At 36.1% G+C, this 144,179-nt stretch overlaps 6 protein-coding genes and 1 pseudogene across 15 annotated transcripts in view; 3 read left to right on the top strand and 4 right to left on the bottom strand.

Annotated features, from left to right (window-relative positions):
- Positions 1-9,505: 9,505 nt before the first annotated feature.
- Positions 9,506-22,919, top strand: LOC129875901 (serine/threonine-protein kinase CTR1-like). 4 transcript variants are annotated; one of them, XR_008763230.1, is made up of 16 exons: positions 9,508-10,268; positions 12,160-12,461; positions 12,553-12,697; positions 12,956-13,059; positions 14,210-14,418; positions 16,666-17,088; positions 17,230-17,270; positions 17,969-18,037; positions 18,192-18,292; positions 18,386-18,470; positions 18,555-18,653; positions 20,351-20,419; positions 20,520-20,651; positions 21,481-21,575; positions 21,655-21,770; positions 22,573-22,919. XR_008763230.1 is itself a non-coding variant. In XM_055951136.1 (16 exons), the coding sequence occupies exons 1-15, from the start codon at positions 9,780-9,782 to the stop codon at positions 21,713-21,715; spliced, it is 2,424 nt and encodes an 807-aa protein (XP_055807111.1). In that variant the 5' UTR covers positions 9,508-9,779; the 3' UTR covers positions 21,716-21,758; positions 22,573-22,919. The 4 variants fall into 4 exon arrangements, 3 of the variants coding, with proteins under 3 accessions (XP_055807113.1, XP_055807111.1, XP_055807112.1); XM_055951136.1 differs by having other exon boundaries at positions 21,655-21,758; XM_055951137.1 differs by having other exon boundaries at positions 16,675-17,088; positions 21,655-21,758.
- Positions 22,920-23,773: 854 nt separating this feature from the next.
- Positions 23,774-39,537, top strand: LOC129876124 (uncharacterized). Of its 2 annotated transcripts, none has more exons than XM_055951456.1 (17): positions 23,774-23,960; positions 24,484-24,652; positions 27,601-27,699; positions 28,440-28,531; positions 28,815-28,915; positions 29,604-29,694; positions 30,232-30,290; positions 30,448-30,568; positions 30,641-30,709; positions 34,345-34,397; positions 34,479-34,587; positions 34,834-35,004; positions 35,078-35,236; positions 35,324-35,416; positions 38,047-38,229; positions 38,589-38,794; positions 38,986-39,537. In XM_055951456.1, exons 2-17 carry the CDS (start codon positions 24,520-24,522, stop codon positions 39,362-39,364), a joined length of 2,118 nt encoding a protein of 705 aa, XP_055807431.1. In that variant the 5' UTR covers positions 23,774-23,960; positions 24,484-24,519; the 3' UTR covers positions 39,365-39,537. The 2 variants fall into 2 exon arrangements, with proteins under 2 accessions (XP_055807431.1, XP_055807432.1); XM_055951457.1 differs by having other exon boundaries at positions 23,774-23,949.
- Positions 39,538-40,578: 1,041 nt separating this feature from the next.
- On the top strand, positions 40,579-44,044 carry LOC129876126 (protein ELC-like). Its single transcript, XM_055951458.1, has one exon. The coding sequence runs from the start codon at positions 40,705-40,707 to the stop codon at positions 41,908-41,910; it is 1,206 nt and encodes a 401-aa protein (XP_055807433.1). The 5' UTR covers positions 40,579-40,704; the 3' UTR covers positions 41,911-44,044.
- A 297-nt stretch (positions 44,045-44,341) lies between these two features.
- Positions 44,342-95,441, bottom strand: LOC129876123 (BTB/POZ domain-containing protein FBL11). Of its 6 annotated transcripts, XM_055951449.1 has the most exons (19): positions 95,142-95,441; positions 94,980-95,030; positions 80,090-80,210; positions 59,111-59,252; positions 58,941-58,987; positions 58,221-58,309; positions 58,023-58,128; positions 57,343-57,379; positions 57,096-57,247; positions 55,754-56,300; positions 54,885-55,160; positions 54,212-54,357; positions 51,351-51,698; positions 48,760-49,003; positions 47,290-47,345; positions 45,930-46,010; positions 45,544-45,588; positions 45,396-45,464; positions 44,342-45,077 (listed from the first exon to the last, which is right to left on the bottom strand). In XM_055951449.1, the coding sequence occupies exons 1-19, from the start codon at positions 95,321-95,323 to the stop codon at positions 44,904-44,906; spliced, it is 2,913 nt and encodes a 970-aa protein (XP_055807424.1). In that variant the 5' UTR covers positions 95,324-95,441; the 3' UTR covers positions 44,342-44,903. The 6 variants fall into 6 exon arrangements, with proteins under 6 accessions (XP_055807424.1, XP_055807426.1, XP_055807429.1 ...); XM_055951451.1 differs by lacking the exon at positions 51,351-51,698; XM_055951454.1 differs by lacking the exons at positions 94,980-95,030; positions 95,142-95,441 and adding an exon at positions 60,361-61,197 and having other exon boundaries at positions 58,941-59,009; positions 80,090-80,178.
- Positions 95,442-111,947: 16,506 nt separating this feature from the next.
- LOC129876125 (IQ domain-containing protein IQM3-like) lies at positions 111,948-117,241 on the bottom strand (annotated as a pseudogene).
- A 7,300-nt stretch (positions 117,242-124,541) lies between these two features.
- LOC129876121 (putative late blight resistance protein homolog R1B-14) lies at positions 124,542-129,354 on the bottom strand. Its single transcript, XM_055951448.1, has 3 exons — positions 126,566-129,354; positions 125,337-126,479; positions 124,542-124,879 (listed from the first exon to the last, which is right to left on the bottom strand). Exons 1-2 carry the CDS (start codon positions 129,187-129,189, stop codon positions 125,384-125,386), a joined length of 3,720 nt encoding a protein of 1,239 aa, XP_055807423.1. The 5' UTR covers positions 129,190-129,354; the 3' UTR covers positions 124,542-124,879; positions 125,337-125,383.
- Positions 129,355-140,663: 11,309 nt separating this feature from the next.
- The window catches only part of LOC129876336 (putative late blight resistance protein homolog R1C-3), a 4,826-nt gene continuing 1,310 nt past the window's right edge, over positions 140,664-144,179 (bottom strand). Inside the window, exons 1-3 of the mRNA XM_055951745.1 lie at positions 142,671-144,179; positions 141,442-142,584; positions 140,664-140,984 (exon numbers count right to left, since the gene is read on the bottom strand). The exon at positions 142,671-144,179 is cut by the window's right edge and continues 1,310 nt beyond it. Coding sequence (XP_055807720.1) covers positions 141,489-142,584; positions 142,671-144,179 — 2,605 coding nt within the window. The 3' untranslated portion in view covers positions 140,664-140,984; positions 141,442-141,488. The remainder of the gene's footprint in view (positions 140,985-141,441; positions 142,585-142,670) is intronic.

Raw genomic sequence — 144,179 nt, forward strand, 5'->3', positions numbered from 1 at the left:
ATGAAAAGTTAGGGTTCCTAACTTCTTCTTTTTAAGTGTTTAAGGTCATTTTCTTTGATCATGAAAATTATTTTTATATCCCTTGTATTTTAACTAAATTTTCAAACTACCTTTTTTATTCTTTTAACCCTAAAATTCACATCATTTTCCTCATTTAAGCACTTTTATCCAAACACTCAACTGTTTATTTATAAAAGTAACTTTCAGCACTTCAAAGTTCTAAAAACACTTCATACATAAAAATTACTTTTTTTAAGCTCCTCCAAACAGGCTCTTACTAATTAATATATAACTTATTAATGCTATCACTGAATATTTATATCTAAGTTAGATACCCTATAAAAGAATATTCTTCATCTTTGCTGGATGATAGACTACAAAAAGCCTAAAAGAAAAAATTCGTGCTCTATTTCTCCTCACTCTATATGATTGAAATAACTTCTTGAAGAATTGAAAATGAGAAGTTGAACTGATGAAATTGATTTGTGATAACTAAAATGTACTATATATCACTCCTAATGTCGTATTTCACGAAAGAACGAAACACATTAATATAGATTGTCACTTTTTTTAGGAGAAGATTGAATTTGAATATGCTGTCATGAGTTTTGTCAACATGAAAAATATTGAATTGGATATAATAATTAAATTAAGAAAAAATTGAAGTGGAATAAATATATACATCCATTTAGGTGTGCCATGTAGAATAATAAAAGTGGGGATAGAAAATTTTAACACTCCAATGATAAATATGTAACTAAAGTTGGATGTACAAGAATAAATATATCAAAAAGGGTAAAATAAATCAAATTTCCCTAAAATTGGCAGCAAAACTTACTTTAGCATTTTTATTATATAAACGTTTAAATACCCCCTTAACAACTTTTAAGTGAATTATATATCCCCCTAAAGGGTGATGTGGTAGAGGGAGTACACTCACTCTCCTAAAAGCGCGTGAAATAATAAAAAATAAAAAAACTGAATGACAAAATCGTACACATGGCTTTTTTTATTGGGCAATATATAAATAAAATTTTAAAATATTTTTTTTATAAATTAAAATTTTAAAATATATATGAAATTTCTTGTTTAGAGGTAAATGAAATTCGGGCTTCCATTTTTCTAAAAAATATTTAATTTTTTTCTCTCTTTATTTTGTTGTCTTCCCTAAATACTTGCTTCCCCATTAAAGCACTCCTTATACCTTTTCTTCTTCCATATTAGCCATTTCTTCCTTCATCTTCATTCCCACCTCACCAACCCTTCATTAATCCACAAAATCCAACACCAACATCATATTATTGAATGATAACTTTCTTGAATTTTGATTGATCCATTTTAATTTCTATTAGTTGTGATGCAAAAATGTGGGTCTATTAATTTTTTTATACAACTTTCATTTTGTATTTGAATTATATAAAAAAGGCTTTCAAAAAATATCATTCTCCTAAAAGCAGATTTGTGGGGGTGGGTTGGGGGAGAGGGGATTCGAAGTTGAAGATTGAAAATGATCGGAAAAAAAGTAATGGCCGAAAATGGTGAAAATCAAGAAAGGAGAAAGAAGGGGAGGGGGGAGGGTAGAAGAGAAGTGTTTAAAAAGGTGGGACTCACATATTAAAAATATTTAAAATTAATTAATACGATTTCACATTTTAAATTTAGAAAATGATTTTTTAATTAATTAACTAATTAATTGGTTAGTGTAATGAATTTTAAAAAGTGTTTAAGAAAAAAGGTGAATAAGTCAAAAAAAATAATTAATAATATGGTGCTTACATGACTATTATGTGGCGGGTGAAAATGGTATAATATTCTCAGGTGATACTTAATTCACTTGAAATTTATTAAAGAAAATATTTAAATGCGTGTATAATTAAAGTGCTAACTGCTAAGTAAATTTTACTATCAAATTCAGAAGAGATTTAATATATTTCTTATAAAAATAAGTTCGGGGATTTGATATATTTCTTTAAAAAGAAGTTGGATGAAGGATAAATATGATATAAAATAAATTAACTGGGCAAATTAATGCAGAAAAGATAAAAAGAAAACAAGAGGAGCAGAAGAGTTTTGCCGTGTATTGCAGTATTTTCTCTCTGTGTTCTATCTTGTGTGTTCCTTTTTTTGCACAGAATTGTGCCTATTATATAGGCAAGAGAGTTTGATTACATACCAAGTGGGCAAGTTGCCCACTTACAAGTGAGGCCCACTTGGAAAACATCCAATACCTAACACTCCCCCTTGGATGTCAAGAATATTCTAGTTAAAAAAAAATATACATATATTTATTCTGAACCTCCATAAATGTTGTGCCTCGTTAAAATCTTACTTAGGAAAAACACAGTGGGAAAAAGCCAATGAAGAAAAAAGAGTACACACATCTGGTAATACGCATTGAGTGTTGCCTCATTAAAAACCTTACTAGGAAAACCTAGTGGGATAAAACCTTAAGTAAGGGAAAAAGAGTACAGCGCGTATTTTACTTCCCCTGATGAAAACTTCATTTGATATTTTGGAGACGGTGCATTCCAATCTTATATCTTAGTTTCTCAAAAGTTGATGTTGGTAATGCCTTTGTGAATAAATCTGCAAGATTATCACTAGAACGAAGTTGTTGTACATTAATATCACCATTCTTCGAAGATCATATGTGAAGAATAATTTTGGTGAAATATGTTTCGTTCTGTCTTCTTTTATGAAACCACCTTTCAACTGAGCTATACACGCGACATTGTCTTCGAATATGACTGTGGGTACTTTAACATCATTTTCCAGGCCGCATTTTTCTTTGATGAACTGTATCATCGATCTCAACCACACGCATTCTCTACTTACTTCATGAATTGCTATTATTTCGGCATGATTTGAAGAAGTAGCAACAATAGACTGCTTTGTAGATTGCTATAATATAACAGTTTTTCCGTGTGTAAATAGATAGTCTGTCTGAGATCGAGCTTTATGTGGCTCTGATAAATAACCTGCATTTGCATAACCAATAAGGTCTATGTAACCTTTGTTAGTATAAAATAAACCTATATCAATAGTACCCTTCAGGTATCGCAGAATATGTTTGATACCATTTCAATGCCTTCGCATTAGGGATGAACTATACCTTGCTAGCAAATTAACAAAAAAATGTTATATCAGGTCTAGTTGCATTAGCAAGATACATAAGTGCATCAATAGCACTGAGATATGATACTTCAGGACCAAGAATTTCTTCATCCCCTTCTAGAGGTCGAAGTTGATCTTTTTCCACTTCAAGTGATCGAACAATCATTGGAGTACTTAATGGATGTGCTTTGTCCATGTAAAATCTTTTTAAGATTTTCTCAGTGTAGGCAGATTGATGGACAAAAACCTCGTTTGCTAAATGTTCAATCTGCAAACCTAGACAAAGTTTTGTCTTTCCAAGGTCTTTCATTTCAAATTCTTTCTTTAGATATTCAATTGCCTTTTGGACCTCTTCAGAGGTTCCAATGAGATTTATGTCATCAACATAAATGGCGAATATAACAAACTCTGATTTCGTTTTCTTAATAAAAACACATGGACTAATGACATCATTTATATAGCCTTCATTTATTAAGTACTCACTAAGGCGATTATACCACATACGCCCTGATTGTTTTAGACCATATAATGATCTTTGCATTTTTATTGAGTACATCTTCCGAGACTTATTACATGCTTCAGGCAATTTTAGTCCTTCTTGAATTTTCATTTAAATTTCATTATCAAGTGAACCATAAAGGTAAGTTGTAACTACATCCATTAGATGTATTTCAACATTTTTATGTACAACTAGACTAATGAGATATCGAAATGTTATTCCATCCATAACAGGTGAATATGTTTCTTCATAGTTGACCCCCGGTCTTTGAGAGAATCCTTGTGCAACAAGGCGTGTCTTGTATCTTACAATTTCATTTCTCTCATTTCGTTTTCACATAAAAATCCATTTATAGCCAACTGGTTTAACACCTTCAGGGGTCTGGAGTACAGGTCCAAAAACCTTACGTTTAGCAAGTGAGTCTAATTCTGATTGAATTGCCTTTTGCAATTCTAGCCAATCACATCTACGTCGACATTCTTCGACGGATTTAGGCTCAAGACTTTCACTATCTTGCATGAGGTTAATTGCAACATTATATGCAAAAGCGTTATCCATCGTAATTTTCGATCGATCTAAATTTATCTCATCACTGATAGAACTTATTGAAAGTTCTTCATTCACTTGAATCTTGGGTTCACTGATTTCTTCAGGAATATCGGGATTACTTAAATCTTGACCTTCTTCAAGCGGTTCTTTTGTAGTATCATCTTTATTATTTTTCACACTTCTCTTTTTAGGATTTTTATCCTTTGAACTCAATGGTCTACTATGCTTCAGGCGTGTTTGGGATTCAGAAGTTATGATACTAGTAAATGGTCTTTTTGGGACATCAATCCGGATATGCACATTCACTGTATGGATATGTGACTTATTTATCCATTTTAAATCAGTAAATGCATCTGGCATTTGATTTACTATTCTCTGTAAGTGGATGATCTTCTGGACCTCCTGCTCACATGTGCGAGTGCGTGGATCAAAATGAGATAGTGATGAAACTTTCCACGTAATTTTTTTTATCTTTTTCGGGTTCCTTTTTCTCTCTCCCTAATGGCGGGAAAATTATTTCATCAAACCGATAATTTGCAAATCGAGCAGTGAATAAGTCTCCAGTCAACGGTTTAAGGTATCGAATTATAGAGGGTGAGTCAAACCCAACATATATGCCCAACCTTCGTTGAGGGCCCATCTTTGTACGTTGTGGTGGCGCTACAGCCACGTATATGACACAACCAAAAATTCTTAGATGGGCTATATTTGGCTCATGTCCAAATACTAATTGTGACAGAGAGTATTTATTATAATGTGTCGGTCTGAGACGTACAAGTGCTGCTGCATGTAAAATAGCATGACCCCAAACAGTAATTGATAATTTTATTTTCATTAGTAGAGGCCTTGCTATCAATTGTAGACGCTTTATAAATGACTCTGCAAGGCCATTTTGAGTATGAACATGAGCAACAGAATGTTCAATTTTTATCCCAATTGATAAGTAATAATGATTAAAAGCTTGAGATGTAAATTCTCCTGCATTATCAAAACGAATGGCCTTAATTGGATAATCTAGAAATTGCGCTCTCAATCTTATTATTTGTGCTAACAACTTCGCAAACGCCAGGTTGCGAGATGATAAGAGGCACACATGAGATCATCTAGATGATGCATCTATTATGACCATAAAATATCTAAACAATCCACTAGGTGGATGAATAGGTCCACATATGTAATGACCTTGAGGGTGATTTTCGAAAATTTGTACAAAACATGCGTGAACAGTAACACGCGTGAACAATAACTTTTGTGCAGAAAATACCCCTTTCTTCCCATTTCAATATTTTTCATCATTTGTTTGAGTTCTTGAACTCCTTGAGGTGATTTGAGAAGAGATTTTTGAGGCAAAGTGTTGGGTAAGTGATTTTTGACCTAAAACCTTCCTTTTTCATTAAGTTTTTGACGATTTTAACTCTTAAATTTTAGTTTCAAATCCCAAAAATCTTTGTTTCTTTCCTAATCCGAATTTAAGGAAAATTGTGATTTCCAACTCGTTTTGAGCTCTATTTTTATGGGGTTTTCAACCATGAGTTCCTTATTACCAATAGAATGGGATTGTTCAATAAATTTCCATATTTGACCCTTTTCGAAAATAGTTAATTTTTGGACCATTTTACCCACGGTTCCAAAACCTATCAATATGGGTGTCATTGGACTCCTTGTGACGTGTATATTTCATTATTGATAGTGGGTTGTCATTCTGAGCGCTGAATTCGAGAGTTGCTTGTCCGGTGGAGGTATTCGAGTGCGGTTTCGGCAATTGAGATAGATTTGGTTATTCTTCTTTGAGACTGAAATGGGGCAATTAGTCATTCATATGTTATAGACTTTGGGATGGGGTTGTAGTATGAGTTGAGAATGTTATACATATTGTGATACCCGTGTGGGGGCTTATTTATTAATATGTTGCAGTGTGGATTTATTTGTATTACATAGACGGGTAGGGGCCTTATTGGTTATCTTATTTGCTTTGAGAGCATGTGATTCGTGATTTGCCTAAGAGAGAGACTTGAATATATTATTTGACTTGTGATGCCCGCCTGAGGGGTTGAGTTGGGGATGTTGAACATGCTTGAGTATTGAAATATTGTTGAGAAAGGGGTGAATATTTAAATTGAAGTATTTTCTTCCCAATATTATTTATTGAGGGTGAATATCATGTGTAGGTTAAGTTTTGAGAACTTTGAACCTTGTATCAAATATGAGTTGAATATTACTTTCATACCGTATTTGTTTTGATGCATTCATCCCCATTCATCATATCACGAAACATGGGAAGTTGAGAAATATGGAAATTCTTTTTGAGAAAGAAAATGAAACACCTTTAAACCTTTGTATCTTGAGTCCCTGACCGAGCCAGTTTTTCGGCAGGGTAGTGGATGCATTGTGATCCCTTAACCACGAGGAGGTGGCAAGGATGATGAGATATTATGATTGAGGTATATGGTATGCGAAACCCCCATGGGCCCTGCTTGGTAGCACAGCTCAGCAGGTGTATACGACAGTCTGTGCGACAGTCTTGATTCCACCGTACCACCACATCATTGCATCATCATATTGCATTGCATTACATTGATATTTGTGCTGCTTGAATTATCTGGTTAATTGTGATTATGAGCTGTTATTATGGGTTTACTTTACTCGCGTCAATATATATATAAACTGACGGCACCGATGCCGAAGTAGGACTTTTCTGTATGCAGGTGGAAGCGTTCCTTAGTTTATTTCATAGGTTTGATTAATTCCTTATACTCAGTCAGCTAAAACCTACTGAGTACATGTGAATTGTACTCACCCCTACTTTTGTATCCCTTTTTGATGCAGATACTAGTCGGGGTACCCCACGTGGCAGTTAATATTCTAGCGGATTGTGTATTCTCAGATTAGTGGTGAGGACCCAGAATGCGGATCATCACTAGTCTATCTTTATTTTTCAGTCTTTTGTATCATTCAGAGACTTATGTTGTATCTTCAGATTCGAACCTTGTATTAGATGCTCTTTATACTTATGACACCAGGTTTTGAGATAATTTCTTCATTATTTTTTTTCTTTTTAGTTAAATCGTGGCATCACTTTCCCCTTTGGGAGTCTTGTATGAGTTTTATTTTTAAGGTTACACATCAGATTGGGTTTTGAGATGTGTGCCATCATGACCTCAGTTTTTGGGTCGTGACAACATATATCTCCATGTATACGCTCTAAAAAGCTAGGAGATTCAATGCCAACCTTCAGGGTCGATGGCATTGCAATTAATTTGCCTTGATAACAAGTAGCACATGAAAATTCATCATTTGTAAGAATCTTCTGGTTCTTTAACGGATGTCCAGTTGAATTTTCAAGGATTCGTCTCATCATTATTGATCCAGGATGACCTATTCGATCATGCCATAGCACAAATGTATTTAGATTAGTAAACTTCTGGTTTACGATCATATGTGCTTCAATTGTACTAATTTTATCATAATATAGGCAGATGACAAAGTTGATAATTTTTTCAAACTATATTTTTGGCCTGAGACACTCTTGGTTATACCAAGATATTCAGTATTTATTTCATTTAGTGTCTCAACATGATATCCATTTCTGTGAATATCTTTAAAACCTAACAAGTTTCTTGGGGATTTAGAAGAAAATAGTGCATCTTCTATAACAATTTTTGTCTCCTTAGGCAGAATTATAGTAGCTCTTCCGGAGCCTTCAATCATTTTTGAATTATCAGATATTGTAGTAACATTAGCTTTTTTTCTAAGCAAATTGAAAAAATATTTTTCGTATTTAAAAATAGCATGAGTTGTTCCACTATCAATTACACAAATATCCTCTTGATTGATCATTGATCCAAACAAGATTTGAGACATTTCCATATTTTCTTCAATAAGAAATAAAATAAGTATTAAAACAACACAAATTTTATTTATTTACATGAACTATAAAAATACAAACATAATATTTAGTACAAATAAATAAAAAGAAAAATTATTTACATATTGTTAATCTTATCGATATTCATATTTTTTTCTAGAAAATTAAAGAAATCAACTACATCCAAATGCATAGGCTCAATATTATCCTCAGAGATAAAATTAGTCTCTTGATTATTTTCTGCCCTTTTCAAGGATTCCTGATATAGTTGAACCAAGCGTTTTGACGACCGGCAAGTCCGCGACCAGTGCCCCACACCTCCACATCTATGACATGCACTTTCTGAATTTTTCTTTGGTAAAACTTCTGACTTTTTACCATGCCTTTTATATTGCTGATCATTTCTCGGTGCCAGTCGAGTTTCATGATTATAATTTCTTTTTCTCCCATGACCACAACCACGACTGGGGCCATGACCTCTTTCTCGTTGGTTATAATTTGTTTGATTCACTTCTGGGAGTGACAAAGAACCAACTGACCGACTATCATGATTTTTCATTAATAATTCATTATGTCGTTCAGCAATAAAAAGGTGAGATAGTAATTCAGAATATTTTGTAAAACCTTTTTCGCGATATTGCTGCTGCAGGAGCATATTCGTCGGTGGAAATGTGGAGTATGTTTTTTCGAGTTTATCTTGCTCAGTGATTTCGTCTCCGTATAAATTTAACCGAGCTATAATTCTAAATAAGGCAGAATTATATTCAGTTATATTTTTGAAGTCCATTAGTCTTAGATTTAACCAGTCATGACGTGCTTGTGGAAGCATGACCAACTTCAGGTGGTCATATCTTTTTTTTAAATTTTTTCACAATTTCAGGGGATCCTTTATTGTAAGATATTGTAATTTGAGCCCCTCGTCAAGATGGTGGCGGAGAAAAATCATAGCTTTTGCACGGTCTTGACTAGATGCCGTGTTATCATCTTTGATGGTGTCTGTCAGACCCATCGATTGTAGATGAATTTCGGCATCTAGTGCTCATGAGGAGTAGCCTTTTCGAGAAATGTCCAGAGCCACAAATTCAAATTTTGAAATATTTGCCATTTTATGAAAATTAAATAAAATAAAATTCTTACTATTTTTTGTTACCTCAAAAAAATAGCCGGAGCTTTGTACTGATAACGTGATATAAAATAAATTAACTGGACAAATTAATGCGGGGAAAATAAAAAGAAAACAAGAGGAGCAAAAGAGTTTTGCAGTATTTTCTCTCTATGTTCTATTTTGTGTGTTCCTTTTTTTGCACAAAATTGTGCCTATTATATAGACAAGAGACTATAATTACATACCAAGTGGGCAAGTTCCCAATTACGAGTGAGGCCCACTTGTAAAACATCCGAAACCTAACAAAATATAATTTTTTCAAGGACAAATATGAAAGTATGAAACTAATTGATATAGTTCCGCACGTTTGGATTTGGAGTAAATAAATACTCCTACATACGTTTTCAACAAAAATATTCCTTAGAATTCGGCCTAAAAGCAACAACTAACTTCAGCTCTGAATGAATGCAAAAGAAGAAAAAGAAAAGAAACGAAAAGGGGGAAATTGGGGAACTGAAACTGTTACTCCATTTTCCGATCGCCGGACAACGAAAAGCTACCCATGTCCTCAAGTAGTTCAAGCTGCAATTCGCTAAAACCAGAGTTTGGTAGGGTTTGTTTTGACTTTGATATTGTTAGGATACTCCATGGAAGTACCTGGTAGACGGTCAAATTATGCAATATTACAGCAGCAACCGCCAAAGTTCTCCGCCGGAGAATTGTATGACGAGTCTAATTCAGTGAAGAGGAGCAAAAGTAGAGGTGATAAGGGATTATATTGGGACTTGATTGATCATCGAATCATGGAAACGCAGAGTCGGATAGGTACGACGCCGTTTCAAACCTCGAGTGTGTTACCGACGCAGTCAAGTGAGGGCAGCTTTGCTGAGAGTTCCATTTCCGGAGTTTCATTTGGGCATCTTAGTGCTAATTCAGGTGGTGGAGGTTCGTTGTCTAAAAGTTGGGCTCAGCAGACTGAGGAGAGCTACCAGCTGCAGTTAATGTTAGCTCTTCGGATCTCTGCCGAATCAACCTGCGCTGATGATCCCAATTTGTTGGATTATGTGCCCGGTGAATCGGTATCCCGTGCTTCAGCTTCATCTGCGTCAGTGGAGGCAGTGTCTCATCGATTCTGGGTATGTATTGTATGCTATTTTGTTGATTTTTCTCTATTTCCGTTCTGTTTATGCCATTCCTTAAATTTCAATATGAGATTGTGTGCTAACAGTATGAAGTTCGCCATATCAGGTTCTGTTTTGTAGGCTGTAAGAAAAATTTCACCATTACATATTTAATAATACATAGAGGAATAGTAGATATTAGTTCAGATTAAGCCTTTATGGCTTTGTCACTAGTAAAGGTAGTACAACTCAAGTTGTGGTAGGCACACATTATCAGTTTGAATCGTCAACCAAGTCTACTGTTTATTGGAGAAAGGTAGGAGTTCCATTATCCACCAAGTTTCGGAGCTAGAAGCATCAGAGTTCTTAGTAAAGACAAAGGAATACTAGTTTAGATTGCAGATGTTCCCATGCTTAGATGACAGTTGATTAGGTCGGAAAAAGGGACCGAGGTTCTAACTGCTGGATCCTTTCCCAATATCATTGAAAGCTGAGTATTTTCTGTATTATCATGACATCCTAATTTCTATCGAAAATCCTAAGACATATCAAGTAATGTAGAAGTTGAGGATGAAAGGAATGCTTTTAGATTTTGTTGAGTTGTTTGGTCTCTCAAGGATGTCTGACGTCCTTAGCTACTCTAAAAATGCTATACTCAGTGGTGCAAAGGATGTCTGTATTATATTTTGCCCTAATGTATTGGAAATTTTCAGCCTTTCTTTACATAGTTGCATGATCAATGTGAAATAAATTTCCTGTCAAAATCAGGTTAAGGCAACAATCTAATTCTTGATTGAAAAGGAAAAGAAGACATGTGAGATTTACTTTATCTGTGGTATGACTTATACTGTTGTCTAAGTACAGTTGATGAATGTGCAGCTAAGTAAGATAATCATGAGGACTTTATTTCTCAACTTTACCTTCATACCTGTAACTGTCATATGTACGTTATGAGTCTTGTGGTGCCTCCAAATACATGACCTTTCTGAAAAGCTGTGATGAGTGGTTACCTATGTATCTAATATTTATACGCCTACCTATTTGGTTGTATAGTTGTATAGTAAGGGTGTTTAAGTTTTTTCTCAAAAAACAGTTAATATATTGAAATTAAGGCCCAAACATTGTTTCCAATTCATTGTATCAATATATTAGGTACCAAGTACAACTACCTAGAAGATTCCCCTTATTGACCAATACCGAAGAGGATATTTGAAGTTGTCACTGGAATACTTTTTTAAACTCCAGTTTATTGCTGGATTAGTAAAAATGACCCCAAGATACATTGCATTCAACCAGCACAACCATATAATATCCAAAGGCAATAATAGAACTGCATGAAATTAGTTAAAATTTAATTCTCGCTCCTTCCCAAAAGTGATCCATTTAACTGACAAGAAAATGAGCATTCAAGTTACTGTTGTATACTTGTATGTTCATTCAGTCAAAACAGTTCTCAAAGTTGAGATAAAATTAATCTTTCGCAAGTTTAAATCTTTATTAGTATTAAAGTAGATCCCATGTTACCGTTTAATGAAGAAAGTGGATCCCATGTTACCTTATTTTATAATTTTGGAGTAGTATTATAGCATTAGACAAAGGGCTAATCCTCTAGAAAGTGCATGTGGTATTATGATAAGCCATAATAGAAAGGATATTTATTTTAGGATAGAGGATTAGATACTTAAGAAAATTGTAGCATGAGATATTGGTTATCAATTGATGTTTTTTTTTGTTGTATCTGAATAGAAGTTTCAATATGACTATGGCCTTATATTATCATTGTTTCTCATGTTATGTTCTTATAATATCTTGTCTATTTTTTCAATTGACCCGGCTATACATTCCCAGACTCCTGGCTTTCATACTTAAAAGACATTTTCTTCATTGCATCTTTATGCTGTACCAGGTAAATGGGAGCTTGTCGTACTTTGACAAAATACCCGATGGATTTTACTTGATTCAGGGGATGGATCCATATGTATGGACAGTCTGCTCAGATCTGCAAGAAAGTGGTCGTATCCCATCAATTGAATCCTTGAAGGCTGTTGATCCCTCTGTAGTACCATCAGTTGAAGTGATTTTGATTGATCGGCGAAGTGATCCCAGCTTAAAGGAACTACAAAATCAAGTTCATAGCATGTCCCCTAGTTGCAACACCACAAAAGAGGTGGTTGATCAGCTTGCAAAGTTGGTTTGCAATCACATGGGGTAAGTTTTAAAAATGTTTTTCTGAGAAACCCCAATGGGTTTGATTTGTTTTTTGGTTCTTTCAGCGATTAATTTCTATCCCCTTTATAAGAGGCGCAGCTTCTGTCGGAGAAGGTGACTTCGTTCCTATATGGAAGGAGTGTTGTAATGACCTGAAGGATTGCCTAGGATCCATTGTGTTTCCCATTGGTAGCCTTTCTGTTGGCCTTTGTGGACATCGTGCATTGCTGTTTAAAGTATGTTGTTACCTTGTTACACTGAAATTATTGTCTGTTTGCTGTTTTGCGTGTCAGCTATCTAACCTCTAAAGTTAATTTGGACATATTACTGACTAATTGTTTACTATTGAAAAGCACAATTTTTTTTTACTAATTATGTAAATTATTTTGGAATTACTCTGCCCTTGAAGTAAAATGAAATGCCATCAAGATGTTCCTTTCATTGGGCTGCTTGAGCAAGTTTGATGTCATTAACTTTAAATGTGATGATTGTAGGTTCTGGCGGACATCATTGATTTACCATGTCGAATTGCCAGAGGATGTAAATATTGTAAAAGATCCGATGCTTTCTCATGTCTAGTTCGATTTGACCTTGACAGGTGTGCATCCAGAAATATATCTGGTATATGTTTCCATTTCAAGTGCATTAAAGAGAAATCGTATAACTTGCCTATTGTGAACAGAAGGGGAAGGAAACTTTAATTCACCTTTTGGATTGCTTTGTAAAGATAAATATCATTTCAAAGAACATGTTTCTTCAATATATTGAAAGTCTTAATAGATAGCAATTGGTGTTGCAACTTTTTATTTGAAGAGCTATTATTCTCATGTACTTGGTATCTGATCTTTAAAATTATCTACCTATATTATTCATCATGTGTAATTAATATGCTGTCAATTGTATTTGCCAAAAATTAAGTTGGTGTCTTGTATATGATACAGTCACTTCCATTTGTTTCATCACTAATAACATTTTTCTGTATGATGGGGTCGACTTTCATTTCACTAGTTATTTATGCTTTCTCTGGAATATGTAAAGCTGGTTTTGTGAAGAATAGGAAGTACATTACATGGATCTGGTAAAATGACCATGGTGAAGTTTTGTATTATGTTCAGTTCCCTTTGTAGAAGCATGCTGTAAAACATTGAATTAAAGATTAACACAGTTTTCAATGATTTAGATTAAATTTCTGCTTTGTCTTCACAGCTGCTTCTCCTAGTTTTTATATGCTCTGTTTCCTGGTTTTGCAATTGAAATAGTTGAGTGAGAATGGTGGTTCATTTAAAGCACACTGAGGTTGAAATCTCAATACTTCATGAAATTGACTTCGTTTCTACCTCATACTGTCTTAATCATTAGATTTAAGATTTACAATTTCAATTCAAAGAAATATCCTTCTTTTCATCTGCTCTGCCCCCAAGATAGGGAAAACTGGAAATCAAGTGGAAAAATTAAAATTAAAAATAACCAGGAATCTGATGCAAGCCAGTGTGGTGAACAGCAGGATTTTGTTTTTCTGAATGCTATAACTTTGATGAACGTGAAGAAATTACTGACTGCTTTATCTGTTGAATTCTTCTGCTAGAAAGGTTCGGTATACTTCTGCAATCACACACACATAAATTGGTTTAAAGTACTCCAATATCTTTTGTGCTTTTTGGATAGCTTCATATTTAAGGACATAAGAATTATTTATGTTAAGAAAAAGAAGTACATAAGCATTGACACAAAGCAAATGCACCATACAGGGAATACCTGGTTGATTTGATTCGGGATCTAGGATGTTTATCTGAACCAAATTCATTGCTCAATGGTCCATCTTCCATCTCAATTTCTTCACCATTGCGCCTTCCGAGATTTGGACAAGTTGAACCTGCCATGGATTTCACGTCACTGGCTAAACAGTATTTTTCGGATTGTCTATCACTTAATCTGGTCTTTGATGATTCTTCAGCAGGTATTGACTCCTCCCCCCCACCCCCACCCCCACCCCACAAAAAAAAAACCCCAACAACAACAACAACAAAAAGAAATATAAAGAAGAAAACCCTTAGCAGGTGATCATCTGATGGATACTTGCCTACACAAACATAAAAATCTTCAATGCTCATCTGGGTTGTTGTGAACTCTTATCATTTTCTGAATGTTGTGCTTGCCCTTTGCCATGATATGATAAGAGGTTAAGAATTATTTGGGGTCACAAAAATGGATTCAGTTAAATGTTGCAGCTTTTCTACATCCAGAAAAATTCTCTCATATCCGAACTTATTTACCCCTAAACTTGTGACATCCCTGTAATTTTTGGTGGTACATATAGGTACTTTATTATTTGGGAATAACAGTCTTTAATTGCTTTATAGTCTTTCCATTCCATGAACACCCAACAGATAATTTTACCCATGTTCACCTGCAATCCAGAGTTCAATAGTTGTCACCTGCTTTCTTACTGGAGGGCATAAAACAGGAATGAGGACGATTACTTGCTTACATTGTTCTGGAGAGTAATCTTAAAGCTCTTTTCTTTTTGTAAAAGTTCCCTTGTTTCCTTTTGGAGTCTGCAATGGCTATTTCACAGAACTCCTGTTCCTCAAAGTTCAAGTCTGTTTCCCTGTATTTATCAAAATTACTGAGGTCTCTGGAGAGATTGAGCCTTGTTATAGTCAAAGAATGTTCCTTAAAGTTCAAGTCAGTTCCCCTGTGTTCATTAAAGTTACTGAGGTCCACAACGAGGAATTGAACCTGAATGGTGCTCATAGTAACATCATACTACTCCTTTCTTTTTTCATGAATCACATGTTATCTTTTTGGATTGAGCGGATTTGTGCCAAACAGGCACTTAAGATTCTCTCTCTCACAACCTCCATGCTGTTGCACCTCCTAAGAAATTTTAGCATTCTTTGACCATAACAAAGCTGAATCTCTCCAGAGAATTCATTGGTTTTTAATCCATCCAATACAAAATTCCAATGAAAATTAAGAATTTTTGCTGCTTCTCTCTTCATTTTCCAGTACTACACATTGCTTAAACCCTGAAACTTGGTGAAACCCAGGCTGAACACTTCACCTAACTTCAGTAGCACTTTAGTGCAGGCACCAAGGCATACACCTCATCACTGGGGGCCTAATCTTTTATAGGTATCAGTAGGCAGTAAAATATAGTTGGCCAATTGGTATATGAATTGTTAACAAAATTTTATAATTTATGACCGATCTAGAGTAGGAATAAGAAATTAGAAATTTTGTATGATAAAACCAGCAATGGAAATCTAAAACTGCGTCTTTACTTATAAAATATAAATTTAAAGTAGCTTTCGTAACATGAAAACCTCATATGTCATGCTTAGTTAATTTAATTATAGTTTTATCTTCTCTTGGCTAGATAATTATAGTTTATGTTTTTATTTTTTTATAATTAAATTTGTAGTTACTATTTTTTCTTCCGTTTTTATTGGTTTTCCGCCCAAACCCATGCTTTTATTGCGCTTTGTGGTTGAGGTCCAAGTAGTCCTTGATGCTATCATAAGCTTTTCGGCTTTGATGACTCTGGTACTCCAACAGATTAGTATCTAATCATAGATGAGTTTGTTTCAGCATAGTACTAACCAGAAAATAAAGACTAAGCTCCACAGTTTTGTGGTACCAAGAACCTCAAGTCTAAAACTGCACTTCTCAGCTTTGAGGGTTTGCCATCATCTTGACATCTATTTTCTTCGTTGTTCTCTCTTTTCTTTGACTTTTTCTTTGTTTTGATTAATGATTAAAGGGCCTGATATTTGATACTGACTTCTTGGATGGAATTGATTTGTTAAAAATGAACAAAGGAGATTGTAGATAAAATTTCGATACAATTGTTAGTACAACTTTTAAAAATACTGCTTCTGAGTGTAATACATATGAGGTTTCTTTTAAATCATAGTATTTCATTTCCTTCTAGAGGAGCTTCTACTGTGTAAAAACAAGTTAAATAACAGTAGTCCCCAACGACGAAACGACAAGGAACTAGTATGATTTAAATGGTCATTCTTTTAGCTTGTCTATACTTTGAGCCTCGAGTATCCAGACCAAGGAAAGTAGTTTCAACCTCTTATCTCATTTGCAAAGAAATTGCCACTCTCGTTTACAAACAGATTCCCTTCTGTTTTATTAGTGATATTTATATCAATTAGTTTTGTTTTGGGATTTCATAATTCACTGTTTGGTTCAGGAACTGCAGTTGATGCGGATGCTGTACAAACGGACCGAAGTTCCATGGATAGAGGCTGTGCAGTTCCTATTTCAAGCAATCGTGATGAAGTTTCACGGTTACCTGTGCCTCCAATAAATGCATGGAAAAAGAGATGTAATAAAGGCTCTCAACTTCCTGCATTATATCATCCTCCAAAGTTTTTGACCTCAATGAGCCAGGAAAAGGATTTGATTCCTTTGAAGAATGTCCCTCCAATTAGGTATGGAGATGCTCAACTGATTACAATATCTGAGGCAAGGACAGATACCATTAATGACAAGAGGTACTTTGAGGGAGGAGGGAGACTTGCTCCTGCTAAACCAAGTCGAGAACTTGTTCTTGATGTAGAAGATCTGGATATTCCCTGGAATGATCTGGTTCTCAAGGAGAGAATTGGGGCAGGTAATCCCAGTCTGCTGGTTTCTAGCCACTTTTATGGTGTTAACTCTGGTTTTATTTTACTGTATGTCAATAATATTAGGATAAAATAATATCATAACATAAAAAACTCGTCTAGTTTACACTGTTTTGTTGTATTTGCAGGGTCTTTTGGCACCGTTCACCGTGCTGACTGGAATGGTTCTGTAAGACAATTGCCCGTTTATTTCCAAGTGTTTGAAGCATATTCCACATGTATCTCTCTCTAATTATTTTCAGTCAACTATGCCTCAATCCCAAAATAGTTGGGTTCGGCTCTATGTATTATTTATGTCCATTTGGACCAGTTTCAATATGTTTGCTTTTAAGGTAAACCAGGGGTTCTTTAAATTTCAGTCTCATCCATATGTTGTCATTTAGATTTCTAACCAAATTGGAGAACACCGTCATTCAAATTTCTAACCAAACCAAACAGACTCCTAATGTAGGTGCAAAATTCAAGCCCCTAATTTCAACCAATCGGTAATCACCTATACGGATCCTTTGCTTCCATTGTGTTTTTTCAACTAGATCCTGATGTATTTTGAGAGATTGTAGGGATGTTGAGTCAACTACTTGGTACTTTTTTAGTACCATCAATCATCGCGAAACTATTTTTTTTTACACTTTTGAAATGCCCTTAAACTTATAGGAGCAGATTTCAGCATTTGTTTGTTTCTATCTAAACATGGTAGCTATGAATCTCCTTTAAGAATTATATTGCTTTACCTTTTATTTTTGGGAGAGTTGGGTGGGAGGGGGGGTAGCATTCATTATGTCAAATCAGAGATGTAACTTTTATCAAAGATCCTATTTCACTGGTTTCCTTCCTAATTGCATTCTCATGGAAGTTTGTATTTTCTAGGATGTTGCTGTGAAAATTCTCATGGAACAAGATTTTCATGCAGAGCGATACAAGGAATTTTTACGAGAGGTCGGTCTGGGGCTCCCCTCCTCACTAATAAACTGAAAGAACATGGAAGAGAAAAGGAGAGATGGGTGTATAAAGATGAGGATCAGTGGATCTCAACTTATCATTTGTTTCCTCCTCCATTCTTCTGATTTTAGTTTCCATTTGGTTGGTGCAGGTTGCAATTATGAAGAGGTTGCGACATCCAAATATTGTGCTTTTCATGGGTGCTGTTACTGAGCCACCAAACTTGTCTATAGTTACAGAATATTTATCAAGGTCGTGACCTGATCTACCTTCAGATGATTGCATAAAGTGTTATGCTTTTTCTTTTGTTTTTTCTGATCGGTCAAATGCCATTCTGTGTTTCAGAGGTAGCTTACATAGGCTTCTTCATAAACCTGGTGTGAGAGAGGTATTGGATGAAAGGCGTCGGTTGTGTATGGCTTATGATGTGGTATGAATATGTATCTCCCTGCTCCCCCTTCTCTTACAAATTTAATTTTTTAATGTACCTAATGCCTTTTATCATCTTGTGCAGGCAAAGGGGATGAATTATCTTCATAAACGCAAACCACCTGTTGTTCACCGTGATTTAAAATCTCCAAATATTCTGGTGGATAAAAAATATACAGTGAAGGTGAGACTAAGAACCTCTTTAGTCTGCACAAAAGTGCGATGCCTCCAGTTGATATCTTCTCAAACTGGGGCTGTCCAAGTAGTGGTCTAATCTGTGGGATCCTTGATGGGACATTTTTTCTAGTTTGAGACGCGTCTTCCTTGCCAATCTCTGTTTATTTAAGGTGGCTTACAAAACTTACATTTCATGGTTCAACAGGTAGGGAATAGACGTTGTAGCTTCAGAATCTTTTAACTAAGTGAAGACTGGACTTGGTAGTTTCAGAATCTTTGAACTAAATGAAGATTTTAATGCAAGTTCTATAGCAGGATAGCTTACATCAGATTTCTCAAATGATGGAGAGTTAAAAGTTGCAATCCATGTAGAACACTAGGGTAGTGTTTTGTTTTTCCAATTATCCTAGTTAAAATATTTTGGAAAACATTTTCTCTAGAGAATCAAGTTCCTTATAAAGCAGAAAAATGACTTCCCTAGTGGGAGTAGCGAATATACAAGTTCTGTTAGTGGCATCGTATGCTGACTGTCTCCTACCCACCTCACACCCCGCCACCCCCACCGCCATATTGTTTGCCTTGATTATATATAAATGCTCTTGGAATCATATTTTCTGCTTACTTATCAATAAGTAAGACTACTTATTTTCCTGAAAATAATTTTTCAATTTTTTTTCCCTGTAAAAACATTTCCCTTCATACCAAACACACCCTAAATTCTAATCGACCAAACTTTTTAAAAACAGCGCATAATCTTGGAGATTCCTTCTAAATGGAAAGTCATTTTTGCCGTGCTCTATGTTTGGGTTCATAGTATTTCTTATTTTTTGTAGACATTGATATCTGGAGTGCTGGTTGGAATAGGCGTATGTATAATTATGAAATGTCTTATCCTTCCCTGCCTCTTCTCTACTGTTCTTATTCAATCAGTTCCTGTCCTATTCTAAAAAGATTTGTATAATACCTCTGTCCTCTATCTTCAGAAGTATGTCTTTGCATGTGGATTATGTGAATTCTTGATCATCTAATTTGACTAGCCAGATCTGACTGAGAACATGTTAGTCTGGTTTCAAACAATTCAAACAACAGAAAGAAAAGAGATACATTTTGATATGCATCATCTGCATGTTCTTCAATGCATGCCATGTATGTGATCATTAAAAGAGTTTGTTCTTTATAGCTTATCCATAAAAATTTTAGTCTGGTTTCAAACAATATAAACAACAGAAAGAAAAGAGATACATTTTGACATGCATCATCTCCGGCTTGTGCGCACCTCGACTAATGTCACGGGATACCTCTTGGTAACTCTGTCCATCAAGGCTAGACCAGGTGGAAAGGAATAACCTATTATGTCTTTGCTGGGATTTAAACTTGAGACCTCATGGTTCTCAACCCACTTCATTGACCACACTCTTGGGTTAGCTATATGCATAGATGCAATATGACCATCTCTTGTGCTCCCCTCATGTGTAGTTGTCTTGATGTTTCATGATGACAAGAATGGAGCATAGCCAACTTTAGATTTGACTCTACTGAGTGCTCACAAAACTTGGTTATCTTGCTCGAAATTGGCAATGACTTACCGCTAACAGTAGCACTTCATGTTACTATTACATATTTTTGTGTGTACTTTATATTATTGAAGTTACTCTATCTACAAATGGTATTACATGTGCCACTCCTGTCAAATATCTTTTTCAGGTTTGTGATTTTGGTCTTTCTCAATTAAAAGCTAATACATTTTTGTCATCAAAGTCAGCTACCGGGACTGTAAGTTCTACATCTGGTGCTTTTATCTTTTGTCAATATTTGGCATTTGGTGATAACTAAAAGAAAAGGAATAAATATGATTTGGTACTTATCATAATAGCCAGAATGGATGGCACCTGAAGTTCTCCGTGATGAGCTGTCAAATGAGAAATCTGATATATACAGCTTTGGTGTCATCTTGTGGGAGCTGACAACATTGCAACAACCTTGGAGTAATTTGAACCCACCACAGGTTTGTATTTTGTAATTTTGAAGTATTTCTAGTCATGGGAAAGGTATAAAAGGTTACCTAATGAATACAATCTGAGGGGACTAGGTAATATATTAAGTGAAAGGACCTTAAGCTCTCTCTTGGAATGTTAAGATATGTTGGTCTTGGGATTGCTTTTATTAGGGAGAAGGGCAATTTCCAGTTTGGCGTCAGCCACTGCATGAAGGGTCGTTTTATTCCTCTTATGTTAGTACCTCTTCTTAACTGGTATATATAGGAAACTTCGTTAAAAGATCGTGGTTTATGCAGAAAGCTAATCATCCATGCTGCAGTGAATAGGAAAGTCACAGGGATTCTCATTTCCATTACTATGGGTGTAGGTTGTTCTATTATGTTGTTGATCTCTTCACAGTGTGCATATTTTGTATCATAGCCCCTTTTTCGTGAAAAGGTAAATCTGAGAAGAAAAGTTTGAATAAAGCATCACTGCGAAAGCAAATGAATTTGGATTGAAACTGTACCTGCAGTAGGGGGAGGACATCATATAATTCTCTTTGTAAAGTTGCTTTGATTACTAACATTTCATTTTTTCGGAAAGTTAGGAATGGAATGGAAACAACTGAAAGATTGTGTGCTTATTGTGACATCAGTAATGTTATATTGCATCCATTGTTTTGTTTTGATGTGTGCGCATCTAGTGCTGTTTCTTTGTTGGATATTCTAGCTTTTGAGTCGAGTTTAATATTTGAAAGATCAAAATGGAACAGTCTGTCTAGCCTTGTGATTGTTGAACAGTCTCTTTGATATTGCACATGATGTGTTACATGGTGTAATGCATTTGATACTGTAGGTAGTAGCAGCTGTTGGCTTTAAGGGTATGAGGCTTGAAATTCCATGTGACTTGAATCATTCGGTGACAACTATTATTGAAGCTTGCTGGGTGAAGTATGTTGCTCCTATTCTTTTCCAAGCTAGTTTGGGATTGTATTGATGTGTTTTATTAAAATTACTTCTAATATTGCAGTGAGCAGTGGAAACGCCCCTCTTTTTCCGCTATCATGGATATGTTGGGACCGCTCATATAAATCTTGCAACACAACCAGATTGTACAGACATGCAGTTCCTCACGTAAATGCTGTAGTAAATATATGATTTCTTCACATCTTTGACATTCTTTATTAATTATTTCTGGTTTGTGTATCGATATCTGTCTCTTGAAACTAATGAATTTTAAGAACTGTTGCCCCTCTGGTATGTCAACACTTAGTCCAAGTTTAACAGAGTGTTACACTTGAGTTAGTTCAAATTAGTTGAAATTTGGCTTGAATTTTTGGTGTAAACTTCTCGCCTTGACATTTTCTTCGAGTTGTGATATGCTCAGAACACTGATTGAGCATCTGAATGTTGTTTCCCTATGTTAAGTTCGGCACTTCCTTACACTAGCCATGGCATCAATAGGAGGAAAAAATTATTGAAAGTTCCAGCCTAACTTTTTTTTTTTTTGGATAACCGTGGTGTCCGGGCTAAAACATAAGGGTTCCTCTGCAAGGTTCATCCACGGAGGGTGAGTCAGGGCCTGAGATCAGGCCGAAAGGCATAATCGATGGACAATACTTGCCACCTAATATGTATCAGGTAAATTTATCCACCAAGGTTAGGACAGATGAGAAGAAATCACCTAGTGTTTTTGTCTCTGATGGATTTTGAATCTGAGACATCATGGTTCTTACCCACTTCATTGACCACTAGGCCACACCCTTGGGGTGCAGAGTTCCAGCCTAACTTTCCACTGTATCCAGCTGCAATTTGTGGCTTCTTTGCACTTTATTTTACAGTAGATGGATTTGTTACATGCTTCTAGGCATTTCATGTAGACTTTGTACAACTTCTTGCTGTTAATGACGTGCTAAGTTCTGATCTCTACTTTATGTTTGTTTTGCAGTCTTGTATTCTGTACATATTAGTTCTTATTTCTGATTGCACGTGGAGGACCCCTAATTTTCTTCACAATTCAAGCAACTGTCTTTGCCTCACAGAAGAAACATTTGCGCTTGGTATTTGGCTAAGTGATGCGGTTGATGCTAGGAGTCATGAGTTTCTGCATTTTCTGACAGGGATTGATTTTGTATATACAAGAACTATAATACGGCGTTGTAATATATAAGAAAATAATACTCTCTTCCGTGGCTAAATAAGCTAGCAAACTTTTCCCATATGTGATCACAATTCAAAACAGTGCTTGTAATTTTGTTTTTGTTCTTGTATGCATTAGTCTGTTTGGGTTCCTGATATGTGGAATATCTCACCAGCTTACTGTGAGATGAAGGAAAAATAGAGAAATTCCAAATGGATTGTAAGGAGATATTTGCCAAAAACAAAAGGGACAAATATGTCTTTAACATATATAGTCTCAATATGAACGATAATAACAAAATTACTCATATTGCATCCTATTTACGAGTACAAATCCTACACTTGGGGGTGGATTAAACAAATGTTCCCAATTATATGTCTTCCTCCTATTAGTTCGTTTCAAATTAATGATTACTTATGAAAATATAACTCATAAGAATGTAAAAGGAAGTTCTTGAAATATAAAAAAAACTTGCAAATCTTAGAATTAAAGAATAACATAAAGGAGTTGTAAGGAACTGAGTTGGATATGTCTTGTGTTGCCCTACGTTGTGGGATTTCACTGGGTTGTTGTTGTTGTATATGTCTTGTGTTGCAAATCTTGATTGAGACTATATATTTGTGTTTCTTCATTTACTATAATATGCATCCTAATTGATCATGAAATTCAAGAATATAAATAAGATATTTAAATCTTGAGCACCAAAATGTGAATAATATGCCAAAATTACCCTTTGCATTTTATGATTTCCGTCAAGAAAGTTTTTGCTTCAGCCTCCAGGTTTTCAATCTTTTTTGCAAAAGCTGCACTTCAAATGTGAGCTCCCATAATTTTTTCAATCACAATTTCCATTACAAATATTTAAGATAGACTAAAAGTGCTTTATTTGAATAAACAAAAGTACCAAAATTGCTTAAAGTAAATTTAAGGGACTAATTTATACCTACCCAAATATAAAGGATATTTTTGTCATTTTTTACTAATTTATTATCTCCTTAAACCCTCCTCTCTCCCTTGTTCCTTCCTTTCCCAAAACCCTGTCCAAAAATAAAACTCAGCCGACTTAAAAGCCTTGGAAATTTGCCGGCGGTAGTACTGTGTTTTGGAACCAGCCGCTTCTAACAAACAATTTCGCCGTGCCTCTGCCTTCTGCCACCAGTGACGACCGGCGTCCGGCGAGACGCCGTAAGTGCTTGGTAACCTAGATTTCTACTGTAACATTAGTGTTCTTCTTAACTCTTTCAATTCATTATTAAAGGCTATTTTTTTGGTTCTCGAAAGAATTAGTTACAGTTGGTGCAATATTAGCTAGGAAAAAGAAATGATGCCACGTGAACTAAAAGAATTTCATTTATGATGAAGTTTCGAAAACTGTGCATGTTTGACTTTTTTTGACATAAAAGATATAAAGGAGGTTGTTTGAAGCTAAATTGATCTTTTATTAGGTGGAAATAGTGGAATTAGCACTCGTTTATATATTTATTCAGTTGTTTAGAATCCTAGCTTAGCACTTTCTCTTATATGTTTATTCTGGCTGTTTTTACAAGCTAATTATGTTCTTATTTTGATTCCTATTGTAATAGCTGGAAGTTTTGATAGCAATCGTAGTTTTTTGTAATTAAATATCATTTCTGTGAAAAACTAAATGATTAAGACGTTTGTCTTGAGTTATGAGGTATCCCGACACTGTTGTCTCTGACATGGATTCATTATATCTAGAAAAAGAGCATTACTTTGTCTGCCAATTGAATTACAATGGCATACCAAGGGGGAAACTTGAAGTCCACTGCCATAAATGGAGTGAAGATGTATACTGTTGCTGGCCAACACCGTTCTGTGGCTACATGGCTTCCTCCTAAGAAGCTCAGAGCCCTTCGTAAAGATCCAAGTATGCATTACCCTCCTGCTTCCTCTTTTTTTTCTTCTTCTTTTGGAATTACATTTGGTAAATTATAGCAGCATCGTTATGTCCGGAAAGAAAGTTCCAATCTTTGAAGCAAAAAGAAGAAATTCTGGAATTGTACCAAAGATTTTTTTTTTCAATTGGGCAGTAATCTATATAAATGTGTTTTTGGATACCTTGTCTTTATATCATATGGTCTTCTGTGATGACTGATTCTTTACCTTTTTTGCTTCCTTGTTTTTCTTTCCAACGATATGCTAATGTAGATTTAATTTGATATTATTTGGTAAAATCATGTTATATCAATATGTTAAAAAATGTAAACATTCCAGTTTTTGTAGTAAAACATACACTATACACTATAGATACAACCTTGCCTGTACCTTGTGAACGGACTTCCTCTGGAAAGGCAGCAGGGAGGATCACAAATTTCATTTCATCAAATGGGAGAAGGTCACACAACCAAAATACCAAGGAGGACTTGGCATTAAGAACCTTGCAATCCATAACAAAAGTATGATGATGAAGTGGCTGTGGAGATACAATCAGGGAGAAGCAGGGCTCTGGAAAGATGTTATCATAGCTAAGTATGGAAGGCTGAATCAATGGTGCACAGATATTACTACACTTCCTTATGGTGTGGGAGTGTGGAAGGGTATTAGGATGTTATGGGACACATTTGATCGGAATGCTTACTCTGAACTGGGCAATGGTTTACTCCTAAAATTTTGGACAGAGAAATGGCTTGGCAATAACACTCTTCAGGAGGATTTCCCAGAGTTGTTCAGAATTGCTCAAGATCCCAATTCAGTTATTGCTGCTTATAGAGAAGGGACCAATTGGGATCTGATATTTAGAAGGAATATGCATGATTGGGAAATAAATGACCTGGTAGACCTTTTTGCTAGACTACAACATTGTCACATTGATCCCCAGGCAGCCGATAAGCTAAAATGGGAACACCAAAAAGGAGTTTATACAGTCAAGGAAGGGTATCAACAGTTGTGCTCTAGAAACCCCATGATAGATAACTGGCCCTGGAAACTCATTTGGAAGACCAAGCTACCTCCTAAGGTTGCTTGCTTTACTTGGACAGCTCTATATGAGGCATGTCTCACCCTAGACAACATAAAGAAAAGGAAAATCCAGCTCCCAAACAGATGCTATATGTGCAAAAAAGAGGCTGAAACCCCCAGACACCTTCTTCATTGTGAGGTGGCCTCAGAATTATGGAGCATGTTTTTCTGTCTCTCTGGTCTCAGTTGGACCACACCCCTCACAGTTAAGGATGCTTATGAGAGTTGGAGCCTATGGAAAGTTGACAAAGCCATTAAGAAGATCTGGATCAGTGTTTTGAGAAGCGAGAAGCGGAAAAAAGCGACAGGGGCTCGCTTCACAAAAGCAAGAAGCGTGAAGCGAAGCGCATGCTTTTTTCAGAAAAAGCGCTATTTAGTATAAAAATATAAAATATAAAATATGCATAGATAATAAAATATGCCCCATTGACATATTCACTTCAACTTCATCATCCATTTCATCATCATCAACAAGATTAACCATGGATGCTTCAGGATTCATTTGAGTTTTAAATTCATTTTTTTCGTAAAATACTCTTTTATTTCTTCCTTCACACTATTCGGGACCTTTGGACACACTTTAACATCTTATAACCACCAATAAGATGCTTCTTGTGACGAAATATTCCGCCATTATATGTTGACATATCACAAAAAACACATTTGATTTTTGTGTTACTTCCCATGGCAATTCCATATGCCCAAGCTGGATTCCTTTTTTGTGCCATTAAGAAAATACAACTTACTACAAAGAAAAAATAGAATAATAATTCAGTCACACAAGTCAAATTGTCAAAACAATAACAGAGCAGCTGCAACAAAATTAAAAGAGCAACTACAGCAAAATTAAAAAAATAATAAAGCAGCCAGACTATGTGGAAAAAAAACAGAGCATATGCTTTATCTTCAAAAAAAAATGGCCAAACTGCTGAATAAAACTTGAAAAAAATAATTCTTCACAGATGGCAGTTGCGCAGAAATAGAAAAAGAAGAAGAGAAGAAGATATGAAGAGAAGAACATCGCAGCAGTTGCGCAGACGGCAAAACTGCTGAATGGAAATAAAAATAGAAATAGAAAAAGAAGAACAGAAGAAGAGAAGAAGAAAAACTAACCTGGTTGAACTGTCGAAGTTGAAGAAGAAGTCGCAGCAGCTTGGAACAATTAATTATAAGTTTTACAGTTTTTTTTTAAAAAAAACCCTAGCCCCACTTTTTCAAAAAAAGCGAACTTTTTTCTCGCTTCTAGATGAAGCGTGCTTCTCGCTTCTCCTATGAAGCGCACGCTTTTTTGAAATCGCTTCGCTTCACGGTGTTGAAGCGCTAGTGCCTCGCCTCGCTTCGCTTCACGCTTAAAGCGAGCGCTTCGGCGCTTTTTCACAACACTGATCTGGATCATGATACCTTCTTGTATTTTTTGGTGTATTTGGTTAGAGAGGAACATGAGATGTTATGATGGAAAGTCAACTGCTTTAGGCATTTTGAAGACTAGGTGTATTGCAAATTTGTTTAGTTGGTCCAACTTGTATCATGCTGTTAATGCAGAACAACTTCAGGACTTTATTAACTCACTAGTTTTGGCTTAGATAGTTGTATAGTTAGCCAGAGATTTTTTGTAAGCTCAAATGACATATCTTGTAATTTTTGCATCTTCTTGATGCCGTAATTAATACCACTTACTTTATAAAAAAAAGGAGTTCCTCTATATGAATGGATGGGATGGGTAAAATCCAATTGCATAGCTTGTGTAATTCGGTCCGGCTATATGAATCCTAGGTCCATGTTGCTCCATTTATATATATTTGGTATTGTAGGATATTATGGTTATGTTATAAAAGATATTTTTCTCTCTTTTGGCAGGTTATATGCAAAGAGTGGATCTGATTCAAGATTTGAGATTTGAAACTGCAACAACAAGAATTAAAGTGACTCCTGACGGGGAGTATCTCATCGCCTCAGGTGATTTTCTGCTGTTTGAGACATCCTTATTTCTTTTGTATCATCAACTCATATACTGGAAAACTTTTGCTTCCTTGAAATATTATGCTTTTATTGAATGATCTCTTCTGGATTATTGAGAAGTAACTACTTCTGAGTTACAGAAAGGTGTTGCTATGCAGTGTTGCTATTGAACGTGATCTTCATGCATATGTATGCTTCTTTGTTGTATAAATGCAGTTGTTTCTAGGTAAACTCAGTACGTGACTATTGTTTTTAGATTTAGAACAGGTGTGATTATAAATATATTGGTTCATTTTATTGGTTGTTGAAGCATTAAGATTCATCTTATTTCCTGTGTTAGTCGAGACTTATTCATGTTTAACCTGAACAAATAGCTTTCTTATATAAAAATATCACACACGGGGAAGTAAAAATTATTGTTGTGCCATTGTTCTGCCCCTCTATTATTCTGAGACATCTATTAGATGAGTACAACAGCAACAGCTATGCCTCGATCTCAAGATAGGGTCAACTATATGAATCATCAGTTCATCACTGTTAATGTCGCTCTATTTAGGCCCTCATTCAATAATTTAGGTCCTTTGACAGCAGTTTTTCTCTATGTTTTCTGATGGCATACAAATCTATAACAAACTAAAAGATTCCTTGTGAACATGTATTAGATGAGTAGTCGATACTTTCAACTGCCTGGTATTTTCTCTATTTTGTATCAGTTGATGACAACATCATTTTTTCAGGTATTTACCCACCACAAGTTAAAGTGTATGAGCTGCGGGAACTGTCATTGAAGTTTGAAAGGCATTTGGTGTCAGAGATTGTTAACTTTCAAGTACTGACTGCTGTCCTGCTCTATCTCTTTGAAGGCTGCACACTTCCTACACCACTCAAAATAACAAAATTAATTTTTATTAGTATTAATTCTTTTTATGAGTAGTGCTTATGCTCTTTTGGGTCTTTCTGATGTTTTTGTGCTTCGATAGAAAATGTTTCTGCTTGTTCCCTGTTTTTTTTGAAGGCCAGAAACACGGGAACGAGTTCTGTTGCGTGTTTCTTCTCTAGTTAGTGTGGGAAATCTTTACTGATGTATATTTCATTTTTGATATCTTTTGCAGGTCTTGGGTGATGACTACTCAAAAATAGCTTTTCTCTGTGCTGATCGTTCTGTTTGCCTTCATGCAAAATATGGAAGTCATTATAATTTGCGGATTCCAAGGTCACACTTACATTTGTTTTCTCCTTGTGTGCTGATCCATGTGCTGTCTGCGATTTACTATACTGATGAAATGCAAGATTTAGAAAACAATGTATGTTAACTATCAAGAATATCAACAAAACTTTGATCTGTCAGAAGGACTGTTTGTTTCTTCTAGCATACTTACACTTGCACAATGGCAACAGGTTAGTTAAGGACTCAATGTGTAACTATTATCAAGCTTGCTGAACCCTCTAGTGTTCTAGACATGCTATTCAACAGCTAAACCTGTCCCACTTGAAATCTTAGATACCACTGGACCGAATCAGAGAATAAATATAATCTATGAATGTGTCTGTAATAATTCTCCAAAGAAAGAAGGGTCTTCAGTGATTTACAGCCATAAATAATTGCGTCCCTTCCGAGAAATTCAGTTAATCCTGAAACTCCTCATTTATACTGCTAGGTTTTGGAAGAAAGTTTATTCCCGGTGTTAAAATCAATAGAAATCTTCTTGCTGATAAAAACAGAAGAAAGTTTACTCCCGCTGGTGATATATCAGAGTCCCATTTCCTCTAGTGCGTTGCAGTAGGCATTTCATGGCCCTTTCCTCTCTGTTTCTGAAATTTACTGTTACTTTTTTCTGTATGAACTGTATCAGCTGTAACTGCCATCTTAAGATCACTTATATGCTCTTCTGTTTATTTAGGATGGGAAGGGATATTGTATATGATTGCTGGTCTTGTGATTTGCTTTGCGCTGCCTCATCACCAGATCTCTACAGAATAAATTTGGAGCAGGTGTTTCTCTTGCCTCTTCCTTTCTTCAATGTACATAAGTTTTTGCTAAGTCCACCTTCGTTTAAGTATTTGAGCCATTCATGTATTTCAATGAATAACAGGGAAGTGGAAAATTTATCAACAAAATTACTAATTTTTCTCAAAATACTTAACTGAACTTGTGATGGCGTCTGTTTCTCTACAACAGACTTGAGTAATACGTGCACCTATATTGAAGTTGACTTCTGCTTTGTGTCAATGAATACAAAATTTTGTTCCTATATCCAACTTCTCTCTATTGGTAGATGACATCATGCTTGGGTTGTTTTCTACTGTATAATTGTGTAGATGTTAACTTTGTCAATTGTTATTATTGATCTTTTTGGTCTTAATTGAAGGGAAAAGCTATTTGAATAAAATTTCAGCAAAATTTCAGAAGATAATCAGTGTTGTCAAAGGCACACTTAAGTCCTGAACCAAAATGTTCAAGGCTTTCCCCCTTATAGTGTTGATGTTTCGCTTGCATGGTTTACTGAGGCTATCATATTCAATTAACAGGGACGCTTCCTTTCCTCACTGAGCACACGATCCCCAGCACTTAATGTGGTTTCACGGAGGTTAGAAGCTGATTTTACTTTGCTTACCTTACTGGTGTTTTAAAATGCATTTCCCCTTTTTGTTCTAAAAAAGATTGTCTTTTTGGCTTTTTTAGCTATGCTATGCCTTCAGTGTGGCTGTTTCTTCTGTAATCTTGTCTTTTCTTCTGTACTTCAGCAAGGTCCATGGATTAGTTGCTTGTGGAGGGGAGGATGGTGCGGTCGAATGCTTTGACATGAGAGCAAGATCCTCAGTCGGCAGGATAAATGCTGTTGCACCTGCTGGAGATGCGGACCAGGTAGTTTTCTGCTTTAGTAGTTGGCTAACCAGATTTTTTTCAGTGATTGCTAACGATATGCATAAATTACAGGAGGTTACTGCGATAGAGTTCGAGGGAGATGGAGGTTACCTCATGGCTGTTGGAAGTAGTGATGGAAAGGTATAATAGAAGGAAATGCAGTTTAGAGAATTTGACAAACTTTGTGATGATTATGGTGAATCGTCTCATGTTTTGGTTGGAAAAATCATTTTTGATTGTCATTTTGGGAGTTTGGTCCTTTTTTTTTGGTTATTTTGGTTGAAACTAAATAGATACACTTAACTTTCTAGTTATTAATAAATCTTAGGAGGCTACATTTTGATTATGGAAATTCTTTATTGTCCTAGTTATTTAGCATTACCAAGTTGTTAATTAAGACGACTAGTACAGCAAGCAACTTATGTAGTAAGAAGAGTATATTTAAACCCATATAGTATGAAAATTAACAAGAAACTAAGTAGGAAAGAGTACTTTAGACAATCTTTATGACTACCTTAAAATTACCAGGTGTGAATAAAAAACATATCATAGTTAAAAGGAGTGCATCTTCAATGTAAAAAAATTTGTAGATTTGTTTCTCATGATAGTAAATTTAAGGGATTGTCCTCAACAACTTACCAAAAAGAGGTGTCACAATATTAGCTACGGGATGCCCCACAAAGTTTGCTTGCTGGTGTTTTTTGAAGTATAAGACATTATTGACTTGAAGAGTTGTTACACGACGGGAAGGGAATGAAGAGAGAGGTTTTTAAAAATTCTGTTCTGTTTTTTGATTCACGTAGAAACAGAGAACAACAACAACCCAGTGGAATCCCACAAGTGGGGTCTGGGGAGGGTAGGATGTACGCAGACCTTACCACTACCTCATGGAGATAGAGAGGTTGTTTCCGAAAGACCCTCGGCTTGAAAGTCACAGTTGAGAGAAAAAAAACAATATATAGCATAAAGAAAAAAGGAAAAAAAGAATAAAATAAAAAAATAAAAAATAAAAAAATAAATAGAAGTAAAAATAAAAATAAAATACAATGCAAAATTTAAAAGACGAACAATAACTATAGCAAAGTACTGCAATAATCAAAGGCAATAGGAACACAACTATAAAGGCACGCCTAGACTTACGACCAACCTAAACCGACATTACTTCATTACTTTTTGATGAAGTAATGTGTTTCACTGAAAAAGCATCAAGAAGATGCAAATTAAAAAGGTTTTCTGCAAAAATTTAAGTAAAGTTGCTAGGCCCTATACAAAGTGGTAGGCTTAGTCTAGGGAGCTTACAAACTGCAAAAAATGGTCAGTGCTAATTACAGGTGTCAACTTAATCTAGCTATACAAACTAAGCAAACACTTTTCTTTGAGGGATGAGCTTGGAGTTGAAATACCATCAAAACATATGCGATTCCTTTCATTCCACAAATACCAGAAACTTACTTCAGGAATCATGACCCAGATCTTCTTGATGGACTTGTCAACCCTCTGGTGACTCCAGCTTGTGTAAGCCTCCCTCATATGCTCAGGCATTATCTCTTTCAGCCCAAGGAGGCCAAGAAAAAACATGATTCATTTGTCAGTGGAACTGGGCAATGCAAACATAGATGGCTAATATTTTCTGAGCTTTCCTTATACATGTAGCATCTGTTAATCAATTGAAAGCCCCTCCCTCCTAAATAGTCCAGTTGAAGCAGATAACCTTGATTGGAAGCTTGGTCTTCCAAATCAACTTCCATGGCCAGTTATCAAGAACCTGATTCTGAATATTAAGCTGCTTGTAACACTCCTTTACTGTGAAATTGTTTTTGTTCCCCAATCACAAAGTGTGAGGAAGATTCTCAACAATGGTGTACTTCTCCACCCTAACTAGCAGGTTTATTAAACTTCCTGATTCTCAATTTTGTACAGTTCTTCTGAGGTGGCTGTCCCAATGTTGTCACTTCTGTTGTCAGCAATAGAGGAGTCTTTGGCTTGAGCAGTTTGGAAATGTGTGGGGAATTCCACCATGAGTGTTGAATTGCTCAACCATTTGTCTTTCCAAAATCTAATATGTGCACCATTTCCAGCTTTAAAGTGAACATTTTGAGAATTTTGTTGTCCTAGTTTGCTCATGTATTTCCATGCTCTCACCCATAGAGGGCATTAGCAATTTTGGAGCTCCAATTATCCATCATCCTGTGTTTGGCCTTGATAACCTCTTTCCAGAGGCTTGAGTCAGTTGTAGCATATCTTCATAATCATTTCATTAGCAGACACTTGTTATTGATTTCCAAATCTCTGATGGCCAGACCAACCCTAGATTTAGGCTGAATGACTTTATCCCATTTGACTAGATGAAACTTGTGAGAATTATTGCTCCCATCCCGTAGAAAATTCCTTCTGAATTCTGTCTTAACTTATGCTCCACCTTTTTAGAGATGGGAAATAGGGACATGAAATATGTGGGGATGCTATCAGGAACACTGTTGATGAGGGTTAACTTGTCACCCGTGGACAGATATTGCATCTGCAAGATGCAAGTCTCTTCTCAAACCTCTCTATGATTCCATTTCAAATTTCACAGTTCTTGAATTTCTCCCCCACTGGAAGACATAAATAGTTTGTAGGAAGTGAACCAATGGTGCATCCCATAATACTAGATAGCTCTTCTAGGCCAGGCACATAGAGCCCTGATAGGGCCTCAAAAAAGTAGCAGAGTCAGGTTCTAGTAGAGCACTTATGATATGTCTGCCTCATAGAAAGTTAAGGTATCATCAACATACAATATGTGTGAGACATTGACTGTGATCCCAGTATTTGAGCCGACACTTAAACCCTGGATCCAGTCCATTTGCCTAGCCTTTTCAAGCATTTTACTCAGACCTTCCATGGCTAAATTAAATAGAAATGGTGAAAGTTGATCACAGGCCCTTGATTAACAATCACTGAATACTTTACTGCTGTGATACAAAACTTGATCCACTTTATCCATCTATCCACAAAGGCACAAACCCCATCTTCCTAGTATAGATAATAGATAAGACCAATTGAGCTGATCAAAAGCCTTTCTATATCCAGTTTTCACATGATACCTGGCTCACCACTTTTGGACCTCATTGGCAATTAATGCTGCATCAGTAATTATCCTATGCTTGATGAAGGCATTCTGGTGATTGGAGACTAGTTTCCCAATTACCAGTCGCAACCTTTCTGCTGAAAGCTTGGCTAGGATCTTGTGCAGTGTTCCCATGAGACTTATAGGTCTAAAGTCTCTAATCTCCACAACCCCCTTTCTTTCTGGAATCAGTGCAATGGAAGAGACATTGCAAGATTTGACCATGTAGCATTGCTGGTGGAAATGGTTGATGGCTCCCATTACCTTTGGTTTAATAAAGTCCCATGACTTCGGAAAGAATGCCATAGTAAGTCCATCAGGGCCAGGTTCTTTGTTTGGTGCTCATGTACGAATCACAACATGTACCTCTTCTTCCTCAAATACATTCTCTAGGAGCTCATTCTCTTCCCTTGATATACTGGCAACATCATCAATGTTAGCATTAGGTCTTTGACTCATTCTCTGTGTAGAGGTTCTGATAAAAATTCAGAATCTCTTCTTGCAAAGGTTTTATTTTATTGTGTATAATGTTGGTCTCAAAATGATTTTAAATGGAGAACCATGGTAAATGAAGATTTATATAACCAACCCTAATTTGTCTGGAATTGAGGCGTAATAAATTCTGTGTCTTCTGTGATCAAGATGTTTTACTGTATCTTGTAATGTGCAGGTTCTGATTTATGATTTGCGTTCTTCTCAACCTATGCGGATAAAGGATCATATGTAAGTTACTTTGGCCAACTTTACCATTTAAAGTGATTCTTGTTCTCTATTGCTTATATGCGTTGTGACAATATTATATAGGTATGGGAGCCCGATACTGAACATTAAGTGGCATAAAACGCTCAACACTGAACGAACAAAGTTAATAACTGCTGACAGCCACATTGTTAGGGTTTGGGACCCTGAGACGGTATGCAAGTCTTTGATCCTATTTAATGATACTTGTCATTTAAATTAGTATTTTCCTATTTGAGACACGACTTTTCAGGTTATTGTATTTATATGTTTGAACAAGAGTGCAGTTCTCGCTATACTTTGGCCTTTGTTTTTTCTGCTGTGTGTGAAGTTACTAATGAATTGTAACAGCAAAGGAATTTTTGCCTACATTGCTCAACTTAAATCTATGTTTCACTTTTGGTCCTGGAAACTCTTACAGGGAGAAGGCATGACAAGCATTGAACCGACGGGTGGGAGAATCAACGATTTGTGTGCATTCACTGGCAGTGGATTGATGTTGTTGGCTCTTGACTCCAGTCTAATACCTTCATATTTCATACCTTCTCTGGGACCTGCACCCAAGTGGTGTTCTTACCTTGAAAACCTGACGGTGTGATTGTGCTCCTTGTTTTGTACCTTCTCATGCCAGAGGAAATGGAGATTCTAAATTGATGTACTTGCAGGAAGAGCTTGAGGAGCAACCCCAAACAACTATTTATGATGATTATAAATTTTTGACAAAGGAAGATCTGGAAAAGTTGAATTTGACCAATTTGATTGGAACCAACCTTCTAAGAGCTTATATGCATGGTTACTTCATCGATTATCGAATGTATAAAAAGGTGACAAATAGAATAATTTTGTCTATTAACTCTAAATGATTGGCCTTGTGATTGAACTTTTGTGCATGTTGTGCTTTGCTCTTCCAGGCACACGCAGCGTCAAATCCATTTGCTTATGACGAGTATATAGAGCAGCGGAAGAAGGAAAAATTCGAAAAAGAGCGTGATAGTCGTATCACGGTTAGTTCCATAATGTCTGGGATAGACTTTTTTGCAAGTGCACATGTTCCATATCTTTTTCTGTTCACTACTTTTTGCACTAGCATCAAGTGAAACACATTTATTTATCCCTTCACTTCAATTAATTATTTGGCCTTTGGGTATTTTCCTTTCTGAAGATTTTCCCGTAATAACAACAGATTACAACGAATGTATAAGAATACAGTTTCATGTTACTTGTACCAGCGGTGTGACATTAAAAGCTAAAATTTATGCTTGTGCCTGCACTTGCATATAATGGTGGTGTAGCAATATTACATCTTTAACCTGTTTGATATTCCTTGCAAGTCAATAATTTTTATATTGCGGGCCATGCACTTGTTGGAGGGAGTGACAAATCACCGAGTCTATCATGAAGAGAGATTCCTTGTGCATGGCAAAATAACTTTCTGTTATAGCATGACCTTTAAAAAGGAATAAAGGGGAAAAATGGTTAAGCACACGTCACAAGTCAGATGTTCGGAACTTGACTGTTGAACCAAATCTGGTATTTAAGTGTAAAGTGGTAAAGGGGAGGGCTGGTATCCCCAAGTGGAAGCTGAAACAGCTAATTTTCAGTCAACAAAATGAAAAGGAAAAAAAATCCGAGGCCTTGGCTTGGTGTGCTTTTCACTGACCCCCTTCTTCCACCTCTTATCCCAGCACCCCAATCCCCAATTGAAAGAGAGGGAAAAAACAAAGAAAACTTGAGTAGGAGTTCTAGCGCTCACACCTTTTTCTCTATCGTTTAGCTGTTATAAAAACTAAACAGTCTCCTTTTCCAACTATGGTCAGCTGGAGATTTATCTATATACTTTTGTCATTTAACTTGCATGTAATTAACTTATGAGGGAGAGAAAACACTAACATAGGAAGCAGCGCAGTGTGTTTGTTTGGTTGGGTTATCATTAGTTTGGTAAAAGTTTCAGTTCCTATATAATAGAAACCAGGTTCGTCTTAAAATGATATGGTTTACTCACAAGAAGATGTAGCTTTTTGCAGCCGGTGCAAGGGCCCACTTGCTGAAGCATATAACTGAATTTTTTTTATAAAAAGTATAATTCGCACCTAAGGGTGTGGCCTAGTGGTCAATGAAGTGGATTGAGAACCATGAGATCTCGGATTCAAATCTTATTAAAGACAAAAACACTAGGTGATTTCTTCCCATATGTCCTAGCCCCTAGCCTTGGTGGCAGGAGTTTACTTGGTACCTGTTGTTGGTGGGAGGTGACAGGTATCCTATGGAATTAGTCGAGGTGCCCGCAAGTAATTCCGTACACCAAGGTTATCAAAAGGAAAATGTCACGAAAAGTTATGTGTGTATTTGTGCTCCACACTGATCAACTTAAAATCCTGAATGTGCTAGCATCAAAAACAAATTTGCATCACCTAAATTCAACTAAAAGTTGGGATTAAATCTTGTAAACCCTACCGAGTAAAAGAGACTTTCACTAATTGCCCAGGAAACCCCTGAGAAAGAAAAGGTAAGGTAATGTGAGTCAACTTCCTCAAAGTTGTTAAAGATTATGCCCAACTTGAGTCTTGATTCCTTGAGGCTGGCTGCCTCTGGGATTGGGTTATAGCTCACTTAGTGAACTTGATGGAAGGCTCGAATTCCCACCATGTGTTCTCCATCCCTTCCCTTTATGATTTATTAAAAGGAAAAAAAATAGGAAAAGATGGCTGAATGAGCTAACAATAAACATAAAGGAAGGAGTTGTTGCAATGACTGGAACAGGGAAGAGAGACGAGAAAATAAGTCATTGTTAGGATGGGATAGGTCTTGTGGTCGAAGACGGCATGGGACATAACAGCTGCCGGGGGTGGGCGAGGTTAGGGATTGGGAGGATTCAGTATAGTCGGGAAGAAAAGAGAAGACAGCTTCTGTGTTCTGATGGGGTGAGTTTTTACTTTAAATTAGAGATATTAAGAGCATTTTCCCCCAAAATTAGAGGAAAAAAAGAAATAATAGTTTTGTGGCATCTGAATTTGGGACGAGAATAATATTCAGGACTTGTGGATCATCTGATATAGGTGTCTGTAATTTAGCAAACCAAATTTGTAATTCTTTTTTTGCTTGTATCGGCGGAAATTCTCCTAATGGGAACTAAGAGAGGTACAAGTCGTAAAGAATTGGTCAGACTCACCAGCTATCTTTGTAAGCAAGACAAGTTGAGTGCAGGTTTGGACTATGGATTCTTTTGTGCGATGCTGTGGGATTTTCTTGTGCTCTAGTTAGGATCTTTGAAGTTGCCATTATAATTCATATGTCAATCAACTGGCATCAAATAAATACCGAAGTTTGTGTCAGCAGAAGATTCAAAAGATTATCGTTTGTGCTTCATATTGTTGAAGATTCAAGATCAGATGGCTGTTACATGTCTGTCAATAAGGCACTACAAGTATATCAGTAGTCGTTTCTGCCCATGGGTCTTCTTGTGAAATTTACTTTTACATTTTCACTGCAATCAAAGTTGTGTGCTTCTTGAACTGAATGAAAAGGGTTAGACAGATTTCTTACCTAACCAGAACTCCACATGTATATCTCATTTAAAAGAAAATTTCTACCTTTTTTAAGAATATCTATCTTTACATTTTGTATCCCTTTGCAGATTAAGAGGAGGCTTCCCAAAGTTAATCGCACTCTGGTTGAACAACTTCTTGAGAATGAAGAAGCTGAGAATTTGAAGGAGGATGTTGATGGCGTTGATGCAAAGAAGACATCAAAGAAGAAGAAAGGACTGACCATGGACGTTCTTGAAGATGAACGTTTCAAACGCATCATTGAAAATAAGGTATACATATTATTTACTAAGATTCACTTACCTGATGTTTAACAACCAGTACAGATTATCATCAGAATAATTTGGCTAAAAATTAATTACGGTGTTTGATTGATAATTTGTTAGAATGATGATCTAGCATTCTTTCTTTTTTGGTCAGTATAATGATCAAGCATTCTCAACAAGAAGACTGTTACCTGAATTTATCTGAATTATTCTTTAGATGTCCCTGATAAATATTTTTTTAAGCAATTGTTTTTATATTTGCATACTCCTCTCCTACGAAAAAAATTTTACATTCTTACAAAAAGAAAGTTTCTGCCAGATCCCAACATCCTTCAACTTTTTGATGTATTTTGGTTTTCCTACAGGACTTCGAAATTGAAGAAGATTCTCATGAGTATCGGGCATTACACCCTATGCCTTCCTTAAAACGACCGTCTTTAGTGGAAGAACATTTTGAGCCTGTGATGGACGGTGAGGAGGCTAGTGATTCTGATGCGTCTGCAGCACCACAATCATCAGAAGATGAACAAGTAAATGAAAAAAATTCTAGAAAAAAGGCCAGAGTTCCAAGGTAAGAAGTCAACGAATGCACTCCTAATTCATGCCACGTTTAGACTAACTTGTTATGCACCATGCTACAAGTGAAGTTCAAGAAGTAACAGTTGGCTCATGATAACACCTCTTACATGAACAAGTTTTTGCATGGGTTTATACAAATTGTGAAATATAGCTGTATGTCTCACTATCCTTTAAAAATTTCAGAATGTATGAAGTCAAGGATGATAGGCATGCAGAAGCATTCTCAAACCATCTTTCACTTGCAAAAGAGGATGCTCTTTCACTAGGTGAAAGGGTTGCAGGACTGTCAAATGGCAGAGCTTCTCATGATATGAACAATATCAAGGTGGGTCCTGGAGGTTCGAGAGAAGTTTCCTTTTTCTCCAGGAGCTCAGCCAAGTATGTGGAAGATGATGGAGAGAAGGAAACACGAACCGAAAAGAGAAGAGGGGTCCAGTCCTTGAAACTGAAGCCTGAGAGGTCAGGTTTTCAGGGATCAGGTTCCCGAGGCCGGGGGAGAGGAGGAAGAGGTCGTGGAATGGGCAGAGGAACAGGAAGAGGAAGAGGAAGAGGGAGACGATAATTGTTTCATTCAGTATTAAACAATTTTTGTGTCAAAGTAAGTGACTATTTATTTTTCTTTAAACAATTTATGAGTAACTAGTTTCTCGATACGTATACTGCTCCTGTAGTGATTGTACAATATAAATCGATTGTCAAACATTAAATCAAAAAATTAACAAGTGTTTACATTTAGTGCTCCTGTAGTGATTGTACAATATAAATTGCGTCTTTAATAGAGAATCTCTTTTCAACTAATTAAATAAAAATCGATGAGGTTTTAAGTTATAGCGCATATATATACAAGTCCTTTCATAGAAGAGGAAAGTAATTAAAGAGCAAACAACCTTAGCTTTTATGGTCATTGTCATACCTAAATCATTTGCGAAACAATATATCTGATGAAGCACCTGATCAAGATTTTGATACCAAATGACTTTCAGAAATTGTTCGATCATTAGATAAAATTCAACTAATAATAATATTTTAAAGCTCTCACTATGTTTATATAGTGGAGTTCTTGGCCAAAAACATTCTTAAATTATACTCCCAACTCAAACTGCATCTTTATGGTATCCTTCTTAATAGAAAACATTTCTCAAATATTTAAAACTTAACAATTTTCATCCTACTGTTAAAATTTATCAAGAAAAAAAGCTCTAAGAAAAAAGACCCTTGTTTACTGGGAAAAAAGAAGTCAAGACTGGTGTGAGACTGCGAGGACACATTATCTGCTCTTCTTCTTCTTTACCAATTGAATGAAGTTGGAGTTTAATTTGACACCATCTTCACCTTGTGCAAAGTCAAAATGGAGTTTTGTTCTCCATTATTAAAAGCAATGTCTCCCATCGACACCACTTATTGCAAATTCAATGAAAAAAAATATTTCAACTTGTAATTCTTTAATATCAAATCAAACAAAATCACTAATTAAAAGGATCTGCATAATACTAAATAGAGATTGTTGTCAAAAAATTCCACAACCAAATATTTTAGATATATCTCAAAGACAATTGATTAACTTAGATAATATAAATTGCACATATTTTTGTGTGGAATTCATTAACTTCTTGATAAATTTTAACCAAAAGATTTTTTCTGTTTCAAAATAAGTGTTACTTACCAAAAAAATAATTTATTTTAAAATAAGTATCATTTGAGAAATTCTAAGATAAAAATTAGTATGTTTTTACTATTATACCTTTTGGTTAATTTCCCAATTATTTCATAAAAAAAAAACTCCTACTACAACCTACACGCCATACGCGGTACACTATCTCTCGAAGCAACCTCGAGCTTCTTCTTCTCTTTAAATTCATTCCTTTTACAGATCCCTTTTTTTTCTTCTTCAAATCTCTTCCAATGGTGCCTCCAAATTCCCAACAAATCCAGCAATTCCTCAGCAGTGTTCTCTCTCAGCGTGGTCCTTCTGCACTTCCTTATACTGAAGATGTCAAATGGTTGATCCGTCAACATCTGCTTTCTTTAATCGACATTTATCCTTCACTTCAGCCGAAAACAGCTTCTTTCACTCATAATGATGGACGTACTGTCAATCTATTGCAGGCTGTAGGTACTGTTCCGATGGTTTATTTGAATATTACGTATAATATTCCGGTGATTATTTGGTTAATGGAATCTTACCCACGTCATCCGCCTTTGGTTTTTGTGAATCCGACAAGGGATATGGTTGTTAAACGATCTCATCCGTTTGTGAATCCATCTGGGGTTGTGTCGATTCCTTATTTGCAGAATTGGATATACCCTAGTTCGAATCTTACTGAATTGGTTCGTAATTTGAGTCATTTTTTTGGACGGGATCCTCCGCTTTATGCGAAAGTACAAGCACCTCCATCAAACCCTAACCCTAGTCCTAGACCTAGTCCTAACCCTCATCCTCCGCCAAGTACGAGTTTTTCTAATCACAATTCGCCAGTTGGGTCATCTGGAATCCGACCCGCAATACCTCCTCGGGCATATCAACCACCACCCTATGGTGAAGTGAAAACGGATAATCCGGAGGAGGTTTATAGGCGGAACGCGATAGATATGCTGGTTGTTAGCTTGCATAAGGATATAGTAGGGTTGAAGGAAACACAGGAGAAGGATGTGGATGGGTTGGTTAATGCTCAGGGAGTATTGAAGCAGCGAGAGAAGCAGTTGAAACAGGGTTTAAAGGAAATGCAGGATGAGAAAGAGGGGCTGGAGCAGCAATTACAGATGGTTCTGATGAATAGTGATGTATTAGAGGGATGGCTGAGGGAAAATGAGGGGAAAGTGACCAGTTTAGGGAATGTGGATGTGGATACAGCGTTTGAGCCCTGTGATGATCTTTCCAAGCAGATGCTAGATTGCACGGCATCAGATTTGGCTTTAGAAGATGTGATTTATTCGTTGGACAAAGCCATACAGGGTGGGGCAATACCATTTGACCAGTACTTGAGGAACATAAGGTTGTTATCGCGCGAGCAATTCTTTCATCGCGCTACAGCATCAAAAGTTAGGGCTGCTCAGATGCAAGCTCAAGTTGCTAATATGGCTGCTAGAACATCACCATATGCATTGTGATAGACATCTTAATCACTTGCAGTCGTGTTCACAACAGACTGGAAGTCAATATATTTTCAGGTTGGTTACTTGTGAATAATCTGTCAATGTGCTATATCTTTACCAATAGAATTTGACACTACATTTTGGCATAGGTGTTTAATTGGTATTTATTGGTTGTATCATTTTGTTACCAAAGTATAATTACATTGAAGGGATTTCCCCTACAATGATATTACGGTTTTCATTTCTGTCAAGTCATTTGAAGTTTCTATGGGATTGAGATTTTGGACCAACAATTAGTGTTCTGTCACTCTCCCAGAAATGAGTAGTAAGAGGTTCCAACTCTTTCGTCTTCTCCCTTAGTCTCTGCAGTTGGGCGGTTTTTAGGATGGATGTCTATACCGAGTAATCATTTTAAATTGCAGTTGTAGGACTTTTAATAATGAATGATTTAATAAGGTACATATATAGTGATCAACATTCTGTTCAAATACATATGTATATTTTCTCCTTCTAATGCTATTTGTTTAAACATGGAGTTTGAAGATGTGCGACTTATATAGTAAGTGATAGTGGAAGAAAATGCTACGGCAATAGTTGAGAAGTTAGTTGAATATAAAATTTGAAATAGCTTACTGAATCCGGTTTATTGAAAGTTGCAGAGAAATAGAATGATATCAAAATTTTGAAACGTTCCAAAATATGAAAAATGTCATATGAATTGGAATAGTGTGAGTGTTTGGAACTACAATTCTTGCTTTCTAGTGTATTGGAGCATGGAGTGACATAAGTATCGTTCAGGAGAACAATAAGTACCCAATCAAACTTGTCCCGAATTTTCAGTTACACACCTGTGCTCGGTAGGATCCTCCTATTAACCTTACATTCAATGCTTTTGTGGTGCCTAATGAGGACCTGCTGCTTGGACTCTTCAAAAATATCGACGGGTGCGTGTTGGATCCTCCAAAGTGGTGCATTATTGGAAAATCCGACACGGGTTTGGAAACTTTTTGGAGAGTCTAAGCAACATAGCTTGCAATTGCTAATGATTAGAATGACTTGTGGTGGTGTAGTATTCTTTGTATGGTTGATGAATTTGGCTTCAAGTTGAGGGTGTATGGAGTGGAGGATCTTTTGAAAAGATTAAGTTATGACCATTTCACGTGGAAAATGGAATCCGAAGAATGCTAGGGTTATAACTTTTATTGGAATACGTCTTCGGCATTTTGATCTAGAAGACTTGAGATTAAGTCAGGTGAGATCTGAAGAATGCTAGGTTTGTAACTTTTATTGGAATATGTCCCATGCATTTTGATCTAGAAGACTTGAGATTAAGTCAGGTGAGGTCTGAAGAATGCTAGGGTTGTTACTTTAATTGGAATATGTCCCAGGCATTTTGATCTAGAAGACTTGAGATGAAGTCATGCTCACCGCCATCGTTCGTTCAAGCTTTGTGGCTCCCACAAAAATGATAGAAGCCTGGGATGCTCTCCAGACATTATCTTGAAGTAGAGTCTCGAGTTCTTCATTTACTGTTGATTTGCAAACTGCGTAAAAGCATTGGATACTTTTGACACAAGTTATAAATTGAGTAGAAAAATTAAGAGAGACATATGGTACTTGTTTTGCTTTTTCATTGGATGATGACACTCCCCTCTCATGCTGTCATACTAGAAAGTCATTATCCAGGTGAAACATATACTTGTGACAACATATTAGCTTTTGTTGTTGCTCAACGACTGCCTGTTTATGCCAGTGTTACATTATGATTCTTTTAAAATAGATATGCCACATATTATTTTTAAAAAATCATATCCAGGTGAAACTTAAACTTGAAGACGGTGCTCATGTTTTTCATAAAGAACTCAGTTGATCGGGGTGGATGTCTGAGCTTGTGCTCTGATTTTCTATTTTGTGCGTCTTTTGCTTTCGTTGATTTTCAAACTTTGTGCACCTCTGTGCCATGCAAACATACATATCAGCAGTGCAGTTTACTTTTGTTCCTCCAAAAAGAAACAGCATCCATCAGTTGAGTCTGTTAATCCACTTGATAACACATGAATGTACACATAAACGTCTGTACATGCATTGTATGTGTGTGTGTATACGCTAAAGCAAATTATAGTATGTTCTTGAAAGTTACTAGTTTCAATTCTTTGAAAAATAAAACTAAGCGCTGTAAGGAACTAGCAGTCAGCCAAGTAACAATAATAAGTAATAATGATAATAAGTAACACCTTTCTCACTGCACGAGCAAATCCATATTATAAATATGTAAATGTGACCTTAACTGCCTTTATTTTAAGCAATTATTCGCTCAAAGAACAAAAGCAAGCACTGAGACAATTTCGAACAAAGAAACAATACATTTAAAGTGAAATGGAAAGGCATTTCCTCTTTCGTGCTACCTACTTTTTTTCCATTCAATTCCATTAACAAGCACAGGAAATGACGGGTTGAACGAAGCCCACCCAATTAACAATTTATTTATTTTTTAAAAAAGGAACCAAAGAGACTGAGTGGTATGATCTAGTTGGCAGGTTTTACAAGTGCAAATGTGTTTACCTGCAATGGAGAAATCAGAAGTTCATACATGTAAATTCAAATAATATACTGGACTGCATATGAACGTACGACTTGAAGCATTTTTTTTTTTGACTCCTTTACCTATACTATGTCAGAGGATTCAATAGTCTATAAATAATAATAAAAATGTGTTTATTCTGTTTCACCATAATATAATTTTGCTACGAAGGGGCTAATTGGACCCCCTTGACAATACCTAGCCCTTCTCCTGGCGGTATTTAAACCAAACCGGGGCAGTTGAAAAGGTTCACAACAGACCAAGAATGGCAAGTATTGTATTCTAGACCTTTTTTCCTGCCATCAGCTGTGCACAGACCTGCCCAGGCCCAGCAATACGACTTGACGACTTTGGGAAATATTGCATCATTGTGCCAGTAAATGTGCATACATTCAGAGTCACCACTAACATTTTTGGCTATCAAATGCTATAATCTTTCCTTGACAACAGTTCTCGAGAGTTTCCTACTGTCCCATGTCAGTATCAGGGTCTCTACATGCACCGGAGTTGTACAAGTTCCAGATTTCGTGGAACCTAAAGTGCGTCTTTTTAAATTGCATCTTGCTAACTTCACTATGCGCAAGAAGTTCCTGTCAGGAAACTGAACCAGATATACAAATATCAGGACGACAATATAGAGGTTGTCTAGATTATTAAGGAGTACTTAGCAATACTTTTATAAAGGCAATGTCAGAATATGAAGTGATAGAATAAATAGAGCGACACCCAAGCACTACTCTTGACACAAGAAAATTCACTTGAACCACTTTACTAATAGTTATGCAATATGCTAAACAGTAATACAACTGCTGCAGTTGCAAAAGAGATAAACATTAAAAAGGATTTTTTTTTTTTTTTGAAAAAATTGGGTCTGAATCCAAACATTAGAGCTAATACAAGAGCGCATTAGAGGGCTTACATCTGGAAGATCAAAGTCACCATCCTTTGCATCGCATACATCGACTGCTACTTTCCGGAGCAGTGGCATCTACTTGCATTAAAATATCTTATTAAGAAATGTCAGGGTTCACGTCTTGAAAAGAAAAACACAAATTAGCTATGCTTACCCTTGAAGCAGCACGGATGATAAAATTTCTGTCAATTCCAAGGCCCTATCATTCAAAAGTTGAACTTCAGTTAGGTAATAACATTTAACTTATGAATAACAGCGTTTTCAGAACCCCCAAAGACATAATTAGTTAGGTACTTCACATAATGATAAAATCATGGAAAGAATGTCATTCCAAAGTTTGTACGGGCTCAAATAGTGTGATTGGACTCACTCAGACTTCCTAGAAGTCCCCGTGCATAGAACGAAAAGGAAAAAATGAATCAGATAAAGTTTGTATTATATTTAATGTGCCCTTTGGAATTTATTGCAGTATTAATGATCCTCCATTTGATTTTTATTTGATTTACAGAAGTGCAGAACATTCAGTAGTAGATGACTTACATTATGACGTAGTAAAAGATCTTCAAGTGCTTGACAATTCATAAGCGAAGTGACACCCTTGGCAGTTACTTCACCACAGTCCTAAACAATATTAGACCACATGAAATTGTGAGAAAACAGAGACAACTAAATTTCATTTCTAGAGGAAATAAACAATATAAGTTTCAAACCCAAAGATAATAGTGATAGAACAAGCCATAAAGAACACTTGAAAGGACTAAAAGTTCAATTTTTTTTGATCGGGCATCTCATCTATATACTTGACATCTGAAAATGAAACTACCTATATCTCCAGTCAAGTGGAGTTCAAAAATAACTAATGGGAAAAAAAAAGTGATGAAATCGAACTCATTAATTAAACGCTTCTTATATGTCAGACCTCTGTAACTGATATAGGGAAGTATGATTTGGCTTTAGAAGCCTAGTTCCAGAAAAACAGTGGAATCTGTACTTGTCAGGCTGCAATTTAGGACATAACATGGTTTAGGTCTGACTGTCAACTATTAAAAGATCCTGATCTAAGGTAAATAATTCTTAACATCAGGAGTTTGATACTACTTAGGACTTAGGAGCATCTTAATTCTCCGGGGCATTGTTTTAGGGTTGCATGAGACACTCTACATTTTTAAGCATCCACCTTCCGGAGTTTCTGATGTCTGCTACATTCTGTTTGTAGCAATACAGCTGATTCCAAATTCTAGTAAGCTGATACTGGATACATGACTTAACAGGAGGCATGCATCATTGATTGAATTATGCCTTCCCTCTGTTTTTCACCCAGGTTGTGAAGAGTCCCACATCAGCCCTTTCAGGGATGTTTGGTCCCTTAAATATGACTTGGGCAATCCTCACCTCTTGAGGTAACTAGTAGGATTGAGGTACGCTCCAGATGTCCAGCCATGTGTGTGTAGGGTGGGGGGTCAAGAGTCCCACAATATTGGTCCTTTAAGGGGTGGGTGATCTCTTTATTGTTGCTTGAGCAATCCTCACCTCTTGTGAGAGCTTTTGGGGTTGATTAGGCCCAAGTTCCATAACACGAGGAATTCAGATTCCCACTGTAAATGCATCTCTTGTGAAAATAACCTTTTTCTTTAGTTAGAAATGTTGGTAACAGGTTGCGAAACTAAGATTGCAACAATTGCACGTGAAGAATGCTTAATGGCCTAACAAAATACACCTAACATGCCAGTGTATTTCTCCTCCCAATAACTCCTAGGGAGATCATTTGGAACCTGTAGCAATTAAGAATCCCATCACATAAGCAACTTAAATTCTTTCTTCAGCTTGAAGAATTAGAAATTTCCAAAAAAAACATGACAGCAAGTAAACAGCAAGTGGAGTGAAAATAACAACGGCAAACCTCTAAATGAAGAGAGATCAACCCTGGCCAACCATTTGAAATAGTATCTTGTGACTCTGCAAAGAAACATTATAAGATCATAAAACCAGGATTTTCATCTCATAATTGATTGGCCAAAGATTCCAATATATAAGAACAATGTGGATCTTGAAAGTTTGCAAACTATTGCGGACTTTTAACTTATGAATCATGCGCTGAAACTTCGGGAAATAGGAATAAAGGGTAAACGTAGGGACGCTAAAAGAGTGATTAACAACCAATTTGGTTTTATGCTTGGTAGATCTATAATAAAGGTTATATTCTTGCTAAGAAATTGATTAAAATTTATAGAGAGAAGAAGAAAGATTTACACATTATGTCCTTTGGTTGATATTGGAGAAACACTGGATCAGTATTAGATATATAAAGAATATGTATGAAGAAGCCATCACTAGTGTTATGAATCAGTAAATCTTACTTATGACAAGGGTCAACTTCTCTTGTAAATTTGGGAAAAGTTTAGAATATTTACAATTGAGTTATTAGGAATAGGAATTACTTTCTTTTTTTGGATTACTTGTAAACACTATCTAAATGGTTGAGGAAATAGTCAAGCAATTCATTCCCAGTCTCTCCTTTTTTCTCATTCTTTACTGCTAGTGTGAGAGCAGTGTTAGGAGAAACAAAGGAGTTTCCCATAACAGTAGGTTTACACCAATTATTTGCATTTAACCTGTACTTGTTTTATCTTATAGGTGATTTAGCCCGTACATGTTTACCCCAATTATGAGATGAGTTCCCATGGTGTATGCTATTTGCAGACAATATTGTGTTAATTGATGGAATTACCGAGGATATAACCAATTACTGAGAATGAGGTTTCTAGAATATTTTTGTGTTTGAAAACAAGTAACAGAGAGTATATGCCCCACATGTTTAGCCAACATAAGAAAAGTGAAGCTGAGGTGAAATAAGACAGAATTGTGGGTACAAAAGGAATAGGTACACCTAAAATCACATGGAAAACTTGTTTCAAAACACTTACAGTCTATTGAAATCAAGACAAACTTGGAGAAACTAAATGCATAATGGAAGAAAAAAATGAAATAAGTGATCCAATTTGTTGGAATTAAGGCTTAGTCATGTTGGCACACTTGCTTTGAGTCCAATATTCCTAAGGACTTACGAATCTTTTAGTGTTGATAGAGATTTGCTTGCCTGTAAAAGATGTACAGAACTTCTAGTGCTAGAGAACCTATATTTTCGGACATTAGAATGGCAGGCTAAATGGAGCACATGGATAGCGAGGATTTATATAGCCAATCCTAACTAGCTTGGGATTGAAGTGTGGTGATTATTGTAATTGTCTAATTGATCTGGAGGAACAAGTACAACAAATTGGATTTTGCTTGTTACAACTTGATGAATCTTAGGAGAATTTTTCAAACATCATACAAATTCAAACAAGATGTTTTTGAGAGTAGTGCAGACCTGAATTAAGACGTCTGCATCCCACCAGCGAAAGATCAGTTAAGTTCATGCAATTCCGAGTAAGGGTAAGCAAATCATCATTGGTCATCTGACTTGATACTCTTTCAAGTTTCAATTTCCTCAAACGTGGTGCACTGGACTGGAAGCTTAATGAGGAAATCTCACCAAAGCAATAGAATAGAGCTAAGACTTGCAAGTGTTTCAAGGTCTCCAAGATATTTCTTACAACAGAATCAGACACTACCTGTTAAGATCAGCAATACTAAGTAGGCAACACTGATTTCAAGCACTATTAAAAAATGCACACCATCTAGGATTCGGACAAGATAAAGCAACCGAAGTTAGATTTCCAGGTGCAACAAGGTATGGTAGATTGTGTTATACAACTGGATGCCCCTATTTTCTATCTTCAATGAAATGAACAATTGACATTCTCTATCCATACAAACCTACTTACACTCAGATCTAAATGTAGATATGTATGTCAGACCCTGTAAGTAATAAGCCTGGAGAAAAGAATCACAGGGCCTACTTTATCCCAATAAGTCCCATTATTACAAGTTTATGCCATAAAACACTTACATTATATGCCCTCGGCCTGATTTCTTTGTTGGTATGCTTTTTTATGTCAAAATTTTACAAAGTTGACCACAAGTTCTAAACTTATATTATAATGTTTTTGAAAATATAATCATTTATGTAGATAGAAAATGACAGAGTGATGGCTAAATCAAAATCCAACTTAAGGCCCAGGAAAATCACCAAATTCCATTTCTTAATTTTATTGAATGCTATTAAAAGGTATCTTTCCAAGCTTTTATAATCTAAAGTAATGATTATGAGAAATATAGGGGGAAAATATTATTGAATTGTGTCTCCACATTATTACACAGAGACCCTATTAATAGACACTACAATACAATCATTTACCAACTAGGATACTATTTACTATTTTTATTCCTATTACTATTCATATTCCTATTCTAATTCTAAGTAGGATTGTATATACCTATTCCTATTCTAACACTCCCCCTCAAGCTAGTGCATATAAGTCATATGACCCTTTCATCCACTGCTCAGACCACAATTGAGATTGATTCTCTCTATGAGGGTATTGATTTCTATTCCACCATTACTGACGACAAGGGCAGACTCTCCAAGGAGGACATTGAGAAGATTGTTTCAGACCAAAGAGTGACTTACACAATCGACATACAAGGCTACCAGACTCCCCGTGAGCAACAAAACTAGGTGGTTACTCCATCTAGGTTTTTTCACAATCCAGCGGTCGTCGGAAAATGCTCAAAATCTAATATAAAATACATGGATCGTCTTGGAATCAACTGATGAGTAGAACTTAAACAAGAAAGTCACCGTAAAACTGGCCGGAACAAGCTCATGTGCTGGATTATTAGATTTGAAGGCTAAAAGTGGTCACAATCTGAGAAATAAAATTATATGGGTACGGTCAAAATGATGGCATGGCCCTACTGAGAAAGAGAAGGTTATGGGTAAGGTCGGAATGATGGCACAACCTTACTGAAAAATAGAAATTATTTGGGTAGGGTCGAAATGATGGCGCGACCCTACATAAATAAGAAAATAGACACCGAAAAAATGGCACGGTACTACGCAAATCGGATATGAGAAAGTAGTCATCGGAATGATGCACGGTGCTACACTATATATATGAGAAAGTAGTCTGGAAAAATGCACGGTGCTACACTATTAAATATGAAAAAGTAGTCATCGAAAAGATGCACGGTGCTACGCTAATTAGATATGAGAAAATAGTCACCGAAAAAAAATACAGTGACCAAGACTTTTGCTAACATAATCATTGGCCAGACGACGGCATATATGAGTAATAGCCACCCACCGGCAGCGGAAGCTCTTTAATTCTTTACCAAGATCATAGAAGTTTTGATACCATGTGAGAAATATATGAGGAAAATATTATTGAATTGTGTCTCTACATTATTACACAGAGACCCTATTTATAGACACTACAATACAATTCTTTACGAACTAGGAAACTATTTCTATTCCTATTACTATTCATATTCCTATTCATATTCTAAGTAGGATTGTATATACATATTCCTATTCTAACAATGATGAACAGATTTAGAGACAACGAAGAAACTTTAGTTTCCAAGACCACGTAAAAAAGTTTTGACCTTGAAACAGGTTCTAGCCCCTCACCTTAACTTTTAAGGATAACGATAACTTTCATCACACTTCATCGTCCATTGGCATTATAGTAAAGCAACTAGAAGGTGGTATACTACAGAAACTCAGAAAGAGAACTCAAGACAATAAGAAAGACTTCATGAAAGTGGTTAGACTTGATGAACCATACTTGGAATAGACAAGACAAAAAGTCGAAAAGATCTGGAAATGAACTGCAACGATCCCACCGTTTGCGACTATATTAGTTCTGTCATCACATTTCCTCACAATTTAGATGATTGAAAACCGATTCAGGCCCTCAACCCATCAGCTCATTGAGCATCATCCAATGTGCACAGAACTATTGAATCGAAACTAGGGGAAAAAAACTACCAAGAACTTATGCATAAACACATTACCTGGAAATAAAGAATCAAGGTCTCTAACAAAGGACAAAACGCGGGTACCAGCTTGAGCCCATCTTCACCTAAAGATCCACCTAAACCAACAGTAAATGTCCTCAACATTTTAATTGCAGGGCGCAGGGCCTCCATTGAAAAGAACGAGAATCCCCAACCAAGAGAAATTTCCTCCAAATTGCAGGACTTCCCAAGCTCATAATACAATACAGGACAGATATATGACAAAACAGGAGAGTTCTCTAGAATATCATTTTCCTCTTGTAATAGATGCCTGCAGCCTCTGGCAATCAAACCTTTTAGAAGAGGATTTCTGCGGACAACATGACCCACTGCATGGCAAGAAACCTGAAATTCCAAAGTGCATAATATATTGGTTATACAGACAAATTATCTGTCTATAAGCATCATTCTTCCTCGAATGCTCCACCTATAGAGTCCAAAGCCCGAAAAATTGCCCCCTTCTAACTATTCTGAGATACAACAAGTCAGTAAAACCAAGTGAAATGCCTTGGCGTCTGTTAGAATTATGCTTTTGAACTACAGTAACTTTATTTTACTTCTTAGTTTTTGAATAAATCCTAGTTAATAGTTGGTTAGCTAGTTTTTCCTATTTATTAGTAATAAGTTTATTAAGATATATTTTGCAGAGATATTCTAGACTAGTTTATCATTATCTTTTTACTATTTTTGTTCTTATAAATGTAGAGTTCAAGAAAGAAAAATAAAATAATTCTCTTTGGGCTCATTGCAGTATTTGTCTCTCAAAGTCTTTCTCTGTTATTTTCTTAATTTCTTTATTAAAAAACCAACAATTGGTATCTAGAGCCTTTTTCTTAGGGGACCTGTGAGTGAAAAAATGGATTCCGAAAATAGCTTTCCACGAATGGCTCCTCCTATTTTTTATGGTGAGAACTATCAACTATGAACTGTGAGAATGAAAACCTACTTGGAGGCTCTTTTTCATTGGGAAGCCGTGGAAGAGGAATATGAAGTTAATCCGCTGCCTAATAATCCCACTGTGGCCCAAATCAAGAGTCATAAGGAAAAGAAAATCATTAAGTCTAACGCAAAAGCAACTTTGTTTGTTGTTGTTTTCAACAACTATTTTCACGAGAATCATGACTCTCACATCACCAAAAGAAATTTGGGATTACCCGAAGAAAGAATATGCTGGAGATGAAAGAATACGAGGAATGAAGGCATTAAATTTAATGAGGGAATTCAAATTGCATAGAATGAAAGAATCAGAAACAGTCAAAGAATACTTTGACAGATTGTTGGTATTGTTAATCAGGTAAGACTGCTAGGCACTGAATTTAAAGATTGAAAAAATTCTTGTAACAGTGCTCGAAAGATATGAAGCATGTATAACTACCTTGGAAAACACACAAGATCTCTCCAAAATTACCTTGGTAGAATTGTTAAATTCTTTGCAAGCACAGGAACAAAAGAGGCTTATGAGACAAGATGGCATGGTTGAAGAAGCATTAGCATCCAGCCACAAAACTCAAAGCAAAGGTAAATTCTTGAAGAATTACCCACCTTGTCAGCTTTGTGGAAAAAATGGACATCCTCCATATAAATGATGGAAGAGACCAGATGCACAATGCAAGATCTGCAAACAACTTGGTCATGAAGGGTCTGCTGCAATCAATTCAAGTTCAGGTACAAAAATAATTGAAGATGTTCTTTATGTTCCTGATATTGTTAAAAGTTTGTTGAGTGTGGTTTGTTAACGGAAAAAGGATTTAAATTATTATTCGGGGACAAATATTGTCGGATCTTTGATTCCACTAAGTAAGAGATTTTACAAGTTGAAATGAGAGATAAAAGCTTCTCATTTAATCCAACAGAAGATGCACACAAGTCTTGCAAGACAAAAGATGAATTGACAGATTTGTTCATGAGGTCAATTCCAGCCAAGTCTAGAATCTGCAGTTCATCAAGCAAGGAGGATTGTTAGAATTATGCTTCTGAATTGCAGTAACTTTATTTAACTGCTTAGTTTTTGAATAAATCCTAGTTAATAGTTGGTTAGCTAGTTTTTTCTATTTATTAGTAATTAGTTTATTAAGATATATTTTGCAGAGATATTCTAAGCTAGTTTATCATTATCTTTTTACTTTTTTTGTTCGTATAAATGTAGAGTTCAAGAAAGTAAAATAAAATAATTCTCTTTGGGCTCATTGCAGTATTTTTTTCTCAAAGTCTCTCTCTGTTATTTTCTTAATTTCTTTATTAAAAAAACCCACAACGTCTTTGGCACTAATCCAGGTAGTGGTCCTAGTGGAGAGGGAGCTTAAACAGATGTGGAGAGTTTAGCAACAGAAAGCACCTAGGTGTCTCCTGATTTTTAACATTTTTCTTCAAAACGCATGGATCTGATTTACAGAAACCTTTAAAAGTTAGAATAAGTCCACTGATTGGCTCTAGCTTCCATTTGTCAAGAAATTTACTTGGGCTCTATATACATGTCCTGAAATACATAATTGTATAGAATTATGTGGAAACAGCCCTTTAACGAGCTTAGACTGTTAAAACAGTAAAAAAAATTTAGTCTTTGGAAACTGTCATGTGCTGTCACCTGTTGGAGTCTTTTTTACAGGCCAAATACACAGAAATATTATTCACTATGGCAGGTGATGTGGTTCAACCTAAGGCCTCCACTCTTTCAACACCTCACCGCTCACCGGCTCACCCTAAAAGCTTGAAGCACAAAATTTAGCAAGTATTTTCCATGGACTTGAAACAAAACAGTTTATTCCCTAGAGAAAACTGATAACATACAAATCTCACATATTTTCCATGAAAAACTTGGAGAAAGCAGACTTTAAGTTCTTCCAGGACTACTTACAAACCTTAGTATCAGATACATCAAGCATTTCCAGTGATGATCCTGAAAATTTATAAAGTGAATTGTCGACAAGCTGTGTTCCCCTCAAACAAAGACTTCTTATTCTGTGTGTTTGTGAGATAAGCTCCAAAAGAAAAGTCTCATTGATACCTGCAAATGAGTAGAGTTTTCGAAAATTGAAGTGAAAGAGATGAAACCACTTCGAAACTGGAAAAGAGGATATAATCATGTCCCCCAAAATATACTTCATCAAAAGAAAATTATGTACCGCAAATATAAAGATTTTTTTTTTATAGGTGAAACGATTAAAATTTAAGTTCCAGCTGTCACTGTTTAAAAATAAGTAACTGTTTAAACTATCAATAAATTAATTGATTTGTAAGTCGCTTTGACTGAGATTCAGGTGGAAACCAAAACATGCAGCATCCTCCGCTAAATCCTTACTTTTGTGATTTCAGGAAGACTCCAGCATTCAAGCTTTCCGTTTTATTTTTTTTAAAAAAATTCTTGTACTCGCATTGAACTAAATTTTATCAACAGTCACATTGGAAGATGCAAAGCCATAACTGCTAACCGTAGTTTCAAATTGAAAGATTCTATGTACAAACTTCTGTTTTGTTAACAAACATTGGCATGGAGGAGGCAAGGCAGAAAACAAAAGCTAGATCACCGCTCACCTTTGCAGCATCCGATATGCAGAATTTGAAGTTTATAAGCTAATGAATTGGTGTGGTCTGCCATCTTCATTGCCACAGAGTCAAATCTGGAGATATTGCGGCAAAGTGACTGCACACAATTCTGACCAAATGAAGTATCACACGCAAAGATTGAATGTAGCTCAACACATTTCAATACTAAAATGGATATGCCAGAATCCGTTATGGAAGTACATGCATTGAGGTTAACACAATGTAAGGAAGGGCAGCACTCTGCAATATTTTGGAGATCAGAATCTGGAGAATATCAAAGAGAAGCAAAGTTAGCTCAATGCAGAGGGCATCATATCATTAAGAGAATACAAGCAAGCTGAATTTCCAATAAAGATCTTCTAACAGCTCGAGAAAAGTACAGATGAGATTCCAAGGCAACATATAGATGTGATTCCCAAACTATATGCATGAGAAAATGGAAGTGGTGTCACTTACAAAACACAATATAACAGCTAAAAGCAGTACTCAACATTTACATAGCAAGAGCTTTGGAAAAGCTTTCTACGATAGATTGCATAATTTTAATGGGCGGGAACTAAGCGAAGATAAGAGGATAATTCTTTTTACAGTGGTCTTCCTCCCTTCACCTTCAGGATATAAGCTTTCTAACATATCAGGTATTATTTTTGGGCTTCATTCCTAAGCATTCTTTTCATAAACAGAAATGCTTAAGGCTCATATCCTTTCACCAAGAATCAAGTACAGTGGGAATAGTACTTGAGTCTTTAAAAAAAATAATTTCTAAGGGCCAGAAAATGAAAAATGATTTCACGGAAATAGACTTTCCCTTTGGTCAGGATGGGGTTTGAGCTAGGACAGATGGACAAATATCATACCATAGATATCTGTTCGACCCTCCAATATGAGTTTTGTAATATTTGAGAGCTGCCTAGAAAAATGAAATGCTGGTACATCAGGACATGTCTCATCATTGGAAGATGTTGATATCTGCAGCGTCACAGTAGGGAATGAAGATATAACTGAGACCTTTGCTGGTATTACAGGAGTACTGTCCACTGTTAGATCGATGTCTGAGAGTAGTGGGCATCTCTGTAACAATTGGTACAGCTTCATTGTTCTGAAGTTCAAAATATAAGCAGCTTTCAATGTTGTTAGGGATGGGAATGACTTGGAAAAGCACTCAATGGCAGCTTCAAGATGCAGCATAGGACAATTTGAAACATCCACCACTTGCACTGCTTCAAAAGTCAAAACAGGGAAAATTTCCCATGGAATCCGAGATATATCCATATGGCGCTCAAGTTTGAGTGAAAGCTGATTAAGTTTCTTCATCAGCAATTTGTCCAAATTATTTGAAGAAGGAAGCATGTTTAAGAGAAGAAGAGCCAGATTAATTTGTGGGCAGCCAGAAAGGTCCAATATCTACAGAGGAGATTCAGAAAAGGAATCAAGCAATGAAAACGGTTATTAAGTGTTAACATTGTATGAATTTCACAACTTCATTTCCAGTAAAGAGGAAAAGTGAAGAAAAAAAAGAGTTTTTCACTTTGACACTGTAAGCGATATTTTATAATCAAGCAAGCAAAACTATTCTTGATGATGTTGAATGTGCTAGCCTTTTAGTTCCAACAAGTGATAAAAGGGAGTAAGTTGAATTTAGAAATCATGCCCAAAGTTCTAGCAAGTTCAATTCTTGGAAAGTCTCCAGGAACAGATAGGGTGAAGATAAACTATAAGCAGAGTCATTTGTTCGCATCATTTGAATTGTCTGCAGAATATTAGCATTATTCTATCCATTGAGTGAAGACATAACGGAAAAAGATATTAATCCATTGAGTGAAGACATAATGGAAAAAGATATTAAGCCATCACAATTCAGAAAACTCTACTTCTTAATAGAAAAGGATGTCTAGGTCTAAAATAAGTTATAAACACTCCTTGTTTTTCTTTTTGTTTTCATTTTGCTTCTAGATAATTACAACACTTCCAAAAAGAATATAAAGGAACTTCATGTGAAATGACTTTCATAATTAAGTTGTCAGACTTGCCACTTTAAGTCCCCAGATTTCAAGCCATCTAGAATCTTTTGATTAGTCAATCAATCAAAATAGATAAGACAACCGTGAGTTATTACGTGGACTATATTTGTCTGGCATCTAAATGAAAAGTGAAAGCCAAAACCCACAAACACTGAAAGGATGCTGCTAAAATGTAAACCTTAGTATATTCAGTCAAGTGGATCCTGAGCTGATTACAGTCACCTCCTCCAAGAATGTCTGCTAAGCTAAAGGAATGGGAGGTAGCTAAACTACAGATAGCAACCACACTTCTTTCTGCAAACTTCGAGAAGAAGGGGCATCTTCGTTTCCCTAAAATGCAAACAAAAATACAGAAATGATCAGAAACCTAAATAACACTTGAGCATTAGTGCTTTGAAAGAAACAACTCAAAGGACTGATCATACCAGCAGCAAATGGCAATGACAAAAGGCTAGTGCGGATCTGTTAACAAAGACAACGGTCACATAAATTACTAAGTCAGTGTAATCAAGAAAGGATTCAAATGCATATGTAGCAGAGATATTGGGGCAAGAATCACAGGCCTTCAGCTTGTAGCTTTTAGATGTGTAAATTTTTCAAGTAATGGCAAAATTTCCTTGCATCTAAAAGGGAGAAAGCTATTCATGAGTTTCATTTCACATTAAGACCTTACAGATATAATATCTCCATCAATTATCAAATTGGAACACTTTATCAGCAGGAAAACTAGGACAGAGATCAATGCACCTGTAATGATATTACATAAATTAGATATGCAAGGAAAACCAAACAAGTGAGTTGCCCCATAAGTACAAGAATATTGAGTGTGAGGTTCAAAAGCTATTAAATAGGCATGTCATCAACAAAGATAAGAGTCACGCGAATGAACTGTCATAAAACAACAAAAACAAAGAGGAAAAAACACTATTCTTTTTTGTTAAAAGAGAGAAGGAATATCCACTTCCAGAATCTTATATTGCAAAAGTCCATATCAGCAGTGATTCCCCCCCCCCCTTTTTTGGCCTCTTTCTGACACACAGGAAGACAGACAAAATTCAATTGGAAATATTATGTCATTTAATTCAATCCCAACAATATCGTATACCTCTGTTAGAATTTCAAGGTGAGCATCACCAGTGGAGCTCAAAAGATCAGATGGGTTGGTGTTAGTGGCAAGCCATAGTAGAATAGCATCACAGAGATGCTTCTCGCTGTGAAAAGTCACCATGAAATCAGAATTGCACTGGAAATAAGACATTGCATCAGACAGCCCTTTATTTTAACAGATAAAGAGAATACCAACCTATCTACTGTCAAACATGGATGCTTTACACAGGAAAGCAACAATTCAAAAGGGACATTGTGAAATGAGTCACAGGATGCCATCCATATCTGCAGTAAGAAAGAAAATTACATCTGGAACAGTTGTTGGAAAGTAGAAAGAATCATATGATGTGACATGTCAACTAAGAATTCAAAATAATTAAGACTAATATGCAGTAATTTTTTGCATATTAAATTGCTAGTTTTAAGACAAATCTATTTCAGTTACTACGCTGATTTTTTAATTTTTTTGGTAACAACTCTCAAAATTCACATTTCACACTGAATGGCTAACTCTAACCACATGCGATAGAAGTGTTTCCAGAGAACTTGTCAAAAAAACGAGAATACCACTGACCTTATCATTGAAGGATAATGTTACTGCAACTAAACAGCAATATTGCTGCCAAATATTTTGATAAACTTGTTTTTTGCAGAAGTTACCCATGGAAATGGAATAAAGACAGTAATTGGATGAGTGGGGGTGGGGGGTGGGGGGATAAGGCTGGAGAAGGGAGATAAATCAAGGATGATCAGGGATAGACAAAGAAACATAAAAGGTATGCAGATACGATTTAGTTGACCATCCCATAGAGGTATGTTATACGTATATACATTCAAATCAAACCAATCAATTCAAGAAAACATTGAATGGCAGAACAATTTGGGGACTAGGACAAAGTACAATTTAAGCACTTACAAAGTTCCTCGCCAGATAACCAGTCAGTTGTGGAATAAAATCAATTGCTGCATAATATTCCATGTTAATCTATAAGAGACAACCCACGGAATCACATTAAAAACATAAATGACCAGCAATATGCTGCAAATATCATTTTTCCAGTTCCTAAAAATAAAAGATATTGTTACCATTCTCTCTACCATAATCCCAGATATGGACCAAATCTTCTAAACACAGTTGAGGAGGCCAAATCCTGACTTCAGATGTTACATAGTCCAGCCAACTTCGACAAACCAAGAGAAGCTTGTCCACTCCAAAAAATAATGCAGCCTGACAGAATAAATGTGCAAGATCAGATTTTTACCAAAAAGTCCAGGATCAGATATTAGAAATTATTGGACAAACAACAACAGGTTGCATCTGATCGCTGGTCAGAGACTTGCAAAGCAAATATCCAGTCAAAAGGGACCTTCAGGATGTAGTAAAACATCAAAGAGGGGAAAATGAACATCTTTCCAACAACATTGCGATGCAAAGACAAACCTTCCTGAACTAAAGTTGGAGCATTCTTTTGTCCTGGAGTATACCAGCATTGGGCTCAATGCAAATACAGCATACAATGATAATTGATAAGTGTAGCATTCTTTATAAAGCTTCACCTTCTTTAGTGAGATCACTCAACTTTTCCTATGATTGCATATAATTTCCTGCTAGATCTTTTGCAAAAGGATAAATATAAACAAAAAAAAATTGGTTTAGAGAAGTTACCTTCTAAGGTTTTTCCCCTCACGTGCTTCCACTCACGTACATTAATGTGTGAATAGTACAATGCTCAAGACAATATGGCTGCTAGCTAACCTATCCTATATTTTCGTAGGTACAAAAAATGAAAAGAATGTCACCAATATAATCTATGGCATATATAGTCCGACAAACACGATGCAACTATCAAATTAGGCATTGTTTGGAACACGAGAGAAGAACCCTTGAAAATTACCAATGATAGTTCACGGTTATGGACAGGTAAACCACTTTGGACAAGGAATGCTTAGCTAAACAACACCATCCATCACATAAGCTTGCACAATTCTTTTTGGTTAACTTCTAATTTTCACTTTTATGAAAAGGAAAATCACTTAACTTATACATGTTGAATTCAAACTTAACACCTATGTCGCTTCAAATGTGGATATTGATCTAGGAGGAAGGGAACCATAAAAGGTTGAACGACTTGGCTTGGCTAGACTCCAAACTGAATGGGATAAAATTGAAGGCACCATTTAATGAGCACAAATATGCTTTTAGTAGTAAAGTGGATTAAGTAAAGAAAGACGACAATGAATTAATGAGGAACCTCCTTCTCTTTACACCTATGTTTTGGGTGGTTAAAAAAGGGGGAAAAGTAGGTAAATATTTGTACAATCAGGGAGACATTTACCTATGGTTGTTACAGTATGCATTGACGCCATCCCCAAAATACTAAATCGAGAGAAAATGAATTCCAGGCCCTTCACAGATAATATTCTCTTGTCCCAGAGGCGTAATCTTTGGAAGACGACAAACGGGTTGTTTGTTGTCGATGGCCTTTTGCAAGGAAGTATAGTTGACCCCAAGGATTAACTTTGAAAGTGTTTGCTAAAATTCTCAAAGGGCTTTGCCCACACCTTCTGCTCCTCAGGCCACCATACTGCCAGAACATCCCATTCCCCTGCTCTGCCATTTATATTCTTGTCATTTTCTCAGAACTACACCTTTTCTTATAACCGTGATGTCTAGGCTACGTTGCGCGCACCTAGACTAGTTCCACGGGATACCTGTCACCTTCCACCAGCAAGGGCCACCGCCCACCAGGTAACTGTTGGTGTTAACAGAGAAAAATGTACGACAAAAAGGAAGAAAAAGAGAGTTCATTTATTAAGTTGAAAGAAGAGATTTAAATAATGGAAATCCTAACAGATCTGCAGTAAATAATGCAGTAATTCAAAAACAGAAACTTCCTAATAACTAGGAACTAAGTCTACCAACAGCTACATGCCTAAAGAGTAGGAAACTTTCAACTGAAAACTAAAACAGAAAAACATCTATCTTCTGGAAAGAAAAAACACATCGGCAGCCATGTTATCATGCCAACTCAACATTAATTAACAGCTCATGAAGCATATTTCAACACTCCTCCTTGCATCAAGAGCTGCAAATTCCAAGTTCCTTTCTCAAGTACTCAAACTTGCTTGCCGGAAGAGCTTTTGTAAAAATATCATCCAGCTGCTCTTCGGTCCTGCAATATACCAGATTCACTAGACCATCCTTTTGCACTTCTCTAAGAAAATATAGCTTCACATTGAAATGCTTGGTCTTTCTATGAAATACTGGATTGTGAGAAATAGCAATGGCAGCTTGGTTGACCACAAATATCTCAGTGCTTTCCTTCACCTCCAAGCCAAGATCACAAAAGATTTTCTTTAACCATAAAGCTTGATTGACTGCAGTGGTAGCAGCAATGAATTCTGCCTCTGCAGTTGATTGAGCAACAATCTCTTGTTTTTTCGAACACCAAGAAGAGCATCCAGCGCCAAAAATAAAACTGTACCCTGAAGTACTTTTCATATCTTCAGCAGAAACTCCCCAATCACTGTCAGAAAATCCTTAAGTTTGAAATTCTGGCACTTGCTAAATTTGACTCCATAGTCAATTGTGCCTTTGACATATCTGAGTACTCTTTTTGCAGCTTTCATATGCAATTCACTAGGAGAATTCAAAAATCGGGATAGTACACTTACAGCATACAATATATCTGGCCGTGTTGCTGTAAGATACATCAAACATCCTATCAAGCTTATGTAGCTTCCTTCATGTACTTGTTCAGCACCATCATCCTTCATTAGCTTCTCCTTTTGATTCATAGGCGTGCTCATACTTTTGCAATCGTCCATTCTAAATTTCCTCATAATTTCTTTTGCATACTTCTTCTGACAAATGGAATATTTGATCTTGGATTTGTTTAATCTCCATCCCAAGAAAGAAAGCCATCTCTCCGAGATCCGTCATTTCAAAGACTTTCATCATCTCCTTTTTAAACTCTTCTATGAGCATAACAATACTTCCTGTTACTAAAAGATCATCAACATACAGAGAAATTATACTAATGTCAGAGGTAACATACTTTATGTAAAGAGTTGATTCACTTGGGCTTTTTTGAAAACCTAAGTCGGATAGATGATCATCAATTCTACTGTATCCAGCCCTTGGAGCTTGCTTTAATCCATAGAGGGCCTTTTTCAGCAAGTAGACTTTGTCTTCCTGTCCTTCCACAACAAACCCTTCAGGCTGCTCAACATAGATTTCTTCTACCAAGAAACCATTCAAAAAAGCTGATTTAACATCCAATTGGTAGATTTTCCAGCCCATTTGTGCTGCCATTGCCAGAAGAAGCCTTATTGTGTCAAGTCTTGCGACTGGTGCAAATGTTTCAGAAAAATCTACACCAAAAATCTGAGCATAACCCTTCACCACAAGCCTAGCTTTGTGTTTGCTCACCGAACCATCTGCATTTAGCTTAGTTCTGTAAACCCATTTAACACCACTAATCTTTCTGTCTTGAGGTCTTTCAACCAGCTCCCATGTGTCATTTTTCTCGATCATGGTTAGCTCCTCCTGCATTGCAACTATCCATTTCTTGTCTCTTTCAGCTTCTGCATATTCAACAGGTTCAAATACGGCTACATTGCATCTTTGATAGATATCTGAAAGTGATCTGGTTCCTCGAACTGGAAGATGATCAACTCGTTCCTCAAAAATATGCAACTCATTAGCTTCCCTTTCTTGCAACAACGATGCAGTTCTTTGGGGACCTCCAAGATATGTATGAATCAGCTGCAATTTTTTAGTTGCTCTCCAAGTTGATTTTTTGAATGACAGCCTTGTTTGCTTACCAAATTGACATGCCTCGCAACTTAGGAGTTCCTCTTCAAGTGGAGGTAAACCTTTTGCCAACCCTTTTTCCTGCATATACAAAAGATCCCTATGGTGGAAGTGACCCAACCATTTGCACCAAGTCTCTGCAACAGTAGACTGACTTGGAAAAGCCATCTGTTCTTCCTCCATTGGATTCAAAGAAAAGCTTTTACCCTGCATTTTAATTCTAAATAGCTCCTGACCACTTGGATCAATGATCAGGCACGACTTATCTTCAAAATATAGTTTGAATCCATTCTTCGAGAAGCTGTCCAACACTTAATAAATTCTGATCAAGTTCCCTTTCCTTTTGCCGGGAGGTATTCCCCATTTCCAATCCTGACTCTTGATGATGCTATTCTATCAAGCTTTTCATCACTAGTCATGTGGTTCTTACAACCACTATCAATAAGCCAGCTGTCACTTGAAATACTAGATGCAAAACATGATGCAACAAAAAGTTGTTCTTCCTCCTGTTGATTTGCAACTTGAGCGTCTCCTTATTGTTTCTGTCCTTTCTCCTTGCAGATGATCTCAGCATGCCCAAGTTTTTGACATTTCCGGCATCTCATATCCGGCTTTCTCCAGCATTTGAAGTGAGGATGATTCTTCCTTCCACATTACTGACACGAAGGGAATTTGTCTCCTCTGTTACTGCGTGAGTTGTGGCTACTTCCATTACCAGCGGAAACTTGATTATTTTCAGCATTATTCTTCTTCCCTTTTGTTTTCTTGTATTTGCTTCCAGCATAGTTTTGCAACTTGGCATGTAGTGCACCTTCTACCGACCCTTCCTGTCTCATTAACATTCTTCGCTCTTGTGCCTGCAATGCATTAAGTAGTTCTGCTAAAGAGATCTTTGACAGATCCTTAGTATTTTCTAAGGAAGCAATGGTTGGTTCAAACTTCTCAGGTAATGTAACAAGAATTTTCTCAACAACTCTGCTATCAGGAAGCTTATTGCCCAACATGCTTACCTTGTTTACTATGCTAAGAAGCTTATCTGAGTATTCTTTGACAGTTTCAGAATCCTTATTCTTTGTATTTCAAATTCTCTGATGAGATTCAGAACTTTCATACCTTTGATTCGCTCATCTCCTTGTTATTCTTCTTTGAGAAAATCCCATATTTCTTTTGTCGATTCCAGCGCCATGATTCTGGGAAACATTGTGGGTGAAATTGCAGCATAGCAAGATTTCGCCTTGAATTTTCTCGTCTTCCTTTTCATGTGAAGCTTGATCTGAGCCATTGTTGGATTGCCAGGTAAAGCAGGAACTTCCTAATCCTCCTCTACTGCCTCCCAGAGATCACGTGCCTCCATGTGAGTTTGCATCTTGATAGCCCATACTGGTAGTTCTCTCCATCAAACACGGGTGGAGAAATAGCATAAGAACCAGAAGAATTTTCTGTTTCCATGTGTTCTGATGGTTTTTCAGGGCAACAGATAGGAACTTTGTTGATGGATCACTCACAAGTCCCTTAAGAAGAAGGGCTCTGATACCAATATGTTAGTGTTAACAGAGAAAAATGTACGACAAAAAGGAAGAAAAGGAGAGTTCATTTATTAAGCTGAAAGAAGAAATTTAAATAATGGAAATCCTAACAGATCTGCAGTAAATAATGCAGTAATTCAAATTCAAAAACAGAAACTTCCTAATAACTAGGAACTAAGTCTACCAACAGCTACATGCCTAAAGACTAGGAAACTTTCAACTGAAAACTAAAACAGAAAAACATCTATCTTCTGGAAAGAAAAAAGCACATCAGCAATCATGTCATCATGCCAACTCAACATTAATTAACAGCTCATGAAGCAGATTTCAACAGTAACTCTATCCACCAAGGCTAAAACAAATGGGAAGAAAGCACCCGGTGTTTTGTCTCTGCTAGAAATTGAACCTAAGACCTCATGGTTCCCAACCACTTCATTGACCTTAGGTGACTCTACTGTGGAAATTCACCGTTTTCAACCTCTAACAATCTATTAAGCTCGAACAATGTTGTTTTTATTATTTTTTAACTAAACCTGACAATCCTAGGTCCAAAAAGGCATCATAATGCATCTTTTTTGTTTGTTAGTGAGACATATTGAATTGTTTGGTACGAAGAAAAATCACGGAAAAAGGGGGACCAATAACTAATGCTCCCCGACACTCTTCCCTAGACTACACCTTAGTTACTCCTTCTGGGTAACAAGGATCCTTTTTCCGGTGGCCTTCTGCCATCGGAACTCATCTTCTCTTTCCTTTTTCTTTGCTTTCTCATTTTTTTTTCTCCATGGATAACAGGTTGTATTTTAGAAAGAGCGTAAGTCTTATGATCTTACAGAGACTTATTCTAACTCAGGGATTTGGTTTGAATGGGTGGAAAATGCAAGGTACGGATCAGACGGGTGGTGTTTAGCAAGGGAGCTCTACTTTGGCTATGCAAAAGGATAAATGAAGCCACCGATAATAGGGGCAAAAGTTTCAAATCATGGAGATGTCGAGATCTTTTGACAAACATTTATGTGTCCCAAAAGTTTAATAAATACGGGAGGTTCCTCTCAGTTATATCTGTGAAGTGACAAAATAGATCAGTGATCATTATTCCAGAAATCACATTCAATGAGGGATGGGGGAGTTTAGCATTAGAAGTGGAGAATTTCATCTTAAGAAATGCAGGTAGGCAAAGTGCATGTATTACATCTGGGAGGCAACCTCCAAAACAATCATTGGAAAGGGAAATTATAAAGAAGCTTTACACAATAGTAAATGGAATCAAAAAGAGTTGGTGGTAGTAAAAGAAGCTGAATGCTGAAGACCTCGTCGGCCATCGATAACAATGATCTTCTTAGAAGGTGCCTAGTGCGAAGATTCTGTGGAGGAGAGGATGCACCTATTAGTTTTTTGAGAAGCAAGAAGCGGAAAAAAGCGATGGGGGCTCGCTTCACAGAAGCGAGAAGCGTGAAGCGAAGTGCATGCTTTTTTCAGAAAAAGCGCTATTTAGTATAAAAATAAAAAATATAAAATATGCATAGATAATCAAGAACTCAAAAGACTTAGATTAAAAAGTAAATAGATAGTCAATAATCCTCATAAGTAACAACATATAAAGCAAATGCATAACCAAATCACAAAGAGAGCAAAATCCTATTCTTCAACAAGATTCTCAAACTCTTGAAGGGCCATCAACAAGGGTTCTACTTGGTCCTCATCTTCTTCATCGGAGGACTCATCAACAAGAGTTCTACTTCTATTTGAACTTGAACCTGTAGCTACTCTTTTTTCCTTGCCCCTTAAAGTACTCCCCCTAAAACTATAAGATTAAAAGATATTTAAATACAATTAATATATCTTTAGTTTAAGATCACAAGGTTCATAAGTTTTTTTTAGTACTTTGTATCAAGTCAAAACCAAACAATCAAATTGAAACGGAAAGAGTACCAAATCGAACCTTTCGAAACTGTGAGTGTAAGCATATCATAGTATTTGTGTAGAAATAAAAGCTTTTAATTAAGAAATTATAAAAATGTTAATATTATATCTGGGAAGGGGAGCCTTGGAGTAACTGGTAAAGTTGCTGCCATGTGACCAGGAGGTCACGGGTTCAAGCCTTGGAAACAGCCTCTGGCAGAAATGCAAGGTAAGGCTGCGTACAATAGACCCTTGTGGTCAGGCCCTTCCCCAGACCCCGCGCATAGCGGGAGCTTTAGTGCACCGGGCTGCCCTTTTTTTAATATTATATCTGGACGGACTAATAAGAAAAATAGTGTCAAATAAAAATGAAATGGAAAAAGTAATATAAAGTGAGCAGATCAGTAGTATTCTTATAAGTAATTTTGATTAGCTTTCTAATTAAATATTAATATTATATTAGAATTGAATAAAAAAAAATAGTTTCAAACAAAAATGAAATGGAAGTGAGCAGAGTATTAAGTTAATCTATACCTAATTATCAATCCTCTAAGTGTAACCTTTTGGACTTTGTGGCAGACAAGTGATTCATGCTTTTGCTTTTAGACCTTCCTGGCAATAGCACTAAGTTAACTTTATAATTTTTCTTAATATACAATTATGAGGAAAAATATGAATGATTTTCTCTATAAATTTTTTAATACTGAGATTATTTTCTTCACTACCCGTTTTTTCCAAATAAGCGAGCTTTTTTCTCGCTTCTACATGAAACGGGCTTCTCACTTCTCCCATGAAGCGCACGCTTTTCTGAAATCGCTTTGCTTCACGGTATTGAAGCGCTAGAGCCTCGCCTGGCTTCGCTTCACGCTTAAAGCGAGCGCTTCGGTGCTTTTTCACAACACTGGCACCTATACGCAATGATGTTCGAAGATGGGCTCAACGTATATGGAAGGAGCCCAAAATGTCCAGGTATACGATATGAATTGCTTCAACTTCCTGTTTGAATTCCAGTCGAAGAAGGCGGCAGAACATGTCTTGATGGGGGAGTGAAGGAGACAAGAGACAAGCCTGAAGCTGGACTGGTGGAATCCAACAAAGGGAGATTTTCCGGAACAAACAAAATTTAACTGGTACTGGATACGGGTGTTAGGGCTCCCACTATGGAGCAAAGAGGTCATGAGGAAGATAGGTGATGATTGTGAGGGGTGGATAGAAAATGAGGAGACAGAACTGAAAAACCACTTGAGATGGGCTAGAATCAAAGTTCGAGGTCTAAGGGAGAAAATACCAACGATGATAGAAATCGCTGACGGTGATCTGATTTTCTCTTTGCCAGTTTGGTGCGAGTTTCCGGCCACCTTCAGGTCATCGGAGCAAGCAAATGCAGATTTTCTAGGTGCTAGTACTGTGGTGGGTGAAGTTGCAGCAGACAACTATGAATCTACAAAAAACAAAGGTGACCTTCATCTAAAAGGAAAGGAAAGGGAGGCAGTAAAATTAGCAGGTCCCAATGCGAACAATGTTACGGCATCTCCAACTCAAACACCAAATTTGATATAAACAAGTGTAAATCAACTTCAACCCACTGCATTAAATCTTACACCAAAAAAGAATATTTTTCTCTCTTCATTATTATATTATTATTTCTTATTTCATTTATATTTTCTTATTTCATAAAACAAATTCTTTCTAAAACATTCACCATATATAATTCATATTATTTTCTTTTATAGTCGTTTAATATTCATAATTTTTTAAATAATATAAATTGCTAGTAAATATTATATATTATACATAATAATGGATAATACAAATAAAAGTGAAATAATTAATGAAATACAATTAAATAAACATTACATCATTAAAAAATTATTTTAAATTCTACATAAATATTCAACTTTCAAGATCACTACAGAGCTCCCATAAATGCTTTATTAATGCATTGCGTAGTTCAAAATGAGATTTTTTGTCGTTTATAAAAAAAAACTAACTTTTATATCTAAAACTAACATTATTAAAATATTACATAAAAAATAATTAAATATACAAGAGATTTAATTAAAACATACTATTTATATAATGTTTAATTAAAAGTTTTGTATAATAAAACTATATGAAAATATATTCAATAAATGAATTTGGTGTAACGCTATTCATCACATCATAATGATGTAAAATTTGGTGTTGGGTTGGAGATGGTCTTAGGGCAGTAGATGTGGACAGATGGGACAAGGCAACTGGGAGTGGGGGCCACAGATAATCCAAAGGAGTTCATATCTTTATCCACCTCACCAGATCCCAATGCAAACAATGTTGGGACAAAAGATGTGGACAGGTGGGACAAGGCAAGTGGGAGTGGGGCCATAGACAATGTTGAGCCTTTTGAAAATGGACATGTGAGCAAAGGCAGTGGGGCTCTAGAGGAGGGTGCAAATCTAAATGGCTTGGTTTAATTTTTCGTATACTTTACCTAAATCTCATAGTGAAAAAGCTCAATTACAATATATTCATCATTTTTCTTAAATTAATCGATTTCCTTTTTTTTTCCATATTTCTGATACATTAATTATTTTGCTGATACATCAGGTTTTGGATGTAGAATAATTAATGTTGTTGAGTTATTTATGGATAGTAACGTAATTTAAGTTAGGATTGGTTGTTTCAATCAATTACCGTGCTAATTAAGGGAAATAATCCTTAAAAAACATAACAGTTATGAAGAGCAAGAAAAACTCAAAAAACAGAGCATAACTGCTAATAAAAAATTCAATACAAAATTCGATTTTCATCAAGCGAATCAAGATGAATATCGTGATACTACTGAGACATTAAGGAGTTTGGCAATTCGAGGTGAGTTATGAACGATACAAAAGTGATGGAAACGTAGTGGGCGACAATGTATTTTACTCGAATCTAAAAGCACCAATCGCTGCTGAATTGACCATAGATGAATCAGTGAAAAATATTAAAATCCGATACATCGTTCAAAGTAACTCATTGCCAATGATTATTCGTAATGATATGGGTGTTAATCTTTACATAGAGTTGAAGAAGAACGAGCCTGAATTCGTAAAGAATCCCCTATGCATAACAACATTTGATAGAAAGAGATGTGTGTTACAAGCATTTGACGCTACATCTAGAGCAATTGTTTGTGCCGAATCAAACACGAATGAGTCACAAATTTTTGGTTTAGAGGAATCTGATAATGCTGCAGCTTGTTATATACTGGAATTGGATGTGACACACTACATAACTGCTACAATTGGTGCGGAAGTGAAGGAGAACCAATTGTATAAGGACAAAAAACACTAGTTGATCTAATGGCCAAATACAAAATTGATAATGGATTCAATTTCAAAGTTAAAAGATCTGATAGTAAAAGGTATGTGCATTTGCTGATTTTGGATATTTGATTTTGTAAAGTTAATTTTGTTGTTTTACATTCATGATACATACTAAGTACTATGTATCAAGTAAAACAGTTAAAAAAATTGCTGTCAGAATGTATCAGATACAAATGAATCTCTGTGTATCTGATACATGTTAATATTTTTTTATTTTTCTTGTCATGATACATCATAACATTATGTATCTAACTCAGTTCAATAATTTTCCCAGATATATACTATTGATTTTGTTTTTTTATATTCATGATACATACTAAGTATTATGTATCAAGTACAACAGTTAAAAAACTTGCTGTCAGAATGAAGGTACACACCAGTTATTTTTAAGTAGATATCTACTTGAAAATACTGTTCTGATTACTACAAGCCAGAGGCGTTGGCAAATACTTATGAATTGCCAATGGTTCCAATGCCAGATAAGAAAGATTGATCTGTTTTGAAAGAAATCGTCTTGCCACCAAGATACAAAAGGATGTCAGGAAGACCAAAGAAAGAAAGAAAAAAGTACTCTAGTGAGAAGCTAAGAACGAGCACAATTTCTTGTGGTCGTTGTGGCCATGAAGGCCAAAACAGAAAGACTTGTAATTTCATTCTCAAAGAAAAATGATGTTTTGTTATCCCAGGATACATTCTATTTGGATCATGTAATTACATCTACACATTTTTTTTACAGTTTAGGGGTTGTATTTGATACATATTTTAATTAACCAGAACAGTAATTGAATATCAATAATTGATACATGGATGGTTGATAATTATTTTCATTGTAAGTTACTTGGTACTGATATAGTAAATTCGAGTTTGATAAATGAGAATAGTTGATACATAACCATTCGACAAATAAAGGGTTGATACATTGAAGATTGTTGTATTAGTTTTCAACTGAATTGTGGCTGATACATAACATCTTGTATTGATATAGGTTGTGCTCGTTCTTAGCTTCTCACTAGAGTACTTTTTTCTTTCTTTCTTTGGTCTTCCTGACATCCTTTTGTATCTTGGTGGCAAGACGATTTCTTTCAAAACAGATCAATCTTTCTTATCTGGCATTGGAACCATTGGCAATTCATAAGTATTTGCCAACGCCTCTGGCTTGTAGTAATCAGAACAGTATTTTCAAGTAGATATCTACTTAAAAATAACTGGTGTGTACCTTCATTCTGACAGCAAGTTTTTTAACTGTTGTACTTGATACATAATACTTAGTATGTATAAAAAAAAAGGGCAGCCCGGTGCACTTAAGCTCCCGCTATGCGCAGGGTCCGGGGAAGGGCCCGACCACAAGGGTCTGTTGTACGCAGCCTTACCTTGCATTTCTGCCACATGTGGGGTCTGGGGAGGGTAGAGTGTACGCAGACCTAACCCCTACCTTGAACGATAGGGCAGTTATTTCCGAAAGACCCTCGGCTTAAGAGAGAAGAACAAGAGAGAAGAAACAAGGAAACAAAACCAAAGTCAGATAGAACCAAGCATATCGAAAACAATATAAAAATATAGATAATGAGAGCGAGAAAGTCAGGATAGAACAGATCAAAAAGAAAGGAGCATTCACTACTATAGATTAATAGAATAACCAAAGTATACTTGACCAACAGATGTAAGCAGTAATCAAATGTTAGTAAACAAATGAGCAAAACTACGACTACTATGGTGAAGAGATAAGCCACCTAGCCTACTATCTTAATCTTAGTCCTCCACAACATCCTATCTAAGGTCATATCTTCAGTGAGCTGCAACTGTGTCATATCATGTCTAATCACCTCTTCCTAATACTCTTCGGCCTCCCTTTGCCCCTCCTGAAACCGTCCATAGCCAACCTCTCGCATCTCCGCACTGGAGCATCTGTGTCTCTCCTCTTCACATGCCCAAACCATCTCAGTCTCGCTTCCCGCATCTTGTCCTCCACCGATGTCACTCCCACCTTGTCTCGGATATCTTCATTTCTAATTCTATCCATCCTAGTGTGCCCACACATCCACCGCAGCATTCGCATTTCCGCGACTTTCATCTTCTGAACATGAAGTTTCTTAATTGGCCAACACTCCGCCCCGTACAATAAAATCGGTCTAACCACCACTTTATAGAACTTGCCTTTGAGTTTTGATGGCACTTTCTTGTCACACAGCACTCCAGAGGCGAGCCTCCATTTCATCCACCCTGCACCAATACGATGTGAAACATCGTCGTCGATATCCCCATCTTCCTGTATAATAGACCCAAGATACTTGAAGCTTCTTTTCTTTTGAATGGCCTGGGTACCAAGCCTCACTTCCCCGTCCGCCTCACGCGGCAAGCCACTGAACCTGCTCTCCAAGTATTCTATTTTGGTCCTACTCAATTTAAATCCTTTAGACTCCAACATCTGTCTCCAACCCTCCAGCTTATCGTTAACTCCGTTGTGAGTCTCGTCAATCAGGACTATGTCATCCGCGAACAACATACACCAAGGCACCTCACCTTGTATTTGTCTCGTCAATTGATCCATCACCAGGGCGAATAGAAACGGGCTAAGAACTGATCCCTGGTGCAACCCCATCGTAACAGAAAAGTGCTCTTAGTCTCCTCCTACCGTCCTTACCCTAATCTTAGCTCCATCATACATGTCCTTAATCGCTCTAATGTACAACAAAGGTACATCTTTCGCCTCCAAGCATCTCCATAGGACTTCTCTTGGCACTTTGTCGTAGGCCTTTTTTAGGTCAATGAATATCATGTGTAAGTCCCTCTTCCACTCCCTATACTGCTTCACCAATCTCCTTACAATATGAATGGCTTTTGTAGTCGAGCGCCCCGGCAAGAATCCAAATATGTATCATGAATATAAAACAACAAAATTAACTTTACAAAATCAACAGTATATCTGGGGAAATTATTGAACTGAGTTAGATACATAATGTTATGATGTATCATGACAAGAAAAAAAAAACATTAACATGTATCAGATACACAGAGATTCATATGTATCTGATACATTCTGACAGCAAGTTTTTTAACTGTTTTACTTGATACATAATACTTAGTATGTATCATGAATATAAAACAACAAAATTAACTTTACAAAATCAAATATCTAAAATCAGCAAATGCACATACCTTTTACTGTCAGATCTTTTAACTTTGAAATTGAATCCATTATCAATTTTGTATTTGGCCATTAGATCAACTAGTGTTGTTTTGTTCTTATACAATTGGTTGGTTCTCCTTCACTTTCGCACCAATTGTAGCAGTTATGTAGTGTGTCACATCTAATTCCAGTATATAACAAGCTGCAGCATTACCAGATTCCTCTAAACCAAAAATTTGTGACTCATTCGTGTTTGATTCGGCACAAACAATTGCTCTAGATGTAGCGTCGAATGCTTGTAATGCACATCTCTTTCTATCAAATGTTGTTATGCATAGGGGATTCTTTACAAATTCAGGCTCGTTCTTCTTCAACTTTATGTAAAGATTAACACCCATATCATTACGAATAATCATTGGCAATGAGTTACCTTGAACGATGTATCGGATTTCAATATTTTTCACTGATTCATCTATGGTCAATTCAGCAGCGATTGCTGCTTTTAGATTCGAGTAAGATACATTGTCGCCCACTACGATTCCATCACTTTTGTATCGTTCATAACTCAACTCGGATTGCCAAACTCCTTAATGTCTCAGTAGTATCGCGATATTCATCTCGATTCGCTTGATGAAAATCGAATTTTAGATTGAATTTTTTATTAGCAGTTATGCTCTGTTTTTTGAGTTTTTCTTGCTCTTCATAACTATTACGTTTTTTTAGGGATTATTTTCCTTAATTAGCACAGTAATTGATTGAAACAACCAATCCTAACTTAAATTACGTTACTATCCATAAATAACTCAACAGCATTAATTATTCTACACCCAAAACCTGATGTATCAACAAAATAAGTAATGTATCAAAAATATGGAAAAAAAGGAAAATCGGATAATTTAAGAAAAATGAGGAATATATTGTAATTGAGCTTTTCCACTATGAGATTTTGGTAAAGTATACGAAAAATCTATCCTCTTCACAGAACCCTTTACACTCTACATGCATATAGAGCAAGGTAACATAACAAAAACACTCGATCATTCCATCATCAGAGGAGATGTAGAATTCTGCATGCGTATGGCAAAATCAGCTCGAACCTCTCAAAGGCTTTCAAAATTGAATTCGCATGAGGAAGACACTCCTCAAGGGTATTTTTCTTCTTCTGAAGAGTCGAATATGCAAAAGAAGGTGGGTTTAAGGGATTTAAATTCAAGTCTTAAGTCAACTGATGAACAATTGGTGGTTTTTGAAGAACCAATGCCTCTTTCCATTGATGATAGCATAACAGAGGAGTGCTTGGAATCACAAGTCACGACAAGAGTTCATCTCAATGTGATTAAACTAAGTCAAATGTTTGGAATCTCTATTAAGGAATATGAGAACGAGTTCTACTCTCTTCTCATGAAATTAGAACAGAACAGAATGAAAGAAACCCCGAAAGTGAAGCACAGCTCATCCACCAGCAGTAACAGCAATATGTCAAAGGAGTTGAAAAATTTAATCTTTGACATGAAATTCAAAGATGGTGAACCAAGGAAAAGAGGGAGAGATCTAACCATTGTAGAAAAATGATGGTAAAAGTAATGACTTGGAACGTGAGGGGTTAAACAATGACAGGAAAAAAGGACTATAAACAATGACAGGAAAAAAAGACTACTTAGGAGTGTGATCAACCATTGGAGGGCAGATGTGTATATTCTAGTGGAGACAAAATTAGATGGTAATGTTAATAGGCTGCTACAGAGTATCTGGAGCAATAGATGGGTTGGGGAAATACACTTACATGCAGAGGGTAGCAGTGGAGGGATTCTCATCCTTTGAAATAAGAGGATATGGGAAGGGGAGTTAGTGGAGAATGGAAATCAGTGCATTACCTGTAAGTTGACTGGAAAGAACCAAAATCTTACATGGTTCTTGACAGCTGTGTATGCTAAATGTATTAGAGTGGATAGGAGAGAATTATGGTGTGAGCTGGGAGCCATGAGCTTATGTGAAGGGCCATAGGTAGCTGTGGTGACTTTAATGTCGTCAGATACCCTATTGAAAGAACAAACTGCCTCAGAATAAATGGAGCCATGACAGAATTCTCTGAATGCATAGAGGAATTGGAGCTTATAGATCCTCCTTTATTTGGAGGATCATATACATGGAGAAGAGGGGAAACTCACAATATTGCTTCTAGGATTGATAGATTCCTATTCTCCTCTCGGTGAGAGGAACAGTTTAGTAACATCAAACAAGAAATTATCCCAAAATTGGTTTCTGATCATCATCCTTTTTTGCTATCATGTGGTGATATGAACTTCAAAAAATCTTATTTTAAGTTTGAAAATTGGTGGATGGGGGTTGAGGGTTTCAAGGAGAATGTGAAAACATGGAGGACCTCTTTCAACATTAATGGCAGGACCGGCTACATTCTGGCTGAAAAAAATGAAACTGCTCAAGGGAAAATTGAAGGAGTGGAATAAAGCTAATAAAAGCAACTGGAAAGAACAAAAGGAGGAACTCCTAAACCAAATTGCCAATTTGGAGGGTATCCAGGAACAAAGGAGTCTTACAGATGATGAATTGCTACAAAAACCAACTTGGCAATGAATTTTGAGGAGGTGCTAAAAGGGAAAAGATAGGTTGGAGACAAAGATCAAGAATACAATGGATGAAGCATGGAGAGAAAATTACCAAGTATTTTCATTGGATTGACACAGATCATAAGAGATATAATTTCATCGACAATATGTCAGTGGATGGTAACAACACAACTGATCCGGCAGAGATCAAGGAGGCCATACATAGCTTTTACCAAAATCTATACAAGGAATCTGAAGAGTGAAGACCAGATTTGCAACTTGAAAACCCCACAAGGATAACTGAAGAGGAACAAAGTTGGTTACAAAGAGAATTTGAAGAGAAGGAGATACTGGACAGCATCAAGTTATGTGCAATGGAAAAGGCTCCTGGGCCTGATGGCTTCCCAATGTCTTTTTACCTTGCTTTCTGGGATTTGTTTAAAGAGGATATTATGAATACTATACAAGATTTTCATGCTAATCAGAGGACTGAGAAAAGCTTCAATGCAACTTATGTGGCCCTCATCCCCAAGAAAGCAGGGGATTTTGAACTAAAGGACTTCAGACGAATACGTTTGATCACTAGAATTTACAAGGTGATAGCAAAGCTACTTGTTGAAAGATTGAAAAAAGTGATAGACAAATTGGTGTTAACAAGAACCAAATGGCATTCATAAAAGGGAGACAGATCATGGATGCTACATTCATTGCAAATGAGTGTGTGGACTCTAGAATGAAAGGAGATGAGCCCGAAATTATGTGCAAATTAGACATTGAAAAGGCATATGACCATATTAACTGGAATTTATTGTTGAACAATCTTAGACAATTGGGTTTTGGGGAGAAATGGATGGGGTGGATTAATTTTTGCATCAGTACTGTCAGGTTTTCTATTCTGGTGAATGGTGAACCAGTTGGCTTTTTCCATCTGGAAGGGGTCTCCGACAGGGAGATCCTCTATTTCCTTTTCTTTTTATTCCTACATTGGAAGGTTTTGATAGTATGAAGAGGAGGGCTATTCAAAACAATTGGATTAGAGGTTTCAAAATAGGTGCTACAGGGCAAACTAAGGTGATATGCCACCTACTTTATGCTGATGATACAATCATCTTTTGTGAACCTACCGAGGAACAAATAATTTTCATCAGACTATTACGACTGTTTTTGGAGACCATTTCAGGTTTGAAGATAAATTGGGTGAAGAGCAGTTTAAAACCAATCAAGGAGGTGCCCAACATCCAAATTTTGGCTGACATACTTGGCTTCAACGTGGAACAATTGCCTATAGTTTACTTGGGCATGACACTTGGCAATAAACATAAAGAGGTTGTGATATGGGATGGGATATTAGAGAAGGCAGAAAAGAGATTGACGAGGTGGAAGACCCAATATCTATCATTAGAAGGAAGACTACCCTCATCAATTCGGTTTTAGATTCTCTTCCCGCTTATGTAATGTCTCTTTTTCCTATACCTCAGTGTCGTGAAGAAGCTGGACAAAATCAGAAGGAATTTTCTTTGGCATGGTTGCAAGGAGAATAAAGGATACAATCTGGTTAAATGGGAAGTAGCAATGAAAAATAAGCACTTGGGAGGATTGGGCATCAAAAATCTAACGAGACAGAATAATAGTCTCTTGATGCAATGGTTGTGGAGATACTGTGACGAAGATCAGGCTTTATGGAAGGAGATCATCAAGAGTAATTATGGTGAGAGAAACTTATGGTGCAGCAACAATAGATCTATGCCCTATGGGTGTGGGGCATGGAGAACAATCAGGGATCTTTGGCCAAAGCTAGACGAAAACATGATCATAAAAGTGGGAGATAGGGAAAAAACACGTTTTTAGGGAGATGCTTGGAACAACCAGACACCTCTGAAGAACGATTTTCCTGACTTGTTTAGCATATGCAACAACCCTGAGGCAACTGTCAAAGAATGTTGGACTGATCAAGGATGTGATCTATCTTTTAGAAGACTATTGAATGATTGGGAAGTGGATAGGGTGGCCAATTTGCTTCTTAGACTTGAGGATTTCACAGGCACTACCCTAAATACAGATTCTATGAGATGGAAACACAATAAGGATGGAAATTTCTCAGTTAAGATGGCCTACAAAACAGGTAATGCACAGCTAAACAGAAGAAGACAATTTTTGTGGAACAATGTTTGGAAAAACCTAGCACCAACTAAAGTTAAATGTTTTACTTTGTTGGTAGCAAGAAAGGCATGTCTGACACATGAGATTTTGAGGAAAAGGGAGAAGATTATAGATTCCAGATGTCAACTCTGTGGTGAAACAAATGAAACAAACATTCACCTTTTTCTTACACTCACGGAAATGATTATGGGTTCTTTTTCTTACACTCACGGAAACAAAATGGACTATGCCTGAGCACACTGCAGACCTACTAAGTTGTTGGATCAGAAGAGGAGGAAGCAAGAGCCAGAAGAAATGGTGGAGAATCATCCCACATTGCATTTGGTGGTCCGTATGGAAAGAGAGAAATAGTAGAAGCTTTGAAGATAGGTCCAACTCTATTCACACAGTTAAATGGAATTGTATTATATATCTTTCTATTTTTGGTGTAAAAAGATAGACATAGATGAATTAGAACTAGTAGATCTGATAGAATCATTGTAAGTAGTTTCCCTCCTCTTTCTCCCTGTTTATCTTTTGAAGGTTACCAGCATATCCTTAATGCTGAAGAATACAACATTACCAGTTTCAAAAAAAAAATATCGCAGATGTCCCATGACAAGGTCGTACCAATTTAGACTTAGATACAAATATTTGTAACTAGTTTCTGGACATGTGTGTTGCACGTGTGTCCAATTTTTTAAAGTGTGACAAGAAACACCATGTGAGGGTGATAATTTCTTTTAATTCATAGAAAATTAAATTAAAGAAGTTAAATAGAAAGATTACACAAATAAATAAACAGTGAAGAAAAAATACAGCATACACATCCTTTTTAAGACTTTAATCATAACAATATAGATGGAAAAAGAAATACTAAATCCGTACATAATTTTTTCAAGTTCTTGTCGACACCTCCCATAACCATTCAAAATTCAAAAGCTTTCTTCATCAAGTCAAACTAAAATATGAATCAAATAGTACATTAATGATACAAGCATTTCACTATGTTAACTATAGACTAAAATGGATAACCTTAGGTAGGGGTCTCATGAAACAAAAAAGATGAACTTATATAGATAAAAATGGAGGAATATCAAAAGATATCTTAAAGTTTTAAATTAATTATGTGGAGGTTATGAATATGAAAAACATGAGAGTTATGGATATTAAGAGTAACAATTGAATTGATAATTAGATATGAGTTATGAAGGTGAATATCTAAAATAAATAAAGACGAAAAATAAGAAATAAATGAAGAAGGTAAACAGATTAAGTGCAAATAATATTTAGGTGAATGGTGTTACTAATATTATTGATAGTGAAGAAAAACTAACTGCACCACATTAATAAGACTCCAAATACAGCTCTTTGATTTTTCTAATGCATGAATGTATTAACTTCTATAAACTTAGTTTTGAATACAAAAAAGTACTAACCTTTTCTAAGAAGTCAAATGCTAATACATTAAGTTATTCAAATTAATTAAGAGAAGTGGAAAAGGTTTAGTTAGAGAATTTATTCTGATACACATTTTCATGGGCCAAATAAATGCATGTACTTTCTATGAATATTTTCATTTTTCAACTTTTGACTTAACACATTCCCACTTTTAGTATTTAATATAATAATAATATAATATGATTACTATTTAATATTTAATTTGTTAAATATTTTATAACATTTTGATTTAACGTAGGGGTAAAATGGTAATCCAACTTTGCACTTTGGAGCTTCCCACTTTTAATAATATAAATATATATATATATATATATATATATGATGATTTATGAAGGTTAACCTTGGAGCAGTGGTGAAGTTGTCTCCATTGGGTTCGAGCCATTATGCTTGTGTCAAGGTAGCTTGCCAACATCACAGCCAAGGGGAGGCATTCCTTACACGGATCTTGTGTGTGAACGTGGGATGCTTATTTCACCAAGCAACCCCTTTTTATGAATTTTTGGTATACCATGTTGAATGAATATGACTTAGACCCTCTATCAGGTTCCCCTAGTTCCCTTTCTTTTGTCTTTTTACTACCAAGAAACCCCCCAAGGACCGGGGATAAGTTCCCTACATTTATAATGGAAGACTGAGGTTTTGTAATGATATACATTCACACCTCCTTGGTGCAACTACTTCCTCCGTCTTAATTTATGTGATGTAGTTGATTGAACACGGAGTTCAAAAAATATGAGAAGACCTTACAATGTTCCAAAACTATCCTTAAAATAAATAAATTTTAAAATAGAAAAGTACAGTTTTATGGATTTTTGCCCAATACGTGGGACACACCATGGGTAAAATGTTGACAGTGTCTATTTGTCAAATAAGGAAATATGTCCGTCTTTTTGGGACTGACTAAAAAAGAAAATGTGTCATATAAGGTAGGACAGAGGTAGCACCTTATTTAAACCCCCACCCCACCCACCCCCCTCAAAAAAAATGGACGAATGCTGAACTCTTATCCATTACAAGGGCAAGGCTTTTCATGGGCAGGCACTATTACATCACTAAACTAACAAAAAGTAGTAAAGAACTCTCACAGGTTTCCAAGTGCCCAACAGAAAATACATCAGTGAAACCTTTTCAGCAAATAAAAGTAATTGTTGACAACCATACTGGTAACTGGAGTTCTTACCTCATACAAAGGAAGGAAGTTTTCTGAAGTAAGGTCCATTGAACATCCAAAGATAAATCTCAACATACTCAGAAGTGACTCCATGTCCCAATGAATAGATATTGAGTCAAAGCAAGATTCACTGAAACAGTTAAACCATATAATAAAGAGGTAAGGTAATCTCTCAAAAGAAAGGAAATTCTGTTACAATATTATCCAAATTCTTCATATTATATCTTGTACTCCCTCTATCCCAATTTATGTGGCGGTGTTTTAACTAGGTACGGAGTATAAGAATGAAAGGCTTTTAAAAATTGTGGTCTAAAACAAACCATACACGTATGGTTATAAATCATTTCACTAAGAGTGAATGAAAAGTTTAAGTTCAATTGTTTCTAAATAAGTAAGACGAAAGTATGACATTTTTTGGGACAAATTAAAAACAAAGGCGGATCTAAGATTTGGAAGTTCCAAGTGCCATGACGCCTTGAACAGTAACGTGCAGCATTTTCTGTAAGTAGTTTCAATATTTGCAGAGAAGATGTTATATCAAAGATTTATCATCAAATTTGTAAACAAGGAGGGCCCTGCCTTATTGGTCTGGTAGGGTCTCAAGTTAGAAGAAGTCTAAGGTTCTATTCTATTCAACTACAATCTTTTTAACATAAATCCACCTAATATTTGCCAAAAAATATGTCCAAGTTGTGGTTCCAGGTTCTAACTTCTGACCACAATAAACAAGATTAAGCTTTTAAGAAGCATGCCAGGAAGCGATGTGTATTAGTTTAGTGAGCTTTCTAAGTCAAGTTAAATGGTAAATGTAGCATACTAAAACAATTTTAAGAAGTGTACCAGAACGGAGTAGAATTCATGACCGTAGACTCTGAACCATCCGCATCATGTGTGTTTACTTGTTACTCCGGGTGGCATGGTTAACATTGATAATATTTCTTATATATCTATACATACATACATACAGAGAGATGTTCGGTTGTTGTAGCACCCCCATCCTTCTACATAGATCTGCCCCCGATTATAAAGGGAATGTATGACCATAAATTGAGACAGGGGAGTTACGTTCCATATAATATTTTATGTATTTTTATATTTACTCACTTTGTTTGATTTTACATGATACTCTTTTTCACAAAAATTGACATCTTTCTATATTTTGTAACTCTAGTTCTAACATTCCCAATTACACCTCTTATATGAATGATATGTCATGTGTGAGACTAGAGAAATTAAATGTATTTTAGCTTATGTGTCAAGAGTCTCTCTTTATTAGTTAAACTCCATACCAACCAAACCCCGTCATATAAAATGAAACAGAAGGAGTAGGATAATATTTACTTATCACATTAGGAGAAGGAAATAGTTGATTACATATTATATGCACTCTAAAACTTCTATAAATGGAATTATTATGGTACATTTTTTGTTTTATCAAGTAAAGGTAGTTTTCTTTTCATTCAGCATCCAGAAGATGCAACAAGATTACAAACAAAGCCAGCTCCTGTACAAGAATGATTCCTGTACATTATTTCACTCAATAATAAATATAGGATAAATTCATTTCTCCAGTGCTTCATATGGACCAAAAACTAGGTGAAGGAATATCAAAGTTTGAGTTGTTTCTAAGGGTGTCAAATGAGCGGATTGGGTTGAAATTGGAGATATTAAAATGGGTTGAAATAGAAAGCGAGTTGGGTCATGACCCAACCAAATTTACTTTGGGCTCAAATGGGCTGAAATTCAAGTTGAGTCACGACCCTCCCAATTTGACATGCTTAATTTCAATAACATATTATTATCTGCCTTTTATAACCACAATTTGAATTTCAACTCAAAAAAAAAGAAGTTACAAATGGATAGATAAATCCTAGAAGATATAAAATAGATAGATATGGGAACATACATTACGCCAATGCAAATAAAGAACCTTAAAATAGGTTGAAATTGGTGATCAATCTGGCTCAATTGAAGATTCTTTTAAAATGGATTAAGACTTGAATGGGTTGAAATTGACCCAATTCAAATTATCTTGAGCTCAACCCATAAAATTCTAGGCGGGTTGAGCGGGTTACCTATATTTGGGCTCATTTTGACACCTTAGTTGTTTCCAATCACCAAAAGAGTTTTTCGAGGAAAATAATACAGTGTTTGTTTGTCGCTTCAAGATCTGTGTCTTCTCTAATCAAATGCTATACCAGGAGATTCATCTCTCCAAAATGAACAACAACAACATACTTAGTGAAATCCCACAAGTAGGGAATGGGAGGGTAGAGTGTACACGGACCTTACCACTACCTCATGGAGATAGAGAGTCTGTCTCCGAAAGACCGTCGGCGCAAAGTATCAGTCCCAAAAAAGAGAGAATAACTATATATATATATATATATATATATATATATATATATATATATCATAGCAGCTGAAACGAAAAGCGATGCAAATTCTACAAGACAAGAACAATATCAATAGCAAAATACTGGGATAATCAAGGGCAATAACAACACAACTATAATGGCACGCCTAGACCTAAGACCAACTCTAAACCATCACAAGGCAAGACAACATTCTACCCCTACTAGCCTTCTACCTTTACTAGCCTTCTACCCTAAAATGCGACCTCCACTCTTTTCTGTCTAAGGTCATATCTTCGGTGATACGAAGTTGCGTCATATCCTGTCTAATTACATCTCCCTAATACTTTTTCGATCTACCCCTACCCCTCCGCATAGCCCCCAAATCCAACCGCTCACACCTCCTAACTGGGGCGTCTACATACCTCCTCTGCACATGCCCAAACCATCTCAGTCTCGCTTTTCTCATCTTTTCTGCCACAGAGGTCACTCTCACCTTCTCCCGAATAACCTCGTTCCTAATTTTATCACTCCTAGTATGTCCACACATCCATATCAACATCCTCATCTCCGCAACATACATCTTCTGAACATGAGAGTTCTTGACTGGCTAGCACTCCACACCATATAACAACGATGGCCTAACCACCATTTTGTAGAACTTACATTTACGTTTGGGTGGTACCTTCTTATCACACATGACGGTCACTCTCACTTTCTCTCGAATAACCTCGTTCCTAATTTTATCACTCCGAGTATGTCCACACATCCATCTCAACATCCTCATCTCCGCAACATACATCTTTTGAACATGAGAGTTCTTAACTGGCTAGCACTCCACACCATATAACAACGATGGCTTAACCACCATTTTGTGGAACTTACATTTACGTTTGGGTGGTACCTTCTTATCACACATGACTCCAGAGGCAAGCCTTAATTTCATCCATGCAGCCCCAATACGATGAGTGACATCATCGTCAATGTCCCCACTACTCTAGATGACGGATCGAAGATATTTAAAGTTTTCTCTCGTTAGGATAGGTTGAGTGGCAAGCCTCACTTTCATGCCCTCTTCATCCATCGCAACACTGAATTTGCACTCCAAGTACTCTGTCTTGGTCCTGCTTAATTTGGACCCTTTGGACTCCAGAGTTTGTCTCCAAACCTCCAATCTATCATTAACTCTGTTCCGAGTCTTATCAATCAAAACTATGTCATCTGCAAATAGCATACACCATGGAACCTCCGCCTGAATAGACCGAGATGAACATGATATTAAAAAAAAGGATAGTGGTTAAAATCCATACAATACAAGACCTCATGCTCCAATAAAAGTCCATCACTCACTGGCACATTGATCGACAACTTTTTTCGTTAATGGTCCAAGTTAGGTTCAGCCAACACCACAATAGACCTAGTCAGCCGCCAAAACCTTACTCAGTGTCACTCAATTGTCCAATTAGCCCACGTTTGTAGTACAGTCAATGATATGAGAGGTAAAGTTTACAAATTTTCGAGTCGAGAAAAATAAATAATCAAGACTATAAAATTGGAGAAACAAAATGTAATATTTGATTTCAAAATGTAATGTGTTACAATCTCTATGATAATCCTTTAATTCTTCAAATAATATAAAATATGTTTGAGCTTGAGTTTGATTTAGATTCAAGGGATTTAATAGCTTGATCTTGAATCTTCGTCTTCAAACTTGGATTTGAATTATTCATCACGAATAATTGTATGATTATGACAAATAACAAATATGAACAAGTAACTTGATCTTAAATGTCTTGATATTTGCCTTCGGACTTGACCTTGATCTTGAACTTGATTGCTTGAACTTTGTAGCTTATAGAGAATTTGCGGTCTTTGATCCACGAGCTCTTTTCTTGATCTTCAAAACTTCCTCCTTCTGAGAATAATGAAGACCCCTATTTATGATTGTATGGAGTGGTATACCTGCGTGATTTGATTAGTCGGTTTGAATTGACCAATTAGATTCCACTTGTGAAAAGCTCTAATTTGAGAACATGTCACATATACACGTGGGATTATTCTAGTGGCTCATTTAATTTGACTTGGATTGTCACATAACTTCGACACGTGACATGATTTTAGTGGCTTAATTAATTTGATTTGGATTGCCACATGACATGAGTCTAGTGGCTCATTTAATTTGACTTGGATTGTCATATAACTGACATTTTAGTGGCTCATTTAATTTGACTTGAATTGCCACATAATTTTGACACGTGGCGTGATTTTAATAGCTTATTTATTTGACTTGGATTACCATATTATTTGGACGATTTTCGTGAATTTAATATAGTCGAAATTAATTTACATATTTAAATTCAATATAATTTTAATGCTTACAAATGTCCCCTATTTCAAGGCTTGTAGAAGTGTAGACTTGTTGTAATCAATAATAAGCCTTGAAGTATCATCAAATGTCAAACTTAAATTCCCAGCATAATTTGGAATTTCTACAAAACAATATCCCCATTATTTATATGCGATTGCATAAATTATACAAGTTGTTGGAGATAACTCTTTTAAATTAAGGCTTCAATGGTACGTCACATTTGGGCTAAATAAGTATAAAATATTGATAGAATTTTCACTCTTCTTAAATAAGGAAGAATCCTTATATCTTGGGTCTTGGAGTTAAATGTTGTGGCCCATTACATTTATGTGGCCTCCATGTCCATTATATGGCAATTATATATTTATTTATTTGACCATTAGTTTAAAAAAAATACTAAATTATTATTATTTTAGCAATGTAGTACGTGAGAATACTTGCAGCAACACATGGGAACTCTTAGACTTCAAGTAGGAAATGGATTTTCTTTGTCATTATCCTAAAAGAAAAAGACTAATATTTACTTTATCAGATATTGAGTTTGTCTTGGACTAGGATACAAGTACTTTTTCAACCCCTCTATAAATAGCAACTCATTTATTGAGTCTTCAATAAATTTTTCTGACGCTATTGTTGAGAAACACCAATATTCATCCGTAAGGTTTTTTTTTGTCTTCTTTTTTTTGCTCTTCTTCATCACTTTTTAGAAAAAACAAAGAAAATCAAGTGTTTTTGTCTCTCTGTGTAATTACCATTCAAGGAAAAGTTGAAAGATACTTTATTTATTGGTAATGCTAACTTACTAAATAGTACATGTTTGCAGTAGCTTTTCCCAAACTTTTCGAAAGATGATAACTTCTGTCAAAGAAAGTTAAGAACTTTTGATTTTTTTTCACATCATCATTCAAGAAAAGGTAGAAAAACACTTTATTGAGCAACTTTTATTTTTTCCAACTTATTAAAAGATAACTTTTGTTTAGTGCTTAAAAGAGAAATCAAGTACCTTTGACTCCTCTTCTTTTTTTGTCTCGTCTTATTTTATCACCATTCAAGGTGAAAATAAAATAATAAACAAACAAATAAATAAGAAAGTACTTTTAGTATGTATATATATATATATTTTCAAATATGAACAACTTTTATTTTGTAAGTAAAATAAAAATTACTTCATATACAACAAAGCTTTATATTATTTGAATCAAACGTGTTTCATTATTTGAGCAAATAATTTTACACTTTCCTTGGCGAAGACTTTACACTGTCTTAGTCAAAGGTATCACATAGTCTAAGCCAAGGACTTTACGCCATCTAAGGCAAAGACTTTACATGATTTGTGGCAAAGACTTTACACCATCTTAGTCAAAGGCATCACGTTGTCTAAGCCAAGGATTTTACACTGTCTAAGGCAAAGACATTACATGATTTGTGGCAAAGACTTTACATCGTCTAAGTCAAAGGTATCATATAGTCCAAGCCAAAGACTTTACACCGTCTAAGGCAAAGATTTTACATGATTTGAGCCAAAGGTATCACGTTGTCTAATCCAAAGACTTAACACCGTCTAAAGCAAAGATTTTACATCGTCTAGACTATGCATAGTTCGCGATCAGAAAACAATCATTCATTATTGAGATTCATAATCATGATTATTTAATTAATAAGTTTAGTGCTAATAAAACACTTCTTTTTTGTGCAGTTTGAATCATGGTTTACTTCATAGATTTGATGTCCCCTTCTTTCGAGTCGCGATAACTTGTAAAATCAGATCATAAGGACAGTGAGGTGGAGACCAAATTGCTTGTAGGTACGCCATTAGCTAGCCAGTATGCTGCTCTGTGACCATCTTTGAGGGACCTTCCTGGTTTAGATGATTGTACCCACATCTTGGGAGGACGGCTATTATATTCAAGAGTCCAATCATCTAAACCAGGAAGGTCCCCCAAAGATGGTCACAGAGCAGCATACTGGCTAGCTAATGGCGTACCTACAAGCAATTTGGTCTCCACCTCACTGTCCTTATGATCTGATATTACAAGTTATCGCAACTCGGAAGAAGGGGACATCAAATCTATGAAGTAAACCATGATTCAAACTGCACAAAAAAGAAGTGTTTTATTAGCACTCAACTTATTAATTAAATAATCATGATTATGAATCTCAATAATGAATGATTGTTTTCTTTGAGCGCGAACTATGCATAGTCTAGACGATGTAAAATCTTTGTCGATTAGGTAAAGTCTTTCCTCTAGACGGTATAAAGTCTTTAGGTGTAAAGTCTTTGACTTGGACTATGTGATGCCTTTGACTTAGACGGTGTAAAGTCTTTGCCTTAGACAGTGTAAAGTCTTTGGCTTGGACTATATGATGCTTTTGACTCTGAGGGTGTAAAGTCTTTGCCACAAATCATGTAAAGTCTTTGTCTTAAACTGTGTAAAGTCTTTGGCTCAAGCTATGCGGCACCTTCGGGTCAGATGGTGTAAAGTCTTTGCCAAGGATAATGTAAAATTATTGGCTCAAATAATGCAACACCTTTGATTCAAATAATATAAAGTTTCGTTGTATATGAAGTAATTTTTTTTCACTTGCAAAATAAAAGTTGCTCATATTTGAAAATATACGTACTAAAAGTAACTTCTTATTTATTTGTTTGTTTATTATTTTATTTTCAAACAAGAAAAAAAAGAGTCAAAGGTACTTGATTTCTCTTTTAAGCACAAAACAAAAGTTGTCATCTTTTAATAAGTTGGGAAAAAAAGAGGCTATGCTAAGTTGTACTATTAAATAAAGTATCTTTCTATCTTTTCTTGAATGGTGATGTGAAAAAAAATCAAAAGTTCTTAACTTTTCTTTGACAAAAGTTATCACCTTTTGAAAAGTTTGGAAAAGCTACTGCAAATATGTATTATTTAATAAGGTAGCATTACCAATAAATAAAGTATCTTTCAACTTTTCCTTGAATGGTAATTACACAAAGACACAAAAGCACTTGATTTTCTTTAGTTTTTTTAAAATGTGATGAAGAAGAGGAAGAAAAATACTTACGAATGAATATTGGTGTTTCTCAGTAGTTGCGTCAGAAAAATTCATTGAAGACTCAATAAATGAGTTGCTATTTATAGAGGGGGTACTATTATCCTAGTCCAAGACAAACACAATATCTGATAAAGTAAATATTAGTCTTTTTCTTTTGGGATAATGACAAAGGAAATCATTTTCCTACTTAAAGTCTAAGAGTTCCCATGTGTTGTTGCAAGTATTCTCACGTACTACATACATTGCTAAAATAATAATAATTTAGCATTCTTTTTAAACTAATGGTCAAATAAATAAATAATATAATTGTCATATAAGGGACATGGAGGCCACATAGATGTAATAGGCCAAACATTTAACTCCAAGGCCCAAGATATAAGGATTCTTCCTTATTTAAGAAGAGTGAAAATTCTAGCAATGTTTTATACTTATGTAGCCCAAATGTGACATACCATTGAAGCCTTAAATTAAAAGAGTTATCTCCAGCAGCTTGCATAATTTACGCAATCACAAATAAATAATGGGGATAATTTCTGTAGAAATTCCAAATTTTGTCGAGAATTTAAGTTTGACGTTTGATGATACTTCAAGGCTTATTATCGATTACAACAAGTCCACACTTCTACAAGCTTTGAAGTAAGGGGCATTTGTAAGCATTAAAATTATATTGGATTTAAATCCGTAAATTGTTTTTTTGAACTATATTAAATTCAAAAAAATAGTCCAAATAATGTGGTAATCCAAGTCAAATAAATAAGCTATTAAAATCACACCATGTGTCAAAGTTATGTGGCAATCCAAGTCAAATTTAATGAGCCACTAAAATCATACTACTTGTCAAAGTTATATGACAATCCAAGTCAAATTAAAAGAGCCACTAGAATCATGTCATGTGCTAAAGTTATGTGGCAATCCAAGTCAAATTAAATAAGCCACTAAAATCATGTCACGTGTCGAAATTATGTGGCAATCCAAGTCAAATTAAATAAGCCACTAAAATAATGTCACGTGTATATGTGATATGTTCTGACCAATCAAATTAGAGCTTTTCACCAGAGGAATCTGATTGGTCACTGACCAATCAAATCATACAAGTATACCACTCCCTACAACTGTAAATAGGGGCCCTCATTATTCTCAGAAGGAGGGAGTTTGGAGAACAAGAAGCAAGAAGAGAGCTTGTGGATCAAAGCCTGCAAATTCTCTACAAGCTACAAAGTTCGAGCAATCAAGTTCAAGTTCAAGATCAAGAATGAAGGCAAAAATCAAGACGTTCAAGATCAAGTTACTTGTTCATATTTATTATTTGTCACAACCATACAAGTATTCGTGACGAATAATTTTTTTTAATACAAGGATAACTTTATATTCACACCAAACAATTCATCATCCAAAAAATGATGAATTGGAAACTTACATCACCCAGGAGGGTATTTTTACAAGTTTCCTATAAAACCAACTAATTCATCTATCTCCCCTACCAATTTCTATTTACACCAAAAAAACAAAAGGCTTACACAATTCATTCTAATCTTCTGTAAGTTACTGTTTTGACCATCAAAACACCTTGAGTTCCTTTCTTTCCATAAGGTCCACCATATACTTGCTGGGATAGTTCTCCACCAGTACTCCTTTCTTCCTCTGTTTCCAATACCTTCCCAGTTGCTTATAAGTTCCAATGTTGTTTTAGGCTTCACCCAATTAACTCCTAGCAGACACCAAATCATGTTCCATAAACTCATAGCTACCTTACAGTGCATGAACAAATGAGCATTTACCTGTGCATCCTGCTCACACAAGGCACATCTTGAGCATATCTGACAGCCCCTTTTCTGGAGAGCCTCATGTCTTACGCAAGCCTTTTTGCATACCAACCAAGTAAAGCAAGCTACCTTAGGAGGGCACTTGGTCTTCCATACTAGCTTCCAAGGCCATATGTCTAGCATTGTCTGTAGTGTGTTGAGTTCCCTGTAGCAAGACTTCACTGTAAACACTCCCTTGCTGTGTAGTTTCCATCTAGGTTTGTCAGGCCTCATTAATAAAGTAGGGTGTGAGTTAAGTACTTCCAGTAAACTTGCCACTTCCCCAATTTCCCAATCATTCAGTGCTCTTCTAAATATTAGATCCCATCCTTGTTGGCTCCAAACTTGGGATACTCTGGCATTCCTCTGTAGACTTACAGTGTAAAGGTGTGGGAAGTAGTATCTGAGACTATTTTCTCCAATCCACACCTCCTTCCAGAAATCAGTTTTTAAACCATTTCCAACAGTGATTGAGACGTTATTGTTGAAATTGGGGACTTCTTATGGTTTTCTAGACGCTACACCCAAAAGTACCCACGACCTCCTCAGTTGTCCATTAAGTGAGTAAACCATACTTCCCTTCTATAAATCTTCTCCACAGAGCCCCTTCTTCTGAGCAGAATCTCTAGAGCCATTTTTGCAATAGTGCAGTGTCTGTTTGTTGAGGTTCTTCAGACTGAGACCCCCCTGCTGATTACTGAGGGTTAGCACATCCCACTTCACGAGATTATAACCTCTCTTTTCCTTGTTTCCTTGCCATAAAAAGGATCTCCTTGCCCTGTTGAGTTTCTTTTCAATGTTTTTTGGTATAGGAAAGAGACTCATCATGTACGTTGGAAATCCATCAAGTCTGACTTGGTAAGAGTCAATATGCCGCCTAGTGAAAGGTATTGACTTTTCCACCTAGACAGTTTCTTGTCGCACCTTTCCAACACCCCACTCCACACCTCTAATTCTTTATTTTTAGCTCCTAGTGGCAATCCCAAGTATTTAGTTGGTAGAGATTTCATTTGACAACCCAAAACTTCAGCCAGTTCATTCAAGTTTCCAACCTGGTTGATAGGGAAGATGTGGCTTTTTAGCCAGTTCACATGGAGGCCTGAAATTCCCTCAAAAATTGTCAGGACGTCTCTCAGGTGCCTGATCTGACATGGTTCTGCTTCACAAAAAATGAGGACATCATCTGCATAAAACAAATGAGAGATTTCTAGTTCATCCTCTCTTCCTATCTGAGCACTGAAGCCTTTCACCCATCTATTTGCATTTGCTATCCTGAACATGTGATTGAGACCCTTCCATAGCTAACAAGAATAGGAAGGGTGACATGGGGTCCCCTTGCCTAAGGCCCTTTGAGATTGAAAGAAACCTGATGTGTTTCCATTAACGATGATGGAGAATTTCACGCTAGAAACACAAAATATGATCCATTTTAGCCACTTGTTCCCAAATCCATGTCTATTAGAATTTTGAGGAGAAAATTCCAATTGACATGATCATATGCCTTTTCAACGTCCAATTTACAAAGGATCCCTAGTTTCTTCTGTTTAACCCTTGAATCTACCAGTTCATTAGCCAACAGTGAAGCATCAATTATTTGTCTCCCTTTCAAGAAAGCCATTTGGCATTCATCTACTAATTTCCCTATGACTGTTTTGAGCCTTTCAGTTACGAGTTTAGAGATGATTTTGTAGACTCCCCCAATCAGACTATTGGTCTGAAATCCTTTGGCTCTGCAGCCCCAGGTTTCTTTGGAATCAGTGCTATAAATGTTGCATTGAAAGATTTTTCAAAGATCCCCCTTTGGTGGAAATTTTTAATAGTCTGCATCAGGTCCTCCTTCAAGATGTCCCAGCATGCCTTGAAAAAATTTATGGTAAAACCATCGGGTCCGGGGACTTTGCCTCCATCACACTGTTTAATTGCTTGCAGTACCTCTATATCTGTAAAAGGTCTCTGAAGCCATTCATTCTCTTCTATGGAGACTGTAGGACAACCTGTCAAGTTGAAAGAAGGTCTCCATGACTCAGATTCTGTGTATAGATTGGAGTAGAAAACTATCATTGCTTTCTTGATTTCTTTAGGTTCATGTACTTCCTCCCCCCTTACCACCAACCTGTCAATTGTATTGCACCTTCTGTGTGCTGTTGCTATTTTCTGAAAAAATCTTGTATTCCTGTCCCCTCCCTTTAGCCAGAGAGCTCTAGATTTTTACTTCCATTTCTCTTCTTCATGTTTGGCCAGTACTTCGAGTTCCACAAGTATTGTTGCCCTAACCATCATCTCATCTTGGGATAATTCTCTATCCTCCTGAGATCTATCCAAGTCAGACATTTCTTCAAGTAAGCTATTTTTTCTGCTGGCCATTTCAGAGAATTTTCTTCTACTCCATTCTTTCAATATTTGTTTCAGCATTTTTAACTTGGTGTGAAGTTTATAGTCTGGACATCCTTCAACCATGAAGCCATTCCACCAATCCTGCACCAGCTCATTAAATCCCTCAACCTTGAGCCACCAGTTTTCAAATTTAAAGTAAGACTTCCTTTGTTCCCAGTCACCACACTCCAAGATGATAGGGCTATGGTCAGATGTTACTCTGGGTAGAACCCTTTGCCTGATGTTGTTGAAACTTTCCTCCCATTCCATAGGGTAGAGAAATCTGTCTAACCTTGCACTGCTCTGGGGATTAAGTCCCCTGGTCCAGGTATATTTACCCCCTATTAGGATAGGGTCATGGAGTTCTAGTTCTTCAATCCATTTAGAGAAATCATTCATGACATTATAGATTCTGGAGCACCCCCTTCTTTCCACAATATGTCTCACTATATTAAAGTCTCCCCCTGTAACCCATGGCCCTTCACTCAACCCCCTCATTCCAGCTATTTCCTCCCAACAATCAAGCTTCTCCTTTCTGGTGTGAGGGGCATAGACACCAGTAAAGGTCCAGCAGAAAGAGTCATGGAGAGCTTCAAATTTATAAATGATAGAGAAGTTGCCTTCCTCCACTTTGGTACCCTCCACACCCTGCTGTCCCACATTAAAAGAATACCCCCTTTGCTACCATCTGCTTCAATAAAACCACACTTCATTTATCTGCATTGTTGAGTGAGATGCCACTCCTTCTACTCCCTTACTTACCTTAGTTTCCTGCAAGCATATTACATCAGCCTTCCACTTTTGTAAACAAGTCTTAACCAGGTTTTTTGTTGACCAATTGTTAAGACCCCTCACATTCCATGTTAAAATCTTAGCTTCATTTAAAGGTTAAACATAGGTTCTTCCCTCTGCTCCTCGCCCCTTCCACCTCCTTGTTAAGACTTGATTGTAGGTTTTTAAGTTCATTCTTCCCTATGCCGTCTTCCTCTCATCAATTCTCATGAGAAGGTCCAGAGTTTCGCTTTCAAATCCCTCGAATGCTACCCCATAAATATTACTTAATTCCAAAATATGAGAATTCACCCAGCTTGGAGCCTCTGTCTCAGTCACCTCGAGTTCTGTGAGAGTCTGCATGTCAACAGGTTCTGGTTGATGTACCTGTTGTATTTGCAATTCTGCTTCTCTTGTCACAGATTGGTCGGTGGTTTTAGACATGTTTTCCCGCTCTGTTTCTTCCAGCGTATTAGTGTCCTTGTCATTGCGGTCCTTTGACTTCGATTTCATGTTTGTAGTCTCCTCTACAGCAGTTTCCTCTTCACTTCTCTCCTTCGTCTCCATGTACGAGGTGAGCTCCCAAGATTTCAGCGTTGTTATGAAATTTTCAGCTAGGAATTTGATGTCTTTAAGCCCTTTTAAGGAGGTCACGTACTGGTCACGTGTGTTCTTACTGATTGAATGCTTAGGGCCTTCCATGACCTTTGCATTAAGGCCCAATAATCTTTTGGGATCCAGTTGACAAAGCCCACTATCACTGGCCCAGCTTTCGGCTCCACTAGACTCTGCTACATCATGTGGTTTCGTGACGAATAACTCAAATCCAAGTCTGAAGACGGAGATTCAAGATCAATTTATTCAAGCGTTTGAATCTAAATCAAATTCAAGTTCAACATATTCCATTTTATTTGAAGAATCAGAGAATTATCATAGAGACTGTAACACACACTACATTTTGAAATCATATATTACATTTTGTTATTCCAATTTTCCGATCTTGATTATTTATTTTTCTCGGCTCAAAAATTTGTTGTTTAAAAATTTTTAGCACGCCCAGTGGAACAATCTCTACCTCCCATCTCTTTACATCGATCATCAAATTTTAAGAACACTAAAATGGCATCTTGGTCATTGTTTTGGTTGGTAGAAACTTGGTCTCTTTGACAAGTCATAAGCAAGAAATGGGTACTAGATCAAGTGTAGAAGTTGCATATAGAGCTATGGTCCTAATGTTAAATGAGCTTTTGCAGTTGAAACAGTTACTTGAAGAGTTGGAGTTTAGAAGAATTTTAATTTGTCACAATCAAAACGCGATAACATGGCATCTAACCAGTGTTCTTTCAGGGACAAAATATATGGAGATTGATTATCACTTTATCTGCGAGAGTACACAATTCGCACTCATCTCCAATATTTACGAATGAATTCTGAACCCAGCAGTGGCCGAGCAAGAATTATACAATAGAATTCAAAAAAAAAAATGCCAAACCTACAATTTGAACTTATTACCTAAAACAATTTTTGAACTCCCTCTGCCACTAATCTAGAAAATTTCCCTCTATCAAGGAGAATCAATAGTATATTTCTAACAAAGTTATTTTTACCCTATACAGGCTAGCTCCGCAACTGACCCCAAGGATCACATTTATGTGTAGCAAGTCTGGGGTCCAAGTTATGTACATTCTAACTTGAGGGGGAAGTTACAATATTGAACAGTTTCATGTTATCATGCCTTGTAGCATTCCATAGAAAACTAAGCTCATATTTTGTATTTAATAATAACAATTAGAAATAACTATCATATCATAGCTTGCCGAAGAACTTATATAGCTGTTCTTGAATGTTATTAACTTATTATTCACTTAGTACCAGACAAATCTGCTCTTCCATACTCTTCTTCTTCTTCGAAATTAGATAACAAAAAATTTAACAAGGTACCAGTCTCCAATCTGCCAGAGCATGTTGCTGCAGGGTAGCTTACTAGCTTTAACTGTTGTAATTTGCACCAGCAAGATATAAGAAAAGAATAGCATTCTAGATTTGTTACTCATAAACTCTTCACTAAGAAACAAGGAGCAAAACCAGTATTTCGTGTTCAGAGTAAAACAAATTTGTACGACTATACTCACAACTCATTCTGTACATAGAACTTCAGTAAAAAAATCGAAGAAAAAAAGAAGAAGAAAGAAGTATACCTGAAGCTTCCGCTCAATAGTCCGAGAAAGTATGAAGAATGCTGAATGAGCCTGTACTTCAAAAAATCAAGTGCAACGAAAAAAAAAAGCAAAAATTAAACACTTTTTTTTATAGATGTTGAAGGTAAAACGGAGAGAAATAAACAAAAAAAGATGATTTGCCTTTGCCGATTAGCTTTGATTTTAATGATTGGGCGATGGGCAAGTGATGTTAAGTCCCATTGACCGACTTCAGCTGTTGAAATGGCAATCTCTTCGTGATCTCCGTCTAGTCTGGACCCGTCGGAGTCGATACAGTTGAGAATTACTGTCTCTCCGTCGGCAGTATCGACGTTGGACGCCATTACTGGATGTTTCTGGTAACGGATTCAGGTAGTTCAGTCTTGAGAGTGAAGGAATGAAGAGAATTGGACCCAAATGCAAATTGCTTGCTGCTGCTCCTTTTTGTGTTATTTTCTCAAATAAAACAATGGTCCCTTACGTTTGGTGACGGGTTCAAAATACCCTTTTGTATGTTTTGAACATTTTTAGTTTTTTAAAATTTATCAAACATTAATATTTTTTTTTTCATTAAATATTTAATATGTTATAAAATATACTAACTTAACAAATTAATAAGAAGGAGAGATAGTAAGAGAAAGAGAGAGTTGAGAGAATTTTGTGTGTTTTTGTATTGCAGATGCGGCGTCTTTTTATAGGCAAATTTTGAAGGAAAAAAAACGACGAGCTACAGTACAAAACGCGTGAGCTACAGTGAAAATACTATTCACTACAGTGAAAGTGGATCCCATGAACATCCACTTTTTGACTTCTTTTACAACACTTCCCCTTGGATGTTTATGTACAAAAAAAAAATTCTAGTAAAAGAACAAATATCCTCAACACCTATAGATATTGTGCCTCGTTAAAATCTTACTAGAAAAAATTCAGTGGGGGGAAAATTCTAGTGAAGGAAAAAGAGTACACACATATGATAATGCGTCTTGAGTGTTGCCTCATTAAAAACCTTACAAGAAAAAACCAGTGGGACAAAGCATTAGTTAAGAAAAAAGAGTATAATGCGTATTTTACTTTCCCTGATGAAAACTTCATTTGATAATTTGGAGACGACTCATTCCAATCTTATACCTTAGCTTCTCAAAAGTTGATATTGGTAATACCTTTATGAATAAATCTGCAAGATTATCACTCGAACGAACTTGTTGTACATCAATATCAACATTCTTTTGGAGATCACGTGGGAAGAATAATTTTGGTGAAATATGTTTCTTTTTGTCTCCTTTTATGAAGCCACATTTCAATTGAGTTGTGCACGCACCATTGTCTTCGAATATAACTGTGGGTACTTTGACATCATTTTTCAGGCTGCATCTTTCTTTGATGAGTTGTATCATCGACCTCAACCACACACATTCTCTATTTGCTTCATGAATTGTTATTATTTCAGCATGATTTGAAAAAGTAGCAACAATAGACTGTTTTGTAGATCGTCATGATATAGCAGTTCTTCCGTATATAAATAGATAATTTGTCTAAGATTGAGCTTTATGTGGGTCATATAAATAACCTGTAACCGTATAACCAATAAGGTATGTACAACCTTTGTTAGTATAAAATAAACTCATAGCAATAGTACGCTTTAGGTATCGCAAAATATGTTTGATATCATTCCAATGTCATCGTGTTGGGGATGAACTATATATTGCCAGCAAATTAACATAAAATGTTATATCAGGTCTGATTGTGTTAGAAAGATAAATAAGTGCACCAATAGCACTGAGAAATGATACTTCAGGACCAAGAAGTTTTTCATTCTCTTTTGGAGGTCGAAATGGATCTTTATCCACTTCTAGTGATCGAACAACCATTGGAGTATTTAATGAATGTGCTTTGTCTATGTAAAATCATTTTAAGATTTTTTCAGTGTTGCCATATTGGTGAACAAAGACCCCATCTGCTAAATATTCAATTTGCAGACCTAGACAGAGTTTTGTTGTTCCAAGGTCTTCATCTCAAATTCTTTCTTCAGATATTCAATTGTCTTATGGACCTTTTCAGGGGTTCCAATAAGATTTATGTCATTAATATAAATGGTGAGTATAACAAACTCTAATTCCGTTTTCTTAATAAAAACACATGGACAAATGACATCATTTATATAACCTTCATTTATCAAGTACTCACTAAGGCGATTATACCACATACGCCTTGATTATTTCAGACCATATAATGATCTTTGTAATTTCATTGAATACATCTCCCGAGACTTAGTACATGTTTCAGGCAATTTTAATCCTTCTGGATTTTTCTGTAAATTTCATTATCAAGTGAACCATAAAGGTAAGTTGTAACTACATTCATTAGATGTATTTCAAGATTTTTATGTTCAGCTAAACTGATAAGATATTAAAATGTTATTACATCCATAAAAGGTGAATATGTTTCTTCATAGTTGACCCCAATTTTTTGAGAGAATCTTTGTGCAAAACAAGGCATGCCTTGTATCTTACAATTTTATTTCTCTCATTTTGTTTTCGCACAAAAACCCATTTATAGCCAACTAGTTTTACACCTTCAGGAGTTTGAACTACAGGTCCAAAAACCTCACATTTAGCAAGTGAGTCTAATTCTGATTGAATTGCCTTTTGCCATTCTAGTCAATCACTTCTACGTCGACAATCTTCGACGGATTTAGGCTCATGACTTTCACTATCTTGCATGAGGTTAATTGCAACATTATATGCAAAAATGTTATCCATCGTAATTTTTGATCGATTTAAATTTATCTCATTACTGGTAGAACTTATTGAAAGTTCTTCATTCACTTGAGTCTCGAGTTCACTGATTTCTTCAGGAATATCGGAATTACTTAAATCTTGACCTTCTTCAGGAGGTTCTTTTGTAGTATCATCTTTATTATTTCTCACACTTCTCTTTTTAGGATTTTTATCCTTTGAACCCAATGGTCTACTATGATTCAGGCATGTTTGGGATTCGGAAGCTATGATACTAGTAGATGGTCCTTTTGGAACATCAATTCGGATATGCACATTCACTGTAGGGATATATGACTTATTTATCCATTTTAAATCAGTAAATGCCTCTGCCATTTGATTTGCTATTTTTTGTAAGTGGATGATTTTCTGGACCTCCAGGTCACATGTGCGGGTACATGGATCAAAATGAGATAGTGATGAAATTTTCCACGCAATATTTCTTTCGGGTTTATTTTTCTCTCCCCCTAATTATGAGAAAGTTGTTTCATCAAACCGACAATGTGCAAATCGAGCAATAAATAAGTCTCCTGTCAACAGTTCAAGTTAGCGAATTATGGAAGGTGAGTCAAATCCAACATATATGCCCAACCTTCGTTGAGGGCTCATCTTTGTACGTTGTGGTGGTGTTACATGCATGTATATCGCACAACCAAAAATTTGTAGATGGGCTATATTTATATCATGACCAAATACTAATTGTGACAGAGGGTATTTATTATAATTTGTCGGTTTGAGGCGTACAAGTGTTGCTGCATGTAAGATAGCACAACCCCAAACTGTAATCGACAATTTTGTTTTCATAAGTAAAGGTCTTGCTATCAATTGTAGACGCTTAATAAATGACTATGCAAGGCCATTTTGCATATAAACATGAGCAACATGATGTTCAATTTATATCCCAATTGATAAGCAATAATCATCAAAAACTTGGGATGTAAATTCTCCAGCATTATTAAGGCAAATAGTCTTAATTGGATAATCTGGGAGTCACGCTCTTAATTTTATTATTTGTGCTAATAAATTCGCAAATGCTAGGTTGCGAGATGATAAGAGACACACATAAGACCATTTTGATGATGCATCTATTAGGATCATAAAATATCTAAATAATACACTAGGTGGATGAATAAGTCCACATATATCCTCATGTATACGCTTTAAAAATCCAGGAGATTCGATGCCAACCTTCAGAATTGATGGTCTAGCAATTAATTTGCCTTGATAACAAGCAACACATGAAAATTCATCATTCATAAGAATCTTCGGGTTCTTTAACGGATGTCCAATTAAATTTTCAAGAATTCGTCCCATCATTATTGATCCAGGATGACCTATTCGATCATGCCATAACACATATGTATTTAGATCAGTAAACTTCTGATTTACGATCAAATGTGCTTTAATTACACTAATTTCTGCATAATATAGGCCAAACGACAAAGTTGATAATTTTTTCAAAATATATTTCTGGCCTGAGACACTCTTGGTTATACCAAGGTATTCAATATTCATTTTATTTAGTGTCTCAATATTTTTTTTACCCCCCATTTTGGAGGATTTATAGTGTTTCCACACTTCCTCTCCAGTGTGACTCGAACCCAAGACCTATCGGTCGTGGGTGGAGGTGCTTAACCAACTGAGCAATCCTCACTTGTCCAGTGTCTCAATATGATATCCATTTCTGTGGATATCTTTAAAAATTAACAAGTTTTTTGGATATTTAGAAGAAACAGTACATCTTCTATAACAATCTTTGTCCCCTTAGGCAGAAATATAGTAATTCTTCTAGAGCCTTCAATAATTTTTGAATTATCAAAAATTATAGTAACATTTACTTTTCTTCTAAGAAAGTAGGAAAAATATAGTAACAAGACCATAACTTCGTGCCCCCGCCTCTTGCGTCTTTTTCGGCCAAATCTTGATTTCATATTTCTCGTCTTTAAAAATGGCATGAGTCGTTCCACTATCATTATACAAATATCCTCGGGATTGATTATTGATCCAAACATAATTTAAGGCATATCTATATTTTTCTTCAAAAAGAAATAAGGCAAATATTATAATTAAAACATGGATCATTATACAAATTTTATTGTAACACCCCTCAAAATTTTTCCTAAGATCCGGGCCTTTTTTGTACACGTGTGGGGCCCATCGTATTTATTTCGAAGTACGTGTTTGAGTTAAGATGAGTCCCTGAGGAGTTTAAGAGCGTTGGAGGTGAGGTGGGGTCATTGAGGACCCCTAGGACCGAGCTAAGTCCAAAGGATCCGTCGTGGCTAAGTTTAAGACGAGTTCACGTAAGGGTCGACTTTCAATGACCCTATTGTTTGAAAGACGTCAATCCGGGTGGCCCATGACCTATCAAATTAAAGGTCGTCGAGTCTTCTTTCCAACGCCACCAAGAACGTAGATTTTGGAGTTCGGGGCCAAAAGATATGACGATCCGAAGACGAACTAGCACGACAGGGATTTCACTTTGGCTTGGGTTACCACTGCTGGAGAAATGGCCCTGGCGCCGTAAGGGCGCGACGCGCCACTATCGCGCCAGGAACATGCCTCAGTAGTTTGGTCCCTGGCGCGACGCGCCACTAAAAGTTGTGCAGGTTTCAGGCGTAATCGGCCTTGGCGCTGTAAGGGCGCGACGCGCCACTATCGCGCCAAGGGCGTTTTAGCCTATTTTCAGAACATTTTGAGGAGGGGTAATTTGGGAACTTACCCAATTATATATATGTAGCCCTTGGCCTTTTGGGAACTCATTTGGCAGCCCTCAGTCTCTCTCTAAAAAGCCCTAAGAGCTTCTCTCCCTTCTCTCTACTCTTCTTCTCCATTTCCAACAAAGGAGTCCAAGAAGCTTCAAGATTAGAGTCCTCCATTAAAGAGCCGACCTCAAGGTTTTCTTCAAGTCTTCACTAAGGTATGTAAGGCTAACCAAAACATGGGTTGAGTCCACCCATGTGCCCTATTCTTGTTTTGAGGTTAGATATCCATGAAAATGGAGTTTCTTGGTATGGTACATGTTTGAATGAGTATTGTTCCCATCTTATCTAATTATTGATGTGTTAATGTTGTTGAGCTAAGAGGTTCCTAAAATGAGCCCTTATGTGAGTATGAGACGATGAGGAATTGAGTTGTTAAATATGTTTTGTTGGTCTTGTTAATTATATAGATTCTATAAAGTATACTATTTTCTTAAAAAGGTTGCCCATTATAAGAATGTCGGTTTGAAGTCTTGGAGATGTGATGAGTCACAAAGATTTTTCTCAAATAGATGGAGGTAATGATTGATTTTATATCTAGATGATGTTATATGTGCATTTAAAGCTTCCTTGAAGATATGATTGAGATTGAGCATTGAGATTGATATTTGATTGTGATAGCATTGATGAGTCGACAAGGTTGTAATGAGACTTGTTGATATGAGTTGATTGAGTTGAGTTGAAGGAGTTTTATGAGCATTGAGTCTTGGGAGGAGTATCGAGCACCGAATTGGGCAAGAGTATAGTCCATACTCGCACCCAATACCTGTGTTGCCAAATGTAGGGGGGATTGAACTGTTAAAGTCGGATGCTTCCCCGAGAGCTTTTGTCCTGACATTATAGGACCGGGTTGGATTGGATCCATGAGTGTTCGTCGTTCATGCCCTGGCAAGGTATGAACGGGCGTGGCAACGACGTCGTTTCGTTGTACCTTCACTGGCTCATAAGTGTTGATTGTCGGTTAAGAGAAACTCCCAAGTAAGTTTTGATAGCACTCTGAGTCAGATTGAGTTGAATTGTATATGATTGGTCCAGTCTAAATCATACTCTTGTTTAGACTTAGGACATTTGATTGAATTGTCATTCCTTTTGAGTTGAGCTCCCGAGTTGGTTGAATTATTCTTCCTTGATATTCGTTGTATTCGGCCATTTTACATACTCGTACATTCCATGTACTGACGCCATTTGGCCTGCATCGTTTTATGATACAGAGACAGGTACTAGAGATCATCAACCGGCGCTCCATTGAAGATCCACTTACACTTTCAGCCAGTCGGTGAGTCCTCCTAAATCCCGGAGGATATTGGGCCTTCCTGTATAGTTTTGATTGTCTTTTATTTATTTAGATTGTCGGTAGCCATGGGCTTGTCATTGGCACCTTTTAGACTTGAATAGAGGCTTCATAGACTGAGATGTGAGGAGGTCGAGCGGTCATCCTGAGGATTCCTATTTTGATTATCGTCTTGATTGTAAATGTCTGGCCTTCGGCCCTTATGATATGAGAAGTCTTTCTTAAATTGAGTTTTCTGCTGATAGAATGTGCTTGAATGAATGAGTGATTGTAAAAAGTGGTTCGCTCGGAGGTCAGAGATGGCCTTCGGGTGCCGGTTACGTCTAGGGTACCCTCCCGGGGCGTGATAAACATGGTATCAGAGCCCAGAGTTCAAGTATCCTAGGGAGTCTATGAAGCCGTGTCTAGTAGAGTCTTGCTTATGGGTGTGTTGTGCACCACACTTATGAGCAGGAGGCTATAGGACATTAGGAATTGTTTCACTTCTTTCATACTCTAAATTCGTGCGATGGAGTTGAACTCCATGAAACTTCCTTTCTAATTCGTGCGTTCATACGTTACAGATAATGCCTCCTAAACGTACCGCTAGCCAGAGGATTATTGATAATGCAGGGATGCCACAGTCAGAGGCACGCCCAGCAAGGGCTAGAGGCCGACCCGCGAGATATGCGGAGGCACCTCAAGTGCCATCTACTCCACCCGCACCCACATCAGAAGCTGAATTTCGAGGGGCAATTGCCATGCTCACTCAACTAATGGCCGCCCGAAGCGGCAATCAAAGCTCGACGACTCTCAGCTCTAGTTCCCAGGAGCCATCTGCTGCCGCTAGAATTAGAGACTTTCTGAGGATGAACCCACTGGCATTTACGGGATCTAAGGTTGATGAAGATCCGCAGAATTTCATTGATGAAATGTGGAAGATTCTAAAAGCTATGCACGCTACCGAAATCGAGGGGGTCAAGTTGGTGTCTTATCAACTCAAAGATGTGGCAAACATTTGGTATAACCAATGGGAGCAGAGTAGAGGTGAAGATGCTGAACCTGCTAGATGGGATGAATTCGAGGGGGCTTTTCTTGACCACTTCTTTCCTCGAGAATTGAGGGAAGCGAAGGTGGAGGAATTCGTTAATCTGAAGCAGGAAGGAATTTCGGTTAAGGAGTATGGCCTAAGGTTCATCCAGCTGTCCAGGTATGCTCCAGAAATGATTCCTGATGTGAGGTCGAAGATGAGGAAGTTCGTCTCCGAATTAGGGAGGCATGTGAAGAAGGAATGCAAGGCAGCATTGTTGATCTCATATATGGACCTTTCCAGATTAATGGTGTATGCTCAACAGGTAGAGGAGGAAAAGAGAAAAGACAGAGAAGAGCACCTGAGCAAAAAGGCAAGGTCATCTGGGCATGAGAATGAGCAGAGGCAAAGCAAGGGCAACAGGTCCTTCTTCTAGAAGAGGTTTTCCACCTATGCCTCATCTACCGCCAGCGCACCGATGCCGCAGGACAGGTATGATCGGCAGGGACAAAGTCGCCAGAATTTCAGACACCAGGTTTCTCAATCCCCGGCCAGTGTAAGTCAGGGTTCGAAGGAAAAGCCACCATGCGGCAAGTGTGGTAGGCTCCACTTGGGAGAATGCAGAGCAGGAAAGGGTGGTTGCTATAGATGCGGCCAAATGGGCCATCTTCTGAGGGAGTGTCCAACATGGGGGAACAGGGCCCAGTCCTCTGCCATCGCACCACCAGCTAGAGGAAATCAGAGGGGCGCTACTCCAGGTACGAGTGGAGGTACAAACCGCCTATATGCCATGGGTAGTCGCCAAGATCAGGAGAACTCTCCAAACGTCGTGACGGGTATGATTCGAGTCTCTTCCTTTGATTGTTATGTATTGATGGATCCAGGTGCCACCTTATCTTTTGTAACTCCCTATGTGGCTAGTAAGTTCAATAAAATCCCTGAACGTCTTCTTGAGCCCTTTTGTGTGGCCACTCCTGTCGGTGATTCCGTCTTAGCTAAGAGAGTCTATAGAGATTGCACTGTGTCAATTCATCACAGGGACACCTTGACTGACTTGGTTGAGTTAGACATGGTTGATTTCGACGTGATCCTTGGCATGGACTGGCTTTATGTCTGCTATGCCTCTATTGATTGTAGAACTCAAATTGTCACATTCAGATTCCCGAATGAGGCTGTCATAGAATGGAGGGGTAGTCCTATTGCGCCTAAGGGTAAGTTTATTTCATACCTTAGGGCCAGGAAGCTAATCTCAAAAGGGTGTATCTATCACCTTATCCGAGTGAAAGATAACAGCATTGAGTCTCCATCCCTTGAGTCGGTTCCGATTGTCAATGAGTTTCCGGATGTCTTTCCTGAAGATCTGCCAGGAGTCCCTCCTGATAGGGAGATCGACTTCGGGATTGATGTTCTTTCTGATACACAGCCTATCTCAATTCCCCCATATAGAATGGCTCCGGCCGAGTTGAAGGAGTTGAAGGAGCAGCTGAAGGACTTGTTAGATAAGGGATTCATTAGGCCGAGTATCTCGCCATGGGGTGCTCCGGTCCTATTTGTGCGGAAGAAGGATGGGTTCCTTAGAATGTGTATCGACTACAGGCAGTTGAATAAAGTCACTGTGAAGAACAAATACCCTCTCCCCAGAATAGATGACTTATTCGACAACCTTCAAGGTGCCACTTGTTTCTCAAAGATAGACTTGAGATCCGGCTACCACCAGTTGAAGGTGAGAGAATGCGATGTTCCGAAGACAGCTTTCCGAAATCGTTATGGCCACTTTGAATTTTTGGTCATGTCTTTTGGGTTGACTAATGCTCCCGCCGCTTTTATGGATCTCATGAACCGGGTATTCAAACCGTACCTTGATATGTTTGTGATTGTATTCATAGATGATATTCTGGTTTACTCCAAGAACGAAGAGGAGCACGCCTATCATTTTAGAGTCGTTCTACAAACTTTGAGGGACCAGGTATTGTATGCAAAGTTCTCAAAATGTGAATTTTGGCTTGCATCGGTGGCCTTCTTAGGCCACATTGTATCTGAAGATGGTATTCAGGTGGATGCTCAGAAAATAGAAGCTGTGAAAAATTGGCCTAGACCCACATCCCCAATAGAGATAAGGAGCTTTCTAGGCTTGGCCGGGTACTATCGAAGGTTTGTAGAGGGATTCTCATCCATATCATCACCATTGACTAAGCTGACCCAAAAGAAGGCTAAGTTCCAATGGTCTGATGCTTGTGAGGAGAGTTTCCAGAAATTGAAGACCAAGCTAACCACTGCTCCTGTTCTAACCTTGCCCGATGGAACAGAAGGTTTTGTGATTTATTGTGATGCCTCCAGAATTGGTTTGGGTTGTGTGTTGATGCAAAGGGGGAAGGTGATAGCCTATGCTTCAAGACAGCTTAAGCTCCATGAGACGAATTACCCAACTCATGACCTCGAGCTGGCAGCTGTGGTGTTTGCACTTAAAATCTGGCGTCACTACCTGTATGGAGTGCATATCGATGTATTCACCGATCACAAGAGCTTGCAATACGTCTTTAGCCAACAGGAACTCAACCTTAGGCAAAGGAGATGGCTTGAGCTACTCAAGGACTATGATATGAGCATCCTCTACCATCCAGGTAAAGCTAATGTTGTTGTTGATGCTCTTAGCAGGTTGTCCATGGGTAGCACTAGCCACGTGGAGGAAGGAAAGAGGGAATTGGCGAAGGAGGTACACAGATTAGCCCGATTGGGAGTTCATCTGGAAGAGAATAATGAAGGCGGAGTTACCATTCAGGATGGGTCTACGTCCTCACTTGTGGCAGAGGTGAAGGAGAAGCAAGACCAAGATCCCATCTTTCTCCAATTGAAGGGAGGAGTTCACAAACAAGAGGTAATGGTTTTTACCCAAGGGGGAGATGGTGTGTTACGGTACCAAAATAGATTGTGCGTGCCGGATGTCGATGATGTTCGAGAGAGGATTATGGCCGAAGCGCATAGTTCTAGGTACTCTATTCATCCGGGTTCCACAAAAATGTACCATGACTTGAGGGAGATCTATTGGTGGAGCAGGATGAAGAAGGATATTGCAGAATTCGTTTCCAAATACCCGAATTGTCAACAAGTGAAGGTTGAGCATCAGAGACCATGTGGTCTAGCCCAAAATATAGAAATTCCAGAATGGAAGTGGGAGGTGATCAACATGGACTTTATTACAGGCTTGCCGAAGTCCCGAAAGCAGCATGATTCCATTTGGGTGATTGTGGATAGAATGACGAAATCAGCTCACTTCTTGGCGGTTAAGACTACCGACACCGCAGAAGATTATGCAAAGTTGTATATACAAGAGATCGTCAGATTGCATGGGGTCCCTTTGTCTATTATCTCAGATAGAGGAGCCCAATTCACTTCCCAATTTTGGAAATCCTTTCAGAAGGGATTAGGTTCGAGGGTGAATTTGAGTACAGCATTCCATCCCCAGAAAGATGGCCAAGCAGAGCGCACAATTCAGACATTGGAAGATATGCTGAGAGCGTGTGTGCTTGACTTCAAGGGAAATTAGGACGATCACTTGCCTCTCATAGAGTTTTCATATAACAATAGCTACCATGCAAGCATTCAAATGGCTCCTTATGAAGCCTTGTATGGGAGGAGGTGTAGATCGCCCATTGGGTGGTTTGAAGTTGGTGAAGCCGAATTGATTGGGCCTGACCTCGTTCATCAAGCCATGGAGAAGGTAAGAGTTATCCGAGAGAGGCTAAAGACAGCCCAAAGTCGCCAAAAGTCTTACACCGATGTGAGGAGGAGAGACTTAGAGTTTGAAGTGGATGATTGTGTGTATTTGAAAGTGTCACCCATGAAGGGGGTCATGAGGTTTGGAAAGAAGGGTAAACTTAGTCCTCGATACATTGGCCCGTACCAAATTTTGAGGCGGATCGGGAGTGTCGCCTATGAGCTGGACCTACCCTCAGAGCTAGCTTCTATTCATTCGGTGTTCCACGTTTCAATGTTGAAAAAGTGCTTGGGCGATCCCTCATTGGTAGTCCCTATTGGGAACGTTGGAATTAAGGATAGCTTATCCTATGAGGAGGTCCCAGTCCAAATTCTTGATCGCCAAATCCGTAAATTGAGGAACAAAGAAGTCGCCTCAGTCAAGGTTCTATGGAGGAATCAATTTGTTGAGGAAGCCACGTGGGAAGCGGAGGAAGCCATGAAATCTAAATATCCACGTTTATTCGTGCCTACCGAGGAGAATATTGAAGGTAATGACCATTCCCTTGACTCGAATTCATTTGTACCTTTTTGAGTTTTGATTGGTATTTGATCGAGAATTTGATTGATTGAATGACTGAATTTTGATTGTGATTTGTACCCCGAGTCTATTCTTGGTTGCTCATCATTCGAGGACGAATGGTTCCAAGGGGGAGATAATGTAACACCCCTCAAAATTTTTCCTAAGATCCGGGCCTTTTTTGTACACGTGTGGGGCCCATCGTATTTATTTCGAAGTACGTGTTTGAGTTAAGATGAGTCCCTGAGGAGTTTAAGAGCGTTGGAGGTGAGGTGGGGTCATTGAGGACCCCTAGGACCGAGCTAAGTCCAAAGGATCCATCGTGGCTAAGTTTAGGACGAGTTCACGTAAGGGTCGACTTTCAATGACCCTATTGTTTGAAAGACGTCAATTCGGGTGGCCCATGACCTATCAAATTAAAGGTCGTCGAGTCTTCTTTCCAACGCCACCAAGAACGTAGATTTTGGAGTTCGGGGCCAAAAGATATGACAATCCGAAGACGAACTAGCACGACAGGGATTTCACTTTGGCTTGGGTTACCACTGCTGGAGAAATGGCCCTGGCGCCGTAAGGGCGCGACGCGCCACTATCGCGCCAGGAACATGCCTCAGTAGTTTGGTCCCTGGCGCGACGCGCCACTAAAAGTTGTGCAGGTTTCAGGCGTAATCGGCCTTGGCGCTGTAAGGGCGCGACGCGCCACTATCGCGCCAAGGGCGTTTTAGCCTATTTTCAGAACATTTTGAGGAGGGGTAATTTGGGAACTTACCCAATTATATATATGTAGCCCTTGGCCTTTTGGGAACTCATTTGGCAGCCCTCACTCTCTCTCTAAAAAGCCCTAAGAGCTTCTCTCCCTTCTCTCTACTCTTCTTCTCCATTTCCAACAAAGGAGTCCAAGAAGCTTCAAGATTAGAGTCCTCCATTAAAGAGCCGACCTCAAGGTTTTCTTCAAGTCTTCACTAAGGTATGTAAGGCTAACCAAAACATGGGTTGAGTCCACCCATGTGCCCTATTCTTGTTTTGAGGTTAGATATCCATGAAAATGGAGTTTCTTGGTATGGTACATGTTTGAATGAGTATTGTTCCCATCTTATCTAATTATTGATGTGTTAATGTTGTTGAGCTAAGAAGTTCCTAAAATGAGCCCTTATGTGAGTATGAGACGATGAGGAATTGAGTTGTTAAATATGTTTTGTTGGTCTTGTTAATTATATAGATTCTATAAAGTATACTATTTTCTTAAAAATGTTGCCCATTATAAGAATGTCGGTTTGAAGTCTTGGAGATGTGATGAGTCACAAAGATTTTTCTCAAATAGATGGAGGTAATGATTGATTTTATATCTAGATGATGTTATATGTGCATTTAAAGCTTCCTTGAAGATATGATTGAGATTGAGCATTGAGATTGATATTTGATTGTGATAGCGTTGATGAGTCGACAAGGTTGTAATGAGACTTGTTGATATGAGTTGATTGAGTTGAGTTGAAGGAGTTTTATGAGCATTGAGTCTTGGGAGGAGTATCGAGCACCGAATTGGGCAAGAGTATAGTCCATACTCGCACCCAATACCTGTGTTGCCAAATGTAGGGGGGATTGAACCGTTAAAGTCGGATGCTTCCCCGAGAGCTTTTGTCCTGACATTATAGGACCGGGTTGGATTGGATCCATGAGTGTTCGTCGTTCATGCCCTGGCAAGGTATGAACGGGCGTGGCAACGACGTCGTTTCGTTGTACCTTCACTGGCTCATAAGTGTTGGTTGTCGGTTAAGAGAAACTCCCAAGTAAGTTTTGATAGCACTCTGAGTCAGATTGAGTTGAATTGTATATGATTGGTCTAGTCTAAATCATACTCTTGTTTAGACTTAGGACATTTGATTGAATTGTCATTCCTTTTGAGTTGAGCTCCCGAGTTGGTTGAATTATTCTTCCTTGATGTTCGTTGTATTCGGCCATTTTACATACTCGTACATTCCATGTACTGACGCCATTTGGCCTGCATCGTTTTATGATGCAGAGACAGGTACTAGAGATCATCAACCGGCGCTCCGTTGAAGATCCACTTACACTTTCAGCCAGTCGGTGAGTCCTCCTAAATCCCGGAGGATATTGGGCCTTCCTGTACAGTTTTGATTGTCTTTTCTTTATTTAGATTGTCGGTAGCCATGGGCTTGTCATTGACACCTTTTAGACTTGAATAGAGGCTTCATAGACTGAGATGTGAGGAGGTCGAGCTGTCATCCTGAGGATTCCTATTTTGATTATCGTCTTGATTGTAAATGTCTGGCCTTCGGCCCTTATGATATGAGAAGTCTTTCTTAAATTGAGTTTTCTGCTGATAGAATGTGCTTGAATGAATGAGTGATTGTAACAAGTGGTTCGCTCGGAGGTCAGAGATGGCCTTCGGGTGCCGGTTACGTCTAGGGTACCCTCCCGGGGCGTGACATTTATTTATTGATATGAATTAGAAAAACATAAATATATTATTTAATACAAACAAACGAAAAGAAAATTATTTAAATATTATCAAGGTTATCAATATTCATATTTTCTTCTGGAAAATTGAAGAAATCAGCTATATCTAGATGCATATGCTCAATATTATCTTCAGAGATAAATTTTGTCTCTAATTATTTTTTGTTCTCTTTAAGGATGCTTGATATAGCTGAACCAGACGTTTCGATGATCGGCAGGTTCGTGACCAGTGCCCTATACCTTCACATTTATGACATATACTTTCTGAATTTTTCTTTGGTATAACTTCTTACTTTTCACTCTTTTTTTATATTGTTGATCATTTCTCGATGCCAAACGAGCATCATGATTATAATTTCTTATTCGACCACAATCATGACTGGGGCCATAACCTCTTTCTCGTTGGTTATAGTTTGTCTGATTCACTTCAGGAAATGACAAAGAACCAACACACCGACTATCATTATTTTTTCATTAACAGTTCGTTATGGCGTTCAGCAATAATAAGGTGAGAAAGTAATTCAGAATATTTTTTAAAATAATTTTCGCTATATTGCTGTTGCAGGAGCATATTTGCAGGTGGAAATGTGGAGTATATTTTTTCAAGTTTGTCTTGCTCAGTGATTTCTTCTCCGCATAAATTTAACTGTGCTATAATTCTAAACAAGGCAGAATTATATTCAGCTATATTTTTAAAATTCATTAATCCCAAATTGAGCCAATCATGACGTGCTTGTGGAAGGATGACCAACTTCAGGTGGTCATATCTTTCTTTTAGATTCTTTCATAGTTTAAGGGGGTCTTTTAATGTGAGGTACTGTAATTTTAACGTGTTATAAAATAAACTAACTTAACAAATTAATAAGAAGGAGAGATAGTAAGAGAAAGAGAGAGAGTTGAGAGAATTTCTGTGTGTTTTGTATTGCAAATGTGGTGCCTTTTTATAGGCAAATTTTGAAGGAAAAAAATGATGAGCTACAGTGAAAATACTATTCACTACAGTGAAAGTAGGTCCCATGGACATCCACTTTTTAACTTCTTTTACAATATTCTCCCTTGGATGTTCATGTACAGAAGAAAAATTCTAGTGAAAGAACAAATATTTTGAACACTCATAGATGTTGTGCCTCGTTAAAACCTTACTAAGAAACACCAGTGGGGGAAAAAGATTAAGTGGAAACTCACATTTTGACTTCTTTTACAACATAATAAACTTTGTCGGTTATATTTGATGAAAACGGTGAAAAGACAGATTAAGTGGAAACTCAAATTTGAATGGAACTTCTTAGTGTTTTTGACTTAAAATTTTCTTTTCACAATTTACATCAAATCTAACTGGTGGTATTTGTTAAATATTTCATGTAGATTAAAAATGTTCACTTTTAACAAACTTAAAGAATTAAGTTATTCAGAGCATACATCATAAACTATTTTTATACCTCCTTCCAAATATAAGGAATCATTTTTGAAAATAATAATTATAATATGTTGATACAAAACAGAAACCTTAAACTTACACTTACACCTTAAGCATACCTTAAGGATGTACCAAAAAAATAAATAAACATAGTGTAGAGATGGATGTGTAGGCATATTAGGAGTCATAGGATTAGGAATGAGGATATCCGGGACAAGGTGGGAATGTCCTTCATTGTGGACAAGATGAGAGAAGTAAGACTGAGATGATTTGGGCATGTGAAGAGGAGACGTGTGGATGCCCCAATAAGAAGGTATGAAAGGTTGGATATGGTGGGACCGAAAAGACGCAGAGTTAGGTCGAAGAAGTATTGTGGAGAGGTGTCTAGGCAACATATGGCGTATTTTTAGATTATCGAGGATATGGCCTTAGATAAGAGGGTGTGAAGGTCACAGATAAGGTTAGTTGGTAGTTGAGAGTTGTTCTTGTTGCTAGCCTATTAATATCTTTGGCTGGGTGGGAGTTAAGAGCTCTGTATTAGTCATAGTGTTAGCACATTCATGTAGTCCTTGGTGTTGGGTTTCTAATTATCATTTGTAGTTTACTGTGTTTAGGTAACTGCACCTTATTGGTATTTTTACAGTTCCTTGCATATATGCTTCGCATTACTTTGCTACTAGCTGTCATGTTTTTCTTTTAATTACTGCTTTGATTTTGCTTGAGCCAAGGATCTTTCGAAAACAATCTCTCTATCTAGTGATAAGTCTGCGTACACTCTACTCTCCCCACACACCCTTTATGGGGAAATTGAAAAATATTTCCTCTGTAACACACCCAAGACTTGTGTTATTTTCACATCCATCCAAAATGGCATTGTTTTGATGAAAAATTTGATACACCAGTTCTGTTTGCCAGGATGAAATCTGCATCCGATCGACCTGCTGATTTAAAGAGCTAAAACTGCAGATTCAATATACAGCTTTCTATTATAACAAGCAAGCTGAAAGTTGGAAGTGGGGGATGAACATGAAGAGAGTACATTAGTAAAAACATCTCTGAGAAAAAGCATAAGAACAAGACATTTACACTATCTACAGAAGAGTTATGGTGCCATTTCCAAGAAGTGGAGAGCGATAAGCTGCAAGTTAACAAAAGAAGTATGAACCAGCATTGGAGTTGATCATACGGAACAAGGTCTAGGTGAGAGGTTAGTCAGTTCCAAGGCCTGCCATCTAAAGCTCAGCAGGGAAGTCAGCAACACAGCCAATTCTTGGTCCAGCAACTGTTGACCACACCAGGGGAAGTTGATACGACTTTGTAGACTTCTCAGAATGAATCCTTCGCAGTATTGGAGTCTTTGGCACATCTGCTATTGGGATCTGAAGACCACCTGAGAGGGATCGGTTATAGCTACTCGTTTGAGCTACCAGATTTCGGGCAGATTCCAATGGAAGGATTTCTTCAGCTTGAAAAGGAGAATCTGATAGAGCTGAAAAATCAGACGTAGAGCCACTTCCAATAGATTTTCTGTCTTCATAGCTTTCATAGTCTTCATTTGATTTTCTTTTCTGATGATAGATCAGAAAAGAAAGACGAGGATTATATTAGTTTGAAAGTTGACAACTCATCATGAGAAAAGGCAAGTAAAATTGTATCTAGAGTAGTCAGTAAGGTCAGCACAGCTTAACTAGTTGTGATTTAAGGCATCACGTCTTTTCCGTCAAAGAGAAATCCTCCTCACCCCAATAAAAACAGAGAGAGACTGAGGATGGAAAATGACAAAGAAAAGCTAGGCTATTGCACATCTGAAGTACAAAATAACACAGAAGCACTTATGTAGAGTAAAACTTAGAGCAAGAGGGAGTTGAATCCTATCATTAATAGTACTCTCTCCATATTAATTCGTTTGTCTAGTTTTGACTTGATTCTGTGTTTAAGAAAGTAAGTAGACTTTTAAATCTTGTGGTCTTAAACTAAGGATATGCAGAATGTATCAAAATGTACTATAATCTTGTGGTATTAAACATGTCATGTGAAAAGTTGAAATTAAAGAGTTGTAAAAAAAGAAAAGATACATTCTTTTTGAAACGAACGAAAAAGGAAAGCAAAACAAATAAATTAAAACAAAAGGCATAATAATTCTCTGTTATTGGGCAAAGAAGAATAATTCCAATGATTTAAAGCCCGACTTTGATGGCCTGGAGGGCTTGCATCTCTGCTGAATTATACTTTTCTAAATCTATTGACACTGGCTTGGTGCCTTTCCTAATATTAATTTCTCAATAAATCTGATTGTTCAGAATTCTGGAACATTAGGCATTAAAAAGAGTAACATTGAGAAAAAAGAAGGAAAAAAAACACCAACCTCAACTTCATCCAGGTTGACCCCATTTTCATTAAGAAACGATAAAAAGCTGTCAAGCCTATCTTCCGTTGGGCGATAATGTCCACTATATGATGAAATAGACTGAAAGGAATAAAATGTCAGGAATACAGCAAAGTTCCAAGCAAATGATTGTAAACAGCAACTTAGTCGAGTTGCAAGCAAAGAATTTAGGTAGCATTACCTTCCTGCAAACCTTTCATTTGCAAATAAAGCAGCTGGGGGAGACAAAAAGTTAGAGAATAATTTCCTTCTTCTAGAGCTTCATCTATATTAGTCGGGGTGTATGACGTAAAGAAATTACATAGAAGGCAGTATATCAACTCGGATTGTGTGGTTTTCTGAGTGATGAAAAGAAATGTTCATTTAGGATGATTTTACTAACATCAGACTTTAATGACTGAAGATTAATTGTACACTGCCATACACTAGTATTTTCTCATTTGAGAAAGTATTGGTTCAGCTTCAGGCAGCAGCCAGCTGAGATTGGTATAAAGTCAGAAGACATCAAGTGTGACTAAAGGTAATGAAAACTACCTAATCAGTATGATCGGAAATGTATGCCCTTGACCAGTGGCGGAGTCAGGATTTTTACTAAGGGGTTCAAAATATGAAGAAGTAAACACACAAAGAAGTCGAAGGGGGTTCAACATTTACTATAGATACATATAAGATACTTTTAACCAAGTATAACGTGAGCCCTACCTGGCTCCACCCTTGCCCTTGACTATTGCCACAAATCGTTGAGAGAGTACAATTTAGATGACAGACGCGATTGAAATGATTGAGATAACAGAAACTGATGTACCATAACTCTTCCATCCTTTACCACTAGTCTTCCAGCAGCTGAAGTAGCTCCACCAGCAAGAAAACTGGAATGATGAAACATTCCTTTCTTTTTCTGAAAAACATTACAAAGACAAACCTTATTATGAATGACAAGGATAATCATCAAAATTGCATTTACAGATTAACTATTTTACCACTCACTTCACCAGCATAGAGCCTTCTTGACGTGCTCATCACAAAAATCCACTTTGCCCCTGGCAACCCTTTAGTTGTATCTAGAAGATTTCCAGTTTTTTCATGCACAATATTGCCTTCAGCAACAATATATTCATAATGTTCTCTCTCTTGCTGATTAAAGAAAGATTAGGAGGAAGTAATCAGGAACCGCACGCTAATATCAGGCAATGCGACTAAAGGATAATGCAGAAGTTAACAGCTTCACTTAAGGGACAAATATAGGCAACTTGAACATGGAAAAGAACTACATTATATCAGATAGTGTAAAATGGTGCTAATCAGATCTATCGTGCAGATTACGGAGTAACAGCATCCACACAAGTGCTTAAGCCGGTTTTCAGTTATTATTAATGATTGACGTTAAGACTCATGATATGCAGTGCATAAGTAACAAAAGGTTCAACACGTACAGGTCCAAGGTACTTGATAATTTGCTTCTGAAGCTTAGATCTTGGACATTTTTCGAGATCAACCTTTTTGCCATCTCCAAGATCCAACCTGCAGTTTTTTTTTTTAAAAAAACAAAGTAACCTTAGAGAACATCCGTCATGATTCATACATCTTATAATTAGATTCACAGAAAAATACATGTTGGCTTATCCATATGGCAAAGAAACTGCACCAGAGAAAAGAGAAGCCAATAATGCAGAATGTTCTTGGACTCCAAATTAAGGTAAAATAAGAATATTTCACCATGATATAGTAAAAAAATTCGTCTAGACTTCAAAACTTTATGAGAAACACATGCATTTCCTCCTTGGTTAGAAACATTATACAATCTTGGAATAAGTTTTTACTTATTTGGATTTTATCCTATCACTACTAATGGAAATCAAAATAACAGTTCTAGTTGTAGTGTTTGTTTCAAAGGCGAAAGTTTTTAAGAAAAAATCACATTAGAATATCACGTGAATATGTGTCACGTCTAGATTAATCATTGACGGCACTTGAATAAGAAATTCATGGTCTTGGTTAATTCTTGTCCCATGAGCTAATTTTTGGGGTTAAACTAGGTCCAAGGTCCATTTTCTTAACATTTTAGAAAACTACTCCAAAGGTGTTGTTTTTTGGTAAAAACTGAAAGGCTTTTCTCTTAATGTTAAAAATATAGGAAAAATCTTAAACAGTTTAAAAACAATTTCTGAGAACAAATAATGTCAAAATTCTTACCAAAAGAAGAAGGGCTGACCAGAATCAGTTTTACACCATTCTTCATAATAAATATGCAAGTTATGCCCATAACGATGGCGTGGGTCAATCTGCAATGAACAATACCAAGGTCAAAAGAACAAAATTTTTACAAAGAACAACAAATTTAATGGGAAATTTTCGAAAAGAGCAGGAAAATGGAAAGCCAAAGAAGAAAGTCTCAGTGACGCACCGCCTCAATCCAGTGTTGAAATGCCAACTTCTGAGCCTTGGCATCTTTGGACAGACCTTTACCGACCTGAACAATACGGAATTACATTTGAAATCTTCTTTTCTATTTCTTCAGAAACTGCCTGAAAGTTGTTATATGACTCGAAATAAAAAGAGTTAAGGGTCAAAAACACATCTGAACTATCACTTATTCGCGAGTTTCACACCCTAGCTATCAGTTGTTCCCTTTTTCTACCTTAACCATCACCATCTATATAAAAACACACCTCGACCAACTATCAATTGTTCCATTTTCCTACTTGTACTATCACACATCTACTCAACTACGGGTGCATAAATGGTGATAGTATAGGAAAAGAAAACAATTGATAGTTGGAGGAGTGAAACTAGCCAAAAAATGATAGTTCAATTGTGTTTTGATCAAATAAAAATGTAAGAATACCTTGGAAGCATTTAAGCTTATGCGATTCCACCGGGAAGACGCCGTTTCTGGTTTTAAGAAGTTGAAGAAAGAAACTGTACTGTGATTCAATCGAGCATAATCTATGGCTTGCCACCTTCAAATTCACACACATATATACATAATTAATCCTTTTTAGAGTGCTATTGAAATAATTATTATTCTCTCATTGTGATAGACAGAGTATAATAAATTAGCAATACACGACGATATCATTTGCTAGCCTCATCAAGTTCATCACAGAATAACACAGCAAACAACACAATATACATTGAAGTGTAATTTATTACTATCCTCCCTTTCAGTGTAGACACAGTATAATAATATGCATAACAACAATTATTATGCCTCAATGCTAAGCAAATTGAGATCAACTATAGATATAATGATCAAAAACACATCTGAATTATCATTTTTTCCACGAGTTTCACACCCTAACTACCAATTGTTTCCTTTTTCCTACTTGAACTATCATTATCTCCTTGTTTTCCTACCTGAACTATACCATTTATTTATTAAAATATACCTTATTGAGTAAACGGTAGCAGTTCAGGTAGAAAAAATGAACATAAAAAGAGAATAGCTGATAGTTGACCTATTCAGCTTCGTACACATATGTTAATAGTTCAAGTAGAAAAAGAAAACAACTAGTTGATATGAAACTTGCAAAAAGTGATAGTTATTGAGCAATGTTACCAGAGCACTTCAGCAACCACGGCAGAGTCAGCTAACATGCGCCGCGTACGATAACTCCTATAAACCTTCTGGACTTTCATGGCAGCATTTGAAACAGAACGCTCACATTCCGGCCCGCAGCCATCGGAGAAAACAGAGGTGTTGGAATGTTGTATACAGGAAAATTGATGATGCTCATGAGAGTTGAAATCAAAAGTAGACAAAGAATACTGAGTATTCACTTCCATTAAACAAAAACAGAGACGAAACTCGTGAACAAAGTTTAGTAAGATAAGAGAAGTTTCAATAGAAAGAGAGAGAGTTTGTTGACACATGATTAATACGTGACATAATACATGTATCAAAGCTTTAAATGAGACTTAAATTTATATCAAGTTGAACAAGTAAACATTTTAGTCCTACGTGACATAATAATGTAGGACATTATTTAGGACATAAATTGATATATAGGATGCCAAAGATGCGTGTGTCTATTTATTCATATTTATATAAATTTAAGTATTTATTTATTTATGCACACTTAAAGTTGGAGGACATAAATGTGTTAGTTTTGTGTATGATTAATATTTTATTTAGAATATTTTTTTAATTATGTATAAATATTTTAATTATATATTTTTATCATTATCATAATTAAAAACACAACTATCCTTCAAAAAAAAATTCACCACAATTCTGTTAGAAATAAATTATGCATGTTATTTTTAATATATCAAATATAATACCAAATAATATTAACATTATTAATGTATCATTACTAATACAGTAACGGCCCCAATGTGATTTTGCTGATCTGGCCACCAGTCAGTGCTGTCATACCATTTTGGGGGAAATAATATTTAGTCAACTCCATGCAGTATTGGTGGGCTAGTATTTCACTTTCAATATGACAAGTACTAAAATTATTGATATGGTGATTAATTTATATTTTCATTTCATAAGAACTATTAAAAATGGAAGTTTTTTCTATCAAAAGTTGTTCATTTGTGATTCGATTTTGATTTCTAGTTAATGATATGAAAATTGTTTAACATCATATTAAAAAAGATAAATTTACCTTTCATGATAAAATAAAATGAATCTTTGCTCTTAGATCTAATAACTCAAACACATGGGCGGAGCCACCTTACACACATAGTCTTCCCCTAAAAGAAAAACTTAAATAAACAGTTGAGATAATGAGATCATTGAATTCAAGGTTTAATGAGATTTAAATTCGAAAAGTGACCGCTGAACCATCCATTTCCAGTAGGACAAAGATTTAATAATTGGTGTCCTTTTTCTTCTCCTACCGTATTTAGTTAGGTCCTTAAATCTTATAGGCCATAAATGTGCTGGTAAACCGTTCCTTCGGTTTCCTTTTGCTGTTATTTATATTAAAAATACTTATTTTAAAATAGTTGTCAATTTAACTAATCAAAAAAGAATTAGTTATCTTTTTTTAACTTTGCTCTTACCATTAATTATTCTAGAATTAAGAGACACATATATAGATAAAAATTAAATAATTAATAAAAAATATATTAGTCAAACAATATTTCTAATTAATTTTTTCTTAAAGACAACTAAAAAAAAACGAAGAAAGTAGTACTAATAATAGTAGTTAGATTGATGAGTACGAAAGCTGGTTGCATGGGCAGGTGGTGTAAAAACTACGGAAAAGGACCAAAAATACCCTTATACTATCCAAAAAGGTTTAAATATATCCCTTATTCACCTTTTGGGCTAAAAATATCCATCATTCCATCTTTTTGGTCCATTTTTAGCCCTAAAACTAATATGGGAAACTTACATAAATATACAATATTAAGAAAATATTTACCATCTATAGCAATAAAAAAAATGTCACTGAACACTTATAATACATTTATAATACAGTTTTAATACATATTGCAGAGAACTATTTATAAAACATATATAATACAATTTTTATAGATGGATAATACATTTTTCACATACTTTAATAAATTTATAATACATTATGTCAGTTTCTTACTACACAAACATAATATATATTTTAAAACACTTATAATACATTTATATTATATGCATAATTCACTTTTAATACAAATGTATATTTATCATAATATTGCTATGTATTGCTATAAATTGTAATAAATAAAAAATATCGCTAAAATCAATAATTAATTTTTAAAAAACACTCAATTAAGTAATTTTTCCAACTAATATCCTTTTATTTTTAATTATTAATATTATTAACTATTATATGACATTTTTCTATTGGACAAATTTAAATTCCAATTCATTTTTTTCTTCTACCCACCCCGCCCCATGTCCATTGCCCCATGCCCAAACCCAATTAAAAGATCCATTACAAATAAAAATAATTGATCCATCTCTTAGCAGAGCAGTAAAGGGACACGTTCAGAATTGGAAATAACTCATCCTTGAATCAAACAGCACATAAGCCAAGTGAGTAACCAAGAATACTTACACTAGAATGCACTTGCTTTTATCTCTATCTCTATTATAACACTTTAACTGGATAGAAGAAGAGGAGGAAAAAATGATGGTACTAATTTTTTAAAGTATAGCAATGGTGAGCCTCAAGACTTTAAGCACTTCAAAGTGCTTGGGGCTAAAAATGAAACCATAAATTTTGCTGCTAAGGGGGATGAATAAATCTCCTGTCAGTTGCACTGTGATAAAACGCTTCTATCATCTGCCTAATATACCCCTCTCCACCCTCCCCTATGGCCCTACACACCAAGGAAAAAAAGAAGAAAGACACAGTGATACCTAGCGATGCACAAAAGAAAAATTAATATGGGTAATGGGGCCATGAATGTAGGTTGGGGCGGATAGGAGAAAAAAGATGGGTTGGAGTTTAAATTTGTCTAATAAAAAGATGTCATGTAATAATTAATAATATTAATAATTAAAAAATAAAAAAATGTTAGTTGCAGAGGTAAAAATAGACCAAAAAGGTAGATTGAAGGGTATTTTTAGCCCAATAAATAAAGAATGTTAGTTTCAGGGGTAAAAATAGACCAAAAAGAAAGATGGAGGGATATTTTTAGCCCAATAAATAGCTAAGGGTATATTTAAATCTTTTCGGATAGTCCAGAGGTATTTTGGGTCATTTTCCATAAAAATTAAAAAGGATGGAGATGGGTCCATTGAACATAAGAGATCAGTTCGTTGACTACCTGAACTGTTATTTTATTGATGATGTTTCGATTCCCTTGTATTGTAATTTCATATCCTCAACTTTTATTTATTTATTTATTTTGAGAAAGAGCATTTAGGAGGCTTTTCGTTTGAAAATTAGTATTGTTAGAATTAGTTATATTAAGATTACTTATTTTAGAGTTATTTTTTATTGACAGTTTGAGTTGTTATATTATAAAATAAATTACATTGCTTAATTTTTTTTAAAAAAATTATTTATTTACAAAAATACATTCTATCTTTATTTTAAAATCTTTCTTGTAGGCTCCCTGACAATTAAATCAATTTTTCTCTTATGTGTGTGTAGGGGGTGGATCTAGAGGGGGTCGAGGATGCTCATTTGAGCCCCTTCGATAAAAAATTATATTATACATAACAATTACAATAAATAATAACAATAACATATTTAGTGAAATCTCACTAAATAAAGTATAGAAAAAATAGAGTATACACAAACCTTATCACTACTTCGTATTTCAAATTTAAATTTTAAACACTATATTTTCATTTTTTGAAATTTCTTAATGAAAATTTTGAATCCGGTTACTATGTGGAGTCTTATTTACATAAACTATTGACACGTCTTATGAGAGCACTTCTATATTTTGGTAGGCTATTCAATCGTGGTCTTTCCTGGAGGAACCATGAAGAAGGATATTTAAATATAAGTGAAAATTTTAGGAATCCCATGTTGCCAGGAGTAAATTTTGATTTGTCTCTATCATTTTTAATTTTACAAAAATTCCTTAAAAAATGTCCATTCGTGATACATAAGGGGCGCTTCTTGATACATAAGATAAGCTGTCAGTTTTTTTTTAAAAAGGAAAAAAAAAAGGGAAATCAGTTATTAAGTCCCATAAATCACGCAATTTAATTGCCATTGAAACTTCTCCTATCAACGTAGCAGAATCTTTTCAAAATCAGTTTCAAAATTTGTATCATCAGTTTTAAAATGATGATACATTAGGTTCGACTTTCTCCTTGCCCTGCTCACTAGACCCAAACTTTGTTAAATACGGAGACTGGAGCAAGGTGTCTTTGCATCATCATGCAAGAAAGGTTCTTTCAAAGACAATGTGGTAGGTAATTGACTATCCCGTAGAAGAGACTGATCATCAGCTACAATCTGTAGCACAACAGATCTCAATGGTTGTACAAATAAGGATAATTGGTTGTCTCGAAGTTTCATAAAAAATTGATACAAAATATCTAACATGATACACAATGAAATTATAAGTTTATAGTTAAACCTGATACATCTGAGATTCTATAAACTTATGACAATTAAATTTGATCAAGGAAAAAAATTGATACAAAGAATAAAACATGATACAATGAAATTAGAAGTATAAAATTAATCTTGATACAAGAAAATCTGAGATTTCATAAACGTATGACAATTACTTGATTCAATAAAAATAATTGATACAAAGAATCAAAACATGATACAAATGAAATTAGTAGTATAAAGTTTAACTTGATACAAGGAAATTTGAGATTCTATAAACTTATGACAATTCATCTCGATTCAATAAAAAAAGAATTGCAACAAAGAATCAAACTTGATACAATGAAAAATATAAGTATATAGTTTAAGTTGATACAAAACTGACAGATTTTCAACTTGATACAATTATATTTGAATCAAGTGCCAAATATGATACAATTAAAAGTTGAAGTATATAGATGTACTAGATATAAAGAACATCTGAGAGTTTGAAGCTTCCTCAGCGTCATACTCAGAACTAGGGTTGTACAGGGCAAATCGATAAACCGCACCAAACCGACAAACCAAACCAAACCAAAAAAAAAACCCGACTAGTAGTTTGGTTTGACTTGGTTTGGTGTTTGAAAAAAAACCTGACCATTATAGGGTTGGTTTGGTTTTAACTAAAAAAAGTCAAACCGAACCCAAACCGACCCGATTATAGATATACTACTTTTAAATTATGTTATACATAAATATATTTATTAAAATGTAATTTATAAATATTTTTTTAAAATTTTTCATATTTTTTGTTTTTTTTCTTATATTTAGATTTGGATTTGAGAAGTCCATATAAATAATATACAAAAAAGCCCATCTTATAAAGTTATATTATAAAGTTAAAAATTCAAACAGTGTTCTGCCTCCATCTTATATGTTGATATTTTGTACTAGAACTTTTTTTAAGAAGCACTGCTCTGTGTTTTTATAAGATATTATGAAAAATTTGAGAAACCCGAAAAACCCGAAAAAAACCAAAAAATTCGAGAAAATTTGATATCGAAAAACCCGACTTTTATTGGTTTGGTTTATAGATTTAATAACCCGACACAAATGGTTTGGTTTGATTTGTAAAAAATTCGAATCAACCCGGTTCATGTACACCCCTACTCAAAACTAGAACATTCATCCTTCTTATCATTCGCTATTTGCAGATTCTTCGTGACTAATGACTCTTTATCTTGATTAGACCTATTTTCATGAAACCCATAATCAAGAACATCAGAAACACTAGGTTTTAAAATTTGATTTTGAGAAATTAAATGGGTGAGTCCAATACTAAATGATGGATCGATTTCCACATGCATCAATATATTTTGGATGAATTTGAAGTAAAAAAATTCAACATTAAACTACTAAATTGAAAAAAATTGATAAAGAAATATTTTCACCTCTTTGGAAGAATGCAACTGAAAGTCAAAAATGGAATAATGGTTAACCTCTGATAAGTGCCCATGATTTGAGGCGAAAATTGGGAATTTGATTCCTCTTTGATTTGTGAATCCAGAAAAAAAGTGAGAAACGGGAGAAATAAGGATTTTGGACGAGGAAGAAGGGTTCTTGGGTTATGTATCAGGTTAGTGAAGAGAGAGAGAAAATTTTGGTAATATTTTGAAACGGTTGGAACTTTTAGCTGATAATATAAGGTGTATACTTTAGTAATTTTTCCAATAAAAGCATGTTGGCATGGCCCATTTAATTATGTAACTGTCAATGTGTTGTCAACATTTCCTTTGTTTTTTCAATTTCAATTTCAATTTCCGAGGGTCTCTCGGAAATAGCAGTCCTATCTTGGTAGGAGTAAGGTCTGCGTACACTTTACCCTCCCCAAACCCCATGTTGTGGGATTTCACTATATTGTTGTTGTTGTAATATGATTATTAAACTTTTGTTAATATACTATTTTTTTTCATTGGGTGTACATATGCCATTTTAGTTAGATTGTAGAATATTTATTTATTTCATTAGGACTTATGTTATTTTGATTAATTAATTAGAGTATTGTAAGCTAATTTGTAGAACATCAAGCAACTACAACCATGTATACACCAACCTTATGTATTTCGTGCCAACATGTAAAAAAAAGAAGAAGTTGTATATGTAAATTTCTTGACATGCATTAAAAGATAATCTGAGAAAAATAGTAACGACCTACTAATTACTATCACATACAAGTTAAAATTACTGCTGATATGTATAGAAAATATTTATATGAGCTGATTTATTTTGTTATCCTAATTAATCATTTCGATTATCCATCTAAACAACCTTCTTTTTTAGTATCTGTTACTGATATTTGTTTCAAGTAATAAAGAAAATATAGGAGGAAATTATACTATTATTTTCCTTGGTCTCTCTCTCTCTATATCTTTCTAAAATTAAACGTGGGATATTAGATTATATTTTTAATATAGTTGTCGACAACAAATATCGAATTATTTAAAATGGTGAGGAGCTAGTGGTTACTTATTATATTGACAAGCGAAAACTAATTGTCAACGACCAAAGAAGACAAAACATTAAAGTGTCGTTTGGTAGATACTTAGAAGAAATATTATATATACATTAGATTAGAAGAAATATTATATATACATTAGATCCTACGTAAGTAATATCATATTTGGTAGTTGGTAACATAGTGTTTGGTTTGCAATTTAGAAACTTCTATAACTAATACATGTATTGTATATGTTATGAGGAAATCTATATATAATTATGTAGGATATAAGATGGAATAATTGAACATGAATAACTAAACCCTACATAACTAATCCTTGCATAAAACAATACACAAATTTCCTCATAACTGTTGTAAAATAATAGTAATATAGACAAGAGATATAGAGAGTAGAATGTAGAGATCATCTTTTTCAAATGTCTTCAAGTGTGTATCACAATGGTGAATAACAATCAAAAATCACTCCAAAAGTCACCATGTCAAATGTCATAATAAATAGATACATTCTTATCTAAAATGATTCATAGAACCTAGGGAATATGTATACATGAATGTAAGTAGTTCATGTATTAGGTAAATAGTCAATCCACTAATTCAATGAATTTATAACAATAACTAATTTATGTATTACTAATACATGCATAACTCTAGCCGGCTACCAAATGAAAGCATGATCTAATCAGAAATCATGCAAATACATTGACATTGGCAAATGAACATACAATGCTTTTACAATGACTTCTAACCATTGACACAGTAGACCCATAAAAGTAAAGAAAAGCTTAAACTAGAAGAGCATAATACAACAAGCAATCCATAAATACTTGTCGAAATAGCGATACAAGTATTCAGTAATATACAACAACATACCTATTGTAATCCAACAAGTGGGAGTATATACACAACCTTACCCTTACCTTGAGAAAAGGTAGAGAGACTGTTTCCGATGTATTCAGTAATGTCATACATATTATAAAAAACATAGTCTTAAACTTCATGATTATCCAAACTGCTTCAGCTAATCAAACCCCTTGAAACTGTAAATCAAAAGCGGAAAATAATAATAATTAGAACAATAGAAACTCACAAGTAATGGTTTGGACTCAACATAGTACTACTGAAACTACTTTAGTTTCGGTGCAAATAATGTTGGAACAAAAGCTATGCCAAACAGTTATCAGCAACTTTGATATAAAGGTATCATCTAACCGAGATTCAGAAATTTAGGTGAAGTGAAGATGTAACATTAACATTTCAGGTTCTCACCATTGGTGCTCTACTTGAATTTAATAAATAACACTTAACAGCTTTGGTTTGCCAATTATACTAGTATTCTTTGATTGTGCTCTATACCATTAGTAAGCAGATAGCAATGTAGGCTTTTCCTAATGGGAGACAAAAAGGCATAGCTTTTGTTCCAACTTTAATATTGGTAAGGTAGTGCATATATAAAGACAGTTAACTTCAATTGCAGTGGCTCAACAGGGTACGTACCTAATAACCAAATCGAGCTGGCATTTAAGGGTCAAAGTATGGTTGTACTATTTCTGGATAAAGAGATTGAAACCACAATTTTGCATTTCTTCAACTTGTGTTTCACGGATATCCTTGGCTGATTCCACAAGTGATTCTTTGCATGCCAGCACCTTAATAGACTTTAGAGAAGGCATGTCTGCAAAGGGAGAAGGGATCTCCTTAAGACATTGACATCTCCTCAATACCAAGTGTTCAAGGCACGGAAAAGCGTCATCTGAGACATTCCATTCCGAAAAAGAAGGATCTTGAAGCTTCAAAAATTTGAGTTGAGGGAACTGCTCACCGGTCACTTTCCATACTGACCTAGTGGTAACTTGTAGCAGTTTGAGTACCACAAGTCTGGGAAGGGTTGCAACTTTACCAAGACTAAATATTTTACCACGGGATAGTGTTAATTTCTTGAGATTTGGTGGCAAGTTCAGCTCGGTGACCCAGGTATTGGGAGGACCACAAGTAAACTTGAGCATTTCAAGCTTGGTAAGATTGTTAAATGAAGGGAAGAAGCCATCACATCTCAAAACTTCACATCTCAGTTTTTTAAGATTTGGTGTATTTGCCAAGATGCTATTTGCGTCCTCCACACAAGAAAAACATATTGATGCAAGGGTTCTCAAATCATCCATTTTGGGGGAACTCTCAAGGAACTCTTGAACATTGGGTATAGTGAACATAGCACGGTTGTATATATGTAGATGACGCAGTTTGACCATCTTCCAAAGTGTGTCTGGTAATGATACTCGTCCTCCAATTCCTTTAACTATCAAAGTTTCTAGGTTCCAAAGATTGGATGAGAATGATAATGAAGAATCTTCAGCGATCCTAACATTAACATATCTCAAACAGGTTAACGCTTCTGGGAAAGAATCAATTATAGTGGATCCCAAATCTAACACCCTCAGAAACTTGAAGTTGTTAAAAGTGTATGATGTGCAACTTATTGAAGATGATGCAATATGTCTACTCTTCATCAAGTGGAAAGACTGTACATCTGAACAAATCGAACTCCATGCTGCAAGATTATCACCTTGAAAGTGAAGGCATAAGCGCCGTGGGATTTTATGCTTCTGATAAGCAAAAGAAGACGTATCCGCAATATTGTCCCTGTCAGTAGAGAAATTGGTATTATAAGAAGAAGTATAAGAGATAAATTGATTCACGGAAAGTAAACTACTAGTAGTTTCTATTACCCTTCTATCCATTGTAGAAAGTTCTCCATCTTGGCTTTCATTATGCAAAAATCAAGTAACAAGTCATGAATGTGACATGCCTTGGTCTTGCCATCAGAACTCTTCTTGGAAACCATAACGAGGTTTCTTCCAATAAGATTCTCTAAGTAATATTCTGCTATTTCCTCAGGAAGCTTTTCCGCATGAGGTTTTACCAAGCCTTCCGCTGTCCACAACCATGTTAACTTGGAAACTTTTATCTCTTCGTCCTCCAAAAATGCTCCAAAATATAAAAAACAAGGTTTCAAATGACACGGTAAATTTTGGTAACTAAGATCTATTATATGCTCTGACTTAGCCTGGATATGTGGACCTAAATTTACTGCTACTTGTTCCCAACAGTGTTTTTCCTTCTCCGTTGTTTCGAGGATACCTGCTATCAGAACTACTGAAAGAGGTAACCCTCCACACTTTTGTGCTATCTTTCGGCCAATATCTTCTAAGACATGGGGGCAATTTCTTTTGTTGAACACCTTATTCTTCAATAACATCCAACTTTCTTCTGTAGTAAACAATCGAAGAAAGTGAGGATCACTGACGAGTTTAGCATGGGAGGCAACATCGCCAAGCCGAGTTGTCAGGATAATTCTACTTCCATTATTGGCATCACAGAAGCAAGGCTTTAGATCATCCCACGCAATAGATTCCCAGACATCATCAACGAGGATAAGGTACCGCTGAACCAATAGAAGTTTGCGCAGCTTATCTGCTAATTCATTCTCTGGTAGTTTATCACTTATAACTGTATCCTTCTTAACACCACGAATAATAGTTAGTAACAAGTCCTTGCGTGTATATACTTGAGACACACAACATTGTGCACGGACGTCAAAGTGAGAGACAACTAACTGATCAAGAAATAGTTTGTTAGCCAGAGTTGTCTTACCCAATCCGGCCATCCCAACAATTGAGATTACATCCAATTCTGGTGATCCTCTGATTAGCTTCCGTCTTAGTTTGTCCATCACCTCCTGAAAGCCCACCATCTCTTCTCTCATGCTTGTAATCCCAGAACCTTGTGAAGTATTAACAATTGCAACATCAATGGTATTATGCAAAACCAAGTCAGAGACTTTCTTTTCATGAATCTCCGCCACCTCCTTCATGAGTAGTGTAGTCTCCTCCATGATGTCCCCAACCCAGCGAACAAGACACCACTCAGGAATGATTCTGTTTATACAACCAACAACTATATGTTCCACCTCATATGCCTTAGCAATCACCTGCATTGGAAAATACAGGAATCCATCATGCTGTTTCTGGAAGAGCTCAAGTTCCTCCTGAATCGTCTGAAGTTGGCTATTTATGGAAGTAAGTGAATATGAATAGTGTCTTAGGAACTCCTTCAGGTTGTCTAGAACGATGTCAATAGATCCCAGTCCATCAATCCTAGGTAAAAGGGAGAGAAATGACTTCCGAGTGATGAGGTAAGTTACAGCCTGTATACTCTGAACAGTGCCTGAGAAATCAAGCACTGGCACGTGGTTTAATTCTCCCACAGCCATATCTTCCTTTACCTCCATACTTCTATACAATGAATAAACTAGAAGTCCTACATCAATAATCGCAGCATCAATATCTCGAAGATGACATATATGGTCCTTGATTGGCAAACTGATGAGATTGGCTCTTAGGAGGTTGAGCAACTCTTGAAGGATTGCCTTTTGATCCTTCAAAGAGCCCGTTTCTTTCTGCTTACCAGTAATTGGTAGCTCTGACAAACAGTGAATAAGAGTCTCCACAAAGCCAACCTCACAATCTGCTGTATACTCAATTTGGATGTCCCGATCCCATCCTGATTGTTCTTCTGACTTCAAGGCTTGCAGAACATCAATATAGATGTCGTGGACACATGGTTGAATAGGCCGAATCCTCATTTGCAGAAGATGCAAAACATCCATTTCATTTGAAGTCAAGTCTGTATTTCCATCAATGGCTGGCAAATACAACCAGCCATCCATTGCAGCATGGCCAAACACAAGTAAAACATGATTAAAGAAAGTATGCAGTTTTTGAGGCTCTGTGCATCTATTTGAAATATAGAGCGCAAAATTTCTCAATAACTTCAACTCCTTTATTATCTCTTCCATTTGTTTCTTCGGACAGGGAACAAAAAGCAACGAAGTAGGAGCATAAATCTTCAGTAAATCACTGAGATTCCTTAGAACAATACCAATGAACTTCTCTAAAAATTCAGGAGAAGCAGCATTACTAGTACTGTTTTCCTTTTTGAATGAAGTTGATTTTTTGAGAAAGGGGTAATGAGCCCTAATTTCCAACTTACTCAGCCACATGTTGTTTTGCACCCGAGATATCACGGGATCAAGGTCATCGCAAATGGTGTGGATCCTTGTGAGGTTGACAGCATCATCCTGAAACTGAGCTTGGACTTTCTGTGTAACATTTGTCATGGTGCATTCACTTGCAAAGCTGAGAAAAATATCAAGGAATTTAAAATCCCTTTTAAGGAACTCAATTCGATCCCTTATAGTTTCTGGCAAGAGTGAATCCCATTCCCTACTTATCCATTCCAAAGTAGAAACGGGATGATGTTTATGTGAAGAAAGATATTCGTCTGAAGACATCTTTCTCTAGGGGATGAATGAGTTTCAGTACAGTAACTGAAAGGGAAGTGCTGCCTATTTAATTTTACCGGCGCGCGGAGGCGCGTGCTCCGACGACATCTCCGGTGTCGATTTGTCAACTCTGGTACTTCTATGGACTGTTCGATAATTTGAGGAGACGATTGAAATTGTCAACGGCCTCTTGGTTGAGTTTTGGTCTTCTTGACTTTAGTCATTTTTAGTTAACTATATATCTATCGATTTTAGGTCTTTAAATATTTAATAATTTATCAAATTTAATCTCTATTTAAAAAATATATAAATTACTTAGGTTTGTATTAACAAAATTTATTCTTTCGTGATATTAAATTTGTAACCCATTTTTCTAGTTCTCTCTCTACTATTTTTCTTCAAATTACTCTTATAAAAAAAAACTTTAACCTCAATGATTCAAAATAAAATTAATGAAAAAAGAAAATATAAGTCATGATATTATTCAATGGATAATATAATGAAGCATATTATTGCTATTAATGATTTGAATATGCTAAAATTTATTATTAAAAAAATTATTATCTGTTAGGTGTTGAGAGATTTATTTATATTTAATAGAAATAATTTTTTATATAGTTAAGAAACCAAACTTGATAATGTTTTGAATAGTTAAAAAACTAAGTTCGATAAATTTATAGTTAATTAATTATTATAGACATACTCCAATAATTCAGAGACCAGGAGAAACATTTTTCAAAAATTTATTCGCATTTGGTAAGTTAAAATATTTTTGAAAATATTATTTAGGCAAACAAACTTCTTAGAGAATAAGGGAAATGACTTTTGTAATAAAATTAAAAAAAACAAATTTTATTAATGATATTTCAAATTCTTTGTCTTTTCCCCACCCATTCAATACCCAATCCCCCAAAATCCACTCTTTACCCTATCCCGCTCACTTAATATTTTGTTAGATTACATATTAAAATGTTTTCGAATATGTTCTTGAACTCATTTGGATAAATGCTTTAAAAGTAATATAAACATTTGCTTTTCCAAATATGTTGAGGAATTTTTCCTTTTATCCCCTGTTCATTCCAATATCATATCTCATGCATTCTGTTTCTCGATCGCTTTTGTAGATTTAAGATGTTATATAGTGATCTTGCTTTGAATTTTTGCTCTTCTTGTTGTTATTTTAATTTCGATTGCTAAATTTTTTTTCGAAAATTGAAAAAATTGAAAATGGTGCTTTCTTAAGACATTATACTTTCGAATTTCCGCATTATGCTATTAGGAATATGGATTGTAGAAATATAGCAGAAGAAAATTATAATCTGAAAAATCTTCTAGTAGACTTTTGAATTGACTTTGTTACAAATTCTTATATCAACCCTACTTATACATAGAGACGATTCTAGATACTAAAAAATTTAGAATATTTTGTCATCTTACAAATATCTTCCTCAAGTCTCTAATACTCTAGAATATCTAAATTTTTTCTAAGTACAAATATCAAAGACACTATACTGTAATTTTCTAGATTCTTCTTAATGTCTGTTGATATTTATTTTTTCAAAACATTCACCTTTGATAGTTTTCACATGGGTGACTTTGAAACTTTACTACTGCGTGTGCCTTCTGGATATTTGATAAAATGCCTGAAGTTTAGAAGGAGGAAGAGAAATGCAGGGCATGCGATGTTGCTCCTCCAACACTAATGTGGATCATATGGTATGAGAGGAATAAAAGAGCTTTTGAGGAAGTAGAGAATGACTTTATACACTTGAAGAATAGCTTATTTTCTCTTATTTCCTTTTGGCGCATCCATTGGATTCCTACATGTATAAATGAATGCAGCGGTGGAGTCAAAATTTTCATTAAGAAGTTTAAAATATGAAAAAATAAACATACGAAAAAGTCGAAGAGAGTTCAACATCTATTATGTATACATCGAAAATAATTTTAATCATATATAAACAATGTAATATTTCATCGAAAAGGATTCGGATGAACCCTAAACCCCTTACTAGGTCCGCCTCCGAATAGGAGTGTTATTTGTTGAAAACCAAGTCCTCTTGTCAGGTTTTTTATTTTTGGTATACTTCTTGTATATGGGCAAGCTTTTGCTCCTTCTATAATGAAATTTATTACTTTATCAAGACACTGGATTTTTCCATGATCTTGTCTATTAATGATAAGAGTGGCCAACTTTCGACCAAGCTTCACATACAAATAGTTTTCTTATAGTTTGTGATGGCTTGTATGAGTCTGTCAGGAGACCAGGTTCCTTGATACAATCAATTAACAGAGAGTTAGGGGATCAGGTCACTTGATATAACTATTTAATAGAATACTCAAGTTAGATGCAGAAGCTAAAATGTCACACAATGTTTACGTGGAAACCTCCTTATTCAAAAGAAGAAAAAATCACTACTTGTCTCATAGAATTTCACCAACAACTTCACTAACAATGAGCTAAGTTTTAAATTACCAACTCTTGCAACCTAGGAACTAAACTATTAATCCCTTCCCCCTCTTTGGAAGAATGCAACTGAAAGTCGAAAATAGAATAATGGTTGTAAACTCTGATAAGTGCGCGTGATTTGAAGTGAAAATTGGGGATTTGATTCTTCTTTGATTTGTGAATCCGGAAAAAAGTAAGAAACTGGAGAAATAAGGATTTTGGATGAGGAAGAAGAGTTTTTGGGTTATGTATCAGGTTAGTGTAGAAGGAAAAAGAAAATTTTGATAATATTTTGAAACGGTTGAAGCTTTTAGCTGATAATATAAAGTGTATACTTTAATAATTTTTCTACTAAAAGCATGTTGGCATGGCCCATTTAATTATGTAACTGTCAATGTGTTGTCTATTATGAAAGTGGTTTGTCCACTTAACATAATATTCTATATTAGTGGGGCCCACTCAAAGTGGGCAACTAACCCACTTGATTTTCTTCTTCTTTGATGGCTATAAAATGCCATCAATTTGGCACAAAAACATTCATCTGAAGAAACAAAATTACATACTGCAATCACTCTCTTCTGTTTTATTTTTTTTACTCTCTCCGTCTAATTAATTGTTAAGGTAGTGTATTCATAACACGTTATCAGCGCGAGGCTCCGGCTAATTTTTCAAGGTAACAAAAGTGGTAAGAGTTTTATTTAATTTAATTTTTATAAAATGACAAATATTTCCAAAATTGAATTTACTGCTCTTGATATCTCTGAAAAAGGCTACTTATCATGGGCACTTGATGCTGAAATTCATTTAGAATCAATGGGTCTGGCAGACACCATTAAAGATGACAATATGGCATCCAATCAAGACCGTGCTAAAGCCATGATATTTCTCCGTCACCATCTTGACGAGGGGCTAAAATTACAATATCTTACATTAAAAGACCCCCTTAAATTGTAGAAAAATTTAAAAGAAAGATATGACCACCTAAAGTTGGTCATGCTTCCACAAGCTCGTCATGATTAGTTAAATCTGAGATTAATGGATTTCAAAAATATAACTGAATATAATTCTGCTTTATTTAGAATTATAGCTCAGTTAAATTTATGCGGAGAAGAGATCACTGAGCAAGATAAACTTGAAAAGACATACTCCACATTTCCACCCACGAATATGCTCCTGCAGCAGCAATATCGCGAAAAAGAATTTAAAAAATATTCTGAATTACTTTCTCACCTTCTTATTGTTGAAAGACATAATGAACTATTAATGAAAAATCATGATAGTCGGCCAGTTGGTTCTTTGCCACTCCCTGAAGTGAATCAGGCAAATTCTAACCAACGAGAAAGAGGCCATGGCCCCAGTCGTGATCGTGGTCGTAGTCAAAGAAAAAAATTTAATCATGATACTCGATTGGCACCGAGAAATAACCAGCAATATAAAAGACAGGGTAAAAAGCCAGAAGCTTTACCGAAGAATAATTCAGAAATAATATGTCATAGATGTGGAGGTGTGGGGCACTGGTCGGGAATTTGCCGGTCGTCAAAACGTCTGGTTCAGCTATATCACGCATCATTAAAAAGGGCAGAAAATAATCCAGAGACAAATTTTATCTCTGAACATAATATTGAGCCTATGCATCTGGATGTAACTGATTTCTTTAATTTTCCAGATGAAAATATGAATATTGACAGGACTAATAATATGTAAATATTTTTTTATCTGTATTAAATATGATGTTTGTATTTTTCTAATCAATATAAATAAATAAAATTTTGTGTAATATACCATGTGTTAATACGTATTTTATTTCTTATTGAAGAAAATATGGAAATGTCTCAAATCTTATTTGGATCAATGATAAATCACGAGGATATTTGTGTAATTGATAGTGGAACAACTCATGCTATATTTAAAGACGAGAAATATTTTTCCAATTTACTTAGAAGAAAAGCTAATGTTACTACAATTTCTGGTAATTCAAAAATGATAGAAGGCTCCGGAAGAGCTACTATAATTCTGCCTAAGGGGACAAAAATTGTTATAGAAAATGCATTATTTTCTTCTAAATCCCCAAGAAACTTATTCAGTTTTAAAGATATCCGCAGAAATGGATATCATGTTTAAACATTAAATGAAATAAATATTGAATATCTTGGTATAACCAAGAGTGTCTCAGGCCAGAAATATATTTTGGAAAAATTACCAACTCTGTCATCTGGCCTATATTATGCAAAAATTAGTGCAATTGAAACAAATATGATCGTAAACCAGAAGTTTACTGATCCAAATATATTTGTGCTATGGCATGATCGAATAGGTCATCCTGGATCAATAATGATGAGACGAATTCTTGAAAATTCAATTGGACATCCGTTAAAGAACCAGAAAATTCTTACAAATGATGAATTTTCATATGCTGCTTGTTATCAAGGCAAATTAATTGTCAGACCATCGACCCTGAAGGTCGGCATCGAATCTCCTGGATTTTTAGAGCGTATACATGGAGATATATGTGGCCCTATTCATCCACCTAGTGGGTTGTTTAGATATTTTATGGTCCTAATAGATGCATCATCTAGATGATCTCATGTGTGCCAATTATCATCTCGCAACCTGGCATTTGCGAAATTGTTAGCACAAATAATAAGATTGAGAGCGCAATTCCCAGATTATCCAATTAAGGCCATTCGCCTTGATAATGCTGGAGAATTTACATCCCAAGTATTTAATGATTATTGCTTATCAATTGGGATAAAAATTGAACATCATGTTGCTCATGTTCATACTCAAAATGGCCTTGCGGAGTCATTTATAAAGCGCCTACAATTGATAGCAAGACCTCTACTAATGAAAACAAAATTACCAATTACTGTTTGGGGTCATGTTATCTTACATGCAGCAACACTTGTACGTCTCAGACCGACACATTATAATAAATACTCTCCGTCGCAATTAGTATTTGGTCATGAACCAAATATAACCCATTTAAGAATTTTTGGTTGTGCGGTATACGTGCCTGTAGCACCACCACAACGTACAAAAATGGGCCCTCAACGAAGGTTAGGCATATATGTTGGGTTTGACTCACCCTCCATAATTCGATACCGTGAACCGTTAACTGGAGACTAATTCACTGCTCGATTTGCAGATTGTCGGTTTGATGAAACAATTTTCCCGCCATTAGAGGGAGAGAAAAAGAAACCCGAAAAAGAAAAAGAAATTGCGTGGAAAGTTTCATCACTATCACATTTTGATCCACGTACCCGCACATGTGAACAGGAGGTCCAAAAGATCATCCACTTGCAGAAAATAGCAAATCAAATGCCAGATGCATTTACTGATTTGAAACGGATAACTAAGTCACATATCCCTGTAGTGAATGTACCTATCCGGATTGATGTCCCAAAAGGACCATCTACAAGTATCATTGCTTCTGAATCCCAAACACGCCAGAAGCGTGGTAGACCATTGGGTTCAAAGGATAAAAATCCTAGAAAGAGAAGCGTGAGAAATAATAAAGATGATACTACAATAGAACCTCCTGAAGAAGGTCAAGATTTGAGTAATCCTGATATTTCTGAAGAAATCAGTGAACCCGAGACTCAAGTAAATGAAGAACTTTCAATAAATTCTTTCGGTGATGAGATAAATTTAGATCGATCTAAAATCACGGTTGATAATGTTTTTGCATATAATGTTGCACTTAATCTCATGCAAGATAGAGAAAGTCTTGAGCCTAAATCCGTCGAAGAATGTCGACGTAGATGTGATTGGCCAGAATGGCAAAAGACAATTCAATCAGAATTAGACTCACTTGCTAAACGTGAGGTTTTTGGACCTGTAGTCCAAACCCCTGAAGGCGTAAACCAGTTGGCTATAAATGGGTTTTTGTTAGAAAACGAAATGAGAGAAATGAAATTGTAAGATATAAGGCACGCCTTGTTGCACAAGGATTCTCTCAAAGACCCGGAGTTAACTATGAAGAAACATATTCACCTGTTATGGATGGAATAACATTTCGATATCTCATCAGTTTAGCTGTACATAAAAATCTTAATATACATCTAATGAATGTGGTTACAGCTTACATTTATGGTTCACTTGATAATGAAATTTACATGAAAATACCAGAATGATTAAAATTGCCTGAAGCATGTAATAAGTCTCGGGAGATGTACTCAATAAAACTGCAAAGATCATTATATGGTTTGAAACAATCAGGGCGTATGTGGTATAATCGCCTTAGTGAGTACTTAATAAATAAAGGCTATATAAATGATGTCATTTGTCCATGTGTTTTTATTAAGAAAACGGAATCAGAATTTGTTATACTCGCCGTTTATGTTGATGATATAAATCTCATTGGAACCCCTGAAGAGGTCCAAAAGGCAATTGAATATCTAAAGAAAGAATTTGAAATGAAAGACCTTGGAAAGACAAAACTTTGTTTAGGTCTGCAAATTGAACATTTAGCAGAAGGAGTTTTTGTCCATCAATCTGCCTACACTGAGAAAATCTTAAAAAAATTTTACATGGACAAAACACATCCATTAAGTACTCCAATGGTTGTTCGATCACTTGAAGTGGAAAAAGATCAGTTTCGACTTCCAAGAGAGGATGAAGAAATTCTTGGTCCTGAAGTACCATATCTCAGTGCTATTGGTGCACTTATGTATCTTGCTAACGCAACTAGGCCTGATATAACATTTTCTGTTAATTTGCTAGCAAGGTATAGTTCATCCCCAACGCGAAGGCATTGGAACGGTATCAAACATATTTCGCGATACCTGAAGGGTACTATTGATATGGGTTTGTTTTATACTAACAAAGGTTGCGTAGACCTTATTGGTTATGCAGATGCAGGTTATTTATCAGACCCACATAAAGCTCGATCTCAGACAGGTTATCTGTTTACACACGGAGGGACTGCTATATCATGGCGATCTACAAAACAGTCCATTGTTGCTATTTCTTCAAATCATGCTGAAATAATAGCAATTCATGAAGCAAGTAGAGAATGTGTGTGGTTGAGATCGATGATACAGTTCATCAAAGAAAGATGTGGTCTGAAAAATAATGTTAAAATACCCACAATTATATTCGAAGACAATGCCGCGTGCATAGCTCAATTGAAAGGTGGCTTCATAAAAGGAGACAGAACGAAACACATTTTACCAAAATTATTCTTCACACATGATCTTCAGAAGAATGGTGAAATTGATGTACAACAAGTTCGTTCAAGTGATAATCTCAAGTTCGTTCAAGTGATAATCTTCCAGATTTATTCACAAAGGCATTACCAACATCAACTTTTGAGAAGCTAAGGCATAAGGTTGGAATGCGCCGTCTCCAAAATATCAAATGAAGTTTTCATCAGAGGGAGTAAAATACTCGCTGCACTCTTTTTCCCTTAACTAAGGTTTTGTCCCACTGGATTTTCCTGGTAAGATTTTTAATGAGGCAACAATCAAGGCGTATTACCAGATATGTAGACACAAGCTTTATGGATATTCATGATAAATATGTATATTATGTTTTGTAAAGTTTTTTTTTTTTTACACGTGGACATCCAAGAGGAGTATTATGAAAGTGGATTGTCCACTTAACATAATATTCTATATTAGTGGGGCCCACTCAAAGTGGGCAACTAACCCACTTGGTTTTCTTCTTCTTCGATGGCTATAAAATGCCATCAATTTGGCACAAAAACATTCATCCGAAGAAACAAAATTACATACTGCAATCACTCTCTTCTGTTTTATTTTCCTTACTCTCTCCGTCTAATTAATTGTTAAGGTAGTATATTCATAACATTGTCAACATTTCCTTTGTTTTTTCAATTTCAATATGATTATTAAACTTCTGTTAGCATACTATTTTTTTCATTGGGTGTACATATGCCATTTTAGTTAGATTGTAGAATATTTATTTATTTCATTAGGACTTATGTTATTTTGATTAATTAATTAGAGTATTGTAAGCTAATTTGTAGAACATCAAGCAACTACAACCATGTATACACCAACCTTATGTATTTCGTGCCAACATGTAAAAAAAAAAAAAGAAGTTATATATGTAAATTTCTTGACATGCATTAAAAGATAATCTGAGAAAAATAGTAACTCCCTACTAATTACTATCACATACAAGTTAAAATTACTGCAGCTATGTATAGAAAATATTTATATGAGCTGATTTATTTTGTTATCCTAATTAATCATTTCGATTATCCAGCTAAACAACAATCTTCTTTTTTAGTATCTGTTACTGATATTTGTTTTAAGTAATAAAGAAAATATAGGACGAAATTATACTATTATTTTCCTTGGTCTCTCTCTCTTTCTATATATATATATATATATCGAATTATTTAAAATGGTGAGGAGCTGGTGGTTACTTATTATATTGACAAGCGAAAAGTAATTGTCAACGACCAAAGAAGACAAAACATTAAAGTGTCGTTTGGTAGATGCTTAGAAGAAATATTATATATACATTAGATTCTACGTAAGTAATATCATAGGTAATTGTAATGACCTTGATGGTCATTTTCGGAAATTTGTGCAGTCAACACACGTGAACAGTAACACCGTGAACAGTAATTGTTTTGGGCAGAAAATGCCCCTTTCTTCCCATTTCAATATTTTTCACCATTTGCTTGAGTTCTTGAACTCTTTGAGGCGATTTGGGAAGTGATTTTTGAGGCAAAGTGTTGGGTAAGTGATTTTTGACCTAAAACCTTCCTTTTTCATTAAGTATTTAATGATTTTAACTCCTAAATTTTAATTTCAAACCCCCAAAAAATCTTTGTTTCTTCCCTAATTCGAATTTAAGAAAAATGATGATTTCTAACTCGTTTTGAGCTCTATTTTTATGGATTTTTCAACCATGAGTTCCTTATTACAAGTAGAATGTGATTGTCCAATAAATTTCCAGATTTGACCCTTTTCAAAAATAGTTAATTTTTGGATCATTTTACCCCCGGTTTTGAAACCTATCAATATGGGTGTCATTGGACTCCTTGTGATGTGTATGTTTCATTGTTGATAGTGGGTTATCATTCTGGGCGTTGAATTCGAGAGTTGCTTGTTCGGTGGAGGTGTTCGCGTGCGGTTTCGACAATTGAGGTAGGTTTGGCTATCCTTCTTTGAGATTGAGATGGGGTAATTAGTCATTCATATGTTACAGACTTTGGGATAGGGTCATAGTATGAGTTGAGCATGTTATATATATTGTGATGCCCGTGTGGGGACTTATTTATTTATATGTTGTCGTGTGGGGGTTTATTTGTATTACATAGCCCTGTGGGGGCCTTATTTGTTATCTTATTTGCTTTGAGAGCGTGTGATTCGTGATTTGCCTAAGAGAGAGGTTTGAGTATATTATTTGACTTGTGATACCAGTCTGAGAGGTTGAGTTGGGGGTATTGAGCATGCTTGAGTATTGAAATATTGTTGAGAAAGGGGTGAATATTTAAATGGAAATATTTCCTTCCCATTACTATCTATTGAGGGTGAATATCATGTGTAGGTTGAACTTGAACTTTAATGGAAAAGTTTTGAGAACTTGAACCTTGTACCACATGTGAGTTGAATATTACTTTCATGCCATATGTGTTTTGATGCATTCATCCTCATTCATCATATCATGAAACATGGGAAGTTGAGAAATATGAAGAAGAAAAAAATGAGAAAGAAAATAAAACATCTTTGAACCTTTGTATCTTGAGTCCCTGTCCGAGGCAGTTTTACGGCAGGGTAGTGGATGCATTATGATCCCTTGACCACGAGGAGGTGGCAAGGATAATGAGATATTGTGATTGAGGTATATGGTATGCGAGACCCCCATGGGTCCTGCTTGGTAGCACAGCTCGACAGGTGTATACGACAAGCTATGCGATAGTCTTGATTCCACCGTACCACCACATCATTGCATCATCATATTGCATTGCATTGCATTGATATCTGTACTTATTGAATTATCTGTTAATTGTGATTATGAGCTGTTATTATGGGTTTCTTTACTCGCGCCATTATATATATATAAACTGGCAGCACCGATGCCGAAGTGGGAGTTTTCTGTATGCAGGTGGAAGCGTTCCTTAGTTTATTTCATAGGTTTGATTAATTCCTTATACTCAGTCGGTTAAAACCTACTGAGTACATGCGAATTGTACTCACCCCTACTTCTGTGTCCCTTTTTGATGCAGATACTAGTCAGGGTACCTCACTTGACAGTTGATATTCTACCGGATTGTGTATTCTCAGATTAGTGGTGAGGTCCTAAAATTCGGATCGTCACTAGTCTATCTTTATTTCTCAGTCTTTTGTATCATTCAGAGACTTATGTTGTATCTCCAGACTCGAACCTTGTATTAGATACTCTTTATACTTATAACTTCAGGTTTGGGATAATTTCTTCATTCTCTTTCTTTTCATTTAAATCGTGGTATGACTTTCCCTTTGAGAGTCTCGTATGAGTTTACTTTTAGGCTTACACATCAGGTTGGGTTTTGGGGTGTGTGCCATCATGACTTCGGTTTTTGGGTCGTGACAGTAACACAATGTTTGGTTTGCAATTTAGAAATTTCTATAACTAATACATGTATTGCATAAGTTATGATGGAATCTCTATATAATTTTATGTAGGATATAAGATGGAATAATTGAACATAAATAACTAATTCTTGCATAAAACAATACACAAATTTCCTCATAACTATTGTAAAATAATAGTAATATAGAACAAGCAATATAGACGAGATATAGAGAATAGAATGTAGAGATCATTTTTTTAAAATGTCAAGAAGTGTGTATCACAATGGTGAATAACAATCAAAAATCACTCCAAAAGTCACCATGTCAAATGTCATAATAAATAGATACATTCTTATCTAAAATGATTCATAGAACCTAGGGAATATGTAAACATGAATGTAAGTAGTTCATGTATTAGGTAAATAGTCAATCCACTAATTCAAAGGATTTATAATAACTAATTTTTGTACTACTAATACATGCATAACTCTAGCCGGCTACCAAATGAAAGCATGATCTAATCAGAAATCATGCAAATACATTGACATTAGCAAATGAAAATACAATGCTTTTACAATGACTTCTAACCATTGACACAGTACATCCATAAAAGTAAAGGAAAGCTTAAACTAGAAGAGCATAATACAACAAGCAATCCATAAATACTTGTCGAAATAGCGATACAAGTATTCAGTAATATACAACTTAATATACAACAACAACATACCTATTGTAATCCAACAAGTGGGAGTAAATAAGCAACCTTACCCTTACCTTCATGATTCTCCAAACTTCTTAAGCTAATCACAAACCCCACGTAACTGTAAATCAAAAGCGGAAAAAAATAATAATTAGAACAATCGAAACTCACAAGTAATGGTTTGGACTCAACATAGTACTACTGAAACTACTTTAGTTTCGGTGCAAATAATGTTGGAACAAAAGCTATGCCAAACAGTTATCAGCAACTTTGATATAAAGGTATCATCTAACCGAGATTCAGAAATTTAGGTGAAGTGAAGATGTAACATTAACATTTCAGGTTCTCACCGTTGGTGCTCTACATGAATTTAATAAATAACACTTAACAGCTTTGGTTTGCCAATTATACTAGTATTCTTTGATTGTGCTCTATACCATTAGTAAGCAGATAGCAATGTAGGCTTTTCCTAATGGGAGACAAAAAGGCATAGCTTTTGTTCCCACTTTACTATTGGTAAGGTAGTGCATATATAAAGACAGTTAACTTCAATTGCAGTGGCTCAACAGGGTACGTACCTAATAACCAAATCGAGCTGGCATTTAAGGGTCAAAGTATGGTTGTACTATTTCTGGATAAAGAGATTGAAACCACAATTTTGCATTTCTTCAACTTGTGTTTCACGGATATCCTTGGCTGATTCCACAAGTGATTCTCTGCATGCCAGCACCTTAATAGACTTTAGAGAAGGCATGTCTGCAAAGGGAGAAGGGATCTCCTTAAGACATCGACATCTCCTCAATACCAAGTGTTCAAGGCACGGAAAAGCGTCATCTGAGACATTCCATTCCGAAAAAGAAGGATCTTGAAGCTTCAAGAATTTGAGTTGAGGGAACTGCGCACCGGTCACTTTCCATACTGACCTAGTGGTAACTTGTAGCAGTTTGAGTACCACAAGTCTGGGAAGGGTTGCAACTTCACCAAGACTAAATACGTTACCACGGGATAGTGTTAATTTCTTGATATTTGGTGGCAAGTTCAGCTCGGTGACCCAGGTATTGGTAGGACCACAAGTAAACTTGAGCATTTCAAGCTTGGTAAGATTGTTAAATGAAGGGAAGAAGCCATCACTTCTCAAAACTTCACATCTCAGTTTTTTAAGATTTGGTGTATTTGCCAAGATGCTATTCGCGTCCTCCGCACAAGAAAAACATGTTGATGCAAGAGTTCTCAAATCATCCATTTTGGGGGAACTCTCAAGGAACTCTTGAACATTGGGTTTAGTGAACATAGCACGGTTATATACATGTAGATGGCGCAGTTTGACCATCTTCCAAAGTGTGTCTGGTAATGATACTCGTCCTCCAATTCCTTTAACTATCAAAGTTTCTAGGTTCCAAAGATTGGATGAGAATGATAATGAAGAATCTTCAGCAATCCTAACATTAACATATCTCAAACAGGTTAACGCTTCTGGGAAAGAATCAATTATAGTGGATCCCAAATCTAACACCCTCAGAAACTTGAAGTTGTTAAAAGTGTATGATGTGCAACTTATTGAAGATGATGCAATATGTCTACTCTTCATCAAGTGGAAAGACTGTACATCCGAACAAATCGAACTCCATGCTGCAAGATTATCACCTTGAAAGTGAAGGCATAAGCGCCGTGGGATTTTATGCTTCTGACGGGCAAAAGAAGACGTATCCGCAATATTGTCCCTGTCAGTAGAGAAATTGGTATTATAAGAAGAAGTATAAGAGATAAATTGATTCACGGAAAGTAAACTACTAGTAGTTTCTATTACCCTTCTATCCATTGTAGAAAGTTCTCCATCTTGGCTTTCATTATGCAAAAATCAAGTAACAAGTCATGAATGTGACATGCCTTGGTCTTGCCATCAGAACTCTTCTTGGAAACCATAACGAGGTTTCTTCCAATAAGATTCTCTAAGTAATATTCTGCTATTTCCTCTGGAAGCTTTTCCGCATGAGGTTTTACCAAGCCTTCCGCTGTCCACAACCATGTTAACTTGGAAACTTTTATCTCTTCGTCCTCCAAAAATGCTCCAAAATATAAAAAACAAGGTTTCAAATGACACGGTAAATTTTGGTAACTAAGATCTATTATGTGCTCTGACTTAGCCTGTATATGTGGACCTAAATTTACTGCTACTTGTTCCCAACAGTGTTTTTCCTTCTCCGTTGTTTCGAGGATACCTGCTATCAGAACTACTGAAAGAGGTAACCCTCCACACTTTTGTGCTATCTTTCGGCCAATATCTTCTAAGACAAGGGGGCAATTTCTTTTGTTGAACACCTTATTCTTCAATAACATCCAACTTTCTTCTGTAGTAAACAATCGAAGAAAATGAGGATCACTGACGAGTTTAGCATGGGAGGCAACATCGCCAAGCCGAGTTGTCAGGATAATTCTACTTCCATTGTTGGCATCACAGAAGCAAGGCTTTACATCATCCCATGCAATAGTTTCCCAGACATCATCAACGAGGATAAGGTACCGCTGAACCAATAGAAGTTTGTGCAGCTTATCTGCTAATTCATTCTCTGGTAGTTTATCACTTATAACTGTATCCTTCTTAACACCACGAATAATAGTTAGTAACAAGTCCTTGCGTGTATATACTTGAGACACACAACATTGAGCACGGACGTCAAAGTGAGAGACAACTAACTGATCAAGAAATAGTTTGTTAGCCAGAGTTGTCTTACCCAATCCAGCCATCCCAACAATTGAGATTACATCCAATTCTGGTGATCCTCTGATTAGCTTCCGTCTTAGTTTGTCCACCACCTCCTGAAAGCCCACCATCTCTTCTCTCATGCTTGTAATCCCAGAAACTTGTGAAGTATTAACAATTGCAACATCAATGGTATTATGCAAAACCAAGTCAGAGACTTTCTTTTCATGAATCTCCGCCACCTCCTTCATGAGTAGTGTAGTCTCCTCCATGATGTCCCCAACCCAGCGAACAAGACACCACTCAGGAATGTTTCTGTTTATACAACCAACAACTATATGTTCCACCTCATATGCCTTAGCAATAACCTGCATTGGAAAATACAGGAATCCATCATGCTGTTTCTGGAAGAGCTCAAGTTCCTCCTGAATCGTCTGAAGTTGGCTCTTTATGGAAGCAAGTGAATATGAATAGTGTCTTAGGAACTCCTTCAGGTTGTCTAGAACGATGTCAATAGATCCCAGTCCATCAATCCTAGGTAAAAGGGAAAGAAATGACTTCCGAGTGATGAGGTAAGTTACAGCCTGTATACTCCGAACAGTGCCTGAGAAATCA

Source organism: Solanum dulcamara, chromosome 12, assembly GCF_947179165.1.
Source record: "Solanum dulcamara chromosome 12, daSolDulc1.2, whole genome shotgun sequence".
Classification (NCBI taxonomy): Eukaryota; Viridiplantae; Streptophyta; class Magnoliopsida; order Solanales; family Solanaceae; genus Solanum; species Solanum dulcamara.

Coding starts and splice junctions, on each gene's coding strand:
- LOC129875901 (XM_055951136.1), top strand. CDS start 9,780: ATGGAAGTACCTGGTAGACGGTCAAATTATGCAATATTACAGCAGCAA. Junction 10,269..12,159: donor CAGTGTCTCATCGATTCTGG/GTATGTATTGTA, acceptor ATGCTGTACCAG/GTAAATGGGAGCTTGTCGTA. Junction 18,293..18,385: donor GTTACAGAATATTTATCAAG/GTCGTGACCTGA, acceptor TCTGTGTTTCAG/AGGTAGCTTACATAGGCTTC.
- LOC129876124 (XM_055951456.1), top strand. CDS start 24,520: ATGGCATACCAAGGGGGAAACTTGAAGTCCACTGCCATAAATGGAGTG. Junction 29,695..30,231: donor ACAGAATAAATTTGGAGCAG/GTGTTTCTCTTG, acceptor TTCAATTAACAG/GGACGCTTCCTTTCCTCACT. Junction 34,588..34,833: donor GGGTTTGGGACCCTGAGACG/GTATGCAAGTCT, acceptor AAACTCTTACAG/GGAGAAGGCATGACAAGCAT.
- LOC129876126 (XM_055951458.1), top strand. CDS start 40,705: ATGGTGCCTCCAAATTCCCAACAAATCCAGCAATTCCTCAGCAGTGTT.
- LOC129876123 (XM_055951449.1), bottom strand. CDS start 95,323: ATGGCGTCCAACGTCGATACTGCCGACGGAGAGACAGTAATTCTCAAC. Junction 58,129..58,220: donor CCATGTTTGACAGTAGATAG/GTTGGTATTCTC, acceptor GACTTTTCACAG/CGAGAAGCATCTCTGTGATG. Junction 57,248..57,342: donor GTCATTGCCATTTGCTGCTG/GTATGATCAGTC, acceptor TTTGCATTTTAG/GGAAACGAAGATGCCCCTTC.
- LOC129876121 (XM_055951448.1), bottom strand. CDS start 129,189: ATGTCTTCAGACGAATATCTTTCTTCACATAAACATCATCCCGTTTCT. Junction 126,480..126,565: donor TTTCTACAATGGATAGAAGG/GTAATAGAAACT, acceptor CTCTACTGACAG/GGACAATATTGCGGATACGT.